The 105629-nt window shown below is 61.6% G+C and overlaps 6 protein-coding genes across 15 annotated transcripts; 5 read left to right on the forward strand and 1 right to left on the reverse strand.

The window, feature by feature from the left end:
• The first annotated feature begins 13535 nt into the window (after window positions 1-13535).
• SEMA4B (semaphorin 4B) lies at window positions 13536-57839 on the forward strand. Of its 4 annotated transcripts, none has more exons than XM_073304591.1 (15): window positions 13536-13603; window positions 28717-28956; window positions 48738-48898; window positions 49472-49534; window positions 50359-50457; window positions 51010-51106; window positions 51541-51657; window positions 52048-52205; window positions 52525-52706; window positions 53612-53762; window positions 54132-54342; window positions 54437-54552; window positions 55378-55550; window positions 55790-55884; window positions 56293-57839. In XM_073304591.1, exons 2-15 carry the CDS (start codon window positions 28854-28856, stop codon window positions 57075-57077), a joined length of 2511 nt encoding a protein of 836 aa, XP_073160692.1. In that variant the 5' UTR covers window positions 13536-13603; window positions 28717-28853; the 3' UTR covers window positions 57078-57839. The 4 variants fall into 4 exon arrangements, with proteins under 4 accessions (XP_073160692.1, XP_073160691.1, XP_073160689.1 ...); XM_073304590.1 differs by lacking the exon at window positions 13536-13603 and adding an exon at window positions 20155-20243; XM_073304588.1 differs by lacking the exon at window positions 13536-13603 and having other exon boundaries at window positions 28668-28956.
• A 2501-nt stretch (window positions 57840-60340) lies between these two features.
• On the reverse strand, window positions 60341-68389 carry CIB1 (calcium and integrin binding 1). The gene is made up of 8 exons (XM_073304661.1): window positions 68246-68389; window positions 65768-65801; window positions 64887-65011; window positions 64067-64204; window positions 63466-63619; window positions 62978-63096; window positions 62777-62865; window positions 60341-61695 (listed from the first exon to the last, which is right to left on the reverse strand). The coding sequence occupies exons 1-8, from the start codon at window positions 68294-68296 to the stop codon at window positions 61674-61676; spliced, it is 732 nt and encodes a 243-aa protein (XP_073160762.1). The 5' UTR covers window positions 68297-68389; the 3' UTR covers window positions 60341-61673.
• Window positions 68390-70444: 2055 nt separating this feature from the next.
• Window positions 70445-72998, forward strand: GDPGP1 (GDP-D-glucose phosphorylase 1). Its single transcript, XM_073304587.1, has 2 exons — window positions 70445-70935; window positions 71737-72998. The coding sequence occupies exon 2, from the start codon at window positions 71788-71790 to the stop codon at window positions 72994-72996; it is 1209 nt and encodes a 402-aa protein (XP_073160688.1). The 5' UTR covers window positions 70445-70935; window positions 71737-71787; the 3' UTR covers window positions 72997-72998.
• A 229-nt stretch (window positions 72999-73227) lies between these two features.
• TTLL13 (tubulin tyrosine ligase like 13) lies at window positions 73228-97702 on the forward strand. Of its 7 annotated transcripts, none has more exons than XM_073304585.1 (16): window positions 73228-73288; window positions 79273-79579; window positions 82287-82327; window positions 83479-83597; window positions 84144-84274; window positions 85620-85776; window positions 86051-86194; window positions 87526-87611; window positions 87996-88221; window positions 88830-89014; window positions 90334-90522; window positions 91033-91216; window positions 91587-91787; window positions 94005-94377; window positions 95438-95687; window positions 97147-97242. In XM_073304585.1, exons 2-16 carry the CDS (start codon window positions 79281-79283, stop codon window positions 97157-97159), a joined length of 2598 nt encoding a protein of 865 aa, XP_073160686.1. In that variant the 5' UTR covers window positions 73228-73288; window positions 79273-79280; the 3' UTR covers window positions 97160-97242. The 7 variants fall into 7 exon arrangements, with proteins under 7 accessions (XP_073160686.1, XP_073160680.1, XP_073160682.1 ...); XM_073304579.1 differs by lacking the exon at window positions 73228-73288 and adding an exon at window positions 75153-75638; XM_073304586.1 differs by lacking the exon at window positions 73228-73288 and adding an exon at window positions 75675-75693.
• Window positions 97703-100014: 2312 nt separating this feature from the next.
• On the forward strand, window positions 100015-103721 carry NGRN (neugrin, neurite outgrowth associated). Its single transcript, XM_073304592.1, is given in 4 exon segments — window positions 100015-100184; window positions 102603-102642; window positions 102644-102714; window positions 102952-103721. Coding segments are annotated over 4 exon segments (900 nt in total). The 5' UTR covers window positions 100015-100068; the 3' UTR covers window positions 103625-103721.
• A 904-nt stretch (window positions 103722-104625) lies between these two features.
• On the forward strand, window positions 104626-105624 carry HDDC3 (HD domain containing 3). The gene is made up of 3 exons (XM_073304662.1): window positions 104626-104796; window positions 105319-105374; window positions 105514-105624. Exons 1-3 carry the CDS (start codon window positions 104685-104687, stop codon window positions 105622-105624), a joined length of 279 nt encoding a protein of 92 aa, XP_073160763.1. The 5' UTR covers window positions 104626-104684.
• The last annotated feature ends 5 nt before the right edge of the window (window positions 105625-105629 follow it).

The following is a 105629-nucleotide window of genomic DNA, read 5'->3' on the forward strand; positions in this document are numbered from 1 at the left end:
TGCCCCCCCCGCCGGGAGCCCGGACCCCCCCCTCTGCCCCCCCCGCCGGGAGCCCCGGTCCCCCCCCTCTGCCCCCCCGCCGGGAGCCCCGGTCCCCCCTCCGTCTGCCCCCTCCCCGCCGGGAGCCCCGGACCCCTCCCTCTGCCGCCCCCCCCCTTGGGAGCCCCGAGACCTCTCCCTCTGCCTCCCCCGCCGGGAGCCCCGAAACCCCCCCTTCTGCCGCCCCCCGGCTGAGAGCCCCAAGACCCCCTCCTTCTGCCGCCCCGCCACCGGGAGCCCCGAGCCCCTCCCTCTGCCTCCCCCGCCAGGAGCCCCGAGACCCCCCCTTCTGCCGCCCCCCGGCCGGGAGCCCCAAGACACACTCCCCGCCGCCCCCTGGCCGGGAGCCCCAAGTCCCCCTCTGCCCCCCCCCAGGAGCCCCGAGCCCCCGTCTGTTCCCCCCCGCCGGAAGACCCAGACTCCGAGCCCCTCCCTCTGCCTCCCGCCGGGAGCCCCCTTTTGCCCCCCCCCCCACTGGGAGTCCCGAGACCCTCCCTCTGCCTTCCCCCGCCGGGAGACACGGACCCCGAGTCCATCTCTGCCCCTCCCCTCCCGCCGGGAGCTCTGAGCCCCCCTCTGCCCCCCCTCCGGGAGATCCAGACGCCAAGCCCCTCTCTGTCCCCCCCCGCCAGGAGACACCCACCCACCCACCTTTGCCCTGCCGGGAGACCCGAGACTTCCCCCAGATCAGGACGCGGAGTGGCCCAGCCCCGCTGGGAGACGTAGACCCTGAGCCCCCAGTCACACCCTGATCCCCCTCCCCAAGTTAGACCCAGACCCATCTCTGTGAGACAGGGACCAGGACCCCATCTCTGCCCAGTGATTTCAGTCTGTTCATAACCCTTCCCCAGTACCATGGGGCGGGCCTCTGCCCCCTCGCCATTACACCTCCTCTGCCGCTTCTGAGCCCCCACCCCGCGGTCTCTTCTCCAGGCCCACCCTGCCTGTCCCTCTCCCCAGCACCATAGCTTCTGCCCTACTGATGGACTGGCCCGGCTCAGCTCTTTCCATCTCCTGTCTCTGGTTCTCTTCCTGGCAAGGAGCCCTGGGTAGGGGCAATGGGCGTCCTACCTCTCAGCCCCCTGCCCTTGCCTCTGTGCCCCCAGCCCTGCTGAGGGCCTCACGCATCTGCTGGAACAGGGCCCCAAACCTCGGGCCACCCCAGCTCGCCTGACCGCTCTCCAGGCTGCAGCATCTCGAGGATGGAGGGGCCCAGAGCTGAGTGCAGGATCCGGACATGGCCCAGAGCCCTCAAGAGAGGGACTCTCCCCACCCGGGTCCAGAGCCCCGGGATTGAGGGGTCTGCAGCTGGGCTCAGTACCCCAGGTGCACGACCTGTCCTTTTGTCACTAATCTTCAGGGAGCAAGTCGCTCATTTCCCCAGCGGGTCTCCTCCCCCAAGGAGCCCTTTCCCCAAGGGCTGCTGCTTTCCTACCGACAGCTACGTGCTTGGGGCCCCTGTGCTGGGGGGGTTCGGGGAGCCTGTCTGGGCTCCGTGCTGGCATGTCCAGGCACAGGGGTGCCTGAATGGGGGCTCTGCACATTGAGAGGAACAGGGTTCTTGGGCCGAATGGGGGCAGACACAGTCTGGTTTGGGGCTGGGACTGGCAGCTGAGGCCCAGTCTCCAGGAGGCAGCCACTCCCCCGCTAGGCTTGACCACGCCGTCCTGCTTCCCCAGAAGTTACCCCTGTGGCCCGGCCCAGGGCTCCTCAGCCCCGTGGCTGGGCAGGGCAGCCGGGGGAGCTGCCCCTGCAAAATGGGGCTCCGGTGCCTCGGAGCTGGTGCAGAGCCAGTGTGTCCGGGGAGCAGCTGCTGCCAGACAGAGCGTCCCAAGGACGCAGGCAGCCAGCAATAAACAGCATCAAGGCAGGGGACAAAGGGCAGGCAGCGAGGTGCTTCCAGCAGTGGCTACTGGCTTGGCTACGTACTCCCCACCCAGAGACTTGGGGCAGCGGGAGGCCGCTGCAGGGGCAGACTCAGGCCCTCACGTGCTGGGTTGTGGCTGTTGGTGCGACTTGCTGCCAGGGAATGGGCAGGGGCAGAGTGGCAAGGGCAGGCAGGAGGGGCTCCGGGGGGCATCTTTGCCCTTCCCGGAAGCTGCTCTCACGCCGTGGTGGGTAAGTGGGTGTCAAGGTGGCTAGTCTCCACACCCAGGGCAGGCAGCTGGGCAGGGTGAGGGGGAAGCAGCCCCAGGGAAAAAGGAGACGTCACTGCTGCTAATATGGAAACCGTCCCTTGAGTTTAAATCCTCGCACTGCATGAGGGCTGCAGAACCGCGCAGCAGCCGGGAGTGGGGTGGGCCTGGGGCTGGAGTCACGGGGGCTGCAGGGCTAGACGGGGCACGGTAGAGCAATGCAGAGGGAGCTCACACACACCTGCCCGCCCTGAGCCAGGCTCTAGCAGGGGGTGCGTCCGGCCTTCGCTTTCTCAAGCAATAAGAAAGGAATAAAAGCTGAAGGCCGCAGCCTGCCTGGGTCCTGTTTGAGGGTGAACCGAAATCGCCCTCCTGTGCTTCCCTTGGCTCCCCTCCAGCTTAGCAGCTCTAAGGGGAGCCGCTCGCTGGCTTATCTGATAGTCCCCGGTGACCTGCCCAGGGCCGAGTGGTTCCACGTGGCGGCATGGCTGGGGTTGCTCTGGAAAGTCCTTGGGGTCGGTCCCTCCCCAGCACTGTCTGCTGCCTGGAGCCCTGTCGAGCTAAGAACGGAGCCAGTGGCTGGTGCGGAGCTGGCATCCGGGTACCCTTCAAGCTCCAAGCGGTGGGCCTGGAGCTACCTCTTTCGTCCGCTGGGACGTGAGGGGGGCTCAGCAGCGGTGCCCTAGGGCGGGAACATGAGCTCAGCCCTCCAAAGGGAGCGTGGTGCTGGTGAGCGACACGGCTGCTTGCCAGGACCCCGGCCTGCTGAAAGCCTGAGCTAAGCCTGGACGCTTCCCAGCTCACCCGGTCTCTATGCAGCGTGTTCTGCGGGCATGAGTGAGGGGCCTTGGCTTCACCGTTCCCTGTCACAGACCCTGGGGGCTCCCAGGTGTAACATGGTGCCAGCGACGTGTTCTGCACCCTGCACGTGGCTCCTGCTGGGCCCCCAGACCTCAGCTAATGGCTGGGGTGAGGCCCACCCCAGGAATGGCTCATTCTCGGCAGCCTCGCTTCACTCACAAGGCTGCAACAGCTTCCCAGCGTCCTGGAGCCCAAAGTGTGACGCAGCGGGGCGGCGGGAGTGTTGACCTGGGAATGGGGCAGGGGAGTTTCACTGGGGATGGGAGACCTGGGAGCCTGTCACCTGAGCCGGGAGTGCGAGGGGGAGGTAACACCTCTGCCCAGGAATGCGGACGGAGACTGCAGCAGGGAACCTGCTGGGTGGGTTTAGTTTTTCAGGTTGGGGCTGGGGAGAGGAACACAGGGAACCCCAGGGCTGGGGTCTAAGCTCCCTGCTCCCCCAGAAGGACGTGATTGAGGGGTCCTGGTTGTACCCACAAGCTCTGTTTTGGACTGTGTTCCTGTTGTCCAATAAACCTTCTGTTTTACTTTACTGGCTCAGTGAATCCCAGGAAGAGGGGTGCAGGGCCCGGACTCCCCCACACTCCGTGACACAAGGTTCCAACCTGCCCGCATGGGGGGCTGGGCCGGCGTCAGTCCTGGCTCTGACAGCTCTCCAGAGTGAGCGGCCACAAACCAGGCCACAGTTAAAGGCAGGAGGAGGGCAGAATGTTCCTGGGAGCAGGGCCGGGGTAACCACTAAGTGAGCTGTAGCCCACGAAAGCTCATGCTCAAATAAATTGGTTAGTCTCTAAGGTGCCACAAGTACTCCTTTTCTTTAGGCCAACTAGGTGGCCGCCTAGGGCACCAAGATTTGGGAGCACCAAAAAGTGGTGCCCCCCCCCATTTTTTTTACACTATTGCTGGAAAACGAATGAATAAAGAGAAGAGAAACATTGTTGAACTTGCATTTTAACTTGTCGTTCTCTCGTAGGTTCCAGCTATAGCCCACGCCAGCTCTGCGTGGCAGGCACACGCCTACTGCTTCACGACGGTACAAAGTGGCCAGGACGTCGTTGTCCTCGTCGCGCGGCCGTCCCCCGTTCTGACAGGCCGTGCGCCGAGCCGAGTTCACTCGGGTTCGGAGGCTGTCGACTGAGGCTAGTTATATTTGTTGCGTTGTTTCAGATCTCAGACTCTGGCGCTCGCTGCTGCACCATTTCGCGAACACTCTGGGCCAATGGTGTGTGGCTGCTCGGCATCTGAGTGTATCTGTTTATTGTACGAATATGCCTGTGTAGGTTGTTGACATTTGTCATGTTGATATTGTCAGTTGTATGGTGGAGTATCCACCATTTTGATTTCATGCATTTTATTCATAACAATAATTAGATATTCTAAAGGTAGAATGAAATGTAGTAGATTTTGATATATAGGGGAGGGACGCAAGGTGGAAGTTTCACCTAGGGTGCAAAATATCCTTGCACCGGCCCTGCCTGGGAGTGTGGTGTCTTTGGGGACCCATAGTGTGTGAGTCCCAGGGCTAGGAAGAGCTGGCAGTCCCGTCCCTCCAACATGAGTCTCTCTTTAGGGGGCAAGGGGATCATGGCCCTTAAAACAATCATTGGTCCTTCGGGCCAAGCCAAACTCCAGCCTGTTTGCTGAGAGCCCCATGCACCTGTCTCCCACTCCCAGGAATCTGCCCCAAGCACTGAGCCCCGTGTGGCCTGGAGGCTCCCTCCACCCATGACTCCCAGTGGACTCGAAAAGGGGCATCTGGGCCCTGAAAGCAGTTGGGAGCGAGGTGAGCAGGGCTGTCTGGGGATGGGTGAGCAGCAGGTGAGAGCTGCTAGGGACTGCAGGGAGCTGCAGTTGGTTCCTGGGGGAAGGCGGGAGAGCAGCGGGAGGGGTTGCTGGCTGCTGTCCCTAAGCCAGGGAGCTGGAGGCTGGGAGCAGTGGCAGGACCAAGGGAGCGAGGGATCGCAGCAGAGGGGCTAGGGGGTCCTGCTGGGAAGAGCAGGGCTGCACTCTGGCTGGAAGGCTGAGGTGGCTGGCCTGGCAGTAGGACAGGAGATGACGAGCCCAGGGACTGGTGAAGATGCAGGAGTGGGAGGCCTCGAGGGACTAGATATCAGGGTGTGAGAAATGGCCCATGTTGGAGACTCTTGTTGCAGGCTATTTTGCACACAGGTTTGTAATAAACTAGCCCTGCGGAGGGTGTTAGTGAGGCAAGAGAGCCTGTGTAGAGCTCCTGGGGACCCTGAAGGAGGGAAACTGAGGCAGGTGCCAGTGGCTGGAGGGTGCTCCAGGAGGGCTGTAGCTTTGGGGTGCTTGTCCCCAGCTTGTTCTGCTGAGGCATCCGTGTTGGGGAGGGCAGAAAATAAGGTGAATGAAAGAGCCTGAATGCTCAGTATCCTCTGGCTGGTGCCCCCTCCGAGGGAGGGGGAGAGCTTCCTTCGCTGCTAGGCCAGAGGCCTGGGTGCCTGTCTCAGCCCCGCAGGCTCCTCTCTGCTCTGCCCGGCAGCGGCTCTAATTTTAGCAGTGGCCTTACTGAGAAAGGGAGTTGCTGACTGCTGGTCTGGCTCTGCCTTGGCTTGCAGCTGCCTGCGAATTCCAGGGGCCCAAGCCAGAGCCGGTGCTGGGCTTTGCTGACAGCCCTGGGGCCTGCCCTGCAGACCCCCTCCTGCCCCACAGGCCCGCCAGCCCCACACTGGGCTTTGTTGACCGCTCTTCCCCCTGCCCTGCAGGCCCCGCATTGGGCTTTGCTGACAGCCCTCTAGCCTGCTCCGCAGACCTGCCTGCCCCGTGGTGGGCAGGAACTCAGTCCTGCGGGGCATGCTGGTCAACATGCAGCCAATCTCCAAAAGCCCACGCCCTGGCCGTGCTTGCTGCCGGCGGGAGGAACAGGCTCCCATGGCTTGCTTTGCCTGAGGGAGGGCTGGCCAGCGGGAGCAGCTGGGCTGCCAGCATCTAGGCTGGGGTAGGAGCTGCTCCGCCAGCAGTGGTTCACCAGCCAGGCGAGCACTGCACGGCCTCACGCAGAAGGCCCCAAAGCTACAGAATACATTGTGCGTGTTCGCTTTACTCTAACTGCTGCCTAGATCCAGCTCTCGGACAATCTGGTCTCTGACCTATGGTCCCAGCTCTCTGCGGTAGCAAAACGCGAGGCCAGCGAGTTAGAAGAGCCTTACCCCCTGGGGCAGAGGCTGGTTTCTGTGGGAGCTCTCGGCGTGGTTCCCCTGCTAGGCTCCAGCTCACTCTGGGACCTGAGCCCCATGGGGCATGGGTGCTCTGGTCCCACCCTCCCCTGCCCGGCATCACCCCTGCAGGCCATTGTGCAGAGGCAGGGCAGAGGCCGGAGCACCCCGGGCAGAGGCTGGTTGCCATGGCTGTGACTTTGCGGCAGGCTCTGGGTGCTGGTCCCCTGGGTCCCAGGCTGCTGGAGCTGAGTGCGTGCATTGGAGTCCAGCTGAGCCTCCCCATTTTGCAGCTGGGGCCTAGCACCCTCCTGGCACCATGGGGAGAGGGGGCAGGAGGGGCATTTCCTGGGACTCAGGTCTGAATCAATGCTCACACGGTGCAGCCTGGTACCCACACCCTGAGAGGGGGCTGCTTGGCTGTAGGGACGCGTTAGTGCCGGATTCAGGCAGTAACCAGGTGGCCTGTGTGCCTCCCTGATCCCTGCTGGGCCCCTGCCTGCCCGGAGCCCCCTGGGAGGGGAGGGAGCTGTGGGAGGCAACCTGGTTTCCCCATGCCCCAGGTACCCCCAGCTCCCATTGCCCCTCCCCCAATCCCGCTGCCCCCCACCCCCTTTGTGACTCTGGGGCAGGGGATCCTGCTGCTGCCCCTCCCTGGGGTTAGGGCTCTGGGGAACGGCACTATGGAGTGCATAGGCCTGGGCTGGCCACGTCCCCGGCATGGGGCCATTCCCTCTGGAGCTCCGGCTACTCGTGCCCTCCCGCAGGGAACGAGACCGACACGCGGGTGCTGCCTTTCCAGGCACGCACAGGGGAGCAGGCTGCAGCCAGTCCAGGCGCCTGGCAGCTCAGAGCCCGAGGGGAGCTGTCGCGATGGATCCACGTGCCCCAAGCGAGGGAGGAGCCCCCTGGCCTGGCCTGGCTTTCCCCATTGTTCTGCAGCTTTGATCCAATTACACCTGGACTCCCCAGAGTCCTGCCGGGGAAGGGCCGAATGCCCACACATGAAGTTGGGCACCTCGCTCTGAGACCTGATGCCCAGAGGGCCAGCTCCTCTGGAGATCTGGCTACTGGTACCTAGGGGCCCCGGCTGCCGGAGTCACGCTGCCGAGCCTGGAAGGGTTGACCAGGAGCCAGTGCCAGGTTGCTGAGCCCTCTACTCCACACCAGGGGGCGCTGCTCCCCCGCTGGTCCCAGGCTGGCCGGGGGCTGTGCAAAGTGGGGCCTGCTCCCCACCGCTTCACCCCCTGCTGCACCCTCGGGGCTCCTCGTTGCCCCCAGCCCTGGCTGCAGGGAGAGTCAGCCCCAGCCCTGTTCGTGCGCCCCAGAGCTCCTCAGGCAGCTGCCAGAGCCAGGAGATGGAGTCCCAGGACTCGGTGCAGCTCCGGCAGGAACTGTGCCCCTCTGCCCTTTGACGGCCTGAGAGACAAGGGGTCCCCAGGCACTGGCTCCACGTGGTGGAGTCGGCAGTCGCTGGTGCTGGGCTAAGTCTGTGCAGCAGCTGGGGATTGCGTGGGTCCATGGCACGCACAGCGTTGCAATGGGACTCACGAACAGCAGTGCACTCCTACGCCTGTGTCTGCGGGTGCGTGTTGGTGAACGGGTGTGCATGTGAGCAGGTTACCGAGCGTGCACGTGCAGGGACGATCACGCCATGGCTGGGTGAGCGGAGCTGAAGGCCACAGGTCGTAACCCTGGGCTCAGAGCTGGTCTGAGGAGAACGGCTCCCGGGGTGTCAGACAGGAACCTGGCTCCTTTGGCCTAGCTCGTGGCCTGGTAACATTCATCTGCTGCACCTTCCGCGGGCCTGTGGCCTGGAGCGCTCAGATAGGGTTGCCGCACCCTGTCCCTGGCAGCTCCGGCCGTTTGCCCAGGGGCAGCACCAGTGACCCAGCCAGTCACCCCAGAGCAAACATCCCCCAGACATGTCCTTTTCCTTATCTTTGAAAACTCGTGGCGAACGGGGGAAGTCCCGGATGACTGGAAAAAGGCTAATGTAGTGCCAATCTTTAAAAAAGGGAAGAAGGAGGATCCTGGGAACTACAGGCCAGTCAGCCTCACCTCAGTCCCTGGAAATATCATGGAGCAGGTCCTCAAAGAATCAATCCTGAAGCACTTGCATGAGAGGAAAGTGATCAGGAACAGCCAGCATGGATTCACCAAGGGAAGGTCATGCCTGACTAATCTAATCGCCTTTTATGATGAGATTACTGGTTCTGTGGATGAAGGGAAAGCAGTGGATGTTTCGTTTCTTGACTTTAGCAAAGCTTTTGACACGGTCTCCCACAGTATTCTTGTCAGCAAGTTAAGGAAGTATGGGCTGGATGAATGCACTATAAGGTGGGTAGAAAGCTGGCTAGATTGTCGGGCTCAACGGGTAGTGATCAATGGCTCCATGTCTAGTTGGCAGCCGGTATCAAGTGGAGTGCCCCAAGGGTCGGTCCTGGGGCCAGTTTTGTTCAATATCTTCATAAATGATCTGGAGGATGGTGTGGATTGCACCCTCAGCAAATTTGCGGATGATACTAAACTGGGAGGAGTGGTAGATACGCTGGAGGGGAGGGATAGGATACAGAAGGACCTAGACAAATTGGAGGATTGGGCCAAAAGAAATCTGATGAGGTTCAATAAGGATAAGTGCAGGGTCCTGCACTTAGGATGGAAGAATCCAATGCACCGCTACAGACTAGGGACCGAATGGCTAGGCAGCAGTTCTGCAGAAAAGGACCTAGGGGTTACAGTGGACGAAAAGCTGGATATGAGTCAACAGTGAGCCCTTGTTGCCAAGAAGGCCAATGGCATTTTGGGATGTATAAGTAGGGGCATTGCCAGCAGATCAAGGGACGTGATCGTTCCCCTCTATTCGACATTGGTGAGGCCTCATCTGGAGTACTGTGTCCAGTTTTGGGCCCCACACTACAAGAAGGATGTGGATAAATTGGAGAGAGTCCAGCGAAGGGCAACAAAAATGATTAGGGGTCTAGAACACATGACTTATGAGGAGAGGCTGAGGGAGCTGGGATTGTTTAGCCTGCAGAAGAGAAGAATGAGGGGGGATTTGATAGCTGCTTTCAACTACCTGAAAGGGGGTTCCAAAGAGGATGGCTCTAGACTGTTCTCAATGGTAGCAGATGACAGAACGAGGAGTAATGGTCTCAAGCTGCAGTGGGGGAGGTTTAGATTGGATATTAGGAAAAACTTTTTCACTAAGAGGGTGGTGAAACACTGGAATGCGTTACCCAGGGAGGTGGTAGAATCTCCTTCCTTAGAGGTTTTTAAGGTCAGGCTTGACAAAGCCCTGGCTGGGATGATTTAACTGGGAATTGGTCCTGCTTCGAGCGGGGGGTTGGACTAGATGACCTTCTGGGGTCCCTTCCAACCCTGATATTCTATGATTCTATGATTCTTTAGCGCTGACAGGCCCGGTTTGGCACTCGTCTCATTTACAGCCATGAGGTGTCAAGTGCCCAGCACTGATGGCTTCTTCACAGCAGCCACCAGCCACAGGGATGAGGGCCCAGTGCAGGGCTCCGATCCGGGCTTGGCAGGGGCAAGGGGAGTGAAGTGTCCAGAGCAGGGCTCAGATCTGGGGTCGTGGTGTGTGATGTGCCCAAGGCTGGGCTCGGATCTGGGGCCGAGGGGCGTGAGGTACCCAGAGCTGGGCTCGGCTCCGGGCCGAGGGGCATGAGGTACCCAGAGCTGGGCTCGGCTCCGGGCCGAGGGGCATGAGGTACCCAGAGCTGGGCTCGGCTCCGGGGCCGAGGGGCGTGAGCTGCCCAGAGGTGGGCTCAGATCTGGGGCCGAGGGGTGTGAGGTACCCAGAGCTGGGCTCAGATCCGGGGTCCCCAGCATCACAGACTGAGCGATCCCCCTGAAACCCCGGGAGCTGAGGGGAAGTGTCCCCAGGCAACGAGCGAGGTGGCCCGAGAACATATCCTGTGGCAGGGTTGCCAGCCCCTGCATACACATTTCTGGGTATCCCCTTTGCATGCTGCACCCTCAGCTGGATCCTACCAGTGCCTGACGAGCATCTCAGCCCCTCACTATCCATCCCAGCCCCTTGGTGGAGACCCCTGGTGAGGGCACAATGTGGGAGGAGCACAGGGCACAGGCTGCGGGGCAGGGGAGGTGTGGTTAGGGGGTGGTAGCTCTAAGACTGCTCTGAGCCTGGCTTTGCTCCCTTTCCTGAGGAAATCCAAAGGTCCCTCAGGCCAGGAGCAGGCTGGCTTGTGCCGTGGGTAAGGAATCTGCTGGGTTCTCACGCCAAGGAGACGAGAGCTTCACGTGGGAAGAGCTGCAGGCCCAGGGCCAAGGCAGGAATGGCCCAGACCATGCCCCTCTTGCCAGGGGGCTCTGAGGACCCTGGGGGGCTCGCCGTGGCCAGGCTGTGTTGGCACAGACCGGACCATTGTGGCAGGAGTCAGCTTCCCACGGCCTGCCACCCTGACTCCGCTGCCTTCTGTAACTGAGGGGCACCCGGTGCTCTGCGGCCTGTTCTCTGTGCCCAGCACGGTGCCAGGAGGGTCAGGGCCCACACCGGAGCCCTACTGCCCCTCCCCAGCCCCTGCCCTGGGCAGTCACGCCCGGGCCGGCTGCCCCACAGCCTGGCACAGCGAGCTGCCCATTGCCCCTGTGCTGCCCGGGCTGACTGCAGGGGGACTCAGGGCCTTCTCCCCAGGGGTCGCCTGGGTCTGATGGGTGCGGAAAGGGAGGACGAGCGGGGAGCACTCCCGACACTGCCCAGCCTGGTTTCAGGGAGCTCAGGTGTGGCCTCCCCACGGTGCCCAGCCCTGCTGGTTTCAGAGACACCCCACTGCTGGGAGCCATCCCAGTGCTGCAGCCAGCAACCCACCTGCGAGAGCCCAGGAGCTCGCCTGGGATGGCCTGGCAGAGCAGTGGGGCTGGGGGGAGCCCTGCCACAGGCCAGTCGGAGCGGTCTCAACCTTGGCCTCTCTGCTCACCTTGGCAGAGCTAGGGCAGGAGCCCAGAGGCGGGAAGGCCGTGTGGCCTCCCCTTGCAGACGTGTGGGACCGCGTGGGGGGCTGGCACACTGGGGAGATACCAGTTCCATAGCCTTGTGGCACCGTCCCCCGTGTAGCTATGGTTACCAGGTCTCATGGTCGCCCAAGCTGCCCATCTCCTCAGGGTGCGGTGGGGTCGGGGTGGAGGGGAGCACCCCAGTGAACTGTGCGACGGCAGCACTGTGTCCCCTCATCAGCACTGGCGCTCAGGGGCAGGAACTGGGTCAGGAGGGTCCCAGGCCCTGAACTCCTGGCCTCTGGATCTGGGAATCCCAGGCATGGGGGAAGCAGCCATGACTCTAAGGTCCCAGAAGTGGTGCAGGGATCTCTGGCCCTCCCAGCACTGAGCCCCGGCACAGAGGGGATGAGTCTGTGCCTTGAGAGACCCTGCCCCAGGCCTGCTGAGCAGCAGTCAGCTGGAGGGGAGGGGGTCGGCTAGGCAGGGTCATGTTTGTGCTGGGTCTCTCCAGTTCTGCCCCAGGGCTGCAGGCCAGCCCCTGTGATCCAGCACAGCCGGCAGCTGCCTGTCTTTATGGCAGGAGAGACCAGGCGGGTGAGGTAATATCTTCTACTGGACCAACTTCTGGTGGGGAGGCAAGAAGCTATGGAGCCACCCAGTGCTTCTCCAGGCCTCCCTGGTGGGAAGAGATGGGTTTGCAGAAGTAGTTAGCCTGTTAACAGAGGCCTGTTAACATCTCTGCAGTCTGAGGGCAAAAAAGGGGGGGCTCAGTGGGCTACAGATCATTGTAAGAAGCCGTAAATCCAGGTCTGTTCAGTCAGTGATTGTCAGTGTCTAGCAGAGTGATGACTCTGAGCCCCCCGGCTCACCTTTGGAGAGCATTGGGCAGGTTTCCGCGGCGGCTGAGGACTGAGTGGCAGCCAGTCCTCACTTTGTCTGCTTTCCCCACATAGTTAACATAAGAACATCAGAATGGCCACACTGGGTCAGACCAAAGGTCCATCTAGCCCAGTATCCCTGTCTTCCAACAGCGGCCAATGGCAGGTGCCCAGAGGGAATGAACAGAACAGGGAGTCATCAAGTGATCCATCCCCTGTCACCCATTCCCAGCTTCTGGCAAACAGAGGCTAGGGACACCATCCCTGCCCATGCTGGCTAATAGCCATTGGTGGACCTGTCCTCCAGGAACATATCTAGTTCTTTTTTGAACCCTGTTATAGTCTTGGCCTTCACAACATCCTCTGTCAAGGAGTTCCACAGGTTGACTATGCGTTCTGTGAAAAAATACTTCCTTTTGTTTGTTTTAAACCTGCTGCCTGTTAATTTCATGTGGTGACCCCCAGTTCTTGTGTTATGAGCAGTAAATAACACTTCCTTATTTACTTTCTCCACACCAGTCATAGTCTTATAGACCTCAATCATATCCCCACTGTAGTCGTCTCTTTTCCAACATGAAAAGTCCCAGCCCCATTAATCTCTCCTCATATGGAAGCCGTTCCATACCCCTAATAATTTTTGTTGCCTTTTTCTGAACCTTTTCCAATTCCAATATATCTTTTTTGAGATGGGGCGACCACATCTGCCCGCAGTATTCAAACTGTTACACCTGGTGGTTAAGGAGGCTGGTCACAGTGGGCCTGTGTATAGTGTGGGGGGGGATTACATTAGGAGCCCAGGACAAGGCTTCCCTCCCGTTCCCAGGCAGGCTGCGGACAGCGTGGGGCACTGGCAGGGGTAGGACAAGTGCAAAGGGAGGAGCTTGGGAGCAGGCTGCCTAACGCTCCCCCGGCCCACAGCCAGTGCCAGCCTGTGCCGAAGGGCCCAGAGCTGACCTCCCCCCATACCCGCTTGGCAGAGGGGGAAGGACTGAGGCTAAATAGGCAGCGCTGGGGGCGAGAGGGCAGGGTTCTGGGTGCGTGCACCAGCATGGGCTCTGCCCACTCAGCCGGGCTCTCTCTGGACAGTGGGTGTATAAGGATAAAACCCAAGCCAGGCTCACTCCTTGCGGCTGCTCTCTCCTCCCCAGGGCTGCTGTGAAACCTTCTCCCCCACTCAGTCTCACCCGGCCAAGTGCCACTGGAAGGACACGTGCCTGTCACCTCCTCTCTGGCTGGGGGGCTGTGCAGCTTTCTGCAGCAACAGCTGGGCCCAGTGCATGAACCACTCCTGTGCCAGCCCTTGCAGCGAGATCCCATCAGACGGGAGCATTGTGCTCAGCCAGTCTGACCTGTCCAGACCAGGCCAGAGACCCCCTGCAGCAGTCCCTGCACCTGTCCAGCCCAGAGCCTGTCATCTGCATACTTTACCAGCAGTGGTTTTAGGTTCCTTCCAGGTCATCGAGAAAGCTAGTGAATAGCACTGGACCAAGACCGGCCCCCTGCAGAGCCCCGCTAGCCACAACCCAACTGGATGGTGAGTTCCCATTTACAATTACTTCTTGAGAATTGTCAGTCAGCCAGTTCTGACTCCATTTAACAAGGTGTGATGAAGCGAGACTGTTCTTAATGTTTCCTCTGAATACTGTAGGGGTGCCTCAGTCTCCCCTAGGCATTTCTTAAGTCTCTAGGTGGTGGGATAAGGGGGTGTAATTGTTGCAGAGCAAAAGGCCAATGTACATAAATGGCCGAAACTCTGTCTCCTGGCCATTGATGGCTGGGGCCCTTCCCCCCTGCAAGGTGAGAGCTAAAGGGTTGGAGAACAAAGGAATCCAGAGACCTCCTGGCCCCGGAAAGGGACAAAGCCTGGAGGAGGAGGGGTGGAGAGTGAATCAGTTGGGACTGGCTGGAAACGTGAAGGGCAGACGTGGTTGTCTGGCTCACCGCCCCCAAGAATGGACCCGGCTGGGGGGTCCTGTTCTCTGTACCTACAAACTCTGTTTTAGACCATGTTCCTGTCGTCTAATAATCCTTCTGTTTTACTGGCTGGCTGAGACTCCCGTCTGACTACGGATTTGGGGGGCAGGACCCTCTGGCTTCCCCAGGACCCTGCCTGAGTGGACTGGCTGTGGGAAGCGCACGGAGGGGCAGAGGAGGCTGAATGCTCCGAGGTCAGACCCAGGAAGGTGGAAGCTGTGTGAGCTGTGTGTCCTGCAGACAGGCTGCTCCCTGAGAGGAGACTTCCCCAGAGTCCTGCCTGGCTTTATGGGGAGCCGTTCCAGAGCATCGCCCAGGGACTCCGGGACACATGGGCTGTATAGATTTTGTATCGAGCTAATTTTGTAATCAGCATGTTGTGTGGTACTAAGACAAATACCTGAAGGAACCCTGAGCAATCTCGTGTCAGCACAGTCACCTTGAACCCAACGTATACTCTCATCCGAGTGCGACAGCAGGTTTCTTTGACACGCAGTGTTGTCTATTAAAACCATGTCAAGTGGCATTAGTTGTGCTGCCCTCCCCATATTCTTTCCCGAGTGTGTCCCAGGTCAGTTCCACGCTCTGTGATCCCTGTCACACTGGCTGGCTGTAATTATCCAGCTTCTCCCAGTTATGCTTTTGAAATATTGGCACAGTCATTTCCTCCCCGTGTTGCAGGGTTTGTGAAGTCCCTCCAGGCCTGGCACAGAGAGCTGCCCAGCCAGCGCCGGGGCGTGGATATCCAGTCCTGCTGATCACAGCATGGCCAGCTTTAGTCGCTGCTGTTTAACTTTCTGTCAGAACCCAGGGCCTTGCATTATCACTGTGAGCACGACACCCAGCACCTGCCCTTTGCCAGTCACACGGACAGACGCCCCCTGCCCACTCGTGTCCCAGGGGATTGCCTCTCCCAGAGAACCTCAGCCCCCCCCAGCCAGGGTGGGACAAGGGCCTTGTGAACTGCGCTGGCTAGTTAGGTTCTCTGACGGTGGTGCCGAGCAGGACTGACGGCCTACACAGGGGCTGTTCTGGCAGCAAGTGCGGGAACCCTTTGCAAAGTCTGAGGAGCCAGGATGTCAGCAGGAGGCTCCCAGCCCCGTTAGATCATATATACGCTGATCTCCTGCCCCAGCGACACTCGCTGCCTCCTGTCAGCCGTCATTACCACAATCCCCCCACCGGGCACCGGGCTCATGGAGTCAGGACGCGGCCTGCAGCACATCTGGGCTGCTGAGATCTTGCCAACTCAGCCAAATCATTGGAGCCGGTTCAGCCTTCCCTACATAGAAACAAGTGATTCTGCACATTGCCAGCAAATGAGTCAGGGCAGCTGGGCTGGCTAGCTCTCGCTCCCCCTAAGCCAGAGTCGGACTGGGACGGGACGCCATTCCAGAGCAGCTGCAGGAATCTCTGTACCAGACCTTCACCTCGCCTGACCCCGAGCGAACATGAACTCTGAGTCACAGGCCCCTGGGGGGCAGGGCTCCCCCCAGAGCTGCAGAGGAAACGTCAGGAGGATGGTGGGATCCCTGGGTATGAGGCCTGTCTCTAACCACTAGACGGTGCTGCCTCCAATGAGCTCTGCAGGCAAAGCTATTTGCCAGAGGTGAGGGGCCGTGCTTTCTGCAGCCCCAGGGCCAGAGAACCAGAGCTGGAACATGAATTAGCTGGCAACAAGCCCACCCGCAGAGGGGGCTGCCCAGAGGAGGGGGGCCCAGCTTTCTGATAAGCAACTGGATTAACATGATCTAGCACAGAGCCCCTGGGTGCCTGCCAGCTTTAAACGTCAAAGGGGGGAGACCAGAGCCGGCAGCAGCCTCCCCGCCACCTCCCAGGGGGCCGCGTATTTCAGCCCAGTCCCCTCCCCATCCCTAGCTTCACCAGAATTTTCCTGAGCCCATTATGTTCCTGGGCTGGAGACAAGACGCAGGCCCAAGGCACAGCCCCCCTCCCCATAGCTCAGGGCTTCCCCACCAGGCTGCATGTTAGCAACCTTCCTTGCCCCGTGTGGCAGCACAGGCTTGTGTATGTGGGACCCCACCCACACTGGGCCCCAGTGACCTGCCACTGAGCTGCACCTCCACGGCCCCTCTCCCGTGGCCAGCTGCACGCAACAACCGGCGGTGTCCCTGGGAACTGGTGAGCTGCTCAGCTGCAGCCAGCCCCAGACAAGCCGTCCAGTGGCAACCCCTCGCACAGGGCACGCTGCACAGTGACTCCCCACCCCGGTGTGGTCCATGCAACAGCCACCCCACCCCACAGCCCTGGGAGCTCCCTGGCCTGCGTGTTGCTCCAACCCCCATGAAGGGGCAAAGGCCAAGGACATGGCCGCTCTTACAGTGCGGGAGGTTTTCCTGAGGTTGGATCTAAACCTGCTCTTCTGTAGTTTGAACCCACTGCCTCTTGTCCCGCCCTCTGTGGCAAGAGAGAACAAATTTCTCCATCTCTTTCATGGCAGCCTTTCAAGTATCTGAAGACTGCGATCCTGTCTCCCCTTAATCTCTTCTTCTCCAGACCGAACATACCCAGTTCCTTCAGCCTTTGCTCGTATGGCTGCATTCCTTCCCTTTGTCATCTTTGTCGCTCGCCTCGCCTCGGGATCCTTTCCAGCATGGGCAGCAGGTATTGTAGGCAACCTGCCTCCCCAAACAGCCGCCGTCCGCCTCCAGCCCAGCCTTCCTCCTGCAGGGACTTGGGGCTGCCTGGTGCTAGGCCGTGCAGCACTCAGGGGCTGGCCACCCGAGCACCGGGACTGAGGGCCGCCGGGACACCCAGGGCCGGGAGCGCAGCATCCGTGCTGCCCGGCCACCCGCAGCGCCGAGGCTGTGGGCACTGTGGACATGCCACACAGGGGCTGTGGGCACCGAGGCTGGGGCCTCGCCCTCAGGCTGTCCAGGCGCTGGGGCCGGGGGGGTGGGGGCGCAGTGGGGGTGCTTTCGGCTCCTGCAGAGAAGGGAAAGGTGTCACGGAGTCCCCGGGTGATGCTCTGGAACGGCTCCCTACAGAGCCAGTCAGGACTCTGGGGAAGTCTCCTCTCTGGGAGCAGCCTGTCTGCAGGACACACAGCTCACCCGGCTCCACCTTCCTGGGTCTGACCTCGGAGCATTCAGCATCCTCTGCCCCTCCGTGCGCTTCCCACAGCCAGTCCACCTAAGTGGGGTCCTGGAGAAGCCAGAGGGTCCTGCCCCCCAACTCCGCAGGCAGACGTGACTCTCAGCCAGTCGGGGAAACAGAAGGTTTATTAGACGACAGGAACATGGTCTAAACCAGAGCTTGTAGGTGCAGAGAACAGGACCCCTCAGCTGGGTCCATTTTGGGGGGCAGTGAGCCAGACAACCCCGTCTGCCCTTCACTCCTCGTCCCCAGCCAGCCCCAAACTGAAACTCCCTCCAGCCCCTCCTCTGGGCTTTGGCCCTGTCCCGGGCCAGGAGGTCACCGGATTCCTTTGTTCTCCAACCCTTTAGCTCTCACCTTGCAGGGGGGAAGGGCCAGGCCATCAGTTGCCAGGAAACAGGGCGTCGGCCATTCTCTGTGTCCAGACCCCTGCACACACCTGCCCTCTAGGGCTCTGCAAGGATCACACACCCTTATCCCACCCCCTAGATATTTAAGGACTGCATAGGGGGTGCTTTCGGCTCCTGCAGGGGAGGGAAAGGTAGAAGGGGGGAGGGGCAGGGTCTTGGGCACAAGGGATGAGGCCAGCGGTTAGCCTCTCTGGACAGCCGGATCACTGACTGCCCATGGTTTCCAGTTTCTCCACGTCCTTTCTATGCATTGGTGAGCGATGCTGGACACAGTTCTCCAGCTGAGCAGAGCGAAACTATCTCCTCCCGTGACTTGCATGCTCTGTACCTCTGTCAATGCAACCTCAAATTGCATTGGCTTTTTTGCAACAGCATCGCATTGCTGACTCATGTCGAGGTTGCGATCCACCCCAACTCCCAGATCCTTCTTAGACGTGCTGCTGCCAGGCCAGTTCTCCCCCACTCTGGAATTGTGCGTTTGGTTTTTCTTCCCAAAGTGGAGCATCTCACATTGGTCCTTGTTGAATGTCGTTGTGTTGTCAATAGCCCAGGTCTCCAATTGATCCGGATCCCTCTGAATTTTAGCTCTGTTCTCCAAAGTGTTGGCAACCCTCTCCCCAGCTTTGTGTCACCTGCAGACTTCGTCAGCGCGCTCTCTAGTCCTCCGTCCAGGGCATTAATAAAGATCCTAAATCACACCGGGCCCAGAACTGATCCCTGTGGAACCCCACTGGAGACCTCCCTCCAACCTGACCTCATTCCATTCCTAGTCACTCTTTGTCTGTGGTTGTTTAACCAACCATGTGTCCGCTTAATGGTAGTTCTGCTGAGCCCACATTTCTCCAGCTTACTTGTCACAATGTCCTGTGGGACTGTGTCCAAAGCCTGGCTGAAGTCCAGCCTCTCTCCTTCCGAACCACTAGGCAGAGGCAGGGGGCTCTTGGTGGAGAAGTAGCTGTAGAACTCCCTGCCGTTGGAGATCTGACGGACCAGAGCCTTGCAACATTGGGGTGTCCACACAAAACGCACCCCTGCCCTAACCTTCCCCAGTGCCAGATGCTGCCCGGGAGCGACACAGCCAAGGGGCTCTACAGCAAGCTGGACCCAGGCTCTGGGGTGAGGCCCCTGGAGCTGCAGCAGCATCAGAGAGATGTTCACGTGCCAGATGGTTCGCTGAACTCAGAATGGACGTGAGGGACCTGCTCAGCCAGTCACTCAGCCTTGTTCTTTGACATTACAGTCAGCGTATTTCATGCTGGCCCCTGGTTTGGAGCTTTCTGCGCACACCATCCGCTGGCACATGCAGGCTTCCCACCTGTAGAGATGCCTGGGGCAGCAGCCCTCTGAGAGAGATGGTTTCAGGCTCTCTGCAGACTCAGGCAGACCTCCCTCCATTGCATACAAGTGGGTCATGCTTTTTAACTTCCCTTTGCAACCACAAGGGCTAGAAATGCTGATGAGTTTCTGGAGCTGACTGTGCCGCAGGAGGCGAGTATTGTGGGCATGGAGTCCCACATGGGACAGGAGGACTGGTGATGCAGACTGCAATCTGTACAAGGGCAGAGGGAGAATGACCCTCTCCTTGCAAATGCCAGCTGCAGCCCATGGGGTGGCCTAGTTGAAGAGGCATCCCCTGATGTCTCTGGAGGTAGAACCTTTCCTTGCAGTGAGAGGGATGGGGCTCCTGGACCTGCCATGGAGTGACGTCCCATAACCCATCTCTGGGCTCTCACCCAGACACGAGATGCCTGCTTTCTGCGCCTGGAGCTTGCTGCGGTCCCAGGAGCAGGAGTGTTTGCAAGTCTCCTGCTCTGGCTTGCAGCTGCCTCCCAGACAAGCCCACGCTTCCTGCTTGCCAGAGCCTGCGCTGTGGCTAGCCCTGCCGTTCCTCGCCCCGCTGTCAGGGGCTCGCTCACGCACCCCCAGAACGCTGGACGTTCCGGTACTCCTGGGAACGGTGGGATCCCGCGCCGGCCGTGTGACCTCTTGTGCACGGTGTGTGCGAGGTCACGCCAGCAGTGCACTCTGCCTCCCCCATCCCACACCAGACGAAGCCACGGACAGGGGACAACCCTGAGGAATGTGGGTACCCAGCTGAGGGTGGGCGAACGCCCTGCTGCCTTGTTACGCTGGCCGGCTAGCACACAGAGGGCCCCCGACTAGCCAGTCTGCCCTGCCCGGGATCCCTGCTCCCAGCCTGAGCAGAGGTTTGGGACAGAGCCCCCAGGCCCAGGCCGGGATGGAGAATCCGCCCCAGGGGGCACTGGCCCACTCCAGTCCGGCTCTGCCCGCTCCTGTCCCCAGGGCTCCCGGGGCAGCGCTCCAGGGCGCCCTCCCGCCTTCTCTCCCAGCTTTTCTGGGGCTGCCCAGAGCAGGGGCTTGGGACGGAGCCCTGCGGGTGACCCCCGCCTCGCCCCGGCCCGGCCCGGCCCGGCGAGCCCCTGAGCACGGGGCGGGGCCCAGCCTGGCCCCAGCTGCCGAGGTGCGGGGGGCTGGCGAGCCCGGGCGGGGTCTGCGGCGAGCCCGGCCGCCCCTCGCTCTCGGGCTGGGGGCCGCGCAGACCCCGCCCCGCCGGGCAGGAGGCGGCGCGGAGCCGAGCCGAGCCGGGCCGGGCCGGGGGCTCCCACCGGGGACATTCCCGCCCGGGCAGCGGGGCCGGAGGCGTCCGAGCTGGTGAGGACCCGGGTGGGGGGGGCTGGTGTGAATGTGGGGCTGTGTGCAGCGGCTGTATGGGGGGGGCTGTGTGTGCCGGGGGCTGGGTGTGGGGCTGGTGTAGGTGTGGGGCTGTGTGTGCAGGGGGCTGTCCGGGGCTGTGTGTGTGGGGCTGGTGTAGGTGTGGGGCTGGGTGTGCAGGGGGCTGGGTGTGCAGGGGGCTGGTGTAGGTGTGGGGCTGTGTGTGTGGGGCTGGTGTAGGTGTGGGGCTGTGTGTGCAGGGGGCTGTGTGTGTGGGGCTGTGTGTGGGGCTGGTGTAGGTGTGGGGCTGGGTGTGCAGGGGGCTGTGTGTGTGGGGCTGTGTGTGGGGCTGGTGTAGGTGTGGGGCTGTGCGTGCAGGGGGCTGTCCGGGGCTGTGTGTGGGGCTGGTGTAGGTGTGGGGCTGTGTGTGCAGGGGGCTGTCCGGGGCTGTGTGTGGGGCTGGTGTAGGTGTGGGGCTGTGTGTGCAGGGGGCTGTGTGTGGGGCTGGTGTAGGTGTGGGGCTGTGTGTGTGGGGCTGGTGTAGGTGTGGGGCTGTGTGTGCAGGGGGCTGGGTGTGCAGGGGGCTGGTGTAGGTGTGGGGCTGTGTGTGTGGGGCTGGTGTAGGTGTGGGGCTGTGTGTGCAGGGGGCTGGGTGTGCAGGGGGCTGGTGTAGGTGTGGGGCTGTGTGTGCAGGGGGCTGGTGTAGGTGTGCAGGGGGCTGGGTGTGCAGGGGGCTGTGTGTGGGGCTGGTGTAGGTGTGGGGCTGTGTGTGCAGGGGGCTGTCCGGGGCTGTGTGTGGGGCTGGTGTAGGTGTGGGGCTGTGTGTGTGGGGCTGGTGTAGGTGTGGGGCTGTGTGTGTGGGGCTGGTGTAGGTGTGGGGCTGTGTGTGGGGCTGGTGTAGGTGTGGGGCTGTGCGTGCAGGGGGCTGTGTGTGGGGCTGGTGTAGGTGTGGGGCTGTGTGTGCAGGGGGCTGTCCGGGGCTGTGTGTGGGGCTGGTGTAGGTGTGGGGCTGTGTGTGTGGGGCTGGTGTAGGTGTGGGGCTGTGTGTGGGGCTGTGTGTGCAGGGGGCTGTGCGTGCAGGGGGCTGTGTGTGTGGGGCTGGTGTAGGTGTGGGGCTGTGCGTGCAGGGGGCTGTCCGGGGCTGTGTGTGGGGCTGGTGTGGACGTGGAGGCGGTGCGTGCAGGGGGCAGTGCGTGCAGGGGGCTGGGGGAGCTCTGGGGGGTATATCTGTACCTCTGACTGTGAGGCTGAGGGCCTGGAAGCGTTCCCCTGCCCTGTGTTCTCTGTGCAGCTTGTGGCTCTGCAGTGGGGCCTGTGGTGGGTGTGTCAGTCTGTCTGTCTGGATCCCAGGGAAATCCTGGGACTACCCCCCAGCACTCACCTGATGGTAACCATGGAGACAGCCAGAGAGGAAAGGGGGGGGACTGATTCCAGATACCCGTGTGTCGGTGCAGAGCACCCCCCTCCCCACACATCTGTACCAGGGCCCAGCGGCCTGATCCCCTCTTCCCTTGTCCTGGAGAGAGCGTTTGAATGGGGGGTGCCGCAAGCCCCAGCTGGCGCAGGGGGAGCCCTGGGCATACACACAGTGGTTGTCAGGACCTGCGCGTTACCAGTTTGTACATGGCACCGGTTAGATACAGGGCATGACAGCATGAGGTGTAGTGAGTGTGTCAAGCCTGAGAAGAGTTGCTGACACAGAATCGCGACCCATCCTTTGTGTCACAGGGAGCCAGTGCAGGGCCTTGAGTGGACATGGTGAGCACGGGCAAGGGGCCTGCTCTGAGCAGCTGATGGGTGTTGGGGAGACCAGAGAGCGGGAGGCTACACCCGCCAAAACAAGGGCAGGACGTGGCTGGGCTGGACGGTCCCGTGGGGTGGGCTCCGTGTGTAACCCCAGAGTGGTTTCTGTTTATTTGTTTCGGTGGGTGGAGACAGGTGCTGCCTGGAGACCAGTATTGGGGGTATGTGGGGTGATGTTCCCAACAGGCTCCCTTCCAACGTGCAGCTACCATGTTAGCCTCTCCCCAGAGCAGCAGCTGCTGTTTACGAGTGGACGCGAGTGTATCCCATGCGGTGCCCTGAGCCTGGCGAGAGAGCAATGCCCCAGCGTCCAGCCATCGCCAGCCCTGCCCATCTAAACACAAGAGCCCCTGCGGGGCCTGGTTCAGAGTGCGTTTCCTCTCCTCTTACCCAGCTGCCTGGAAATCCCTCCTGGGCCCCAGACTGACAAGGGGCTGAGGGCTGGAAAGCAGCAGAGGCTGGTCTCCCCTCCCTTTCCCTCTCCTCCTTCACCGTTAAGTCCCTTTCCACCAGGGCAGCTCATTTAATTGTTCAGATCAAGCACTCCTCATGCTGAACATCGAGCTCTGAGTGCGTGTGTGTCTGTGTGCGTGCATGTCATCTCTGCACACGGGTGTCTGGGTCCCCGGGGTGTGCACATGTGCCAAACCCTTCCTCCCCCCAACCCCACAGGATGGGGAAGCTGCACACAGGGTGGGCAGTGTAGCTGTGAGCTCGCACGCCCACAAGCCATTACCTACGCTGCCTGGGTGTGTGAGACTGACCAGGAACATGTGGCCTTGCACATGTGTGTGAATGCCTGGCCTGTGCCATGCATGCTGCATCTGTGCCAGGAACCCTTGCTTCTGCTGCCCCCTTCCCCCCCCACGCCCACAGGGGAGGAGATAAATGGGAGCTTGTGGTAGGCAGGCCTCTGGCTGCCAGCAGCTGGGACCAGACCCGACTCAGAGGGAGCAAGTTTGAGGTGGGGGGCTGCTCCTGGCAGTCTGCAGCAAGCTCTTACGGGGGTAGGCCTCTGCACCCGCTCGGGTGAGATTGTTACTGGAGTGCACGTGGTACATCCCCTCCCCTCCCACACACGGTGCTGCCCATCACGGTGCCCAGACCTCGGCTGGAGGAACAGGATCTGCAGCTAGCCTGGGAGGGAAGGGGCAGGCAACCCCCTGCTCCCTCCCCCCTCAACCCCAGGCCCCTGTCGCGTCCTGTCACCACCCTCCCCCACTTCCTATTGGCTCCCTCTCCTGCCAACCCTTAGCACCCCTCTTCCTGCTTTCAGACTAGACCCCCCCAGCCCCAGGAGAGGCCCATTGGGGAGGGGTCAGAGGGCATGGGGAAGCCTGTGGCTTCCAGCTGAACAGGCCGCAGTGGCCAGGCACACCCGTGTCTGTGATGTCACACCCACAGCAGCGCGTGGTGATGTCACAGTCCCCAGGTCCCATGGCCGAGGGTGCTCCCTCCTGACTGGCTGCTCTCGCTCTCTCTAATAATGATGCCATCAAGGGAGGGGAAAAACCAACAGCAGCCGAGGGTGACAATGGGGGGCGGGTCCGAGTTGCTGAGGGTGAAATCCCCTCGGTGCCAGGGTCAGGGTCCTGCCCTGGCGTCTCCAGGGGCTGCGCGGGCTCCTGGGGGTTGGACCTCACTCCAGCCTCATGCTCGGAGCTGGACCCCCACCACACCAGCCCCTCCCTTTGCAGCACCCCTCAACTCTGCGATGGGGCCCATGCCCCCGCTGCAGGGGAGTCGGTCCCTGCGGAACCAGGGCCCGCTATGATGCTGGTGAGGCAGCACCCTCCCCCTTGCAGTGTTTCAGTGGGCTAAGGGCCCGTAAGGTGGGGCAGGGAGGGACTGAGCAGCCAGTCCCCTAGGAGCACAGAGCTCGGGAAGGAAGAGAAGTAGCTATTTGGTAAACAAAGCAGGTGACCCGGGAGAGCGAGGGCCCAGAACTGAGGCAGGAGCTGCAGGAAAGGACAGAACGGTACTCCCCCCTCGGTCTTTCCTCTGCCTTTCACTCTCCTCTGGCCTCAGCTCCTCACCCCACGGGGCTGGGGCCTGGGATCCTTGCACCAGCCTGAGCCCGGGAATTCTTGGCAACCACAAATAGGGGCACTTCTCTCACTCATGTTGCCATGGCAAAATGTCACTGTCATTACTAACTTGTTGCCATGGTAACCTCCAGAGGAATCCGGGTGGTTCTCCAAAGGGCCCCTGCACATTCCCCTCCCCTCCCCCGCTGAGCTCCAGCACCTTCTGGGCCCGTGAGTCCCAGCCCCCAATGTCTGGAGCCAGGGAGGTGAAATGGCAGCAGGGCTGGGCAGCTGGCTCATGGCACAGTGACAGTGGTGAGGGCAGATCAGGCACCACAAGCATCCCTTCCCCTGTCCTGCCTGAGGGGCCCGAAGTCCAGGCTCTGGCCCTGACAGCATCCATCTCCTGCCTAGGGAGGGACCGAGCTGGGCTCAAAGCCAGGGCGCTCCGGGACAAAGCAGGCGCCACAGAGGTTGGGTCGTGGCGGTCGTGCCATGGGGCTGTCCCGGAGCTGCGCCCGAGTGGGGCTGTGAAGGATCCCGTCCATGTGGGCCCTGCTGGGAGCTCGTCCCATTGGAACAGGCCAGTGCAGGACTTCGCTGTTCCCGGGGGGCTGGGGCCGCAGTGCCAGGCCGACACAGGGGGCCTGGTTGGCACCTTTCAGTGGCGCTCTGGACTCCCTTAGCCACAAGGGCAAGAAAGCGTCTGCAGGGCAGGAGTTCCTGGGCCCATCCTGGAAGAGGAAGAAACCTGCCCATGTGCAGGGAGGGTATGGCAGGCTTCTCTTCTCCATCCGCACTTGGTGTGGGATCATTGGCACTGCTGGGGAAGGCTCAGTGAGGGCAGGCCGAGCCCATCCTCCCCCCGATGGGCTGTGAACACGCTGGGCAGGCAGGCCATGGGGCCCAGGCCTCTGTGACGGATCATTCAGTCTGTATCAAAGGCCAGAGAACTTCCCCAAATAATTCCTGGAGCAGAGCTGTTAGAATCCTGATTTAAACTGCTCCATGAGGGAGAATCCATCTTGACCACAGTAAATTGTCCAAGTAGCTAATTACTCGGACCATTGAAAATTTATGCTTTATTTCCATTCTGAATTTGTCTAGTTTCAACTTCCAGCCATTGGCTCATGTTAGATCTTTCTCTGCTAGACTGGAGCCCGTTATTAAAGATTTGTTCCCCAGGTAGATACAGACTCTGATGCTTCTCAGATCTGCTCGAGACATGGATCCAGGCACTTCCCAGCCTTCTCTTGGGTAAGCTTCTTAAGCCACAAGGCTTCTTTTCCAGCCCCTGGATCAGCTTCCAGAGTAGCAGCCGTGTTAGTCTGTATTCGCAAAAAGAAAAGGAGGACTTGTGGCACCTTAGAGACTAACCAATTTATTTGAGCATAAGCTTTCGTGAGCTACAGCTCACTTCATCGGATTCATGTAGCTCACGAAAGCTTATGCTCAAATAAATTGGTTAGTCTCTAAGGTGCCACAAGTCCTCCTTTTCTTTTTGGATCAGCTTTGTGGCCCTCCTTTGAATTCTCTCCAGCATTTCTCCCACCTGCTTGAAGTGCAGCGACACCTAGTCCCAATTACAGCCTCACCAGGGCTGCCTACAGAGGCCAGCTCACTTCACCACTTCTACCTAGTATTTGTACAGCTAAGGATGAGGCATTCCCAGGCAGCTTAGCTCTCTCCGGGGCACAAGGCTGCTCTTAGGGAGGAGGCAGTTCTCAGGGGATCTCTGTAGCAGCAGCAGCCTCCCTGGAAGCAGTTACCTCCCTGCGGTGCTGGAGTGTGAAGGGCTGCAAGCGCCAAGTTCATCCTGTGGTGACTTGCATAGCTTCAGACACTGGCCAGTGTGGCCAGTTCCTTGGGCCCTTGTGTGAGGCTCAGACTTGCGTGGGAGCAGGCAGCAGGTGAACAGCAGCTCTCCAAACATACCAGGTGGCCGGTGGGTTCTGAATCTTCCAGGTGCCCATCCCCATGGCGTCGAGGCCCTGGCTCTGGGGCATGGTTTCCTCTCACTCTCCCAGCTGCCCAAAATCATTTTTAAATTCAGTCAATAGAATAAAGTTCTATAGTTCAAGAAGGCTCTGGCGTTAGCAATGGTATTAGAGAGGAAGAGAGGTCACCCTGCTGGGGTCCTACCTGGCACCGACAGGGCACTGCTTAGGGGGCACTCACAGCACTGGGGTCCCAGCTGGTGCTGACAGTGCACTGCTTGAGGGAAGCTCACAGCACTGGGGTCCCAGCTGGTGCTGACAGTGCACTGCTTGAGGGAAGCTCACAGCACTGGGGTCCCAGCTGGTGCTGACAGGGCACTGCTGGGGGAAGCTCACAGCACTGGGTCCCAGCTGGTGCTGACAGGGCACTGCTTGAGGGAAGCTCACAGCACTGGGGTCCCAGCTGGTGCTGACAGGGCACTGCTTGGGGGAAGCTCACGCTGCTACAGTCTTGGCTGGCATTGGCTGAACTGAAAGTAAACTAGTGTCTTGGCCAGGAATTGGTTGTTGTTCAGGCCCAGCCCGGCCCTGCCCCAGAGGCAGAGCAATAACCAGGAGCATAGGTGGGAGAGACAGGCTGGTCGAGCCAAGCACCTGGGCTCCAGGTGCCAATGGATTTACGGAGCAAAGGGGCCTATTGCCAGGGGAACTAGCTGGAGCTTGTTTGCAGCCGGGCGCTGAAAGGATGTTTTGGTCCCACACTGTGCCTGCCAGTCCTGGGCATGCTGCCAGGCTCCTCCTGGCCCTGAGCCCTGTGTGTATGGGAGTCATTCCAGCAGGGCCCTGCACCAGCTGCACTCCTCAGCCCCAGCACAGCCCAGGGGCGACCTGCACAGGGCAGGGGTGAGCGGTGGCATGAGCCATCCGTGAGCATGCGACCCGTAGCGCACTGTCACCCCTCCTCAAGGCAGGCGCAGGAATCTAGGGCAAGCCTTCACTCTGCTGCACCAGGGATGGGGACTCAGCTGTGCCCATGTGTCCTGCCCCCTGCACAGGCAGGAGCAGATGGAAGCCCATCTTGGGAGGCAGCTGGCCGGGTAGTACATACAGAGAAACATGTTGAGTTCCCAGCTGGGCTCACAGAGCGGAGCCCAGTGCTGCCTGGGCGGCCCCCTGCCCTGGCTGTTTATTCTCTGTATTGCAGCAGGCCTAGGCTGCAGCTCTGTGTGCCAGGCGCTGCACACTCACAGCGGGGGAGATGGGCCCAGCCCCAAACTGCTCACAGTCCTGGCCCCCTCCTTTTAGTGGTGGGAAGTCCCCTGGGGCTCCTGTGTGCCTGGAAAGGCACTAGCAAGGGATTGCTTTCTGGTGAGCGCGTGGCCGCGGGGCAGGGAGCTGCATGCTCTGGGGGGTGGAGGGGCCGAGCCAGAGGGCTGTGACTGCAGCAGGCATGAGCACACAGGGGGCAGCCTTGGCGCAGTGGGGGAGGTGGGTGGTGGCGGGGCTATGGGGGGTAGCACGGCGGGGTGCAGGGGGACAGAATGGGGTGTGTAGGTCTAGGTCGGGTCGGCCCAGCCTCGGTCACCCCGTGAGCAGAGCGGAGCCGTGGCAGGGCTACAGGAAGGGCAGCCCCGCAGCTCGTCGTGGCCTGGGTGGCTGGGTGCCCATGCTGCTGGGGGTGCTGGGAGCATGGCCGCTGCGGTGGTGGCTGGCTGTGTGGGAAGGTGACGATGCTGCCGTGCAATGGGAGGGTGCTGTGGGGCAGGGCGTGGGGGGTACGGGTGCTGTGGGGCAGGGCGTGGGGGGTACGGGTGCTGTCAGGGATGGGTACTGATGCCGGGGGCAGCGGTGCTCCCACAGTGGGGGCAAGGGGTCCTGGGGGTGTTGGCGCCGGTGGGGGGCAGCAGGGGGTGCTCGCACAGACACAGTGGGGGGAGGGGGGGCAGGCGGGGGGTGCTGTCGCAGGGGGCGCGAGAATTGACACGGGAGGGGTGCTGGCACGGGGGGGGCCGGCCAATACTGTCCCTTCCTAGGTCTGGCTGCCCGTGGGGGGTGGCCATGGGGCGGGGGATCCACGGGGGGCCGGCCGTGCCGTGGGGCCGCCCACGCTGAGCGCTCTCTCCCCCTAGGTCTGGCTGCCTTCGGGGGGCAGTGGGGGCCGTGGAGCGGGCAGGGGGGCTGGGCTCTATGGGGCGGGCCGTGGGACGGGGTTGCAGGGTGGCTGGCCGTGGGGCGGGGTTCCGGGGAGCGGGCAGGGGGCTGGGCTCTATGGGGCGGGCCGTGGGGCGGGGTTGCAGGGGGGCTGGTCATGGGGCGGGCGAGCCGTGGGGCGGGGTTCCGGGGAGCGGGCAGGGGGGCTGGGCTCTATGGGGCGGGCCGTGGGGCGGGGTTGTAGGGGGGCTGGCCATGGGGCGGGGTTCCGGGGAGCGGGCAGGGGGCTGGGCTCTATGGGGTGGGCCGTGGGGCGGGGTTGCAGGGGGGCTGAGCTCTATGGGGCGAGGTTCCGGGGAGCGGGCAGGGGGGCTGGGCTCTATGGGGCGGGCCGTGGGGCGGGGTTCCGGGGAGCGGGCAGGGGGCTGGGCTCTATGGGGCGGGCCGTGGGGCGGGCTTGCAGGGGGGCTGGCCATGGGGCGGGGTTCCGGGGAGCGGGCAGGGGGCTGGGCTCTATGGGGCGGGCCGCCCACGCTGAGCGCTCTCTGCCCCTAGGTCTGGCTGCCGCAGGAGGCCCCGCCACGGCGGGCGGCGGAAAGTTTTGCAGCCGACGGACGGAGCCGGAGCCGGAGCCGGAGCCGCCCGCTGCTGGCTGCGCTGCGCTGCCCGGGAGCGGAGCCCGCCCGCCCGCCATGGGGCTCGGCCTCTCGCTCTCCCTGCTGGCCCCGGCGCTCTGGGCCCTGCTGCTGCTCTCGGCCTCCGAGGAGACGGTGCCGCGGGTCAGCCTGCACTACGGTGAGTGCGGGGGGCGGCCCCGGAGCCCGGCCCGGCCGGTGTCTCCTGCTGGGAGCTCGCCCGGCGCCGCTGGCAGGAGAACCCGCTGGAGCTGTGGGTCGTGTGGGGCCGGCAGGAGGGAGGAGGACCGGAGCGGGGGGGAGCCCCATAGGAGGTTTCTTGGGGCACTAAAGGCGCTGAGACTTGGGGGCCGGGGCAGAGATCACAGCCGACAGGCCCCCGCCGTGTGTCCCATGCCCATCAGCAGGCAGGAGGGCAGGACCATGCACGCCCCCCTAGCCGGTGTTTTGTGGGCTCGCCAAGGGCAGAGACTTTCGCACCAGCTGCCGCACATGCAGGCAGCGCTGCCCACGTGTTGTCACAGATGTGCGCGTTTGCATGAATGATGCCTCTCCATAGCGCCTTCCATCCGCAGGCACTTGGCAAACGTCTGGCCCCAGGGACGTGTTTCCCCCGGCAGTGGAGGGGAAGCAGAAGCCCAGAGGTGGGCAGGGACTCCCCAGAGCTCCCCCAGGGAGCCAGTAGGAGAACCAGGACTGGGAGCCGGGTCTCCTGGGTCTGGGCTCTGGAGCCTGGGTAGGCGTACGCTCACTTCCACGCCAGAGGCTGCTGCCCGGCTGTGTCGTGCTGTGCCAGTCAGGGCAGCGGGATGGGACCTGCTGCCTGCCTGCAGCTGAGGCCTGAATGAGCAGAGCTGGGAGCTCCAGGTGTGTGGGGGGGGAGGGCTGTCTCTGGCCTCAAAGACCCCATTGACTGCACCGTGTGGCCCAGGCCCAGAGCACTGGGAAGGAGGATGGGCAGGGCTGGGCTGGGACATGGGGATTTGTGTGGAATTGCTCCCAGTGGTGGGAACGTGGGAGCCAGGGAGATCAGAGAAACGCCTTCCCCACCCTGTGGTGTGTGATGTACGAGTCTGGTCTGGCCCAGGGCCCTAGGCCTGGCTCCTCTGGAGTGGCTGGGCTGGCAGTGGGATTGGGCTGAGGCTGCTTTCGTGGCTGTCCGCTCTACCCGTTAGCCCTGTGCTACCAGCGGTGCCCTTCGGGCCCTCGTCCCGCCCGGCTGGCGGAGTGTCCCTGGGAGGCTCAGCACAGGAGACGGGCGCCTGCTGAGGGATCTGCCCCTGCCCCGGTGGCAGCATACAGAGCATCATGCCAATCGCACCCACCTCACTGGCTCCCTTGCGTGGGCCTGGGTTACAGCAGCTTTTGGGAGTGGCTCCTGACTGCTGCTTCTAGGCCCCTCCACTGGCTCCAGGGGCAGGGGATGTGAGGGCAGGGAACAGCTTGGTTAGGGCCTGTGCACACTGGCTGGCCCCATTCTCTGGGCTGGGTTGTGGGAGCTGCAGGGTTGCAGCCCATGTGTCCTGCTGGTGGCCGATTCCCGGGGCCCAGCTCACCCCGCCAGCCTTCATTGGCCACAGCAGGAAAGTTATACACTGTAGAGACAGACCTGACCACTGATCCCGCTTGCCTGGGTCCTGCCTCCCCCTGTGGCCAGTACCTGTTGCACATGGGGAGGTGATGCTGTCAGGGGGGATCCCTCCTCACCCTGCTACCCTGGGCTGGGCCTGCAGCTTTAGAGTTCTCTGTGGACTGCGACTGTTGCTCCAGGACGTACAATTCTCTGGGACGTTCTAACCTGCCCTGCACTTGGCTCTGAGCTGAGCATGGGGACTCTTCCCTCAGTGTGGGACTGAGCGGAGTCTCAGGGGATGTCTTCCCTGCACAGTTCCCCACAGGGAGGGAGGTGTCCGGGCTCTGACATTGCCCTGAGGAGTACAGGGCTGAGCCCCTGTTGGTGCTCCAGAGAGGGAGGAATTAGGAGGTGAGGTGGTTGGGGTAGGTCAGCTGGAGGACTAAGGGGCTGGGCTTGGGGGCTGGGTGGCTGCACAGTGACGTATTTGAACTTCCCCCGTGAGGGGGCCTTCAGGGACTCCTCTGTGTAGTTTGGGCCCAGATGTCGGCGGGTTGACCCCCACTCCTTAGCTGGATAGGATTGTCCTGTCTGGCGTTTGTTGCTGATCTTAGAAAGCACCTTTCACCGGCGCTGAACTCTCTGTCGGGCTGGGAACCCAGGGCCACCCAGGGACAGTGACTAGCCCAGCTTCCCCAGCCAGGCTGGGGAGAACCTGAGAGAGCGGAGGGGGCCTGGGCTTGTGAAGGGCCTGCTTGTCCCCCCACAGGGCTGCTTGTGCTGGGGCCAGAGCCACGGTGATGTGTGTAGCACTTGCCAGCGTCCCTGTGACCTCCCCCAGGGGCCAGTGGGATGGTGCTCTGTTCTGCAACTCCGTGGTGCAATCCTGCAGCCTACGTTCTCCCTGGTGTTGAAATGCCTTGTGACACCTCTGCTAGGTGCTGAGGCTGCAAAACACCAGTGCCCTGCCTACCCCACAAGCCAGAGCATGCCTCCGAATGGTTCCTGCGTGGCAGCGTGCCAGCAGAGGGGGTGCAGCCTGGGCAGGCCCACGGTACATGCTGGCCCGTGCAGTAGGGCCAGGCAGTGGGTGTAAGTGATGGACACAGCGAAGGAAGGGGGAAGCAAGGAGAGAGCCGCTCGCAGGCAGTCAGAGCCGGGGGAGCTCCCCTGTCAGGCGGGCGAAGAGGCAGAACTGTCCCCAGCGAGGGGGTTCCAGGTAGCAGATGCTGCAGAGCAGGCTTCTGCACCCAGCATGGGGGGGCTGCCTGAAAGCCCCCAGGCCAGGCTGGAGAAGCTGGGGTGGGGGAAAGGCAGGATCTGTGTGTTTGGCTGGAGCGGGTCCAGGGAGGGGTGAATAGAGAGGGTAGCTTTGAACTGGGTCCTGGAATGGTGGGGGAGGGGAGGTGCTGGCACTTCCCTGCAAATGAGAAAGCAGGTCGCTGGGGAGGGAAGGGGTTTGCTTTCCGCTCCGCTGGGTCCCATCCTGCCTTGTTGCTGGGAGCAGAGGCTCCTCCCTAGTGCGTCCTTGCCAGGGCAGGCCATTAGTTTGCTGGGCCAGGGTGTTGCACAGGGATCCCGTCCCATGGGCAAGGCTCTGGCACGTCCGTCCTCTGTATATCATGCCCCTGCTCTCAGGCTGCGCTGTGGTGTGTCTGCCCTGGAATTGGCCTGCCAGGGCTAGGGGGAGCAGCCTGGTGGTCTGTCCTATGTGCTGATCTCTCGGGACCCTGCGTGGTTCGTGCTGGGGGCCCTGGCAGAGCTCAGCCCTGCTGGAGTTGGGGAGGGGCCAGTGCCCTGCCCTGCTCCCAGCTGCTGGGTGAGGTCGGAGCACAGGAAGCCTGTTTGCCCAGTGATCAGGGACCAGCCTAGGGCTTGGGCAGCCTGGGTTTCAATCTGTGCTCTGAGATCGGTCCTGGTACTGCAGGGATAACAGCCCTGCCCACCCCAGCAGGACGTGTGACAGTGGAACCGTTACCGATCGCAGGGTGCTCAGGGCTGTGGTGATGGGGGCGGGTGAGCAGCCAGAGCGAGGCACTGGGGACCTGCTGCAGGGAGAGCACTGCAGGGACCCACGTGCATGGGGATGGCTCCCTGCCACCCAGCGGGGTCAGACTCTGCAGCCTTTGGCAGGAGTCTGTTCCCAGTAACGCCCCAGCCTGCCATCTTGGTTTCCCTCCCGCTCTGCTGCGACCAGACCAGCAACCCATGGGTGCTCGCAGGGGACTGCTCGGCCCAGCGCTGCCATGGGGAGGTGCTGGTGGGGGGGGCTCCCCATGGGTCCTCGCTGGCAGCTCAGACTGGATGCCATTTGCTCTGGCAGGGTGAATGCAGCAAGTTCTTACTGGCCATGTGCTATCTGGGGCTTGGTGCTCAGGGGCAGGTGCAGTGTCTGTTGTACATGGTAGCATTGAGATGCCGTGATCAGGATTGGGCCTGTGGTGCTGGGTGGGACAGCTAGAGCTCTGTGTATGCCCCATCCTGCCTGTGATGTGCCAGGTCAGTTCTCTGGCTTGTGCTGGGCTCAGCCCTGCCTCCAATCCCTGCCCCAGGTGGACCCATCCTGGCCTCACATGCCCACACTGGTTTATGGGCCCTGTCTCTGTACAGCTCCACTCCAGTCTGTGGGTGTGGGGAGGCTGCTCAGATGGATAGCACAGAGCCTGGCCCCTGCAGGCTCCTGCCCTGAGAGGGGGCAGCCTGGCCCCTCACCCCAGAAGAGCAGGGGCCTGCCCTGTCCACCATGACAGCAGGGAAGAGGGTCCATCCTGAGCGCAACCCACTGGAGTGTGCGGGCGGGGCAGGGCAGGGCGAGTTGCTCTCATTCACCTCCAGCAGGTTTGCCTGGAAGCAGCAGGTCCTGTCCTAACACATCCTGTTGGCTGCAGCGCAGGCTCCATGCCAGGCTGCTCCAGGAAGAGCTGCCTCCATGGCCAGGGCAGGAATACCTGCCCCTCCTGCTAGGGGCCTGGCTGGGGCAGGCTCAGAGGTTGTACTTGGGGCCCTGTGCTGCTCGAGTGCACCATCCCCTGCTCTGCTCCCAGCCGGCTCAGGGCATCTTGTCTAGGGGGCCCCGAGTAGCATCGGGACTTCCCTGAAAGCCTGGCAGCTGTTGGGCACGGGGGCAACAGAGGCAGGACCCCTGGAGCTGGGCTGGGATCCAGGTCTGTGCCTGGCTCCTGCGTGGGCATCAGAGCTCCCTGTCTCTCCTGCTAGCACAGAGAGGGCCCTGCCTGGGGGCTGCAACGGAGCAGCTGCTCCTGGGGCTCTTCACGTGAAGTGCCCAAAGGAGCCTGGCTGTGGGCAGGGCTGGCTGGGAGGCGGGGGTCCTTCTCCACCACAGTCACTGCTAGCTGGCCCAGTCTGTTCCTTGTGGCTGCTGGGAGCTTGGGTCCACAGCAATTGTGGCTCGTTCCTTCCCAGGCGGGTAGAGTCATAATGATAGGACTGGCCTGGGCGGGTCATCGGCCCCTTCCCCCAGCTCCCAGACAGATGGGACAGGGTCACTAACCTTCCCGGTGCACAGAGACACAGGAAGGCAGTGGCAGAGCCAGGAAAGGAACCCAGGAGTCCTGATCGCCAGTTCCCCCTGCTCTGGTTGCCAGCCAGCGGGCAGGTGCGGGGGTGGGGGGGGTCCAGCAGGGAGCTGCAGGCAGGCAGCCATCGCTCTCCCAGCCCTGCAGGCTCATGCCAGCTGATTTTGTCCTGCCTGGGTGGCTAGACCCCTGTGAGGGGGATCTGGGATGGGAACTTGCAGGAGGAGTTGTCATCAGTAGCCTTGTGTTGAGCTGGGAGACAGCCAGGCCCCTCTCCCTGCAGTGCAGGGCAGGGTTGAGAGCTGCTGCCCTGGGCAGGTAGGAGGCTGGGGCAGTGAGTCAGAAGGCTTCTCGCTGGGAAAAGGAAGCACTTCCGGGGCCGGTTTCCTGCTCACTCACAGGGCAGGTAACTGCAACTGCTCGGCAGTGAGTCAGCCCTGCAGGAGCCCAGAGTCCCATCCTGAAGTGCCCTTTGGGAGCAGCCTCCCGGCAGGGGGCACAATCTGCCAGGGGCTCAGCCCCTCGGTGCTTGGCTCCAGCCAGCACTTCCGTTCCATGCCCCGTTCTGTCTGCTCTCGGCTTCCCCCCTGGAATCTCCCAGGCCTCTGCCCAAAGGAGACATTGCCTGGGGTGAAAGAGCAAGAACCCCACTCTGCCTGTTCTCCGAACCTGTCCGTGCTGCTCCCTCCTGCAGTGCTGTCCACTGAGACAGGAGACGGTGTGCCTGGGAGTTCTGGACAGATGGGCTCTGAGCATCAGGAGTGCAGGGTTGGAGTCTGAGAGCGTGGCCTGAGGTCTTCCCCCACCTCCAACAGTGTGCGGTGGGGGCAGGTCAGGGCTGAGGGCAGCAGTGGGCCAGGCAAGCTCCTTAAGGCTTGTCTCTTTCATGGTGAAATCCCCCTAGGTCCTGCAAGGTCTGTGTACTGTGGTGTCATGGAGTCCCTGGGTGGTGCTCTGGAACTGCTCCCTACGAAGCCAGTCAGGACTCTGGGGAAGTCTCCTCTCTGGGAGCAGACTGTCTGCAGGGCACACAGCTCACACAGCTTCCCCCTTCCTGGGTCTAACCTTGGAGCATTCAGCCTCCTCTGCCCCTCCGTGCGCTTCCCACAGCGAGTCCGCCCAGGCGGGCTCCTGGGGAAGCCAGAGGGTCCTGCCCCCCAACTCCGCAGTCAGACGTGACTCTCAGCCAGCCAGGAAAACAGAAGGTTTATTAGACCACAGGAACATGGTCTAACACAGAGCTTGTAGGTGCAGAGAACAGGACCCCTCAGCGGGGTCCATTTTGCGGGGCAGTGAGCCAGACAACCCCATCAGCACTTCACTCCATGTCCCCAGCCAGCCTCAAACTGAAACTCTCTCCAGCCCCTCCTCCTCTGGGCTTTGTCCCTTTCCCGGGCCAGGAGGTCTCTGGATTCCTTTGTTCTCCAACCCTTTAGCTCTCACCTTGCAGGGGGGAAGGGCCCAGGCCATCAGTTGCCAGGAAACAGGGTGTTGGCCATTCTCTGTGTCCAGACCCCTGCACACACCTGCCCTCTAGGGCTCTGCAAGGATCATACACCCTTATCCCACCCCCTAGATACTTAAGAACTGCATAGGGGAAACTGAGGCACCCCCACACTATTCAGAGGAAACATTAAGAACAGTTCCGCTTCGTCACATTTCTCCTCCTTTCGAGGCCGAACTGAGCGGGGTCACTTTAGCTGATAACCTGGGGAAGTTTGAAGCCACCAACGTTCTCATGGATGCCCCAGCATCTCTCCCATTCCTTGGTGGGAGTTACACCAGGCCCTTCCAGTTTCACGCCCTCCCTTAGGTCGGGGGTGGTCGACAGCACTTGCATACCACATATGGGAAGGTTTATGTGGCCTGTGCCCTTTTGCCACCCCAAAACCCCTGGGGGTCAAACTGGGATCGGGTCTTCTCCCAGCGCTCCAGTCTGGAGGGCTGCAATTCGGGCTCTCTTGGTTAAGAGCCCCCATCTTGACCTGGGCCACATGCTGTTCACTTACAGAACTAGCATGGAGACAGTCCTTTCTCAACAAGCTTGTCTCCCCAACAAGTTGGCCAAACACAGCCACTTGGTTATAGGACTGTTTAACTTTCTTAACAGCTTTCACTTCATCTGAGACCTTCTCAAAGCTATCCACACTGCATCCTTCAACAGGAAAGTCAGTGGATCCATTCACAACAGAAGATTTCTGGCTGTTAGGAACTGAAACTTTCTTGATAAAGTTTCAGAGTAGCAGCCGTGTTAGTCTGTATTCGCAAAAAGAAAAGGAGGACTTGAGGCACCTTAGAGATGCATCCAATGAAGTGAGCTGTAGCTCACGAAAGCTCATGCTCAAATAAATTTGTTAGTCTCTAAGGTGCCACAAGTACTCCCTTTCTTTTCTTGATTAAATCACTTTCACACCCTTCAGTTGCAGTAAAACTTCTTGCAAAGACTCCATGAGGATTCCTTTCCCTAGGGCTTTTCTATGCAACAATTCACCCTTCACAGAAATTCTGCCCTTACCCTCTTCACCTAGGGCTTGCTCTAGAGAAACAGGTTTCAGAGTAATAGCCATGTTAGTCTGTATTCGCAAAAAGAAAGGGAGTTAGTCTCTAAGGTGCCACAAATACTCCTTTTCTTTCTAGAGAAACACTTTCCTGAACAACAACAGACTCTTTCTGGGTCTCACTTACATCCAGAATCACCTCTGGCCCATCCGGCAGATTCCTACCCAATCCCCTTTCAGGCAAACTGACAGACTTCCTAGATAAAAGGGTCAGAAGCATTCTCCTTCCCTTTGCCACACACAAGTTCAGGAATCTTTTCCTTCTTGCTACAGGTTTCCACACCCTCAGTAGGTAACACAATCAAATCACCTTTCTGCTCTCCTTGTGCCCTGGCTAGGATCTCACCCTGATTAGACACAGTTACTACACCCTTTCCCAACCACACACTAGCAACAGGCAAAATACAAGCACCAGAATTGTCTGGTCTCTGGGATTTTGCATAGACACGAACTGTGACCTAGTTACAGGGCCATTCTCCTGAGCAGATGCAAACTTAGGACCATTCCCTTCTTGGGCTTTAGCTGAATCCAGAACCAACTCTGAGACAACTGCACTATTCTCAGCTATCACAGGCTGAAAGGCCCCTTCTGTCAGCTCCACAGACAAAGAAGAGCCGGACACACTTTCTCCTTTCCCAGACACACCGCTTGGGCACAGCACACAAGGCTGGTCACAGACAACTGCTTGGAGATCAGGGTAGCTCCCTCCACAGGCAAGTCAATACCCCTGACAGACACAGACACGTTTCCTTCCCTGTCGCACTTCTCCACCCAGCTAACAGGTAAGGTCCAGGAACACTCATCTCCCACTCTCCTCGCCTTCCCACCCTGCTGACTGGACACAGCCATCAGCTCACAAGGCTGCCTAGGCTTATCCAGACTTTCCTTACCAAGCACCTTGCCACTCCCCACAGATCCCGTGCCCTGCCTGTGTCTCCCCCCACTCAGCTGGGGTCTCAGCTCCCACTGTGCTCAGCGCTGCCCTTGCTGTCCCAGTGGGGTAGGCAGCGAGCTCGCTGCTTTCCTCACTGCATCAGAGTCAGCCTGAGCCCCCTCTCCGGTGTGCAAGGGGGCAGGGAGCATCTCTCTGTCCCACCCAGCCCCAGGGGTCTGGTTACAAGCAGGCAGGTATCCTGAGCCTAGCTGCTCCTCCCTGCTGCCAGCCAGGTCATCTGCATTTTCACTGACCATTTCCCTCTCTGCTGATTGGTTCTCTGGATTCAAATTCAAACCCTTGGCAGTTACAGGAGCAGGGCCTGGATCCTGTCCCAAAGAGACACAGTCGCCCCACAACAGGGTCTCGCAGCTGGTATCCTGGAGAACCCCAATGACCAGCCAGCCCAACCCCTCCTGGGTCTGCACAGGGATCTTGGACATAGGGAGGGCAAGGGGCTTCGTCCCTCACCCAGCCCCTCAGCATCTGAGGCTGCATCACCCAGGGCCTGACACCAGTTCTCTCTGTCCCAGGATCTCGCCACCCCAGGAATGTCTCCCCATTGACCATCACCTTCCGCTCCCACTGGGGGTCTGAGGGGCCTGGCCCCAGGAAACTCCACACAGACATATAGGTTGGGGTCAGGAGTGGGAGCCTGTCCACCTCCCCACCCATCTGGCTGACTGAGTCTATGGCCTTGGGACCCAGCAAGGGAGCTAGACACCGGGGCTTTTCCGCAGGGTCCTCCTGGTTCAAATCTCCATTAAGAACAGTCCCGCTTCGTCACAGCAATTTAGTCTCGAGGTTCCCTGCGGAACTGGCCTCCCGGGGTCTATCCCCACTCACCCCGGGGAGGTCCCCTAGGCCTCTCCGCTCCCCCACTGCCAGTTCATGCTGCTGCTGCTTCTGCAGCTCTTTCTCGGGCTCTCGCTGTCTCTCACAGTCCTCTTGCTCTCTCGGACTCAGCTCCAATCCCGTCCGTCTCCGATCCCCCGATGGGGAACCCGATCGTGAAGACCCCCGTCAGGTCGGGGACAGGAGTCTTGGGGATGCCTGGCTACTACTCCAGCTGCTCCCAGATCCTGCTATAGCCCCATTTGGGGTCAGGAATCTGTTCCTTAGAGCGCTCATCCTCCTCCAGCTGCACGGTTAACTCTGCTTTGGTGAACTTTCCAATGCCCAACCCTTTCTTCCTGCACAGGGTTACAATGTCCTTCTTAAGGAGACAGTGACAGGCCCTCACTCCACTCTTCCCAAGTTGTTGTGGACTCAAAGGCCTGTGTGCTCTCAGCTCCCCACGGTTTCCAGGGAGAACCCCTAGTGTGCCAGCCCTTCTCGAGGTCACCACCTCTTTGCCAGGGTCGAGCTGCAGACTCCTCCACCCCTTGGACTGCTCACTGCAGTCCCCAGGGGGACCCCATTACTGCACAGTCCTTCTCGCTGGTCACACACTCCCAGAGGTTAACCACCCCCCGAAACCGCTCCTCTCTGAGCCTTCAGCACACCTGGTCCTCGTCAAATCCCCTTTGTTTTACTGCTCCCCAGTCACTTACTGCAGGAAGCGCCATCCACGGGGTGCAGTACATCCCATCGCTGCCACCAGTTGTCACGGAGTCCCTGGGCGATGCTCTGGAATTGCTCCCTATGAAGCCAGTCAGGACTCTGGGGAAGTCTCCTCTCTGTGAACAGACTGACTTCAGGACACTCAGCTCACACAGCTTCCACCTTCCTGGGTCTGAGCTTGCAGCATTCAGCATCCTCTGCCCCTCCGTGTGCTTCCTACCGCAAGTCTGCCCAGGCGGGCTCCTGGGGAAGCCAGAGGGTCCTGCACCCCAACTTTACAATCAGACATGACTCTCAGTCAGCCAATAAAACAGAGGTTTATTTTTGTATAGATGACAGAAACATGGTATAACGCAGAGCTTGTAGGTGCAGAGAACAGGACCCCTCAGCTGGGTCCATTTTGGGGGGCAGTGAGCCAGACAACCCCATCTGCACTTCACTCCATGTTCCCAGCCAGTCCCAAACTGAAAACTCCCTCCAGCCCCTCCTCCTCTGGGCTTTGTCCCTTTCCCGCGCCAGGAGGTCACCTGGTTCCTTTGTTCTCCAACCCTTTAGCTCTCACCTTGCAGGGGGGAAGGGCCAGGCCATCAGTTGCCAGGAAACAGGGTGTCGGCCATTCTCTTGTGCAGTGGGTGACTTTCACCGTGGGGGGAGCAGGGGTACCGCCTGCATGGGACAGGCCCTGTGGGAGCAGGTACTGGGGGTCCACGGTATGCAAGGGGCGATTGGTTCCTGTCGGTGAGGCCCTAGGGAACGTGGAACACTGCCCAGGAAGCTGTGCTCACCCCATGAGCATTGCGTTTACTGTGGTACCGGCAGCTTCTCACAGGGCAGCAGAATATTGTACGGGTGCTCTACAACCAGAGCATGGCACAGGGTGTCTCTGGGCCTGGCACTCCTCTCCCACCAGCTTGGCTCCGTGGTGCTGCTCCTGATTCACCCCAGAACTGGACCGGGGCTGGGGGGGCCTGGACCCAGAATTTGTAAAGTTATTTTTCTCCCCACTGAGTTAGTGGCCAGTGATGGAGTCGCTTTGGCTTCTGCTTCTGTCGGGAGATTTCTCCCCTCTGCTGTGAATTGTCAGCCTGGCCTGGCTGGGCATTGCCAGCTGGGGCACAGGGCTGGCTGTGGGGCAGCTCTGGGGCTGAGGCAGGCAGTTAACTGCAGGGTGGGGTGAGCCCATGGTTTTCCCCCGGGGCTCTGCTGCGCACGGTGCTCCGCACATCACTGGCTGCCAGGGAGTCCGTGTCGGGCCCCCAGGGGAGCGGGGTCCCCAGCAGCCTGCTGAGCTGTGTCCTCGCTGCTGCCCTGCAGCTGCACCTGGGCGCCGAGTCCCGCTGGGCTCCCTCCTTGCCGGGCGTCGCTCCGCCTCACCCACCCTGGGCAGCCCGTCAGCCTGCAGCAGCGCACATGGCTGGGGCCTGGGGCTGGAGCCTTCGCAGTTCTGTGGAGGAAACAGACTCCAGCCCCTGAGCCGGGGGCTCTGCGGGGCGGGGGATCGACTTCTGGGCAGGGGGCAGCTCCCACCAGGCACTGCTCCATGCGGCTAGGCAGGCCAGAGCGTTGCAACCTGGGCCTGGCCATTCCCTGTCTCTGAGGCGGGCAGAGCAGACCCGCTGTGAATCTCAGCACAGCACTTTGTGTGGTTTGAGCACCCCGCCTGTCCCCGGATTCTGGCAGTCAGCTGGGGGCCTGGGGGTAGTGGGCTGGGAATCGTTCACGCCTGGCGGGGCGCTGGGGGGCGGTTAGTGAGCTGGGAATTGTTCACGCCTGGCTGGGCGCAGTTGGGGGGGGCAGTGGTTAGTGAGCTGGGAATTGTTCACGCCTGGCTGGGCACAGCTGGGGGGGGTTAGTGAGCTGGGAATTGTTCACGCCTGGCTAGGCACTGCGGGGGGCGTTAGTGAGCTGGGAATTGTTCACGCCTGGCTGGGCGCTGGGGGGGGCAGGTTAGTGAGCTGGGAACTGTTCACAACTGGCTTGGCACAGCGGGGGGGGCGGTTAGTGAGCTGGGAATCGTTCACGCCTGGCTGGGCAGTGGGGGGGGTTAGTGAGCTGGGAATTGTTCACGCCTGGCTGGGCGCTGGGGGGGGCAGGTTAGTGAGCTGGGAATTGTTCACGCCTGGCTGGGCGCTGGGGGGGGCAGGTTAGTGAGCTGGGAATTGTTCACACCTAGCTGGGCACAGCTGGGGTGGGGGCAGTGGTTAGTGAGCTGGGAATTGTTCACACCTGGCTGGGCACTGCGGGGGGGGGGGGGGTTAGTGAGCTGGGAATTGTTCATCCCTGGCTGGGCACAGCGGGGGGGGGTGGTTAGTGAGCCGGGAATTGTTCACGCCTGGGTCGGCACAGCTGGGGGGGGGGCAGTGGTTAGTGAGCTGGGAATTGTTCACACCTGGCTGGGCACAGCTGGGGGGGTTAGAGAGCTGGGAATTGTTCACACCTGGCTAGGCACTGCGGGGGGCGTTAGTGAGCTGGGAATTGTTCACGCCTGGCTGGGCGCTGGGGGGGGGGCAGGTTAGTGAGCTGGGAACTGTTCACAACTGGCTTGGCACAGCGGGGGGGGCGGTTAGTGAGCTGGGAATTGTTCATCCCTGGCTGGGCACAGCGGGGGGTGGTGGTTAGTGAGCCGGGAATTGTTCACGCCTGGCTCGGCACAGCTGGGGGGGGCAGTGGTTAGTGAGCTGGGAATTGTTCACACCTGGCTGGGCACAGCTGGGGGGGTTAGAGAGCTGGGAATTGTTCACACCTGGCTGGGCACAGCTGAGGGCGGTTAGTGAGCTGGGAATTGTTCACGCCTGGCTGGGCACAGCGGGGGGGCGGGTTAGTGAGCTGGGAATTGTTCATCCCTGGCTGGGCACAACGGGGGGGCTGGTGGTTAGTGAGCTGGGAATTGTTCACGCCTGGCTGGGCACAGCGGGGGGGGGGGTTAGTGAGCTGGGAATTGTTCACGCCTAGCTGGGCACAGCTGGGGGGGTAGTGGTTCGTGAGCTGGGAATTGTTCACGCCTGGCTGGGCGCTGGGGGGGGCGGGTTAGTGAGCTGGGAGTTGTTCACACCTGGCTGGGCACTGGCAGGGGGTTAGTGAGCCGGGAATTGTTCACGCCTGGCTGGGCACAGCTGGGGGGGGCAGTGGATAGTGAGGTGGGAATAGTTCACGCCTGGCTGGGCACAGCTGGGGTGGGTTAGTGAGCTGGGAATGGTTCACGCCTGGCTGGGCACTGCGGGGGGGCGGGGTTAGTGAGCTGGGGATTGTTCACACCTGGCCGGGCACTGGTGGGGGGTTAGTGAGCCAGGAATTGTTCACGCCTGGCTGGGCACAGCGGGGGGGGGGCAGTGGTTAGTGAGCTGGGAATTGTTCACGCCTGGCTGGGCACAGCTGGGGGGGGTTAGTGAGTTGGGAATAGTTCACGCCTGGCTGGGCACAGCAGGGTGTGTTAGTGAGCTGGGAATGGTTCACGCCTGGCTGGGCACTGCGGGGGGGGGGTTAGTGAGCTGGGAATTGTTCACACCTGGCCGGGCACTGGTGGGGGGGTTAGTGAGCCGGGAATTGTTCACGCCTGGGTCGGCACAGCTGGGGGGGGGGGCAGTGGTTAGTGAGCTGGGAATTGTTCACACCTGGCTGGGCACTGCGGGGGGCGTTAGTGAGCTGGGAATTGTTCACGCCTGGCTGGGCGCTGGGGGGGGGGCAGGTTAGTGAGCTGGGAACTGTTCACAACTGGCTTGGCACAGCGGGGGGGCGGTTAGTGAGCTGGGAATTGTTCATCCCTGGCTGGGCACAGCGGGGGGTGGTGGTTAGTGAGCCGGGAATTGTTCACGCCTGGCTCGGCACAGCTGGGGGGGGCAGTGGTTAGTGAGCTGGGAATTGTTCACACCTGGCTGGGCACAGCTGGGGGGGTTAGAGAGCTGGGAATTGTTCACACCTGGCTGGGCACAGCTGAGGGCGGTTAGTGAGCTGGGAATTGTTCACGCCTGGCTGGGCACAGCGGGGGGGCGGGTTAGTGAGCTGGGAATTGTTCATCCCTGGCTGGGCACAACGGGGGGGCTGGTGGTTAGTGAGCTGGGAATTGTTCACGCCTGGCTGGGCACAGCGGGGGGGGGGGGTTAGTGAGCTGGGAATTGTTCACGCCTAGCTGGGCACAGCTGGGGGGGTAGTGGTTCGTGAGCTGGGAATTGTTCACGCCTGGCTGGGCGCTGGGGGGGGCGGGTTAGTGAGCTGGGAGTTGTTCACACCTGGCTGGGCACTGGCAGGGGGTTAGTGAGCCGGGAATTGTTCACGCCTGGCTGGGCACAGCTGGGGGGGGCAGTGGATAGTGAGGTGGGAATAGTTCACGCCTGGCTGGGCACAGCTGGGGTGGGTTAGTGAGCTGGGAATGGTTCACGCCTGGCTGGGCACTGCGGGGGGGCGGGGTTAGTGAGCTGGGGATTGTTCACACCTGGCCGGGCACTGGTGGGGGGTTAGTGAGCCAGGAATTGTTCACGCCTGGCTGGGCACAGCGGGGGGGGGGCAGTGGTTAGTGAGCTGGGAATTGTTCACGCCTGGCTGGGCACAGCTGGGGGGGGTTAGTGAGTTGGGAATAGTTCACGCCTGGCTGGGCACAGCAGGGTGTGTTAGTGAGCTGGGAATGGTTCACGCCTGGCTGGGCACTGCGGGGGGGGGGTTAGTGAGCTGGGAATTGTTCACACCTGGCCGGGCACTGGTGGGGGGGTTAGTGAGCCAGGAATTGTTCACGCCTGGCTGGGCACAGCAGGGGCGGGGTCAGTGCGCTGGGAATTGTTCACGCCTTGCTGGGCACAGCGGGGCGGGGTTAGTGAACTGGGAATTGTTCACGCCTGGCTGGGCACAGCGGGGGGGGTGTTAGTGAGCCGGGAATTGTTCACGCCTGGCTGGGCACTGCGGGGGGGGGGGTTAGTGAGCTGGGAATTGTTCACGCCTGGCTGGGCACAGTTGGGGGGGCAGTGGTTAGTGAGCTGGGAATTGTTCACGCCTGGCTGGGCGCTGGGGGGGGGCAGGTTAGTGAGCTGGGAACTGTTCACAACTGGCTTGGCACAGCGGGGGGGCGGTTAGTGAGCTGGGAATCGTTCATGCCTGGCTGGGCGGTGGGGGGGGGTTAGTGATCTGGGAATTGTTCACGCCTGGCTGGGCACAGCTGGGGGAGTTAGTGAGCTGGGAATTGTTCACGCCTGGCTGGGCACAGCTGGGGGGGGTTAGTGAGCTGGGAATTGTTCACGCCTGGCTGGGCACTGCGGGGGGGGTTAGTGGGCTGGGAATTGTTCACGCCTGGCTGGGCACAGTTGGGGGGGGCAGTGGTTAGTGAGCTGGGAATTGTTCACGCCTGGCTGGGCACAGCGGGGGGGGTGTTAGTGAGCCGGGAATTGTTCACACCCGTCTGGGCACTGCGGGGCGGGTTAGTGAACTGGGAATTGTTCACACGTGGCTGGGCACGGGGGGGGTTAGTGAGCTGGGAATTGTTCACACCTGGCTGGGCACAGCTGGGGGCGGGGCAGTGGTTAGCGAGCTGGGAATTGTTCACGCCTGGCTGGGCACAGCTGGGGGGGGTTAGTGAGCTGGGAATTGTTCACGCCTGGCTGGGCACAGCTGGGGGGGGGCAGTGGTTAGCGAGCTGGGAATTGTTCACGCCTGGCTGAGCACTGGGCGCTCTCCGGCCGTGCTGAGCGACATAAGGAGGTCTCAGGGTGGCAGATAGAGAGAGCCCTTGGGCCGCCCTGAGCTGTGTTGGGCATTCAGAGGGCGGCAGGATGGGTGGGGGTGCAGAGGGCAGGCAGGTTGGTGGTTGTGTTCGTGCAGAGGCAGGAAGTGGGTGTGGCATTGTGTTGCCGAGGGGTGGTGGGTCGGTGGCTGGCGAGGGGGCACGTTGCAGTGACAGAGCTCTGTCTGTGTCAGCGCAGGGGGGCTTGTAGGGGCTCTGATAACTGGCTGCTGGGTGAGGCAGGGTCGGGGGCTATTTAGGGGGTGTCCCTTTGGGGGGGGAGGGGTGATGCCAGCGTACTGGGCTGAGCGCTGCCCTTGGATGGCTTCACCATGTGGAGGATGGTCTGGCTGGCCCATGGTGCTGCAAGCCCTGGGCAGAGGCTCCCCAGGCTTGGCACGGGGGTCATTGTTGGGGCACTGGGGCTGGGCCTTGTGGCATGGGGGCGCCGGGAGCTTCCCTGCGACAGCACCCAGGAGGCAAGGCCCGAGGACAGAGCCGTAGCATGTGGGCGACGTGGCCTGCCTGGTCCCCTGAGGGCTGCTGGGTCTAGGAGTCGTGGCCTGGGTGGGGAAGGCAGAGGGAGCTGTGCCCGGCGCCATGCTGCATGGGCGGTGGGTCATGGGGCAGGTGCCCTGGCAGCCCCAGAGCAGCACCTGTCTGCTCCCTGCTGCTGACCCTGTGCCAGGCCCCCTTGCTCCTACCCACCCACCCCACTCACTGTGGGAGGCTGGGGCAGCAAAAACGGCTGCTGGCAAGATGGAGCAGGGACATGGGAGGAAAGTCTCCCCCCTTCCACTCCACTGCCTCAGATTCCCTCCTCACAGCACTGCCCCCAGCTCCTCCCTGCTGCCGTAGGCACAGCTGTTCAGGGGCACCCCCTCCTCAGGAGGGGCAGAGGGGTGCTAGGGAGGCCAGCAGGGGTCAGGGCAGATGGTGAGAGCCCGGGCTGAAGCTCTGTGAGGAGTCCCCCAGCCTTCCCTGTGCACTGTCCCTGTTGTCCCAGAGCCAGAACCCCTCACACCGCTGTGGCCTTGGGCACATGCCCTGCCTAGGAACTTGCCTCTGCTTGGCCCAGGGGCTTGGCCCAGACTCTCCCCTGAGCCCTTCCCAGGCAGGAACTCACGGCAGGGGATTGCTGGGGCACTGGGACGTCTCAGCTCATGGCAGAAAGGCTGAGCCGGCACAGGGCCCCATTGGCGCAAAACCCTGGCTCTGCTTCCGCTTCTTGCAGCCGGCCTGGGTTCTCAGGGAGGGCTGTTATTTCCAAAGCCCACAGCCCCTCAGGGCACTCAGTCAGCACGGCGCCTGGCTACACAGGTGTCCCGGCATTGCACTGATCCTGCTGACAATCCACGCCCCACCCCTCAATGGGCTCCAGGGCAGTCAAGGGAGGAGGAAGAGACCTGTCACCCCCCACCCACATGGCCACAGCACCGCTTTCAGCTGTGCATCTAGAGCGGGAGAAGTCAAAGTTGGCTCTCCCTGGAGCCAGGCAGTCTCCTGGTCCCATGATCCATATGGGGAGCACATGTGGTTGCTGCTTCTCCCCGGGGCATGCAACACCCTGGATCTGGCAGCCAGCTCGGGCTGGGTCCATCCCACGTCCTCTCCAGATCCCCAGCTGGGCAGTCTAAATGGAGACCACCTGCTTTGCCTGAACCCCTGGGCCTGGAGTCCACTCGAGCAGTGCGGCTTGGTGCAGGGAGTGGATAGCTGTGCTATGGGGCTGGGTGGCCCCCAAGTCCAGAAGTGTAGCAAGAGCAGCTACCCTTGTATTCCGCCAAGGCAGTAGATCAGTGGGCCCAAATGGCAGGGGTCTGGCTGCCAGGTCTGATTCTCTGTAGGGAATGGAGTTAGGGAGCTGGGTCCTACCCCCCGCCCCCACCCCATGGGTTGCCACTGGACGGGCGCTCATAGGGGAGGAGGTTTCCATATGAAGAGCCGCTCTCCTGTCTGCAGGTGGGTTGGGGCCCACGGCTATGGCTAGGAATCCAGGCTGCCACAAATCTCCCAGGAGAATCCAGCACAGACCCAGGAGGGGCTGCCAGGTGCAGCCCCAGACTTCTCCCACACACTGACTTCCCTGGGCAAGGCCTGTGGAACTGGGCCCCAGGCTGGTGACCGATGAGCCAGCCATGCAGCTCCTGGGGGTCACACTCTCCAGGCACCCCAGGTCTCTGCCAGGTTGAAGGGCCTGCTTGGCAGCCAGGAGGTGGGTTTGAATTAATCGTCACAAGGCAAAGGAAGCCCCTGAAGCATGCCTGGGGGCAGCACATGGCAGAGACCAGCAGGCCAGGAACCACCAGAAAACACAAGGCAGTGACCTCTGGGGTGTCCCCCAGGCTCAACTGTGTGGCTTGGTGTGGCAAAGTGGGACTGTTCTTAATGCTTCCTCTGAATAGTGTGGGGGTGCCTCAGTTTCCCCTATGCAGTTCTTAAGTATCTAGGGGGTGGGGTAAGGGTGTATGATCATTGCAGAGCCCTAGAGGGCAGGTGTGTGCAGGGGTCTGGACACAGAGAATGGCCAACACCCTGTTTCCTGGCAACTGATGGTCTGACCCTTACCCTCTGCAAGGTGAGAGCTAAAGGGTTAGAGAACAAAGGAATCAGGTGACCTCCTGGCCCGGGATAGGGACAGAGCCCAGAGGAGGAGGGGCTGGAGAGAGTTTCAGTTTGGGGCTGGCTGGGGACATGGAGTGAAGTGCAGATGGGGTTGTCTTGCTCACTGCCCCCCAAAATGGACCCGGCTGAGGGATCCTGTTCTCTGCACCTACAAGCTCTGTGTTAGACCATGTTCCTGTCATCTAATAAACCTTCTGTGTTACTGGCTGGCTGAGAGTCACGTCTGCCTGCGGAGTTGGGGGGCAGGACCCTCTGGCTTCCCCAGGACCCCGCCTGGGCGGACTCGCTGGGGGAAGCGCACAGAGGGGCAGAGGAGGCTGAATGCTCCGAGGTCAGACCCAGGAAGGGGGAAGCCGTGTGAACTGTGTGTCCTGCAGACAGGCTGCTGCCAGAGAGGAGACTTCCCCGGAGTCCTGCCTGGCTTCGCAGGGAGCAGTTCCAGAGCATCGCCTGGGGACAGCCCGGGAGGGGAAAAAATCCAGTCAAACGGGAAACCAAGGCAAAGGGGTCTTCTTCCACCCAGAGGTCCTGTTACCGATCCACAGGTCCAGTGCTCTGGAACAGGCCTGGGAGACCCCCTCAGTGAGCCAGCCCCCCTGCGTCCGCATCTGCAGCAGCTCTCAGCAGGCGGTGGAGAAGCAGCCGGGTTTAGCTGCACACAGCACAGACAGGCCTGGGGTAGCACAGAGAACAGAGTTACAGCCTGGTCCCTCTTGGGCTGCCCTGAGTCCCAGTTCAGGAGACTCCAGCTTCCAGCAGGCCCCTGCCTGGCCCCTCTCGGTCCTTGTTCTTGTTCCCAGGTGAACCTGACTGGCTTCTTACGGAGCAGGGAGAGGTGTGTGTGCGTGGGCCATCCATGATCATTAGGTGCTAGGTACCAAATGTGCGGGCAATTGGAGTGGCCGTTACCGCAGACAGCTAGATCAGTCACACCTGGCTCTCTGCAGAGAATGAACAACCTGTTCCGGCTAGCTAGTTGATGCAGCATATAGAGGAAACTGAGGCACACACAATGTTCATACAGAATATTACAGAAAAGTCCCATTCTGTCAAAGGCCCTAGCCAGCTTCTTGTCACGAAATTGCCACAGGGTCCTTGTGAGCTCTCAGGGGCTCCAAGAACTGGGGGGAACCCAGGGCTGGGCTAGCAGGGGCTGCAGGTTGGGAATGATGGGCAGCAGCAGAGTTTGTAGGGTAAGTCCACATTTCGTGAGCACTAACGTACCCCTGCCATTTGTACCAGGAAGGAGGAGCCACCCCTGCTGGGAGAGCAGCGGGCAGTGCCCGCGTGCGGATTCTGGAGAGCTGGGGGCTGCCCAGTGCCACAGCTGGGGATCAGGCTGTGCCTTGGGGGTGCTGGGATGCCCAGGGGTGGGTCTGGCTCTCTGCCCCAGGCTCTAAGCATGGAGCCCTGGAGGCACTGATGGGCGTGTTGCTGGCTTTCCCCAGGCTCCTCTGAGAGACCCGTTTGGTGGTTTGAGAAGGACGGAGTCACCAACTACACAACACTGCTGCTGAGCCCGGATGGGGCAACCTTGTATGTGGGGGCGCGCGAGTTCCTCTTTGCCCTCAACACCAGCCACTTCCAGCCTGGCCCGCAGCACCAGCTCGTAAGTCGCCTGGCCTGGCCCACACGCGCAAGGCAGCAGCCGGGAGAGGGGCCCGCTGTTGCAGGGGTGACTGGACAGCAGCGAGGGCAGCTAGACCAGTCCCTGGGGCGGAAGGAGCCCACTGGCTGGCCCACGTAAGGGCGGGCAGGGGCAAGCACTGGGGATGGGCCTGGCGCAGGCCCCCGTGAGATTCCTTCCCTGGCGCTCCCAGCTTCTCTCCCGATCCCTGCAAGTGGCTGCCTGTTCTGGGAGCCGGCAGGACAGCAAGCTGGGGCTGATAAATTCAGCACAAAGCCAGGCCCTCTCGGAGGAGCAGGGTGCTGGCTTTCACGCACCCCACGCCCTGCTGGCTCACCGGGCCTGGGCGGAACGGGGTGTTTCCTTGTCGCTTCTGGGCTCGGAGCCTCAGGGGTGGCAGCTGCTCCCATGGCCAGTCAGCGTTTTCCAGCGTGGCCGGCAGTGGGATGCCCCGCGGCAGCTGTGGGCCTGTGGCCAGGGGAAGGGCCATGCCGGCTGCTAGCGGGGGGCACTACCAGGGAGGGCTCTCCTGATAACCATCCCCCTCGCCCACAGCTGCCCTGGAGCGCGGACAAGGAGAGGAAGAAGCAGTGTGCATTCAAGGGCAAGGACCCCCAGGTGAGTGCTGCCCAGGCCATCAGTGCACTGCCCCCCAGCTCCCCGGCCTGAGCCCTCTGGGGAACAGCGCACTGCCAGCCTGCCTGTGCCAAGAGACCATGGGGATGGGACAGCAGCCCCAGGACTGGGGAGACGGGCCCATTGCTGGGGAGAGGCCTTGAACTGAACGTGCTCAGTGGGGCAATGAAAGCCAGAATGGGGCCTGCAGCCAGCCCTTGTCATAGCGCTGTCTGGATGCCGGCCCCTAGGGGTGCTGTGGGGCAGAGGTCCTGTTACGGATCCACAGGTCCAGTGCTGTGGGGCAGAAGCTCAGCGGGGGCTGTCTGTCAGTGTTGGTCCCAGGGCAGCGCTAGGGGGTGCTGTGCTGTGGGGTGGGGGTGGGGACAGCAGGGGGCGCTCTCCAGGCAGTGTTTGCCCATTGCCCGAGGGTGGTGCTAGGGACTCTGTGGTGCAGGTGGGGGCAGTAGGGGGCGCTCTCCCCTGACAGCCAGTGCTGGCCCCGTTGCCCCAGGGTGGCACTAGGGGGCGCTGTGCTGCTGGCGGTGCTGTCTCTTGGGGAAGAGGTGAAACTGAGGCCCGGGCTCCTGGCCTGTCCCATGGGGGCCGGTGCTCATCCGGCCCTAGCCGCTCCGTCCGCGTCCCTAGATCCCGCTGGGCTCCCGGGGAGCCGGGGCTGCTCTTCCCTGCGGGGCCTGGAAGCCGGGTGCAGCAGGGCTGCGGAGGCTGACTCCTGTGGGCTGGCGGGGCCTGCGGGGGCTGTGTCTGGGGAGGAGCGAGCCCCGGGGCAGGGCAGACTGAGCAGGTGCCTCTCGCCTTCCCTGCAGAGGGACTGTCACAACTACATCAAGATCCTGCTGCAGCTGAACAGCACCCACCTATACGCCTGCGGGACCGGCGCCTTCAGCCCCGTGTGCACCTACCTCGTGAGTGCTGCGGAGGGCGCCCTGCCCCGCGGGGCCTCTCCGTGCAAGCTCTGCCCGGCCCCGCCCCAGCTCCGCTGCCCCACTCCGCCCCAGGGAGCACTGGCTTGCGGGGCTCTCCCTGCACCCGTGACTGGGCTGTGAGGCAGCACAAGTCCCTGTCTCTCCAGGGACAGTGCTCCCTATTCCCCCTCCCGCCCCGTGCCGGGCGACGCTCTGCTGCCCGAGAGAAGAGCTGAGCCAGCCTCAGGCCAGGAGCAGAGTTAGGGGTCAGCATGTGGGCCCCAGAGCCGATCCCTCCCCAGCATCCCTCCTGCACCCAGTTCTCCTTGGCGGGACTCCAGGCCCAGCTCTGAGCCTGGCAGGGCTGTGGTGAGGGCCCTGGGGTGTGATGGGGCAGCCGGAGGGACTTGGACGGACTCAGTAACTTGGCCAGTGACATACCCTGGGGGCATAAGGAAAGGGCAGGAGACACCCCACCTCCCTTCCCCTGGCTCCTGCCCTCCCCACGCCCCTGCCTGACTCTTCCCGCTCAGAGCATCGTCTCCTCTGCAGAACGTGCAGAACTTCAGCCAGGCGAGGGAGCTGCTGGAGGATGGGAAAGGCCGCTGCCCCTTCGACCCTGAATACAAATCCACGGCCATCATGGTCGGTAAGGAGGGGCTGGTACCTCCCCTGGGGTGGGGATAGGGGTGGGGGGAACGGCTGTGCACCCCGTGGTCCAGCCCGTGGGTGAGGAACAGCCAGCTAAGATGGAGATGGAGCCAGTGGGGTGATGCTGGCCCCCTGGCGGAGGGACGCATGGTGCCCACTCCCACAGCTGCCAGGCCGGGCCATAGGAGGTGCCTAGGCTCCTGGCTGATGCTGCTCTCTGTCCCCTCCTGGCCAGATCGATACGCACCTTTGGCTGGACGGCAGCTGTGGGATAGACCTGGCACAAAGCCGGCCCACACAGGAGCACCCACCTGGCGCAGCTGCCCCGAATGAGGGGAGATGGCAGCTGGATCTCCTCTGGACCCAGTGCCAGCAGTGGGGAGGGAGGAACTGGTCCCTCCTTATGCCCGTGGGTCTGTCTTTCCCCGGCAGATGGTGAGCTCTACGCTGGGACCGTCAGCGACTTCCAGGGCAAGGAGCCGACCATCTACCGGAGCCAGGAGAGCCGCATCTCCCTCAAGACCGAGAACTCCCTCCACTGGCTGCACGGTGCGGGGCTGCTGGGGCAGGGCGGGGCCTGATCCCAGGCCCACCCGGTCAGGGGCGAGCAACAGGCAGCCCAGACAAGCTCCAGGAGCACGAGGAGGTGTCAGCCAGGCCTGGCAGGGGCGGGATGGGCTTAGGCTGCTGGTCCCGGTCAGACTTTGCCTCTCACCTTGGGCTGCCCTCCTGTCCCCTCTCCTAGGCGAAGCAGGGCTGGCCTGGGTCACTGCTTGCCTGGGAGCCCCCCAAGGCAAGCTCGGTTTCATTCCTTGCCGTCGCTGCCACGCTCCTCCCCAGAGGAGGCTGCGTCTCAGCCGCAGCAACCAATTGCCCAGACTCCGGGATGCTTTGGGATCCCGGGGGGCTGGCACTGAGGGCTCTGTATTTGGGATGCAGACCCAGCCTTCGTAGGCTCAGCCTACCTGCGGGAGAGCCTGCCGCCTGGCAACTCTGAGGGGGACGATGACAAGGTGTACTTCTTCTTCAGCGAGACTGGCAAGGAGTTTGACTTCTTCGAGAACACCATCGTGTCGCGGATTGCCCGCGTGTGCAAGGTGAGCCGCATAGTGTCCTCGGGGGGCGGGGGTCGCGCGTACCTGCTGGGAAGGGCGGCCGTGGCGCGCATGCCAGGGAGGGTGCATGGTGGGGGTTTGTCACGTGCAAACTGATGCGTGTAGTCACACCTGTGCAAGGGGAGGCTGTGCGTGTCACTGCTGGCCCCACCCAGCGTGCGTGTGACTGGGCCTGCAGCACCGCCTGCCGCCCACACAGCTTGCCTGCTTCTCCAGGCTCCGCTCTTCCGATGCAACCGCCCCTCCCTGCAGCACTGGGGGGCCGGGCAGCGCAGGGTGACGCCCACTCTCTCCTTGGCAGGGGGACCTGGGTGGGGAGCGGGTGCTGCAGCGGAGGTGGACCACGTTCCTCAAGGCCCAGCTCCTGTGCTCGCGGCCCGACGACGGGTTCCCCTTCAACGTGCTGCAGGACATGTTCGTGCTCACGCCGGATGAGCAGCGCTGGAGGGACACGGTCTTCTATGGCGTCTTCACCTCCCAGTGGTGAGCGCGGGCGAGGCACAGGGTCCTGCAGCTGGCTCCAGCTAGAGCCGCTCGGACCCAGACCAGGGCATCTCCCTGGGGCACTCCCAGCAAAGGGGTTATTCTGGGTTAGCAGAGGGGAGCGGGGAATGGGACATGGGGCCTTTCCCCACTAGGGGGCGCTGTCCCTGATCTGGCCCCAGGGTTGGGGACTGGCTGGCTCAGAGGGGCAGGGAATGGGGCACGGGGCACGGGGCCTTTCCCCGCTGGGGGTGCTGTCTCTGATATGGGCCCAGGGTGGGGGACTGGCTGGCTCAGGGGGGTGGGGAATGGGGCACGGGGCATGGGGCCTTTCCCTGCTGGGGGCGCTGTCTCTGATCTGGCCCCAGGGCAGGGACTGGCTGGCTCAGGGGGGTGGGGAGTGGGGCACGGGGCCTTTCCCCGCTGGGGGTGCTGTCTCTGATATGGGCCCAGGGTGGGGGACTGGCTGGCTCAGGGGGGTGGGGAATGGGGCACGGGGCACGGGGCCTTTCCCCGCTGGGGGCGCTGTCTCTGATCTGGCCCCAGGGCAGGGACTGGCTGGCTCAGGGGGGCGGGGAATGGGACATGGGGCCTTTCCCCGCTGGGCGTGCTGTCTCTGATATGGGCCCAGGGTGGGGGACTGGCTGGCTCAGAGGGGTGGGAAATGGGGCACGAGGCCTTTTCCCGCTAGGGGGCGCTGGCTGCAGCTGCTGACAGCTCTTCCCCTCCCGTTGCGTGTCCCAGCTGTTTGCCTGGTCCAGGTGCTGTGGGGAGCTGTGTGTCAGGTGGACTGTGCCCAGCCCACCCGGCAGGGGCTGAGCTGTCTGCTGGGGCTATGCAGGGGCCGGGTGTCTATGGGTGGTTCCAGGACCCTTTTTAGCTGCTGATTTCCCCTCTGGTGCCAGGAACAAAGGGGGCCCGGGCAGCTCGGCCGTATGTGCCTTTGCCATGCGCGATGTGCAGAAGGCCTTCGGTGGACTCTACAAGGAGGTGAACCGTGAGACGCAGCAATGGTACACGGACACCAGCCATCCGCCAGAGCCCCGGCCCGGAGCGGTATGTCCCCCTCTCCCAGCAGGCAGGACTTGCCCCAAACCTGCCTGCTCCTCGGGGCACTGGACTCTCCAGCCTGGTCACACCAGCACAGCCTGAGCCAATCCATACTGCCGCCTTCCAGCGCCTCCCAGCCCCTGGGCATCTTCCTTGAGCTCCTTCCCAGGTTGTTAGCAGGGGCTGCTGCAGCTCCGGGGGGCCAGGAGAGGCTGGTGTGAAAGGCACCAGCACTCAGCCCCTGTGTGTGCGCCGGCCCTCACGAATGCCGCCAGCCAGCTGGCTGTGCCCTGGGACTGCAGGCCGTGGGTCTGTCCCGGTGCTGCAGGGCTGTGCTGTCCGTGTGTCTAGCTCTCTTCCTCTCCGCCCCGCCAGTGCATCACCAGCCACACGCGGCACATGAAAATCAACTCGTCTCTCCAGATGCCGGACCGCGTACTGAATTTCATCAAGGACCATTTCCTGATGGACGGCGCCATCCGGAGCCAGCCGCTCCTGCTGCAGGGCCGTGTGCACTACCAGCAGATCTGCGTGCAGCGCGTGCGGGGCCTGCACCACACCTACGACGTCCTCTTCCTGGGCACAGGTGGGTCTCCCTGGGGAGCTGGTGGGGGCCAGCCAGGCAGGGTGTTCCCAGCCTGGCTGGCTCGACTCAGTGCCCCCCGCTTTGTGCGTTGCAGACGACGGGCGACTGCACAAGGCCGTGAGCGTGAACCAGAAAGTGCACATCATCGAGGAGATCCGCCTTTTCCACGCCGGCCACCCCGTCCACAAGCTGCTGCTGGACCAGAGCCAGGCAAGGCAGCGAGCATGATGGGAAACTCCTGCATCCTCACCCTGCCCTCCCTCAGCAGGCAACGGCAGGGGGCTGGAGGCATGTGCCTCAGGGCGAGCGGGATGGGGGAGCAGGAGCCGCTCCCATACACAGCCTTGGAGCTGCCTTCTGCATGGCGCTGTGCCCAGCCATCCTCCCTGTTCCTGCTGCCCTTAGGCTGGGCACACCCAGAGGGGCCAAGTGCTCTCGGTCAGCCTTTGGGGCAAACTGAGGAGCCAGGGCCAAGCCTGAGCTCACTTCTCCTCATTGCCGAATGGCTCCCACCATGGCTAGCTCTGGCTTCCTCCCTCCCTTGGTAGGGTTTCCTGCACTGAAACAGGCTCGTCAGGGAAAACCAATGCCCCCGTCCCCTGGGGGGAGCCAGGTGACAGGGTCTGCTCTGCAGGTACTGCCCAGCATCAGGAACTCAGGCAAACTCTGTCCTCCCGCTTTGGCTTTAGCAACAGAAACTCACAACCAGAGCGTGGCTCGGCTCAGCCCTTCTGGCCCCGCTGGGCTGCTCCAGGACTCCTCTGGCCTGCTCAGCATGTACCCTAGAGCCTCTCTCCCCAGAGCATTGCTCCGCCCCATACCCTGCAGGGGAAACGCCAGTCAGCAGAGCCCACTTAGCCTTTTCCTGCCTGCCAACGGGGCGGGGATCTCAGACACAGACGACGGGTAAACGTGGGTTTTGTGAATGACACCTGCCACATAGATCCCATCCGGTGACGCCTCCTCGGTGACACACGCACGCTCAGGCACACGCCCTCGGCATGGAGCTGGCTCACTCTGCTCTCTCCTGCACAGGGCCTGCTTTATGCTGCCTCTTACTCCGCCGTGGCCCAGGTGCCCGTCTCCAACTGCAGCCTGTACAGGAGCTGTGGGGAATGCGTCCTGTCCCGGGACCCCTACTGCGCCTGGAGCGGGGACGCGTGCCGCAGCGTCGCCCAGTACCACCTGCAGCTGTCGCTGCACCCCCGGTAAGTGCCGGACTCCTGGGCTCGGCCAGCCCCGCCCCAGCCGCTAGCCCCGCTCGGCTGCCCCGCCCCAGCCGCTAGCCCCGCTCGGTCACCCGTCAGCCCAGCCACTCTCAGCCCAGCCGCCCGCACCTTCGCCCCTCTCAGCTCTGCCCTCCCCCGCAGCTTGGCCCTGCCTCCTCTGCCCTGCTCCTCGCCCCCTCCCTGCACAGGCCGTGCTGACTGCGAGTCTCTCCCTGCAGACCCTGGGCCCAGGATATTGAAGACGCTGACACAGAGAGGCTCTGCCAAGCAGCCAACGTGTCCCTGCCCATCCCCCCCCTTCTCCGATCCCCAGGTAAGGAGCCCTTGGGGCAGGACCCGCTGGGGTGGGGTATGCAAGCCTGCTGTGGGGCGGGGGGCTCTGGGACCCCATTTGTCCATTCTAGCTGCCATTTCCCTGCGAAGGGTGGGTGACGTCAGTGCCAGGCCTGGCCAGGCCAGCTGGGGGTGCTCTCGGAGCACATGGCTGCTGCCCCGCTCCCAGAGTGAGAACACACCCCTCGCGTGCACGTGGACCCTGCCGCAACCCAGAGCTGGGTCCCCAATGGCCACCCCCATTCCCCGGGGAGCCAGGAGAGCCCCCCCCATCACATGTGAGATTCGGCCATTGCCACAGCCCAGGGGTGGCCCGGGCCTGGTGTGGGCAGTGGGAGGGCGGCTGGCTGGAGCGGTTCCTGACCCGCCTGTGTGGCGTACTCCGCAGCAGAGGGACCGCAGTGTCAGCAGATCCGGCTCCTGCCCAACGCGGTCAGGCCCCTGCCGTGCCGGCTTCTGTCCAACTTGGCCTCGCGGCTGTGGGTGCACAATGGGACCCAGATCAACTCCTCCTACCTGGTGCTGCCGGATGGAGCCCTCATCCTGGTGGGCAGCCTGGAGCGGCTGGGCACCTACGAGTGCTGGTCGCTGGAGGAGGGCTTCCAGAAGCTGATGGCGAGCTACTGCGTGGGTGTGGAGGAGCTGTCTCCGGCGCTGCACGGGCCCCCGGACGCTGCGGGCAGGCGCCTGCCTGGCCAGGACGCCATGGAGACCATCAGCACCTCCCGCAGCACCTCTGCCGTGGGCGGCGTCTCCTCCCGGCAGGACGGCAGGAGCTACTGGCCCGAGTTCCTGGTCATGTGCGCGCTGTTCGGGGCCACGCTGCTGCTGCTGGCTCTCTTGGTGCTCTGCCGGCACCGGGACAGCATGAAGGCCTTCCTCAAGCCGGGCGAGTGCCCCAGCGGGGGCCACCGGAAGGTGGGGCTGCCCGTCGAGAGCCTGCCCCTCAACGGCAGCAGCCTGCCCAGCACGGCACCCGACCACAAGGGCTACCAGGCCCTGACCGACAGCTACATCAGCACCCCCCCGCACGTGCCCCCGGGCGCCAGCTCAGCCTTCTCCCACTCCGAGAAGAGGCCTCTCAGCGTCCGCGAGAGCTTTGTGGAGGTCTCTCCAGCCTGCCAGAGACCCCGGGTGCGGCTGGGCTCTGAAATTCGGGACTCTGTGGTGTGACCAGGCTGGGGGCATGAGCTGAGCCCGTGAGCCGCACCAGCCCAGGCTGCGCTGAGCCTTCCCAGAGACCTGTGCCATCAGGGTTGCCCCACCTCACCCTGCAGCCACCGACCCCGGCTGTAACAGTGACCTGCAAACTGCCCAGCACAATGTAGCACGTTCTCCAGCGGGCTTCTCGGGGCGGCAGAGCCCCTCCGTGTATCTGGGAGGCACGCACGCTCCCTGGCAGCCCTTGCCCCAGCCCTGCCACCCGTGGGACAGCTCTGGCAGCCAGGGGCCGTTGCCTGGTGCAGGAGCAGGGCGTTCCAGGAAGGCCCAGGAGCTCTGGTGCTGGGAGAGGTGCAGTGGGGACCTGCGCGCCTCAGTGGGGCGGACCTGGCCACGTGGGGCATGTCTAACGCTGACACGTGTGAGCAAGCGACAGGGACCTGCTGCTGCCTGCGTGTGGAGCCCATTCTGTGGCCAGGCAGGAGAGTTCGTCTGTGTCTCATCCCCCTCGTTCCCCATCCTGCTGTGACGTCCTGAGCCCTGTGCAGACATTCACCTGGCGCCTGCCGGGAGCTGGGTCTGGGGCATGTTCTGTGCGTTCGGGCTTTGGGTTGTTTTTACAATGTGACAATGTGAACTGAGCGTCCAAGCCACAGCTCCCTGGCACCGTTGTAGGAGTGCTGTCACCATACCGGCTCACGGCGTTCGCGGAGGTTCTTGCACAGAAATGAGTTGTTGTTGTCTGTCTTTTTTATATAAAGTCCCCGTGTGGTCTCGGTGAGTGCGCTGTCCCTGGGGCGTGACGGGGCTGCGAGCAGAGATGGGCCTGCGAGAGACACCTGCAGCCAGAGTTGCTCAGCGCTTCCCAGCAGAAACCCCTGCTCAGTGAATTGTAACACTGCCAGGTTATAACCGCTCAGGCTGAAATGCCCCATGCTGGAGGGCTGCCTCGGCCTGAACACTTTGGGGAAGATTCAGCCCTTTGAGAGACCAGGGCCAATCCATGGTAACATTTCTTGTAACCACTTCATTGAGCAGCACTGAAGCTTGCAGGCTGTGAAGTGGAGGGGAATTGCGGGAGGGGGTCCCCCTGCTGCTGCCAGCTGCCTTTTACTGTTCCCACGAAAACTTGGCCAGGGTGTAAGGCTGGAACATTCTTAGCAGGGCCCTGTTCAGTAGCCTGATGAGAGCTTGGCAGCTCCATTCTCTGAAAATTGGTGTGCAGGGAGTGTACTCTGGCCCCCCACGGCTCCTACTGCAGGCCAGCCCCACAGCGCGACTGAGCGGGCCCCAGCCCAGGGTGGAGGGACTTTCTCTGCCAGTGCTCCTCTCGGGTGCTGGCCTTCAGACCGGAGAGCAGAGAGATAGTCTGCTGTGCTCCTGGCAGCGAGCAGAAGGGCTTGACCCACAGGGGTGAGGACTGGGGCAAGCTGGGAGCGACAGGAACCACCAGGGTGTGGAGGGGGATGGGGCAGAAGGGTGTGTAGCCGCTCGACCACTCTTGTCCTGAACCTGGAACCGCAGGTGGTGTTCCTGAGTCTAACCAGTGCTCGGCTCTCAGCAAACAGCTGGGAAACACACTGGCAGAGGTGGTCTCTTCTCCCCAGCAGCTAGTCCACAGAGAGAACCGCCTCCCTCCCAGGGAGTTGTCTGTGCTCAGGGGCTCCCAGGCGGAGCTGAGAACCTGCTCCTCCCAAGCTGCAAGTGCTCCTGTGCCAAGCCAGCATGTGGGGGGCTGTGCCCAGGCGTGCGGCTCTCGGTGATCAGGGCAGGAGCTGATTTTAAATGAGGTCTTGTGAGACAGTAGGGCTCACGTACGGGCCCCTGGCCCCAGGAGGCCAGCCAGCCTTGGCTGACCTATAAGGCCGTGGTAACAAAAAGCCTGTACATTCTGTTTCAAACCTTCTTTCAGCCAAATGCCCCCATTTGGTTGGCCTGGGCGCTGCCCCCTAATGCCAGGCCCCAGAGCTCAGCTTCGTGGCAGGGTGCTTTTCTATGTGGGGAAGCAGCATTTGGGCCTTTGACCCCCACCCGTAGCAAGCTCTCCAGCTGCTCGGCTGCACCACTATGCAGGGAAGAGAGGGAGAGACTTGAATTTCCACCTTTGCTCCCTCTTGTTGAGCCCTTACAGTTCAGTAGATCTAGTGGCCTCAGCCAGGTGCGAGACCAACTGCCAGGTGCTACCACACGGTCATTGACCCTTCTAAAAACCCCTCTCAGCCCTGGGAGTGCATGGTTCTTGCTGCAGTGTTACTGGACAGTTTTAAGTGGACCAGTCTGTTAGTTATGTGTCCCATCCCTGGGGCATGTTTGCACAGGCCACACACAGGGCAGAAGTCTAGCCACAGGCCAGACCGTGTGCAATACCGTGCCCCTGGGGTTAGTGAGGCAGGTTATGGTGCCATTAGGCCCTAGGGGAAAGCCCATCTCTAATACTCACCTTTCTGCAGACCCAAGTGTGAGAGCGGCTGGCTGCTGGCTCTGGGAGAGGCCTCCCTGGAGTTTGGCAGTACTGACAGGTGAGGTGTCCACTGCATAATTCCCCCCACCCCATGACAGGCACGAGGCTCTCGCTGCTCCAGGCAGCTCAGTCCCTGGACTCAGACTGGAAACAAACTCCTTTAGCGCTGCCAGGAAACCCCCAAGCCGCGCACAGCTTCCCCCACCCAGAGCATTGGGGGCAGGAGTCCATCGCTCTGCTAGGAATAGGCAGGCCCCCAGTCTCATCAAGGGATGGGCCCTGCAGCCCCTAGGATATGCCCATGCTGCACTCCTCTTCACTAGAGTGGGAGGGAGACGTAATAGGAACAAGAGGACTTGTGGCACCTTAGAGACTAACATTTATTTGAGCACAAGCTTTCGTGAGCTACAGCATCCGATGAAGTGAGCTGTAGCTCATGAAAGCTTATGCTCAAATAAATTTGTTAAAGTCTCTAAGGTGCCATAAGGACTCCTTTTCTTTTTGCAGATACAGACTAACAGCTGCTCCTCTGAATCCTGTAATAGGAACAGTGAATGGAGGGGGAGGGAGAGGACTCAGGGCCCATTAACCCTAAGGAGCAAGGAGTGCCAGTGATGGGGCAGGAGAGACTAGCCTCTGTCCCATCTGGCCGGCCACATCCAGCCCAGGAGGCAGCCTGCAGCCTCCAGTAGTCCAGGTGATGGCAGCTTGCTGCAGGCTGCCCAGAGCATGGCTCAGGGGCTCCTCGTCCTGGGGGTGGGGAAACCGACCCCACCCGTCTCCCCCCCCCACACACACACACAGGAGACAGGCCCAAGGGTAAGGACTCCAGCTCTTTATTCATTCTCCCTACGTGGCTGAGCAGCTCCCTGCCCAGTGCAGAGTACTGCAGGCTCTCTCCCCATGGTGGGGGAGCGCCCAGCAGAGCGGCACGGGGCAGCCAGCTGCTTTACCACGTGTAAGACAGGGTAGAGAGACAGACAGACACCCTGAGTCTGCTCCCCCGCTAGGCACTAACACCGCATCAGGTAGCAGCCAGAGGGTGGGACCACAGAGTGGAGCGTCCTGCCTGACAGCCATGGCCTTCCCCAGGCCTGCGTCACCTGAGTAGCCGGGCAAGGACCCAGGGCCAGGGTGCCTGACAACAGGAATCAGCTGCTGCTTCAGGAAGGGAGGTAGGCACTAGCAGACACACTGACTCCCAGGGCAGGGCAGACTGGGAGTGGCACAGGTGGAAGCTTTACAAGTCAGTTCTCAGCTGTGGTCCTGTCAGCCCTGTGACTGCTGTGGCCCGTGCCAGGCCCTGCCAGGCGCCCCCCCCCCCCCGACTCTGGCTGAGCAGAAAGCTGTGCATGGTCCCGCAGGAGGGAGCTGGGAAGTGGGCAAAGCTGCGGCACTGCAGCGTTTTAAGGTGCCAGTTACATTATTGCATAGTAAAACAAGCCCCTTGTGCTACATTCCTTTGCCAGACCCCTGGCCCATGTGAGGCAGCCTCAGGGAGCCAGCCAGGCCCGCTGCATCCAAAAGGACTCCTTGCTGGAGTCCTAGCTGCCAGTTTGCTAGTGGAAGGCACAAAGAGAGGCTCAGGAGGGTGAGCCCTGGATTATCACAGGCCCCTAGCAGGAGTTCCCCTCTCCAGCTCAGGATGTCCAGGGTAGGCCCAGAGGACTGCACCTGGTTTGCATAGGAGTAAGCCCATGAAAATATAGCCCATGGAGACCAAAAATCCCAGCATGCTTTGTGCCATGTTGATCCCAGCAGCCTCTGCTCTGATCCAGGTATGGCTTGACAGGCTGGGACCTGTAGCCTCCATGGGCCAGGAGTTTGTTTGAAGCACAAGGCAGCTGCATTAAGGACCCTGTGACCCTACCCCTGCAGGCCAAGAAGAGCACAGAAGGCACAGCACACTGGGCAAGAGAGGCCTTGTCCCGTGGAGCCCTGCATAAGGCACTATGGAAGGAGTGCTCCAAGACACCGGACTCCTAGCACAGTACTGGAGTCACCAATATTATTGCATCTGTTTGCCAGAGGGGGAAGGATCCAGACACTGTACAGAGATGGTGCAGAGCCACGCAGCAGGCTAGGAAGGGACAGACCATGGGCACAGCCAGCCACAGGACACCTCCGTTGGAAGGGACATGGCGCCATCACAGCACGATCTTGAAGGAACTGAAAGAGACAGTGACCAGCCCATTCTCACATGCTAAGCCACAGGGGAGCTACTCGCTGAGGGCACCGTCTCCCGGTGGCAGGGGAAGGGCTGTATGCACCATTGAGCTCAAAGGGGACATGGCAGACCCAAGCAGAATGCAGCTGGTATTTAAAAGAGGATTCTGGACATCTCCTGCCAATGGCTTGAGGGGGGTGCACCCTGGATATCCTGAGCATGGTCAGACAGCCCCCATCAAGCTAGCAAAGAAACAAGCTAGAGGAGTCAAGTGGCCAAGGAAGGGGGTGCATGAGCCCTGGAAGGGGGGCAGGAGGGCAGTCTGGTGCGTGAGGCTCAGGACTAGAAGATGGGAGAGCTGGGTTCTCCTGCTGCCATGGTGTGACTGTGGACAAGCAAATCCCGTGCCTCCGTCCCCCCGTGAAAAGAGAAGGCCCTGCCGTGGCCGGGCGGTGCTCATTCTGGTTGTGAAGCAGGAAGGACAGGCCGGTGGTAATGAGACTGGCCTGGGATCTGGAGCCATGGATTCTACTCCCAGCTCTGCTACAGCCTCCCTGTGTGACTCTGGCGAGTCACTCCCTGCCCCACCCACTCCCTGCCCCACCGGCAGCATGGAGATAAGAGCCCTTCCTCCCGCTCCACCAGCTGCGTTCTGTCTGCAAGCTCTTCGGGGCAGGTACTGGCTCTCCACTTACATACAGCACCCGGTAGAAGGGGCTGGAGACCAGACAAATGAGTGGCTCATCTGGGCGCTGCCACGATACAGCTTGCTAGGAAGGGGTCAGGAGCCACAGCCCCATTGAACCAGGACTTTGGTACTTTAGGAAGCGTCCCCCGTGCATTGCGAGGCCTCAGTGGACGGGGCTAGAGATGGGCAAAGGTTTCTTCACTGTTCTAGCGAGGAGCTGCTGTAAAAAGTCCATGTCTGCGCTTTTAGCCCTGCTACCAGCTGAGAGATCTGTGCCCACTCCGCACAGAGAGTTAAGCAACCCCCCCTTCTACCCACTGGCTAGCTTTCTCTGCCTAGCAAGTGCTGGATTTTCTCCAGTCAGACACTGCAGCAGGCAGCAGAGACACGGGTACCTGGCAAAGTCCGGTGAACGAGAAATGACATGCTGGAACTCAGAGAGGTTAATGGTCCCATCCTTGTCAATATCGGACTCCTCCAGGATCTGTCAGGGAAAGGGAAACACCAGCCCTCAAAGCCTGCGTGAGCAGCCCCACACAGCAGGTCCAGCGAGCCCTCAGGCCAAGCCCCACAGATGCCAGGCTTGTTGCACTCACGTTCTGGATGAGCTGATCCATCTCTGACTCACTCAGCCTAGTCTCATCTCCTTCCCCTGTCAGGCAGTTCACCAGCTTCTCCAGGTCCTTCCTGTCCAGGATCCCATCGTCATCAAAATCTTTGGGGGAAACGTCCAGGTTATCATCAGAGACATTTGCCCATGAGATCCTGTTTCCGTGACAATGGCCTAGCGACACAGGAGATTCCCAAGCAGGAGTTTCCCAGAGAAGGGTTCTTGGCTGGGCCTCAGGCTTGCCCTGGGGGCCTCGCAGCCTCCCCATTGGAGCTGGGGTAGGACTGGCTAACACCACAACCTGCTCCAAGCACCTCAGACTGCAGCTGGGCAAAGTCATCCATGGACAGCAGGTTCCTGAAGTGACCCCCTCCATGAGAGCAACCCCTGGGAGCGGCAGCCACCCCAAGCCCCCCTCTGCACAGCCGGGGTGGTGAAGCAGAGCAGTCACCCCGGGGCCTGGCTGATCTCTACCGAAGATGCGGAAGGCATAGTGGGATTTGATCTCCACTGTGGCTGAGTCACTGAAGACGCTCAGCAGGTCAAGGAAGTCTTCGAAGGACATGCTGCCATCCCCATCCTCTGCAGTGGAGAAGACCCGGCAGATCCGGTCCTGGAACGGGTTTGCCTGTCAACACATGTGGAGTCAACACTGGAGTGAGGCACCAGGGCTTCCCAGTAGGGGCAGGGCAGGCAGATGATCACAATGGTCCCTTCCAGTCTTAAAATCCCTGGCTGGGTGGAGACCCTTAGAACTTCCTGTGCAACTCCATTTGCTCCTGGTTAGCCCCCCGCCGTCAGGTGGCCTGAGAAGCTGGCACCATGCTGAGGACACCTCTTCCCCCAGCCTTGGCAGCTCAGCAGGGAATGGGAAGTGGAGCAAACTCACCGTGACTGGAACCGCCTCCCTGATTGCAGAGCACGCCCAAAACAAATGGCAGCTGCCCCCCAGGCAGGACCGAAGTCTTGGCCCAGAACCAAGAGATCAGAGGGTCTGACCTCGTTCCTCCTAGGGCAGGGTGGGGGGAGGCCAAGCAGCGGGGGGAGGCCAAGCAGCAGGGGGTGTGCACCATACCCTCAGTTCAGGCAGTGTGAGGATCTTGCTCTTGGGGACTCTTTTCAGCAGGATACTCTCCCTCTCCTCCTTTGGCAGCAGCTCACTGAATCTCTTGTGGGCACTTTGGGAGACAAGAACAATTAGAGCATGGCAGAGCTGCTAACAGTCTGGGTCAGAGGCTGCTGAGCTCAGCTGGGAGCCCTGCCAGGGTGGAGGGGTAATTCTTCCCCAGAGCTGCCTGGAGCGGGTGACTATTCCCCAGCCCTGAGCACGCTCCCCATGCTACACCAGAAACAACACCCTGACGCAAACAAGGGGTGAGGGAGGAGGAACAGTGTTAGCTGATCAGTCCCCGGCAGGCCAGCTCTCTTCTCTATCCTCTACAGGCACCGCAATATCCACACTTCCACCTGTGCCAGCTCCGAGACACACCCCACTGTGACCCCCTGCCCCACTCCTGTCCTTTCACAGCGGGGCACTCAGACTCTAGCCTATGCCAGGCTGCCGTGCTCTCCCACTCTCAGGTCTGAGGCAGCTGCAGAGGTTACAGGGCTGGGTGGGTGCCAGGAAGGGACGCAGCAGAGATGTCACCACACAGGACTCCCGTGCAGGACCAACGGTCTGGGCCTGGCCCACATTGCAGGACTCGCTCTCAGCCAGGGCGCCACTGGCAACCAGACTAGGCTGAGTTTATGCCAACAGCTTCACACGCAGCAAAGCTGCATTAGACAAGGCCCTGGGCAGAGCCCATGGACATTCGCAGCTACAGCATCATAGTATCAGTAGGGCAGACGCTGACACACGGCCCAGCCCGGAGATCTTATTTTTCCTGCTTCACCTCAAGCGGCCCATCAGCGCAGCCAGTAAAGCCAGACGCCACAGAGAGCAGCAGGCTAGAAACACCAAGAAGCCACCACACCCTGAAGCAAAGTCCAGTGCACAGAGGGCTAGGTTCAAAGTGCCCTTGTGCCAGGAAACATACCGAGACGGGGAGCAAGAGCAGGAAGAGGCTCCCGGTCAGAAGGGAAGCGCTACCTGGCCACTGCCCACTGCTGCACCACACTCCCCTCCCGCTTTGCAAGCGCCAGGGGCTGGGATGCTTGACCCCTAGGCCATGCTTCCATATCCACCTCTACCTACTTCAGGGTGCAATGCAACAGCTGCCAACACCCCAGCAACTTGGAGCAAAGGAATAAAGTGCCCCTGCACCGGCTCTTGCACTCAGGGCGCAGCAGGGCGGATCAGCATACAAGCAGGTTCAGGCCACTCTGACTCTAGGGCCGTATGAACACCAGGGCTCCCAGGAGCAGCAGCCCCCATACTGGGAAGCAGCAGGGCAGCATTGTTTGAATCAGAAACTGTTTCTTGTCTAACCTTCCCACTGTCCGCCAGGCAGGCCCTACAGGTCACCTAGCAGAGACCATCTAGCCTGTGCTCAGCCCGAGAGCCCGGCTGCTCTTGGAGGCCTCTGCTGCTGCCCCTCACTGCCCAGGAGCAACAACCTCACGTCTGGGTCCAGCTCCACGCAGACCCCTCCCCACTGAGCTCTGGCACCTTCTGCCTGCAATTACTCTCCCCCTCCCCACGTGGGCTGGGGGCTGCTACCCCAAGGGCCAGCATCTGGCCTGCCTCCTCGTGTATAGACCTGGCCCACAGCTCAGCACTAGCCTCTGAGCGGTCTGTGGGGCGGGAAGGAAAGTCAGCCCGAGGGGTGCTTACAGCAGATCTCCTGCTTGGTCAGAAAGGTCAGCTCCTGGGAAAGAGAAAAGAGGAAAGTTAACCCTGCACGTCTGCCAGGGCACCTCAGCTGAGGGGGGGCTCTCGGCACCAGCCTGGGGGTCGCAGGCAGCTCGGCCCAGAGCCCTACTGGGGGGGTCCCAGAGCCCTACTGGGGGGTCCCAGAGCCCTACTGGGGGGGTCCCAGAGCCCTACTGGGGGGGTCCAGAGCTGCTGAGCTCAGCAGCAAGGAGGGCCAGGCCAGGCGCCCCTGGGCGGAGGAGGCAGCAGAGCGAGCAGGGCCCGCGGTGCTGCTGGGGAAGCGCAGGGGGAGCCCAGGCTGGGGGGAGCCAGGCCGGATGGAGGGGGAGGCACGCTCGGGTGGGTGGGGGCGCTCGAGGGGGGGAAGGGCCCGGCCCGGCCGGTGGGGGGGCGGCGCGCTCGGGTTGGGGGGGGAGGGGCCTGGCCCGGCCGAGGGAGGGGGTGGGGGGAGGGGCCCGGCCCGGGGGGGGGCCGCGCTCGGGTTGGGGGGGAGGGGCCCAGCCCCGAGGGTTGGGGGGGAAGGGCCCGGCCCGGCCGAGGGAGGGGGTGGGGGGAAGGGCCCGGCCGGGGGGGGGGCGCGCTCGGCCCCGAGGGTTGGGGGGGCAGCGCTCGGGTGGGTGGGGGAAGGGCCCGGCCCGGCCGGGGGGGGCGCGCTCGGGTTGGGGGGGGGGAAGGGCCCGGCCCGGCCGGGGGGGGCGCGCTCGGGTTGGGGGGGGGGGGAAGGGCCCGGCCCGGCCGGGGGGGGCGCGCTCGGGTTGGGGGGGGGGGGAAGGGCCCGGCCCGGCCGGGGGGGGCGCGCTCGGGTTGGGGGGGGGGGGAAGGGCCCGGCCCGGCCGGGGGGGCGCGCTCGGGTTGGGGGGGGGGGAAGGGACCGGCCCGGCCGGGGGGGGCGCGCTCGGGTTGGGGGGGGGGAAGGGCCCGGCCCGGCCGGGGGGGGCGCGCTCGGGTTGGGGGGGGGGGAAGGGCCCGGCCCGGCCGGGGGGGGCGCGCTCGGGTTGGGGGGGGGGGAAGGGCCCGGCCCGGCCGGGGGGGGCGCGCTCGGGTTGGGGGGGGGGGAAGGGCCCGGCCCGGCCGGGGGGGGCGCCGCTCGGGTTGGGGGGGGGGAAGGGCCCGGCCCGGCCGGGGGGGGCGCGCTCGGGTTGGGGGGGGGGGAAGGGCCCGGCCCGGCCGGGGGGGGCGCGCTCGGGTTGGGGGGGGGGGAAGGGCCCGGCCCGGCCGGGGGGGGCGCGCTCGGGTTGGGGGGGGGGGGAAGGGCCCGGCCCGGCCGAGGGAGGGGGTGGGGCCCGGCCCGGCCGAGGGAGGGGGTGGGGCCCGGCCCAGAGGGTTGGGGGGGCGCGCTCGGGTTGGGGGTGAGGGGCCCGGCCTGGCCGAGGGAGGGGGTGGGGGGGGAGGGGCCCGGCCCGGGGGGGGGAGGCGCGCTCGGGTTGGGGGGGAAGGGCCCGGCCGGAGGGTTGGGGGGGGTGCGCTCGGGTTGGGGGGGGAAGGGCCCGGCCCGGCCCAAGGGAGGGGGTGGGGGGAGGGGCCTGGCCCGGGGGGGGCGCGCTCGGGTTGGGGGGGAGGGGCCCGGCCCGGAGGGTTGGGGGGGGCGCGCTCGGGTTGGGGGGGGAGGGGCCCGGCCCGGCCGAGGGAGGGGGGTGGGGGGAGGGGCCCCGGCCCGGCCGGGGGAGGGGGGTGGGGGGAGGGGCCCGGCCGGCCGGGGGAGGGGGTGGGGGGAGGGGCCCGGCCCGGCCGGGGGAGGGGGTGGGGGGAGGGGCCCGGCCCGGCCGGGGAGGGGCCCGGCCGGGGGGGGGCGCGCTCGGGTTGGGGGGGAGGGGCCCGGCCCGGCCGGGGGGGGGGCGCGCTCGGGTTGGGGGGGGAAGGGCCCGGCCCGGCCGGGGGGGGGGGTGGGGGGAGGGGCCCGGCCCGGGGGGGGGCGCGCTCGGGTTGGGGGGGAGGGGCCCGGCCCCAGAGGGTTGTGGGGGCGCGCTCGGGTTGGGGGGGAGGGGCCCGGCCCGGCCGAGGGAGGGGGTGGGGGAGGGGCCCGGCCGGGGGGGGGGGCGCGCTCGGGTTGGGGGGGAGGGGCCCGGCCCGGCCGAGGGAGGGGGTGGGGGGAGGGGCCCGGCCGGGGGGGGGGGCGCGCTCGGGTTGGGGGGGGAAGGGCTCGGCCCGGCCGAGGGAGGGGGTGGGGGAGGGGCCCGGCCCGGCCGGGGGGGGGGCGCGCTCGGGTTGGGGGGAGGGGCCCGGCCTGGGGGGGGGGCGCGCTCGGGTTGGGGGGGAGGGGCCCGGCCCGGCCGAGGGAGGGGGTGGGGGGAGGGGCCCGGCCCGGGGGGGGGGGCGCGCTCGGGTTGGGGGGGGAAGGGCCCGGCCCGGGGGGGGGGCGCGCTCGGGTTGGGGGGAGGGGCCCGGCCCGGGGGGGGGGCGCGCTCGGGTTGGGGGGGGAAGGGCCCGGCCCGGGGGTACCTGGTACTCGTCCAGCAGGTCCCGCGGCAGCTGACTGGCCGAGCCCCCCATGGCGGCCCCGGACCAACTTCCGCGACTCCGGCCGGGCCCTTCGCCCCTCCGCTTCCGGCCGCCCCGCCGCAAGTCTCCGTCTCCAGGACACCGCCCCATGGCAACGCCCCCCACGGGCCGCCGCCTCCCGGCGCGGGGCATGCTGGGAGCTGTGTGTCATTCCCCCCAGAGCGGGGCATGCTGGGAGCTGTGTGTCATTCCCCCCCCCCAGCGCGGGGCATGCCGGGAGCTGTGTTTCATTCCCCCCCCAGCGCGGGGCATGCCGGGAGCTGTGTCCCCCAGAGCGGGGCATGCCGGGAGCTGTGTGTCGTCCCCCCCCAGAGCAGGCATGCCGGGAGCTGTGTGTCGTGTCCCCCGCCAGAGCGGGGCATGCTGGGAGCTGTGTGTCGTCGTCCCCCCCAGAGCGGGGCATGCTGGGAGCTGTGTGTTGTTGTCCCCCAGAGCGGGGCATGGTGGGAGCTGTGTGTCGTCCCCCCCAGAGCAGGGCATGCCGGGAGCTGTGTGTCGTCCCCCCCCAGAGCAGGGCATGCCGGGAGCTGTGTGTCCCCCCCCAGCACAGAGCATGCCTGGGAGCTGTGTGTCCCCCCCCCACCCAGAGCGTGGCATGCTGAGAGCTGCATGTCCCCCCAGAGCAGAGCATGCTGGGAGCTGCGTGTCCCCCTGTGACAAAATGGGACTGTTCTTAATGTTTCCTCTGAATAGTGTGGGGGTGCTCAGTTTCCCCTAGGCAGTTCTTAAGTATCTAGGGGGTGGGGTAAGGGTGTATGATCATTGCAGAGCTCTAGAGGGCAGGTGTGTGCAGGGATCTGGACACAGAGAATGGCCGACACCCTGTTTCCTGGCAACTGATGGCCTGGCCCTTCCCCCCTGCAAGGTGAGAGCTAAGGGCTGGAGAACAAAGGAATCAGGTGCCCTCCTGGCCCGGGACAGGGCCAAAGCCCAGAGGAGGAGGGGCTGGAGGGGGATATGGAGTGAAGGGCAGACGGGGTTGTCTGGCTCACTGCCCCCCAAAATGGACCCCGCTGAGGGGTCCTGTTCTCTGCACCTACAAGTTCTGTGTTAGACCATGTTCCTGTCGTCTAATAAACCTTCTGTGTTACTGGCTGGCTGAGAGTCACGTCTGACTGCGGAGTTGGGGGCAGGACCCTCTGGCCCCCCCAGGACTCCGCCTGGGCGGACTGGCTGTGGGAAGTGCACGGAGGGGCAGAGGAGGCTGGAGGCTCCGGGGTCAGACCCAGTAAGGGGGAAGTCGGGTGAGCTGTGTGTCCTGCAGACAGGCTGCTCCCCGAGAGGAGACTTCCCCAGAGTCCTGACTGGCTTCATGGGGAGCCGTTCCAGAGCATCGCCCGGGGACTCCGTGACACCACCCCCAGAGCGGGGCATGCTGGGAGCTGTGTCCCCCTCCTACTGAACACTGCTGCCCCACGGCCCATCAGCTGTCAGTGGTGGGTGACGTGACCCCTGGTCTGCCATGTGTGAAGTTGGCAAAACCCTCTGGGTCCCTTCCCAACGCAGGCTTGTTCTGGGTGCCGCAGCCGCTCGCTCTGCTCCGCACTGACCCCCAGCCCGGGAGCCAGGCCCCGTGCGCGGGGTGAGGTGGGAAACACGGTACCTGCCACGTTGTGAGCACTGTGTACAGAGTACGAATAACACCAGCACAGAGCGCGCCGTGTGCCGGGCGGCGCCGGGACCTGCAGCGCCGGGCGCTGTTCTCCGCGTGCCGGGCGGCGCCGGGACCTGCAGCGCCGGGCGCTGTTCTCCGCGTGCCGGGCGGCGCCGGGGGCTGTTCTCCGCGTGCCGGGCGGCGCCGGGACCTGCAGCGCCGGGGCGCTGTTCTCCGCGTGCCGGGCGGCGCCGGGACCTGCAGCGCCGGGGCGCTGTTCTCCGCGTGCCGGGCGGCGCGGGACCTGCAGCGCCGGGCGCTGTTCTCCGCGTGCCGGGCGGCGCCGGGACCTGCAGCGCCGGGCGCTGTTCTCCGCGTGCCGGGCGGCGCCGGGGGCTGTTCTCCGCGTGCCGGGCGGCGCCGGGACCTGCAGCGCCAGGGGCTGTTCTCCGCGTGCCGGGCGGCGCCGGGGGCTGTTCTCCGTGTGCCGGGCGCTGCCCGCTGGGGGGTGCGGGGAGATTCTGGACCAACCCCCCCCGAGGCAAACCGCTGGAGTTAAACACAATTTCTACCCCGTTCTGCACCCGCGTGGCCTGGCTGCCAGGAGCCATTCCCCGCAGCTCCCCGCAGCTCCGCCAGGCCCGGCCCCCTCTCCCTCCTCCCAGGGACGCAGAGCCCAGGAGCCGCAGCGGGAGTCGCTCCAACCGCCAATCCCGCCGCTGCAGAGCCAGCTCCAGCCTCTCCTCGGCCGGCCCGAGCCTTGGATCCCGCCCGGCAGCCGAGACATCGCCCCGCCCGCCCGGAGCCCAGGGATCTGCGGGCAAAACCGGGGCCCGCCGCTCAGTGTCCGCCGCAGCAGCCTGGCGCGGCGCGGCGCTGCCCGGAGAGCCCAGGCTGCAGCCGGGCGGCGGGCGGCTCCGCAGGGCCCGAGCCGCAGGAAACGAGCTTCCTTGCCAGCGGGCGGCGACAGGAGGAGCTGAGCCGCTGCGGGTGAAGCGGCGGGCCGGGCCGCTGGGAGAGGGAGACCCGCCCGGCGGTGAGTTTCAGCCCGGGAGAGGTGGTGGTGGGCTGGGTTTCAGCGAGGAGAGGCAGGAACGGTCTGTAAGTGTTAGCACGTGTGTGCACACGCCTGCAGACGTGTACATTGCCGGTACTGCCCGCGTCCACACGGGCGCCTCCTGGATCACTGGGGTCAGGCTCCCTTACACTCCTCTACCGTCCTGGCCCCTGCACCACCGTGCTCCTGGCCTCTCCCTGCGCGTCTCACAGCCCCTGTCCTGCAGCGCGGGAGCACGCTCTTGGTGCAGGAGAGTCACGCCCAGAGGCAGAGGAGAGGGGCCTCCAGCGCGGCTGAGAACCCTACGGCCAACCAGCCTGGGCGGGTGGTCTCCAGGCTCGGCTAGAGTTGTGCAGCCTTTTCCTGTGGGGCGTGCTCCAGGAGGCGCTCTGAGATGGCCCGGAAGCTGCAGGATCCTGCCTCATCTGCCCCACTGCTCACCGGGAAATCTGCGGGGGAGGGGGAGGAGTAGGTGGAGGGAGAGAAACTGAAAGCCAGTGCTTAGCAGCTGCTTTAGGATTTATGTCCCCCGGGAAGGGAGTGGGTCAGGGCAAACTTCCTTTCTTTCTTTCTCAGGATGGGGGAAGCTGTTTGCCTGGGACCCCCTTGATCCATGTCCTCATAACTGCCCCTGGTTATTCCATTCTCTGTTTCAGATAGGGTGACCAGATGTCTTGATTTTATAGGGAGAGTCCTGATATTCAGGGCTTTTTCTTCTATAGATGCCTTCTATAGACACCTCCTGTCCCGATTTTCACACTTTCTATCTGGTTCCTCTAGTTTCAGATCAGCTGGACATGCTGCCTGAGTAGGTGCTGCTACTCCTCTACCATGGCAGCGTACCTGGGTGCCAGCCAAGTCCTCCATGAAACATTGGGGTTGCCCTCCCAGGAGCAGCCAGAGCGCCGTACAGTGTCCTGTGGGGAGGACTTTGTTTATGGTGAAGAGGATTTTGTTCTGTGTGGGGTTGGGTGGTGGAGAAGCAGGTCAGAGGGGCCAGCAAGCCACACCATGTCTCGTTTTGACAGAGCTTTGCAGTCCAGCTGGGAGGAAAAGATGAAGCTGGGTTTGTTCAGGTACCACCTGGGGGAGCTGCAGACCCGTATCTTGCCTGGGAATGTCCGGTTTGTGGCCCAGCTGAACATCCAGAGAGGTCTGGAGAGGAGGAGGCCACAGGACATCCAGAGTATCAGGCAGAAATTCGACCCCCAGCAATTCCACTTCAATAAGATCAAACCAGGGGAAATCCTCTTCCATATGGTCAGGGGCCCTACTCCCCACCATCCCAGCAGGGGGTGCTCTCAGTTCCAAGGGGGCCCGCCAGACTCCAAACTCCCAGGGACACTTGACTGCATCCTAGTGGTGATTAACGTCAGCCCCTTGGAGTTTGGACATGTGCTCTTTATTCCAGACCCCGCTCTCTGCCTGCCTCAGATTCTCACCCAGGAGCTGCTCCAGTTTGGGCTGGAGTCGGTTCTTCTCAGTGCCCACCCAGGCTTCCGTGTTGGGTTTAACAGCCTCGGAGCCTTTGCCTCGGTCAACCACTTGCACTTACACGGATTTTACCTGGATTGGGAGCTCCTGATTGAGACAGCCCCAGGCGAACTCCTGTGCCCCACACTGAACTTCCACTTCCTGCGGGGAGTCCCAGCCCCAGGGTTCCTGTTCTACAGTGAAGGGGAGGGCCTGGAGGCCCTGGCACACAACGTCTGCCGAGTCACTGACTACCTGGTGGATAAAGAGATTGCACACAACGTGTTTGTGACCCGGGGAACTGCTCCTGGGGAGCCAACCCACTCAGAGACCCGCTCTGGAATCCGGGTGCTCATCTGGGCCAGGAGGTCCTGCTTTGGGACCAAAGAGGAAGCTGCATTTAATGTGGCACTTTGTGAGCTGGCTGGGCACTTGCCCATCAAAACTGCCCAGGACTTCCAGAGCCTTACAGAGACAGCAGCCATTCACATCATCCAGAGATACCTCCTCCCTGAGCCACAGCTGTCACAGCTCCGAGGCCAGTTGGTGACACTTCTCACAGAGTAACCACACGGGCTCTGCATTGCACATGGTGTCACGCTTTTCAAGTCTCACTCTTGCGTATTCTGTAACTGCTATAGAATCATTCATTGGGGCAGTCGGGGAGCAGGGAGTGACTGTGGATTTGCCTCCAGGATCCAACGTGGAGGCAACCATGCTGTTTGAACCACTGCCCCTCTCCCTGCGGGCACGGCAGACTGGATCCTCTGGGACGCTGACTGGCCTGTTGTACCATCATTGGCAAGAAAGGAAGAAAGATCTCTGTGGCGGGCTTTGTCCTTAACCTTACTTGCCCCATGTGAGTTTAGGTGGGGCTCTGCAGTGTGCTGGGAGTGGGAGATAAAGCGGGGGGGGGTGACCCCCAAGTTCCTGATCTCGTTAATGATTGAACTCTGGGCTTGTTTCTGGAGAATACAACCAATCAGCCCCCACCTTTGGAAATACCGCAGCATCACGCAGCTCCTGTCTGCTTTCTTTCCACTAGCACATGGAAAAGGGCCAGTTTGATCAGAATGTGCCTGCGTCCCAGGGGCCTCTTTCTATTCCACAGAGGAGCTTCCAGCATGTACCAATCATAGCCTATCATTTTATTTCAGTGCTTAGATGCTTTATTCCAGTGCCACCATGACAGGCACCCTAAAAACACCATAGATAGGTAGCCCCGCAGGGCCCCCCAGCTCAGAGAGATGGGCCTGGAGTCTACCCTAACCCTGCAGAGCCCCCCAGCTCAGAGAGATGGGGCTGGACTCTACAGTTTGGGGACAGAAGGCTACTCCGGTTTCTATGTCATTGGCAGAACTAGCAGCTAATCTGACTGCAGAATCTTTATGACAGAAAGGAGTTTAAGGGACTCCATGTTAGCCCTGAGGGCCCGAGGGAATGTGTGGGGCAAGCAGCTGGTAGAATCAGCCTTTCACTTGAAAGCTAAGGCCTGGTCTACACTGCAGACTTAGGTTGTAGTAAGGCAGCTTATGTCCACCTAACTCTGTCAGAGTCTACACTACAGCCATTCTCCCACCGATGTAAGTCGCCAAGTACACGACCTAATAACTCCACCTCCACGAGTGACGTAGCACTTCAGTCAATATAGTTATGTTGATGCAGTGTCCGTGTAGACACTGGACTGCTTACAGCAGACTGTTCTGGCTGTCAGTCCCGGGTGGTGGGGCTTAGGCTATTACTGACATTTAAATTGGTGCAAGGACTCCTGGTGTGGCGCCTTAGAGACTAACCAATTTATTTGAGCATAAGCTTTCGTGAGCTACAGCTCACTTCATCAGATGCATTCAGTGGAAAATACAGTGGGGAGATTTATATACACAGAGAACATGAAACAATGGGTGTTACCATACACACTGTAACAAGAGAGTGATCACTTAAGGTTACCCTGAAACCTGTCATTAAGGTGAACTATTACCAGCAGAAGAGGGGGGGGGCGGGGAGACACGGGACGGGACCGGACCTTTTGTAGTGATAATCAAGGTGGGCCATTTCCAGCAGTTGACAAGAACGTCTGAGGAACAGCAGGAGGGGAAATAGTTTTACTTTGTGTAATGACCCATCCGCTCCCAGTCTCTATTCAAGCCTAAGTTAATTGTATCCAGTTTGCAAATTAATGCCAGTTCAGCAGTCTCTCTTTGGAGTCTGTTTCTGAAGTTTTTTTGTTGTAATATTGCGACTTTTAGGGCTGTACTGGAGCGACCAGAGAGAGTGAAGTGTTCTCCGACTGGTTTGTTGATACAGGCCATCGCGGGCCAGCCCTGCCCCTCTGCCTCGCGCGCTGGCCAAACCGGACAGTCGCTAGGCACAAGGATCAGCGGGCACCGCTCAGCCCTCAGGAGCGGCAACGCCCAAGGGCCTGCAGCCGGGACCCGAGCTGTGGCCGCCGAGGCTTGTGCTCAGAGAACGGTGTTCGCCGCCGGGGCGCCGCCCGCGGAACGACGGAGCCGCTGGCGACGGGCCGCCCCGAGGCTCGCCCCGAGGGTCTCGCGGGCCGCGGCCACCCCCGTCCGCCCGCGCCGCGCCCTCCCGCCGCCGCCTGCCTGGGGCCGAGCGGGCGGCAGCCCGGGGCCGAGCGGGCGGCAGCCCTCGGCCGCTCACGCCCCAGGAAACGGGCCCGTCTCGGGGCGGCCTCCAGGGGGCCGCGGTGCTCGCCCCAGGGAAGCGCCTCGCCGCTTCCGCTCGGCCACCGAGCCCCCCTTCCTTCCCATCATGCCTCAGTCCCCGCGGCGCGGCGCGGCCCCCCTGCCCCGGGGACGGAGCACCCAGGAGCGCAAGGCACGCTGGGAGGGGTTACTTCCGCCCTGACGCCTTGCCCCCTTACCTCGGCCAATCAAAGGCCAGTTCACACGCCCCGCGAGCCTATCGGAGCCAGGCCAACCTGCCGATCACGTGACCATCCGCGGGCGCGCGGCTTCGGCCCGGCGAGGCCCGCCGGGCTGCTCTAGCCGGCGGCCCCGTCTCTATGGCTTCGCGTGTCGGGGGCGGGCTGTGTTCTGACCCCGCCCCCAGAGCTGGTTTCCCACGAGGGGTGGGGTCTTTCGTCGCCATGGAGACAGCGTCAGGGCCTGCGGGAGCCGGGGGAGGCGCGGCTGCCGCTGTTGCCCCAGGGGCCCTTGCCCCGCCCGCGTGCGGGCCAGAGCGGCCTGGTAACCGGGGCGGGGCCCAGCCGCCGGGGCCGAACGGGGACGGAGCCTCGGGCAGGTCCCACCCTTGGGGCGGGGCCGCCGCACTCTGGGCAGGGCCCCCTGGGGGGGGAGGACCCCATCCTGGGTGTGGGGGTGGAGAGGACCCAATCCTGGGGCAGCAGGGGGTGGGGTGGGGCAGGGCCCCCCTGGGAGAGCAGGGGGTGGAGCAGGGCCCCCCTGGGGGGGGAGGACCCCATCCTGGGTGTGGGGGTGGAGAGGACCCCATCCTGGGGCAGCAGGGGGTGGGGTAGGGCCCCCCTGGGAGAGCAGGGGGTGGAGCAGGGCCCCCCTGGGGGGGAGAGGACCCCATCCTGGGTGTGGGGGTGGAGAGGACCCCATCCTGGGGCAGCAGGGGGTGGGGTAGGGCCCCCCTGGGAGAGCAGGGGGTGGAGCAGGGCCCCCCTGGGGGGGGAGGACCCCATCCTGGGTGTGGGGGTGGAGAGGACCCCATCCTGGGGCAGCAGGGGGTGGGGTAGGGCCCCCCTGGGAGAGCAGGGGGTGGAGCAGGGCCCCCCTGGGGGGGAGAGGACCCCATCCTGGGTGTGGGGGTGGAGAGGACCCCATCCTGGGGCAGCAGGGGGTGGGGTGGGGCAGGGCCCCCCTGGGAGAGCAGGGGGTGGAGCAGGGCCCCCCTGGGGGGGGAGGACCCCATCCTGGGTGTGGGGGTGGAGAGGACCCCATCCTGGGGCAGCAGGGGGTGGGGTAGGGCCCCCCTGGGAGAGCAGGGGGTGGAGCAGGGCCCCCCTGGGGGGGAGAGGACCCCATCCTGGGTGTGGGGGTGGAGAGGACCCCATCCTGGGGCAGCAGGGGGTGGGGTGGGGCAGGGCCCCCCTGGGAGAGCAGGGGGTGGAGCAGGGCCCCCCTGGGGGGGGAGGACCCCATCCTGGGTGTGGGGGTGGAGAGGACCCCATCCTGGGGCAGCAGGGGGTGGGGTAGGGCCCCCCTGGGAGAGCAGGGGGTGGAGCAGGGCCCCCCTGGGGGGGAGAGGACCCCATCCTGGGTGTGGGGGTGGAGAGGACCCCATCCTGGGGCAGCAGGGGGTGGGCTGGGGCAGGGCCCCCCTGGGAGAGCAGGGGGTGGAGCAGGGCCCCCCTGGGGGGGAGAGGACCCCATCCTGGGTGTGGGGGTGGAGAGGACCCCATCCTGGGGCAGCAGGGGGTGGGCTGGGGTGGGGCAGGGCCCCCCTGGGGGGAGAGGACCCCATCCTGGGGCAGCAGGGGGTGGGCTGGGGTGGGGCAGGGCCCCCCTGGGGGGAGAGGACCCCATCCTGGGTGTGGGGGTGGAGAGGACCCCATCCTGGGGCAGCAGGGGGCAGGGCCCCCCTGGGAGAGCAGGGGGTGGGGAGGACCCCATCCTGGTGGAGCCCGGCCCCCCTGGGGGGGAGAGGACCCCATCCTGGGGGAGCAGGGGGTGGGGCAGGGCTCCCCTGGGGGAGCAGGGGACGGGCGGGGGCAGGGCATTGCAGGAGTTAGATCTCCCTTCTGGGTGGGGTGGATCATCTCAGGGAGGGGTGGGGGTGGTGATGGGCCGTAATGAGGGGATCAGGTGCCCCATCCCACGCTAGGCCCTGGCCCTACTTCTCCGGTCCCACACCCCCAGCTGGAGCCCGCACTCCTGGGCTGTCCTAGCAGTTGGCCTCCTGTGGTGCTGCCCGCCACTGATGTTAGACCTTACCCGTACACCTGGCACACCCGTCTGCCTCTCCCGGGAGGCTGGGGCACCCTCCTGTGGGCTCCATCAGATACTTGTGGGAAGCACACTGGGGCTGTGCAGTTACATTCCCTATGACAGGCGGGGCCTGGGGTGCATTAGGACTGCCGGCCCATCACGTGGAAAGTAACTGCATAGCCCCCGTGTGCTGCAGTGGGAAGCCAGTCTGTCTTTCTGTTATACCTCCAGGGTGCCCATTGCTGTCGTACCTACGCACCATGTTCAGGTGACAGCATAGGCGTCATAACCCCATGTTACATTGTTTCTTCTGTGCTTGCCCAGGCTATTGTAATAGCCTATTTTCCTTGCCAATGACTGACATTGCTGCCTATCAGCCAGCACATGCTGGCATTCTAAGTATAAGGAATCATAGACTTTAAGGTCAGAAGGGACCATTATGATCATCTAGTCTGACCTCCTGCACAACGCAGGACACAGAATCTCACCCACCCGCTCCTGGTACAAACATCTAACCTATGTCTGAACTATTGAAGTCCTCAAATCATGAGACTTCAAGGTGCAGAGAATCCTCCAGCAAGTGACCCATGCCCCACACTGTAGAGGAAGGCGAAAAACCCCCAGGACATCTGCCAATCTGTCCTGGAGGAAAATTCCTTCCCAACCCCAAATATGGTGATCAGCCTTGTCCTAAATCCCCTCCGACTTTCTGCCAGTGAACAGTGCAGTAAGCTGGCTTGTGTGCACCACTACACTCTTAGACGGCTTGTATGTTAAAGATGCTTATGTGTAAGCAAAAAGAAAAGGAGTACTAGTGGTGAATACAGACTAACACGGCTGCTACTCTGAAACCTGTCATTATGTGTAAGCATAACCTGAACTCAGAGCCCCATATTGCACCATGCCAGACTGGCCTCATGGGCATTGCTGGTCATTATATAAAGGTCATTTATTTCCACATAAATCATTCCAATGACCTTGGACCTAAATGGAGGGTGGGGCTGGGACTTGCGTGTGTGGTTTGTCCAAGCAGCAGCTCACTGTCTATAACACATTCCCATCCGACAGTGCATCTGGCTAAGCATTCAGATGTATTCTTGGGATCTTAGGAAACTTCCTGAAAAAAGGGAAAGTAAGGAGCAAGTGGGTGTGGGTAGACGCATCCCTCATCCAAGGGAGTGGGTGCAAGTGTGGAGCCGTTGAAGATGTAGAAGAATGGACAGTGACTGGAGCAGATGTTTGCACTGGAAAGCTATTGTGCCAAAACCTGTTAACTGGGAGGGCAATGGGGGTCAAACTTTAGGTGACATGACTCTAAGCCTGTCAGTTTGTGTGTGGCAATCCAACGGTGTGTAAAAATACTGTAATTAGGGACACGGTATAAAGGGTCACCCTTTTCCTTGTATGCTGCCTATACGCAATAGGACAACACAGTCAGGCTTCTCAGGTATTTAGAAGACACAGGAGTTCTATTGTGGAGCTAGAAAGGTCTCCTGGGGCTGCTTCTTAGATTCATCACACAGGTACATCTTCCCTAGAAATAGCCCCAGGGAGAGCTCCTGAAATCATTTCTTCAAGAGTCGAATCTGATCTTCAGTGTGCACTAGTGAGTTAATGTGACCGCTGTAACCTGGCGTAGAGCGAAAGGAAAGGAAAAAGGAACAGCTTCTGTGGGTGGAAGGCTTGCTGGGGAACAAGGGCAGAGAGAGAGGCAAGACTGACTCCCTGGGTCATTGCGGGGGTAGGCCAGGAGAAAAGGGCAGACAGGTATAAGAGAAAGGACTTGTTAGAACTTGCCTATGCCTGGGCCTTGGTTGGGTTTGGGACACTCTGATATTGACTGGTGCTGGTAGTTTAAGCTGGTAGTTCAGGTTGTCTTGCACGTGACATACTGATTAGTTTCTTCATATGCAACTTGTAAGAACAGCTAACAGAATGAAGATGAACTCCAGTGACAGCAGCGAATCAGAGAATGATACTGAGGAAGAGGAGGAAGAAGAGTTTGCAAATGAACACATTAAGAGACTGGGTGGAGGAAGAAAAGATATGCATCAGGATGGCACTCCTCAGGAGGGAGCTTTTGAGGCAGAGGACACATGCCTAGGGCACAAGAGTGAACACAGTTCAAGTGGAAAAAGTGATCTGCCGACTGTCTCACTGATTGATCTGGAAGAACAAATGACAGAAGACTGTGAAGCAGAGACCACTCCAAGAAAGAAAAAGAGAAAACACAGGTGAGTTTCCTCATCGCCTTCCTCTGCCTTCTACTTCCGTGTGTACCTCAGGCTGTCACCTAGGCCTACCAGACCTCACTGTCCTACCAGACCCAAAGAGGAGCCAGCAAAGTCTGTGTGGCCAGCTGCCTATTGGATTTTTATTTACTATCTGTTTCAGGGGCATTCAAAGGCCACTTATCTCAGGATGGAACGTGACATGCTGAGAACGTTACCTTTTCAGGTGTAATTACTGTGGCTACCCAGTACCCTAAACCCCTAGGCTGCCAGTAGTGTGCTAGGCATACCACAACTCAGAGGCAAACACTGTAGATGCTTCTGCATCGGGGCCTTATAGGCACTAGCCCTGGTGGTCCCAATAACTACTCAGAGACATGGCTAATGTGAAAGGGTATTTTTCTAGGGATGGCAGGAAAGTTTGCAGATACCCTAGCTACAGAGACTTGGGCAGTTAGCGTGCAAAGTGTCTGGTAGTGGTTCTTGTTTGGGCCCTGGGGCTGTCCAGTCAGGCATCAAGACTCGTCAGTATGACGGTAAGACACAGGAAGTAATTGTCTGCAGCAGTTAGTTCATGTTAGTTCACCTTCTCTGCTCAGCACTGGTGAGGCCTCAGCTGGAGCACTGTGTCCAGTTCTGGGCACCAAACATTAGGAAAGATGTGGACAAGTTGGAGTGATGCAACAGGAGAGCAACAAAAGTGATAAAAGGTTTAGAAAAACTGGACTATGGGGAAAGGTTAAAAAATGTATGTTTAGTCCTGAGGAAAAAAGTGTGTGTGGGGGTACTTGATCACAGGCTTCAATTACGTGAAGGGCTGTTATAAAGAGGGTGGTGATCAATTGTTCTCCATATTCACTGGAGATAGGACAAGAAGCAATGGGCTTAATCTGCAGCCAGGGAGATTTAGGTTAGATATTAGGAAAAACTTTCTAACTATAAGGGTAGATAAACTCCAGATTAGGTTTCCAAGGGAGGTTGTAGAATCCCCGTCATTGGAGGTTTTTAAGAACAGGTTGGACAAACACCTGTCAGGGCTGGTCTAGGTTTACTTGGTCCTGCCTCAGCGCAGAGAACTGGACTAGATGACTGTTTGAGGTTCTGTCCAGCCCCACGTTTCTATCTTCTTCTTAGCATATGCACAACATTCCTCAGGTGGCCTGTGACCGGCATTCATCATCAGTTTGGTCCGCTGGTTGGATCATTAGCTTCCCCATCTTGGGCCGGGTGCTGATGGGGAGTGGGTCATGAACGCTGATCCATGACCCCAGCTTAGTACCTGTGGGATGCCCCCTAGAGTCCAGTCTCTGTTCCAGCAAATAGGTGCTTGTAGTGTTCCAAGCCAAGCTGAGTTAGTGGCTCTTATTGGGGCCCCAGTGCCCTGGCTTCCTGCCCAGCTGCTGTTCCTCCACGAGTACCACACAGACCTGCACACAGCTGTATCGTCGAGCAATCTCAGCCTGTTCCACATGTGTCTCTATCCACAGAGGCTGGGGCTTCTCTCCTGCTGTTGTGCAGCTCCCATTCCCAAAACAGAGCCTGGTCACATCCTAGTTCAGGACCTGCCTAGGGGAAAGGGAAGTGCAGTGGGTTGGGGCTGATGGGAATTGTAGTTTCATTCTTTGGGAAGTCTGTGTGATGGATCTGCATCCAGTCAGCTCTGGATGGACCATTGCATGCATTTGGTGGCCTGTCAAGGCTCTGGCTGCCACCTCTATGCTGAAGATGAGGGCAGTTGCAATCTACTCTATTTTATGCACATCAAAGATCAGATTGCAAAAATTGTGCCCTCAGTTTGTATGTGCAAACAGCTGTGTGCACAATTGCAGGAAGTTTATAAACAACTAACCAGTTACCTGCCTGACTGACAGTTGGTACGCATGAATTATGCTGATGGATTTCTGCACATGCAGTTCTGAAAATCTGATCCTGAAGTGGGCAAAGTTTGGGCATTACCACTGGGGCATCAGGGAACAATTTTTACGTAATTTATTCTAAAACTTCTGCCCTCAAATGCAAAGGGAGAAACACATCATATCCCTTGTTGTAAGAAATGTTCAGTTAGCTTGTTTATTCATATGAAAAATAAGCATTGGTGAGTAGTGGCCAGGGAGAACATGTGTGCCAGGTCTCAGCCATTTACCATCAAACACCCTTCAAAAAACAGCAGACAAAAGTAGAATGAATAATGGGCAGCTCTGAATTTTGGGGCCTGGACCCTATTGGAGTCTTTGGGGGTTGTTCAAAATCAGACAAGGAATCTCGAGTCACTCAAATTCCCCCAATGTGGAATTCCAAATGGGAACCTACTCCTTGCTCCAGGCCTGTCTGCCCTTTTGCTGGGACCAGAGCAGATTTGCTGAGTGTTTCTGTACAGATAGACATCATTAAGTCACCATCGTTGCACAAGTCGCTGTGTATGGAAAACCAGATGCACAGAGTAGAGAAGTTTGGGCTGTGATGACACCACGTCTCTGGGATCTAGAATTCACAAAACAAAATCTGTGAAATGTTTCTTTAGTCCTGCCATCCTAGCTGGCCTGGGAGCTGCCATCTAATGGCAGCGCAGGGGCTGCCCCCCAGACTAGGCGGACAAAGGGTGGGTCCCTTCAGTAAAGCTGGCTAGGAATAGCTCCCTGGAGCCTGCCCAGGCTGGTGACCAGGGCATGTCTGCACTGAGCCATTGCTTTCTCCTCTCTCTCCATTCCAGGCTGCTCTCTATCAACCTGACCAACTGCAAGTATGAGAGTGGTGAGTCGAAGGCAAGCCAGGGCTCCTTTTCAGACCATATCTCACTGGCAAGTGCCGTGGAGCCCCCGCACCTGGAGAAGGTTGTTAGCACTGGGTTTGGGCTGCACAATGGCTTCAATGGATTGATTGCTGTTTTGGAAGTGACTTTTGCTCTGGTGAAAGGTGCCAACTTGACCAGACTTTGGGCTGAAGCTCTCTCCTCACTTAGTCGGTGCAGCTCTGGTTGCAGCACTGGGAGCTTCCCACCCACACTGGCCCCTGCCAGTGTGTCTCACTCCTGGTCTGGAGAGCCCTACCCCTCTAGGAATGCCAGGGGAGTTCAGTCTCCATAGCACATTCTCTAACGAGATTGCCAACAGGGGCTCAGATAGTGCCAGTTGTGAGGCAGATGTCTGCAGGGTTGACACTCGCGCACTGAAAACTGCACTCGTTTCACTTACAGCAGGGCACTGAGCAGCCTGGGATGGCAGTGATTTGCATATATTACTGGCCTGGGCTGGATCCGTGCAGGACACCCCTCCCCTCAAGCCTGTGCCTCCAGGAATGAACTTTGGGCAGGTGGTTTAGGATTCTCACCTTACTCCTCTCTGTGGGAGGGAGTGGCGTTAGAATACATATGACAGCATCTCCGTCCAGGTATTGGTTAATGCCAATTATACACAAGTTCCATATTATGGAGCACAATTGCTGTACTGAAAGTTACAGTCTCATCTGCTGTGGAGAGAACACAGAGTTTCTAGATGGAATAGTGGACACTGGACGCCTCCTCTCAAAGAGGTGCCAGATACTATGATGATGGGTTCCTTCTAAGAAGCTGAGGCGTACTGGGCACCTCCAAAGATCTGGTGTCAGGCCTCTGTCTCCTTCCTGGGATCACCAGACAAATGCATTTCCAAGGCTGACATATGTCATTTGTCAAGGAGTGAGATCCAGTGGACAGTTCAGCTAAGGGAGGGGTATGTTCCTGCTACATTCCCCAGGGTCCCACCAGGTCTTTCTCCCCTTTGGAGGTGTGGGTGGAAGTCCTGGGGTGTTCCTTTCATTGCCAGCCTGTTCCCATCTACTTCAGCTGAGAGATGTGTGAACTCTTGGGGCCCATCTCTCATGCCCTGCCTGGAGATGCCTCTTGCCATGTGCTTGTTTTGCTGTAGTGCGGCGTGCTGCCCGACACTGTGGCCTAAAAGAAGTGGGGGAGGATGAGGAGTGGACGGTGTACTGGACTGACTGCTCGGTCTCTCTGGAGCGCGTCATGGAAATGAAGAGGTTTCAGGTAAAGACCCTTCATGGACAGGCCGCGAGTGTGAGGAGCTCAGGCAGGGAGGACAAGGCAGGGAGGAGTTGGTGGGACGTCGTGTGGTGCAGCGAAGTAGAGTATCCAAGGTCAGCAACAGTGCTACCCTTCTGTTCCCTATGGGACAGTCTCCACAGCCTGTCCGTGTCTGTACCAGGGAGAGCAGGATCCCAGCAGCACCCCGAGCCTTTGCCCCGTTAGTACCCCTGAGGTGGTGCCATCAGCCACAGGTTGAATGACAGCTAGAGAGCTGCCACCCTCTCTGCTGCTGAGTCCTTGTTCAGCACATGGTTCTTGTTGATCAGCTGCTCCTCTCTGTGAATCATGCTGTTCTTGGAGAGGGGAAACCACAGGTTTGAGAGAAGAGTGAACACAACTCATGCTGATGGGGCTCAGAGTAAGCACACCTGGCAGGGTAGCTGTCTTCCTGTCCTGTTCTTCCCTGAACTGACTCACATTGGCTCTCAAGTGTTATCACTTCTGCTCCTTTTGCTGACTTGTCCTTTCTGCTGCACATTGTTTCAGAAAATCAACCATTTCCCGGGGATGACGGAGATTTGCCGGAAGGACCTGCTGGCCCGCAACCTCAACCGCATGCTCAAACTCTTCCCCAAGGAGTACAGTATCTTCCCCCGCACCTGGTGCCTGCCTGCTGAGTGAGTGACCAGCACTGCTAGCCAGCAGCTGGACAGGCGGATGCTGTCTGCAGGGAAGGGTAGTGGGGACCACTGAACTCAGCTTCCATGGGGCAGGTGCTTTCTGGAGGATCCACTGCTGATTCTGGGTCTCAGTAGCCTTCCTTGGGAAGTAAGAAGATGTGGCTCTGTATTTAGAGAGTCCCAGATCTCAGAATGTAATCGCATTGTATTAGGTTGTGGAATTGTTCCCCGCAGGGAAGGGGTGGGAGCCCCATCCCTAGAGGGATTTAAATCTGAATTGGACTAAACCCCAGGAAATAGACTGCAAGGGAATCCTGCCCTGGCCCTCAGTGGGCAGGGGAATGAGCCTAAAAGGTCATTTTTGCTTCTGACTTCTGTGATTCTGTGGGATTTCCCCTAACACTCCATGAGCACCCCTCCTTGGTCAGCTGGAGGGATCCTTCAGGGTGGTGTGCAGGACCTGGCCGCTCCCCGGTGGAGCGGGAGGCTCATTGCTGGCCTAGGAGGGATGGACTGTCCATGTGTCTGCAGCGGTGCCCGCCTCCCAGCACACAAGCACCCCTGGCCTTGCCCTTTGCTGGTGGTGAGGGGGACATTCAGCACACTAGCCAGACGAAGCCTGGAAGGGATCACAGCAGCATGTGGTGAGGTGTCAGTTCACAGGGAGAGGGATCAATAACCTGTGGACAGGGTGTTCAAACTGGGGCCTGAAGCACGGGCCTAGCTTCCTATTTAGGCATCTAAATGAGTGGCCTGACTTTCAAAATTGAGGTGCCCAGCAGCTGGCGTTGGAACCAATCAGTGTGCAGCACTGTTGGAGATTAGGCCATATATTTAGATGCCTAAATCTGAATGTAGGAGGCTGACTCTATGCCCCAGGTCAGAGCATCCTGGCCTGGGCCTCCGGCCTCCTCTTACATCCATCCCTGTCCGGTTTGGCAAATGCATTTTCAGGAGAGCCCACAGGAATGTCGCCATTGTATTTTATTGTTTCATTCTCCTTGTGGCCAAGGGTTGGTTAGTTTCCCCCTGCTCCTTCCACAGTAGCAGAGCTAAAACCTTGCTGGGTCCTGACTAGGCAGCAGCTGCCGTTTCGTTACCCTTTCTCTGTGGTGGAGACGGAGATATTAACCTAGCAGGGCTTAGAGCCATAAGGGCTTTCTCCCCAAGACTGTGATGAGACAGTGATAAATAATGTACCTAGGAGTGGCCTAGTACAGTGTAGGACTGCTCTTCTCGCTGCCCTGGCAGTGCTGAGCCCTGCATGGCCCAGCATGCAGTGCTCCAATCAGCCACCGGAGAGTCCTGCAGCTCTAACAGTCACTACTTCTTCATTACATAGCTATGGGGATTTCCAGACCTACGGGCGCATGAGGAAAAACAAGACGTACATCTGCAAGCCAGACAGTGGCTGCCAAGGGAGGGGCATCTTCATAACCCGCAACCCAAAGGAGATTAAACATGGGGAGCACCTGATCTGCCAGCAGTACATATCCAAGGTAACGGGGCTGCCAGTGTCCTGGAAAAAAGGTGTGAGCTTCTGGCCTCCCATGTCCTTCCAGTGTCCCGTGCCCCACTGCTGCCAGCCTTCCACTGTGAAAGCTCAGCCAGCAACGTCGAGGTTGCCACCTCCCAGCAGGGCCATCGCCAGGCTGCTCAGCATTTCTCCTTCCCAGCTGAGCTGTGGAGAGTGCAGACCCTGAGCCATGCAGCCACAATGCAGCTAGCAAGGCTTTTGTGTCTCACGGGCACTCCCCCCTTTTTCTCTCACAGCCCTTCCTTATTGATGGCTTCAAATTTGACCTGCGTATCTATGTCCTGGTCACATCCTGTGACCCCCTGAAGATTTTTGTCTATGAGGAAGGGCTGGCCCGGTTTGCCACCATGAGGTACATCGAGCCCAGCAGCAGCAACCTGGTAAAGAAGGGACGTTTCCAAGCAACTGACATAGTGTCAATAGGATTAACACACACTTGCCCTAAGGGCAGCAGACCACTGGGAAGTCAGGGCCTCTTTCTCTTCTTCTCCCTCCTCTGCCTCCTGCTCGGTTTTGCTCCTCCCCCATTCCTTTTACTCCATGTCAGGATGGTTATTTCAGGAGCTCCAGGATCCCCCAAGTGGGCTGTTTCCTGGCCTTATCCACCTGCTGCCACATCTCTGATGCACAGCCCCCGTTCCCTTGGGTCTGCTCTGCTCCCTGCTTTGCCCAGGCTTCAGGGGCAGAACAGGGAGCAGAGTGATTACCCCCCTGGCAGCATCCAGAGATGGCAGGAGGAGCGATGGAGAATGGGGAGATGGAGAAGGAAAGGGAAGGGGAGAAGGTCTCCTCATTGGGCTCTGTGCCTTACACAGCATTACGCAGAGGTGGAGTCCATCCAAATACCTCTAGCAAGCACTCATCCCGAGCTATTGCCTCAGCTGGGAAGTACTCTAGCTAATCTGTGCTGCATACCTAGAGCCCTGCGCTATACAAAATTTATATGCGCATCCGAGCCACGATCCACAAACGTGGTTGGATGTCCGCATCTATGCATGTGGATAGCCATGGATATCTGCAGATTTGCAGGGCTCTGCACATACCTACCTACTGACACAGTCCCTCCCCTAGTAGCTGAGTGTCTCAGGGGGTGTTCTGCTTTGGGATCAATAAAGAAAAGGGGCAGATTCTCTTCTCTGCTCCTCTTGCAGAAATTGCCTGTACCTCCTCTGCTGGGGGGCAGCATGGGGCATACCCCAGTGGGCACAGATCTAGTGTAGCCCACTCCTATCTCCCACTCCTCAGCACTGGCATATGGGGTGGGCAGAGGGCAGGGCTCTCGCTATCTCCAGGTGGCAGATGGTTCCTCAGAAGCCATTGCCAGTGGCTTGGATGACACCAATCCCCACGCAGGTCTAATTTGTGCTGGGGTAAACAATCTGAGAGATGTGTCCAGGACCAGCTGGCTGCTGCTGCACCAGGCAGATTTCAGCCACAGCAGGCTCTGGCCATGTGTTCATAGGTTTGTGGGGTTTTGCTGCTGACCTGAAATCAGGCATCTTAGAGTGGAAGGGTGAAGAATTTAGGCCTGGGGTGAAGGAATAGCCTTGGGGAGGGGAGGAGGTAGTGGTGCTGGGACAGAGGTGAGGTGCTGGTGCTGGGGCAGAGGTGAGCAGCAGTTGCCGGACAGAAGGCTGAGCATCTGGAGCCTCTTGTCTCTCACTGGCACTCAGAGATTGAGTGTGAAGGTCTCTTGCTGTCCCTCTCTCAGGACGATATCTGCATGCACCTGACCAACTATGCTATCAACAAACATAATGAAAACTTCATCCGAGACGACATGATGGGCAGTAAGAGGTACCATCCTGCCTATGCCACCACAGGTCCTGTTCACTTCCTGCTGGGAGGCCAATTGATGGGGCAGCATGCTGTGCGGGCTCACCCCATGTTCTCTTTTAAGGTCACTTAGGTGGAGATCACCCGCTTTAGGGTCTTGGGCTCCTGGTCCAACTGTCTCTTTGCTTGTTAATTCTGAGCACAGAACTGTCCCCTCAGTTTAGCTCCTATATCTGGGGCACCTCTGGGACTTTGCTGGCTTTGTAAGAAGCGGCACTGGGGCTCAGTCCCCTGAGTTCCCCACGCTGTTCTGAGCCATGGAGCCAGTGTGGTGACATTGCTTGCTACTGCTGCAGACCCACTTTGACTTGGGCAGCTCTTATCACCCCCTTGTTCCCCAAACAGGAAACTGTCTACCTTGAATGCCTGGATGATGGACAACAGCTACGACACGACAGAACTCTGGGAAGACATTGAGGACATCATTATAAAGACCCTTATCTCAGCCCACCCTGTTCTGAAGCACAACTACCGCACCTGCTTCCCCAACCACATCACCGGTTGTGCCTGCTTTGAGATTCTGGGCTTTGACATCCTGCTAGACAGAAAGCTGAAACCCTGGCTGCTGGAGGTGAGTGAAAACCTCTCCGGTGGCCTGGAAATCTCCCCCTCGGCACAGCAGATGGTTGAGGGCTTTTGTTGCCCAATGAGAGAATTAGAACTAAAGCCTGGGGCATGTTTCAGATAGTTTTAGTTTGATTGACACTGCCACCTGCAATCTCTGCAGCACTCCATTAAATGAGGATCTCTGGAGGCAAATAGCCAAGCAATCTACAGTCCACAAGGAAACATCTTCCGCAAGTTCCTGGCATAATAACGGACTCCCCTGAGTCACTGAGCTGCGTGGATCTCTGCAGCACCATTCAGAACCTGTGTGTGCTCTCCTCAGTGTCCTTGGTGGTCAGTGAGAAGCCAGGAAGTTATACCTGCAGCCTGGCTGATCATTAGATGGCACTTTGTGCCGTGAAAGCAGCAACAGCAAACATCAGCCCCACACAGCAGCACCATGCTTACTGGTATTACCATGATAGGAAAGATTGCAGCTGTGGGACAAGAGGCTGCCAGAGAGGAATGAAGGAACAGGAGGTGGTGAAGGGTCTGAGGCCAGCAATCCTGCTGCCTGCAGCAGATTTGTGGAGCTGCACGTGTGTGTGTTAGACTAGCCATTTGTCTTGGCAGGTGAATCACTCTCCCAGTTTCACCACGGACTCGCACTTGGACCGAGAGGTGAAGGACGCTTTGCTCTGTGACACCATCAACCTGATAAACCTGCGAGCCTGTGACAAGAGGAAGGTGCTGGAAGAGGACAAGCGACGGGTGAAGGAGCGACTCTTCCAGGCCCACCAGCCACCTCGTGAAGCCAGGTACTACTCACCCCAAGGAGGAGTGCGGCAGGCCTTTGGGGAGAGCAGGGGGCACAGCAGGGAACAGAGTAACGAGCATGAGAGGCCAAAGGCTGCTTTGTGGCCGTTGAAATCCCTCTGGGGCTGTGGCACTGTTGAGAACATTGTCACCTGTAAGGGGAGAGGGCTCAGGCTTTCAGCATCCCGGAGGAGACCCGGGTTTGAGGCTCCCAGCCCCGAGACATGTCTGATTCCTGGTACTCTAGACTCAGCCCCACTCCAGGCTGCTTACTACTTCTCCCAGTCAACTGTGCGGTTTGGTCACAGGGCCCTCCCTGGCCATCCGGGGGCGCTGTACCCGGTGACACGTGGCCTTTTTCCCACAAAAGTTTTGAGGCTCCAGATTCTCTATAGGGTTGCCAACTCTGACTGAAGCTATTCCGGGAGATTCCCCCCACCCAATATGACATAATGTCATTATCTTAAAATATCCTATTAAAATCTCCCGGATTGCTTTCAATAGTCACCAGGAGATGGATGCCGATTCCGGGAGACTCCTGGCCAATCCTGGAAGGTTGACAACCCTACTTCTTCACAAAGCAGTGTTGCTTCCCTGCCCATTCGTGCAGACATGTCAATTCATGGCTAAAGCCAATACACAACTGTTGAGGCCAGTTTGGATTGGCCGCCTATCGAGGCAGGGTGGGCAGGAGCTCCCTCCCAGACACCAGTTTCAATTAATTACATCAGGTAACTAAAGCCTGGACACGAGGGGCATATTAACCCCTGTGCTCTGCTGCCCCTGGGTCCATAGGTGCTAGAACCCAGGGTGCTGGGGGGCTGCCGCACCCCCTGGCTTGAAGTGGTTTCCATCATATCCAGGGGTTACAGTTAGGTTCAGAGGCTCTCAACACCCCCACTATAAAAACTGTTCCAGCCCCACTGCATGGGGCTCTGCTGCCCCCTCTCCCAGGCAGCCTGGAGTGCTCACAGCTGGATGAAATGTGGCAGGCCCGGATGAGACAGCTGAGCTCTTGTAAACTGGTACTGTTGGCTGAGAAGGGTGGGAACCATGGGAGCCCTTCAGTTGGAGAGAGGAGCTCTGAGCCTCCCTGCTTTGCCTGTACTGCCCAGCTGGAGGAGATACCAAATGGGAGGGTGCATTGGCTTGGTGCAGTGAATGCACGCCGGCGTTCCCAGATGGGGAAGGGGAGAAATGCCAGCTAGACTCCTGGACAGGGCAGCATCTGGAACCTGTCCCACCCTGCTGCCTGTACAACAATCTCTAGGGATTGTCTACCATGGCTCCTCCTGCCTTCATCTTTGCTTTCTGACGGCAGACGTGAGCAGTTAGAAAACAGCCAGGCGGCCTGGCTGGCCCAAGCGGAGAAGTATGAGAACACGCACCTGGGAGGGTACCGGCGCATTTACCCTGCGCTCGAGACAGACAAGTATGAGCCATTCTTCAAGCACAGCGGCTCCCTCTTCCAGGAAACAGTGGCTTCCAAGGCAAGAGAGGAGTGTGCCAGGTACATTGCTCCTGTGGAAAAGCCCTCCTCATTGAATGCCATGAGGCAGAGAGTGTTCACCGCTTGTCTCTCTGTTGGGAACAGCTACTGCTGCCTAAAGCATGTGGAGGGGTGAGCACCTAGGAGCGGAGCCCTGGCTCCATTGCCAGGGGAAGACACTGTGTCCTCCACGTAACCTCTCCGCCCTCCCTCTGGACCTGAGCGGGAGACATGCCAGAGTCCATTGTTTATGGATTCTGGAGGTGGTTTATCGCATGTGTCCTGGTGCATTTGAGTAGACCCGTCTCCACCCCATCTAGGTGGCACAACCTGGTGCAAAGGGCATTTCCTTATGGGGGTGGTAACAGCTTTTAAGGGCCTGGGGCCATTTCCCAGCACATTCACCATCCTGGACGCTGCTCCGGAGAGCAGTCCTTGGCTGTGCCTTATGTCACCTCCATTGGGGTCAGCACAGCTTGGCACAAGATCTCACACTGAGCGGCAGTGACCAAGACTGTTGGTTCTTGCCAGGCAGCAGCTGGAGGAAATTCGCTTGAAGCAAGAGCAACGAGAGGCTACTACTGGGAAGAAGAAAAAGGAGCGAAAGGAGAACCTGCAGGGAGAGTCAGCTGGGGAGAAATCCCGCATCCGCAGAAAGGCCAAGGTTCCTCCCACCCGCCTCACCTATAGCAGCACCAGGACCTGCGACAGGAAGGTACCCCTGCTCTCATCCAGCATGCAGCTCCATGGGGCATGTCAAATGGAGCCACCTGGCACCAGGAGGAGAGCTTGGGGCACTGACATCTCCCACACCAGCCAAGGACTGAGCTCGTCTTTGTGGAGTTTGTACTGCTGCTGACCTGTGCTGGGGAGTGCTGTGAACAGCCAGCCCATGGGAGTCTATGGCCCCCTACCCCTTTTACCCCCGACTGGAGTCTCCTTCCTGCTCCACACTGGAACTTGTGGCCCAGGCCCTGTTCCTGACCCCAGCAGAGTTTGTGGCCTCAGTCACTCTCCTTCCTCTGTTAGTCTGTCGTCCAGCCCCCCCGCCCATGCTGTAACTCAAGGTGTATTTCTGTCCTAAGATGCAGCAGATGGTGTTTGACTCCATGCGGCCCCAGGAGATAGTGGAAGATGAGGAAGTAGAGAGGATCAAGGCTCTTCTGCAGCGCGAAAACCTCATCCGGGGTCTGGGCATCGTGGATCAGCTCTCTCGGCTGCTCCACACAGCTGAGCCCAGGCCTGTGAATGTCCACAGGCCCCACATCAATATCTCCGAGAGCCAGGTAAAGGTGGGCTGCTCACAGGCACCTCCCAAGGCTAGTGCAGTAGGTAGTATTCTTGGTGGCCCTGCACAGACAGGAGCAGGAGGAGCTGAGTACAGGGGAGTCGCATCTTATGCAGGGGTTAGGTTCTAAAGTCAGCGCATAAGGCGAAAATTGCATATAGTCAAAAAGAGAGAGAGATAGAAGAATGAAAGAATAGAAAAGGGAGAAAGATGACTTCAGCGTCGTTATGCGCAAACTGGAGTGCCTCAGGATGGCCAGGAGCATTGTCTGCCATCAGCAACGCTTTAAAGTCAAGTCCTTTCTCTTCGAGGTACCGCTTGACCTCCGGAATGAAACACTCTGGAACCAATCCAGAAAGAATGCTGCCCTCACCCAAGCCTTTTTATTTGATTGCCAGAACACAGGCAGGAGATTTTTGTTCTTGCCTTTTAGGGCACAGGGATATGCAGCCCTGTAGAGCAAGCCCGGCTTTATTAAATACCCAGCCGCATTGCCGCAAAACAACACAGTCACACGGTCTTTAGCTGCTTTGAAGCCAGGGGCTTGTCTTTCTGATTTCGAAGTGTAAGTGCGGTTGGGTGTTTTTTCCCAGAAGAGCCCAGTCTCGTCAGCATTAAAAACATGTTCTGGAAGACAGCCCTTTTCTTCTGTGATATTCTTTAGTTGTTCGGGGGAGGCTTTTGCTGCCTCTTCATTGGCAGATGCAGCTTCACCAGTAGTCTGCACGTTTTTGAGGTTGAAGCGGTTCCTAAAACTGTTAAGCCAGCCTTGGCTGGCTTTGAATTCCTTCTCATCAGAAGGCTGTCCCTCTTCGGCGGGAGGTTTGAACTGCGCATAGAGGCTAAGAGCACGAGTTTACAGTTCATGTCTTCCTGCCATAAGTTTAATGCCTTTTCAGTCTTCACTAAAGTCTTATCACACACCTGGCTCATCACCTTAGCAGTTATTGGAGCACTTGATGCCACGGCTTGATGAATTTCTCTCTCTAATCTTGATGGCACGGATGCTAGATTCGTTGCAGCCATATTTACACGCCACGTTAGAGACCGACATACCATCTCTCAATAAGTCCAACACAGCCAGTTTTTCCTCCAGCATTGGAACAGATCGCTGTTTCTTCGGTTGTGCACCAGATTAAGTAGTTGGCTTGCATTTAGGGGCCATGTTGTACGAAAAATACATATCTTTAAACACTAGAATCACACTCAGTGCGGCGAGATGCTCACACTCAGTGGGCAGCGGTCGATCCAGCAGGGGTTGATTTATCGCGTCTAGTCTAGATGCAATGAATCGACCCCCGAGCGCTCTCCCGTCGACTCCTACTCCACCGCTGCGAGTTACTGTTATTTTTCTTTTTTTTTTGCCGAATGTGTATAGTTGAATTTGCGTAAGTTAAATGCGCGTATGATGCGACTCCACTGTCTAGCAGTCTGTAGCACGTACACTAACGGCACACACAGTGTGTGTCACGTAGCTTGAGTGCTTTAGAAACATGCAGTGTGCGAAGGATAATTAGTAGGGCCCTGTTCTCAGCATAAAGCAGGTCACTCAGGTGGCTGCAAGCTGCCTGCAAAGCTACTGGCCCACTTTGGGTGGGTGTGTCACAGTATCAAGCCCATCTTTTGGTATCTTGAAATCCAGGGTGGGTGTGTCTGTGTAACAGAGCAACTCTCACTGAGTCAGAAGTGATGGGCTGCAAGCAGCAGTTCTCTGGCCTATGTTGTACTGGAGGTCAGACTAGAGAATCACAGTGGTCTCTTCTGGCCTCAGAATCTCTGACTGTAAGTGTGGGGTGTAAATGGGGTGAAAATGCAGGGAGGATTCTCAGGGGTGTAACAGTAACAGGTTAAATAGGGGGGTTGGGAAGAAATTTCCCCCCAGGTCAGACTGGCAGAGTCCTTGGAGGCTTTTCACCTTCCTCTGCAGGATGGGGCATGAGTCACTTGCAGGGTTAAACTAGTGGAAATGGTGGATTCTCCGTAACTTTAACTCATGATCTGAAGAGTTCAGTGACTCAGCCAGAGGCCAGGGGTCTGTTACAGGAGTGGGTGGGCGAGGTTCTGTGGCCTGTGATGTGCAGGCGGCAGACTAGACGATCAGCATGGTCCCTTCTGTTCTGACCTTAAAGCCTATAAGGAGGACAGCCCTTCTCCACTCCCTAACCATGCCCACCCAGGAATTAAAACACACGTCGCTGCTCTTCTTTTCTTCCAGCCGCAGTTCCTTCAGGATGTGTTTGGGAACCGGGAGACACAGGGGTTAATGACCCTTGTCCCCCTCTCGCTCCTGGGAGGCACAGTCCGGGAGTTAGGACAGCAGATCTTGCAGCAGCCTGCGGCCAGAGCCCAGATGCTGGGCAACCAGGGCTTCATTCCCACCCTCCTGGGTACCCTGTCAGGGATGGGCCAGAGCATCCCCTACCGTGCACAGTATAAGCCACAGCATGGCCTGCAGCCGCAGAAGAACATGAGCTGGTTAGGAAGCCACACTCTGGGGACACCGATAGTCACCGAGCCCTGTGCTCTGGCAAAGATGCTGAAGGAAGGAGGCCGGAGATTCTCCAGCGCCAGAAACAAGGTTGAAGGCCGTGAGTACAGAATTGGGGTCTGGCATACTGCTGGTGTCAGTTCTAAAGCATCCTCTCTTTTGGGAGACATAACCTAACTCTGAGTTGCCTTCCAGGCATCTATGGCTCTCCTGTTCTCCCCATTGATATGGTTTGGTTAGTGGGAGACTTTCTCTCGTCTGACTGGATTCCCAGGGCATTCTCCTCTGGCACAGCTGGTGACATGGTAGAAGTGTTCCATCTTACTTGATTTGTCTCCTAATTTCCAGCACTGAGACTCTCAAAGGGGCCATGGATGTTTGAAAGGTCTGGGTGCCATTAGTGTCTAGTTTCATGTTCAGGGAGTAAGCAGGGAAATTAAACTCAGAATCAGTGAAGACCCTCAGAGACCCGTAGAGGGTGAGTGTGTGCTGGACTCTAAGGGCTGGAAGCCAGTGGAGATCTTTGTCTCTGAGGAGATGTGTTCTCCCCTGCACCTGCACATGGGACCAGCTGCTGCAAAGTGAGCAGGGTGTAAGTTCATCTGTGTTTGGAAAGGGGGACAGCAGCAGGCAGCCGCCGTGATAGTGTCTGAGGAGAGCAGTTGTTTTAGAAATGGGAGTGGACTGGGGGTGCCATAATGCCCCTTCAGACGGTTATGGCCCAAGAGTGTCTTAGGGGTCCCTGTGAGTGACATGGCTCCAGGGTATCAGTCAATAACCCTGTGTATTCCCAACCAGACTCCTGAAGGACTGCCACTACTGTGGGCCCTCCGCTGTAGGAGGGGGTCGCACAGACACTGTCACTGCCGGGGGAAAAACTCAACAGTAACTCTAGTTCTCCCACTGTCCCCTTCCCGGAGCCACACTGCCCTTCCTGCTCCCTGCTGCAGTCAGGGCTTCTGGCAGAAGAGAGGAGTTGAGGGGCAGGGTATTTATCCCCTCAGTCTTTGGAGAACTGCCCCAGCTTCCAGCCAGTGCCTTAACATAGGTCTGTGGCCATGTAGCCTGGCATGCTTGAGGCAAACATCAAGAGGCATCTTTGGTGTCCCTCCTGGGATGCTCCAGCCCTGCTTTGTATCCCTCCTGTGCTCTCATTTCAGATGCCCATGCCCCCAGGCGGCCCCTCCATGTGGCCAGTGGTTACTCTGACTCTCTGAGGTACCTGGCTCATGCTGGAAAGGCTCCAAATCACACGTATAGTGACTGCACGTTCCCCTCAGTGACACACCCCCTAAGCCGTGCTGCAGTCCACGAGCTAGCCATCAACTCTGCCTCTGCTCCCATCGTCCAGCGCTCAGACACCTCACACCGCACCAGTGCCATGCCCATGCTCAACTTCAACCACCACAGGTAATGGCCCTGCCTGCAGCTGGCTTCCAGCGAGCTCCTCACCGCTTGTGCTGCCTGCAGAGCTAGTGTCCCCACAGGAGGAGGTTTGCCCTGTTATCCTGGCCAGATGCCAGCTCGAGTACATTATTCTTCGCCTCCCCACCCCTCCTAACAAACTCCTCCTGTGGAGTAGTGTGCTCTGTTAACAGCAGATATGTCCCACTGCAGGGATAGCTGCATTTCAGAGCCATGGCAACTTAGGCCAGCCCTGTTTGAACACTGTAAAATGGCTGGAGACCATCAGGAATGAAACAATCAGCTGGTATTTTCACCCACTGGTGCCACCTCTCAGGCCCTTGCTTCATTCTCCCTGGGTTGCATTATCTATAATGAGCCATGCTGTAAATCTGCTGAGAGCTTGTCCCCATAGTCCCATTCCTGATTCAGCAGAGAAAAGCTCCTTACCCCTCTGGCACCTTGGAACATCCCTCTTTGCAGTGCGGGTCCTGCTGCCATGCTGGAGCAAGTCCACAGACTCTTTTACCGAGCTCTTCCCAAATGGGCTATAACTCGGCCTTATTAGATTGTAAACTCTTTAGGGCAGGGGCTATGTTTGTGCGGTGGCCAGCACCACAGCAGGCTAACCTAGCTGGCCTCTAGGTACTGGTGAATAATGGTAATCCGTGCTCCCGTAATGCTGCTTCCTACAGCTGCTGTGGGCAGTTTGCATTGGAAGGGACTGTCCATGGGATTTGATTGGCTTGATGAGTGGGAGGTCAAGCCACATGTCTAAACCCAGTTTTGCTTGTTCATATCCGACTGTACAAAGAAAGCTAACCTGGGGTCACCATGCAACCTGTGGGAGTGAGGATACCAGCTACGGCTAAATCGATATGAAACAAGAGGCGAATTGCCGCTCACCGTTGCCCATGGGCCCTGCCCTCAGGAGCTGGGATGGAATTCTGTCCTCACCCAGAATGTCTCAGTTTAACCCTTATTTCCCATTTGAAAGAATGTTTCCATCTCTTGGGCTTTCCCATGAAGCTGGATGGAGGAAGCATTTGCCAAAGGGTCTGGCGAGTGTTCAGAACTAGGGCTGAGCAAATGCATTTAGTGAGAGTGCCCCCGGTTTGGGTAATTGGTGTGCACCCTACCCTTTGCGGCCACTACAAGCCCCCCGGGAGCGTTCTCCAGCACAATGTCTGCACTCAGGTCTGAACAGGATCCCAGCATCCCCTCTCCCTGCAAGGCCCACTGGGCTGTACCAATAAGCTTGTAGAGGGCCATAGGCTTAGCTGCTGGCAGCTGGTTTTGCTCTGTAGTTTCCTCTCTCCCCAGCGTGGCTCACCTGAGCTGTTGAGGGGGAGAAGCATATTGATTCTTTGCTCCCCAGCTCTCTGGCTCCTCCAATCTGATCTGTTTGTGTCCCCGAAGCAAACCCAGACCTTCTGTCATCAGTGATTGCTTGCTTCCCCCACAGGAAATGGACCTGAACCTTGGCCAAACAGTCTCTGGGGAAAAAAGGGACCAATGGCCTTGGGAATCCTGCAGCCAAAGGTGATGGCTGTGCCAAAAGACATGGTTTCTTCTGCGTGGAAGGGAGAAAAAACCTCCAAGGGGACAGACAGATGAGGGGGAGACAAGGGAAACAGTGACCCCAGGCCTGCTGCGATGACCTGGCAGCTAGTGATGAAAACGCAGGTGTCTGCTGCAGATGAGGAGCCCCTCAGTGAGGGCTGAGCACTTCAGACACCATTTAGTGAGCACTCTAGAGTCACGTCTCCACTGGACAGAGCTGTTTTCAAACAATGCTGTGCAAGGGATTTTGTTAATAGTATTCGGCACCATCCTCTGCAGCCGACTTTGTCCTGTAGCTGGGATCCCAGCCTGTAACTGCAACCTCTCCCCCACACCTACTGATCAGCACTCTAATAGCAGGGCAGCGTTAGTGACTCAGGGCAGGGCTTATTTCCTTCAGGGCTGCGAGAGTTTGTTCTTTTGTATCTGTCTTATTAAAGTTTTATACTGTTTTACAATTCTCCGTCAGTCTGTCCTTTTGCCCGTGACCCCTGCAGCATTGCAGCAGATGGGGAATGGTTTTCCGTGGCAAGGCCTGGCTCTGGGAGGTACTCTCTGATTCTTCCCTCATGGGCTTAGTCCCCACTGGCTGGGCTGCCCTCCACATACCTTAGGAAAGGAACCTGCTGGCCTATATGTTGTTCAGGGCTCTCTGTGGTGCCTAGCTGCAGGAAGCTGTTGTTCAGCCTCTTGGCACTGGGTGCCAGCAACAAAGCAGCGCATGAGGGTCAAAACAAAGCAGTTGCTTGCTTGTTCTACTAACCCCTTTCATTCCCTCACTGCACTGCGCGAGAGGCTGAGTGAGTACATAGCAACAGCCACTCGATGAGTTCACAGGGACTGACAAATACCAGACTGGCTCAGACCCACAATCCAACTTGTCCAGGATAGGGTGACCAGACAGCAAGGGCAAAAAATTGGGATGGGGCTCAGGGGTAATACGAGCCTATATAAGAAAAAGACCCAAAAATCGGGACTGTCCCTATAAAATTGGGAGATCTGGGCACCCTAGTCCAGGATCCTGTTTCCAAGAGTGACTAGTACCTGATGCTTGAGAAAGTGAAGAACCTCCCAGGAGGCAGATGTAGGGTAATCTGCCCCATCTAGGTTTTAGTTTAATCCCTGGTCATTAAAGATTGTTTTAAACTGTGAAGCACAAGGTTTAATTTCCCTGTCAAAATACTTAATGATGGTGGAATATTCTGATCAGCAGTTGTGTGAAAAGTGTTTCCTTTGATTGGGTTTGAACTGCCCCCCCTGCAGTGTCACCGAGTGTCCCTTATTTGTGTTATGAGATGGGGAGAACAGATGCTTTCGATCTCCCTGCTCTAGACCAGTCCCTACTTTATAGACTTTTATCACGTCCCCTTTTATTGGTCTCCTCTCTAGGGCACGAATCTGTCTTCACAGGAGAGTTTCTCCAGGCCTCTAACTGTTCCTGTCATGCTTCGGGGGCCCCTCTAGTTCTGCTAGCTCCCTGCTGATGGGGTGGGGGGGACCCCTGCTGGCCCAGGATCCAAATGAGGCTGCCCCGTTAGTTTGTACAATGGCACCGAAAACCTCCTATGCTCTTTGCCTGCACACCGAGTCCAGCTGTCCACAGTGACGCCTGGGTCCCCTTCCCCATAGGCCACAACCTTCATGGTGTTTCCCCTCACTCGCAACACCCTGCTACGTCTCATAGCGCCCTCCATCTCCCCTGCCCCACATCTCCCTCAGCGCCCTGCCCCATCTCCCCTGCAGTGCTCCACCCCCTTCCCCCGGCACCCCCCCACATCTCCCCCCGGCGTCCTGCCCCTCTTCCCCCCCTAGCGCCCCCACATCTCCCCCAGCACCCCGCCCCTCTTCCCCCCCCCCGGGCCCCCACATCTCCCCCCGGCGCCCCGCCCCTTCCCCCCCGCGCCCCCACATCTCCCCCAGCGCCCTGCCCCTCTTCCCCCCCGGCGCCCCCACATCTCCCCCCGGCGCCCCGCCCCTTTCCCCCCCGCGCCCCCACATCTCCCCCCCGCGCCCCCACATCTCCCCCCAGCGCCTCGCCCCTTTTCCCCCCGCGCCCCCACATCTCCCCCCGGCGCCCCGCCCCTCTTCCCCCCGCGCCCCCACATCTCCCCCGGCGCCCCGCCTCTCTTCCCCCCCCCCCGGCGCCCCCACATCTCCCCCCGGCGCCCCGCCCCTCTTCCCCCCGCGCCCCCACATCTCCCCCGGCGCCCCGCCTCTCTTCCTCCCCCCCGGCGCCCCCACATCTCCCCCCCGCGCCCCGCCCCTCTTCCCCCCCGCGCCCCCACATCTCCCCCCCGCGCCCCCACATCTCCCCCGGCGCCCCGCCCCTCTTCCTCCCCCCCGGAGCCCCCACATCTCCCCCCGGCGCCCCGCCCCTTTCCCCCCCCGCGCCCCCACATCTCCCCCAGCGCCCCGCCCCTCTTCCCCCCTGGCGCCCCCACATCTCCCCCAGCGCCCCGCCCCTCTTCCCCCCGCGCCCCCACATCTCCCCCCGCGCCCCGCCCCTCTTCCCCCCGCGCCCCCACATCTCCCCCCAGCGCCCCGCCCCTCTTCCTCCCCCCCGGCGCCCCCACATCTCCCCCGGCGCCCCGCCCCTCTTCCTCCCCCCCGGCGCCCCCACATCTCCCCCGGCGCCCCGCCCCTCTTCCTCCCCCCCGGCGCCCCCACATCTCCCCCAGCGCCCCGCCCCGGGGTCCCTCGCTCTCAGCCCCAGGGGCGGCCCTCGCTCCCCAGACCCCGCCCCGCCGATTCAGCTCCGCCCCCCGGGCCTCGTTCTCAGAAGCGCCCCGCCCCCGGCGGCGCGGGCCGCGTCTCTGCGCCGGCCATGGCGGCTCCGCTGCTGCCCCGCGCGCTGCGAGCTGCGGGCCCGAGCCGGCTGCTGGCCCGGGGGGCGGCGGGGCGGGCGGGGCCGGCGGACCCGGCGCTGCAGGAGGTGGAGAGGTGACGGGAGGGCGGCTGGGCCGCGGCGGGACGGGGGGCCCGGGGCAGAACTTGGGGGGACAAGGCGGCCGGGCTGGGCAGGGGCGGGGTACGATGGGGGGGCCGGGGGCAGGGACGGGGCAGGATTGGGGGGGTCCGAGGGCAGGGGTAGGATTGGGGGCGGGGCAGAGTGGCCAGGCTGGGCAGGGGCGGGGTACGATGGGGGGGCCGGGGGCAGGGACGGGGCAGGATTGGGGGGGTCCGAGGGCAGGGGTAGGATTGGGGGCGGGGCAGAGTGGCCAGGCTGGGCAGGGGCGGGGTACGATGGGGGGGGCCAGGGGCAGGGACGGGGCGGGATTGGGGGTGGGGCAGAGTGGCCAGGCTGGGCAGGGGCGGGGTACGATGGGGGGGCCGGGGGCAGGGACGGGGCAGGATTGGGGGGGTCCGAGGGCAGGGGTAGGATTGGGGGCGGGGCAGAGTGGCCAGGCTGGGCAGGGGCGGGGTACGATGGGGGGGGCCAGGGGCAGGGACGGGGCGGGATTGGGGGTGGGGCAGAGTGGCCAGGCTGGGCAGGGGCGGGGTAGGAGTGGGGGGGTCCGGGGGCAGGGACGGGGCAGGATTGGAGGGGGCCGGGGGCAGGGACGGGGCGGGATTGGGGGCGGGGCAGAGTGGCCAGGTGGGGCAGGGACAGGGTAGGAGTGGGGGGGTCCGGGGGCAGGGACGGGGCAGGATTGGGGGCGGGGCAGAGTGGCCAGGTGGGGCAGGGACAGGGTAGGAGTGGGGGGGTCCGGGGGCAGGGACGGGGCAGGATTGGGGGCGGGGCAGAGTGGCCAGGTGGGGCAGGGACAGGGTAGGAGTGGGGGGGTCCGGGGGCAGGGACGGGGCAGGATTGGGGGGGTCCGGGGGCAGGGACGGGGCAGGATTGGGGGCGGGGCAGAGTGGCCAGGCTGGGCAGGGGCGGGGTATGATGGGGGGGGCTGGGGGCAGGGACGGGGCGGGATTGGGGGTGGGGCAGAGTGGCCAGGCTGGGCAGGGACGGGGTAGGAGTGGGGGGGTCCGGGGGCAGGGACGGGGCAGGATTGGGGGGGGTCCGGGGGCAGGGACGGGGCGGGATTGGGGGCGGGGCAGAGTGGCCAGGCTGGGCAGGGACGGGGTAGGAGTGGGGGGGTCCGGGGGCAGGGATGGGGCAGGATTGGGGGGGTCCGAGGGCAGGGGTAGGATTGGGGGCGGGGCAGAGTGGCCAGGCTGGGCAGGGGCGGGGTATGATGGGGGGGGCCGGGGGCAGGGATGGGGCGGGATTGGGGGCGGGGCAGAGTGGCCAGGCTGGGCAGGGACGGGGTAGGAGTGGGGGGGGTCCGGGGGCAGGGATGGGGCAGGATTGGGGGGGTCCGAGGGCAGGGGTAGGATTGGGGGCGGGGCAGAGTGGCCAGGCTGGGCAGGGGCAGGGTATGATGGGGGGGGGCCGGGGGCAGGGACGGGGCGGGATTGGGGGCGGGGCAGAGTGGCCAGGTGGGGCAGGGACGGGGTAGGAGTGGGGGGGACTGGGGGCAGGGACGGGGCAGGATTGGGGGCGGGGCAGAGTGGCCAGGCTGGGCAGGGACGGGGTAGGAGTGGGGGGGACTGGGGGCAGGGACGGGGCAGGATTGGGGGCGGGGCAGAGTGGCCAGGCTGGGCAGGGACGGGGTAGGAGTGGGGGGGACCGGGGGCAGGGACGGGGCAGGATTGGGGGCGGGGCAGAGTGGCCAGGTGGGGCAGGGACGGGGTAGGAGTGGGGGGGACCGGGGGCAGGGATGTGGCAGGATTGGGGGCGGGGCAGAGTGGCCAGGCTGGGCAGGGGCGGGGTACGATGGGGGGGGCTGGGGGCAGGGACGGGGCGGGATTGGGGCGGGGCACAGTGGCCAGGTGGGGCAGGGACGGGGTAGGAGTGGGGGGGACCAGGGGCAGGGACGGGGCAGGATTGGGGGGGTCCGGGGGCAGGGACGGGGCAGGATTGGGGGCGGGGCAGAGTGGCCAGGCTGGGCAGGGACGGGGTATGATGGGGGGGGCCAGGGGCAGGGACGGGGCGGGATTGGGGGCGGGGCAGAGTGGCCAGGTGGGGCAGGGACGGGGTAGGAGTGGGGGGGACCGGGGGGCAGGGACGGGGCAGGATTCGGGGGGTCCCGGGGGCAGGGACGGGGCAGGATTGGGGGCGGGGCAGAGTGGCCAGGCTGGGCAGGGACGGGGTAGGAGTGGGGGGGACCGGGGGCAGGGATGGGGCAGGATTGGGGGGGTCCGAGGGCAGGGGTAGGATTGGGGGGCGGGGCAGAGTGGCCAGGCTGGGCAGGGATGGGGTAGGAGTGGGGGGGACCAGGGGCAGGGACGGGGTAGGAGTGGGAGGGACCGGGTAGGATTGGGGCCCTGAGTACACTCAGCCCCTCACTCACCCCCCCCCCCCCCCAGGGTGCTGCAGCAGCAGAGGAAGGCGGTGAGGCTGCGGAGGCTTGCGGAGGGAGCTGGAGCCCGCGGGGCCCCCCCAGCGTAGCCTGAGCTGGCAGGCCATGGAGCAGATCCGGTGAGCAGGGCGGGATGCGGGGTAGGCGGTGCGGCTGGCAGCCCAGCACTGGAGCCTGGGCAGGGTAGGGCCTGGCCCCTGACCCCAGTGCAGGCTGCTGGGCGGGGGCAGAGACGGGCTCCTGGAGCGTCGGTATCTGTCCAGCTGAGCCCGGTGTGGCTGGGACTGAGGCCTCAATGTGCTTGCCAGGCTCTGGGCTGGCCTTGACTCCGCCTCTGTTGCGTCCTCTCCTGGCAGGTATTTAAGGCAGGCCTTCTCCGAGGAATGGCCCGTGGCCCGTCTGGCCCAAGGCTTCGGTGTCAGCCCGGATGTCATCCAGAGGGTGCTGAGGAGCAAGTTCTCACCACCGCTGGAGCGAAGGATGAAGCAGGATGCAAAGGTGTTGGGTAAACAGGGGAGCCGGGAGCAGCAGGCTGGCCCAGACTGCAGAGCTGAGCCGGGGGCCATCTCTGCAGGAGAAGCCGCTGGGCAGCTGCTGCCTGCCAGGCCCAAGGACGTGCCCCAGCCTGGAGCCCTTATCGCGCCGGGGGGCCCGTCCAGCAGCTCAAAGCCCCAGAGAAATCTGCCGCTTCGGAGAGCTGGGGAGAGCCAAAACAGAAGGAACTCCCAGCTGGAGCCTCTTCAGGAGGATGGAGCCAAGCCAGGGGCTGGGATGGAAGCCACCCTCAGGAGAGACTGGGCGCCAGGAGGAGACCCTGGAGAGTGGGATGGCGAGGTCCTGAGGGGGGAAGAGCTGGTGAAGTGGGCTGCGGAGGGCTGGGGCGCCAGCTCCAGGGTGGTGCAGAGGGGACAGGAATATTTTGACAGCCTTGGGAATTTCTTGTATCGGACCCCGTCTGGACTAGCACGTGGGGAGGGGGAGAGCAGCCTGCAGCCCTCTCCGCAGCCTGGGGGTGGAAAGGGTGTGTAGGGCGTGCGGGTGGCCTGTTACTGCTGGCCGGCCCGGGGCTGGCCCCTGCTGCTGGCCCGTCCTGGGGACAAATAAAATTTGACCAGCTCCCTGCTGCCGCGCGTGTCCTTGGCCTGGACGTGTGGCAGCCGGACGTGCATGGCTCCTGCCCGGGGCTGCGGAGGCTGCGGCACCCCCAGCTGGCCCAAGGGGCAGGCGGCCCCGGGCGGAGCGCTCCTGGCGCGGGGAGCAGCGGGGGGGGGTGTCTGGGCGGCACTGCGCCTGGGGAGCACGGCTGGGGCGGGGTGGGGGGGTCCGGCCAGCGCTGTGCGGGGGCGGGGGGGGGGGGCGTTCCTGGTGTGGGAGGGGGTCTGGGCAGTGCTGTGCCAGGGGGGGTCCGGGTGGCGCTGCGCCCGGGGGGGGGGGCGCTCCTGGTGCGGGGGTCTGGGCTGGGTGGCGCTGCATGTGGGGGGGGGTCCGGGCAGGGTGCTCCTGGAGCGGGGGGGACCGGGCTGGGGCGGCACTGTGCCTGGGGAGCATGGCTGGGGTGGGGGGGAGCTCAGGGAGGGGGGGTCTGGGCAGAGCTGCGCATGGGGGGGGTCGCTCCTGGTGTGGGCGGGGTGCTCCTGGAGCGGGGGGTCCGGGCCGGGGGGCGCTGTGCCTGGGGAGCATGGCTGGGGTGGGGGGCGCTGCGCCGGGGGGGGGCGCGGCGCTCCTGGCGCGGGGGGGTTGTCCGGGCCGGGCGGCGCTGCGTGGGGGGGGGGGCGGGGTGCTCCTGGAGCGGGGGGTCCGGGCCGGGGGGCGCTGTGCCTGGGGAGCATGGCTGGGGGGGGGGGGCGCTGCGCCGGGGGGGGGCGGGGCGCTCCTGGCGCGGGGGGGGCCGGGCGGCGCTGCGCCTGGGGGAGAGGGGCCGGGCCGGGCGCGGCTGGGGGCGGGGCCCGGGGGTGCGCATGCGCGGGGTCACGGCTCCCCAGAGGCGTCGCGCGCCTGGCGGGGCTTGGCAGGGGGCGGGGCTACTGCTGGGGCCTTCCCGGCGTGCTCTGCGGCCCGGCCCAGCCGCCCCGCCCCGACCCGCCCCGCCATGGCCTCCGAGGCCGCCCGGCTGCTGGAGGCCGCCGACTTCGCAGCCCGGAAGCACAAGCAACAGCGGCGGAAGGACCCCGAGGGGACCCCGTACATCAACCACCCCATCGGTGGGGGGCGGGCCGATTGGGAGGGGGGGTTCCGGGGGGAGGGGATGTGTCCTCGGTGGGGCGAGCCTATCGGGGGGGGTTCGAGGGGGAGGGGGGATGAGCCAGTAGAGCCGCGGAGAAGGGATGTGTGTTTCCGGGGGGGGCGAGCCAGGGGGGGTTCGGGGGGATGTGTGTGCCGGGGGGGGGTCGGGGGGGGTTCGGGGGGATGTGTGTGCCGGGGGGGGGGTCGGGGGGGATGTGTGTGCCGGGGGGGCGAGCCGGGGGGGGTTCGGGGGGATGTGTGTGCCGGGGGGGGGGGTTCGGGGGGATGTGTGTTCCGGGCGGGGCGAGCCGAGGGGGGGTTGTGTGTTCCGGGGGGGGGGGCGAGCTGCAGCGAGGGCTCCTCTCCTGCAGAGCAGCCCCCCAGCGAGATGTGTGGGGGCCCCGTGTGTCCTGCCGGCCCGCAGCGGGTGCTCTCCGCGCCCCGGATGGCCTGTCCTGCAGCCTGGCTGCCTGCGTGACCCCCGCTCCCCGTGTCTCTAGGTGTGGCCAGGATCCTGTCTCGGGAGGCTGGAGTCACGGACATTGCGGTGCTGCAGGTAAGTCCCGCACTTGAGGCAGGAGGAGCAGGGCTGTAACAAGCCCCTGAGCCCCCCGCCGGGCTCCAGCTTGAAGAGCCAGCCTGCACCTTGTTTTCATGGACCCCCAATGGCCGCTCAGCTGTCCCCTCTCCCGTAGGCTGCTCTGCTCCATGACACGGTGGAGGACACAGACACCACCTTCTCCGAGATCGAGGAACAGTTTGGGGGGGAGGTGCGGCGGATCGTGGAGGAGGTGACTCTGAGATAGCGCGT

The sequence above is a fragment of the Lepidochelys kempii genome, chromosome 10 (genome assembly GCF_965140265.1).
Source record: "Lepidochelys kempii isolate rLepKem1 chromosome 10, rLepKem1.hap2, whole genome shotgun sequence".
Classification (NCBI taxonomy): Eukaryota; Metazoa; Chordata; order Testudines; family Cheloniidae; genus Lepidochelys; species Lepidochelys kempii.

What these genes read in the sequence shown, in the direction of transcription:
- CIB1 (XM_073304661.1), bottom strand. Translation starts at nt 68,296, where the DNA reads ATGGGGGGCTCGGCCAGTCAGCTGCCGCGGGACCTGCTGGACGAGTAC. An exon ending in GCGCTGATGGGCCGCTTGAG is followed by an intron (nt 64,205 to 64,886) that starts GTGAAGCAGGAA and finishes GACTGTTAGCAG; the next exon opens with CTCTGCCATGCTCTAATTGT. An exon ending in CGTTCACCGGACTTTGCCAG is followed by an intron (nt 61,696 to 62,776) that starts GTACCCGTGTCT and finishes TGTCTCTTTCAG; the next exon opens with TTCCTTCAAGATCGTGCTGT.
- SEMA4B (XM_073304588.1), top strand. Translation starts at nt 28,677, where the DNA reads ATGGGGCGGGCCGCCCACGCTGAGCGCTCTCTGCCCCTAGGTCTGGCT. An exon ending in CTGGCCCGCAGCACCAGCTC is followed by an intron (nt 48,899 to 49,471) that starts GTAAGTCGCCTG and finishes CCTCGCCCACAG; the next exon opens with CTGCCCTGGAGCGCGGACAA. An exon ending in TGCTGCTGGACCAGAGCCAG is followed by an intron (nt 54,553 to 55,377) that starts GCAAGGCAGCGA and finishes TCTCCTGCACAG; the next exon opens with GGCCTGCTTTATGCTGCCTC.
- TTLL13 (XM_073304579.1), top strand. Translation starts at nt 75,455, where the DNA reads ATGGCTTCGCGTGTCGGGGGCGGGCTGTGTTCTGACCCCGCCCCCAGA. An exon ending in TGGAAATGAAGAGGTTTCAG is followed by an intron (nt 83,598 to 84,143) that starts GTAAAGACCCTT and finishes ACATTGTTTCAG; the next exon opens with AAAATCAACCATTTCCCGGG. An exon ending in AGCCCAGCAGCAGCAACCTG is followed by an intron (nt 86,195 to 87,525) that starts GTAAAGAAGGGA and finishes TCCCTCTCTCAG; the next exon opens with GACGATATCTGCATGCACCT.
- GDPGP1 (XM_073304587.1), top strand. Translation starts at nt 71,788, where the DNA reads ATGGCAGCGTACCTGGGTGCCAGCCAAGTCCTCCATGAAACATTGGGG.
- HDDC3 (XM_073304662.1), top strand. Translation starts at nt 104,685, where the DNA reads ATGGCCTCCGAGGCCGCCCGGCTGCTGGAGGCCGCCGACTTCGCAGCC. An exon ending in GTACATCAACCACCCCATCG is followed by an intron (nt 104,797 to 105,318) that starts GTGGGGGGCGGG and finishes CCGTGTCTCTAG; the next exon opens with GTGTGGCCAGGATCCTGTCT. An exon ending in CGGACATTGCGGTGCTGCAG is followed by an intron (nt 105,375 to 105,513) that starts GTAAGTCCCGCA and finishes CCTCTCCCGTAG; the next exon opens with GCTGCTCTGCTCCATGACAC.